The 108,445-nt window shown below is 55.0% G+C and overlaps 1 protein-coding gene across 3 annotated transcripts; it reads right to left on the bottom strand.

Annotated features, from left to right (window-relative positions):
- Positions 1 to 32,173: 32,173 nt before the first annotated feature.
- Positions 32,174 to 99,385, bottom strand: CPLX2 (complexin 2). 3 transcript variants are annotated; one of them, XM_066273329.1, is made up of 6 exons: positions 98,997 to 99,385; positions 87,339 to 87,420; positions 86,917 to 87,068; positions 37,145 to 37,260; positions 36,825 to 37,000; positions 32,174 to 36,242 (listed from the first exon to the last, which is right to left on the bottom strand). In XM_066273329.1, exons 3-6 carry the CDS (start codon positions 86,922 to 86,924, stop codon positions 36,045 to 36,047), a joined length of 498 nt encoding a protein of 165 aa, XP_066129426.1. In that variant the 5' UTR covers positions 86,925 to 87,068; positions 87,339 to 87,420; positions 98,997 to 99,385; the 3' UTR covers positions 32,174 to 36,044. The 3 variants fall into 3 exon arrangements, with proteins under 3 accessions (XP_066129426.1, XP_066129427.1, XP_066129428.1); XM_066273330.1 differs by lacking the exon at positions 86,917 to 87,068; XM_066273331.1 differs by lacking the exons at positions 86,917 to 87,068; positions 87,339 to 87,420; positions 98,997 to 99,385 and adding an exon at positions 44,672 to 44,834.
- Positions 99,386 to 108,445: the final 9,060 nt, after the last annotated feature.

Below are 108,445 nucleotides of genomic sequence, written 5' to 3'. Positions count from 1 at the left end.
CCTTTCTCCTTCAACTGGTGATGGAGGGATTCAGGGTCCTGCCGTTCTGCGACTCCACCACCCTCTCTGAGCCAGACCTCCAGCACGCTCCTCTGCTCGAGTCCCGGGAGGGGGAGCTCGTGGAGGAGAAGGCAGGGGGCGGTTCACAGGTGGTCCCGACACACATCACTCCCGTTCCTACTCCTCCGGCCAGGACTCAGTTGCTGGGCCACACGGAACTCACAGGGAAATGTGGTGTGACCAGCAGGAAGAACACAAGGTCTGGGGAGAGACAACAAGTCTTTACCGCAGGGCTACGTCACCGAGGATGGCCCTTCCCCATCATTTAATTCCAGTCAGATGGGGTACTCTGAGTCACTTCTATAGGCCTCATTGTCAGATATGACTGCATGGCTCAAATGTTTTGGTTCTAGAGCTTCTCAGAGACTGTTCAGAACTGAAGCAAACCCAAACCACTCTCGTTGGACTTGCTTATTCTTGGATCAGGTGACATTTTCTAGATTCACTGATGAAGATCTCTGAGGGCTTAGCAACTAACCCTGTGAGGAAGGTTGTCACGCTCCATGTTAGAGATGCAGAGAGAGATAGATGAGACCAAGTCACATAGTTGCATATGGCAGAGCCCAGATTCCAAACCAAGTGTGCTTGACTCACTGTCTTTGTGCCAGAATGGCGTTGCGGTGACTGTCGCTTTAAAGCACGGGGAAACCATTGTTAGAGGTTTTACTCTTATCTCCAGTTCACCGGAATTTATGGTTGAGTCTCCGTCTGTGGGTTATTGGCTTTGTGGTCTTAGGTGCATTTCTTTGCGTCTAAGAGCCTCACTTTTCCCCTCTGTGGCACAGGGACGAGAATACCTGACTCGCAGAGGTTCTGTGGGCTGGACAAGGTGGGACCCGTGGACGGGCTTTCTGCAGTGCTCTAAGAACGTCAACTCTGGGCCCGCGCTCACCTGCCCATGGGCTCCAGGCTGGAGAGGGGCATACATACGGTGTAGGAGTGGAGATGGTGGGGCCTGCAGGGCTGGGGGGCCCGTGAAAGGTGCCAGTGGAAGGGACAGGGCTCAGCCGCCTCTTGTTCCCAGCTGACCGTTGCCTCGAGGGAACTTGACCTCAGGGCGTAAATCTTATTTTCCGTAAACCTCCATTTGTTCATGAGCTTTCTCAATTTTTAATGTTGGCATCTAATTAAAACCACAATCATGTCAACCAAACAAGAAGTTCTTGACTGCAGGTAAAGGGGTTTCGGTAGTGGGGCTCCTCCTGTGCCAGCCTCCGTGCCAGGCCGGGGGGGGGCCAAAGGCCAGGCAGGTGGCCCCCCCTGGGAGACCGTAATCCAGCGGCGGGAGGAGCCCCCCGCACGGGAAAGTGGCCCCGTAATAGGATTTGGCGTAATGCGTTTCAACTGACATTATCCTTGAACTCGTTTTGGCTGGGGTCTGCAGAAAGCTTTCGTAGCTGAAATTGAAACAGTGAAACAATCTGTGCCGATTGGAGGGGACGTGGTGGGAAATGTTTGCAGGGCTGCAGTGTTTCCTGAGGGCTCTCACTGTCTCGTTGGATGCATTCTGTTCAACGAGCAATAACCCCATCATCCTGGTGCGGTGACCCAGGCTCGTAGATGATCGGGTTCTGAGAGTCACACAAGCTGGCCTGGGGACCCGGGTCTCCGGAGGCGGTTTTCACCCTGCCCTCACAGTGGCTCAGGCGGTGGAGGCATCCCGGGAAGGGAGAACATGCTTTAAAGTCAAAAGGATACAAGCTCTGAGTCTGCATCCTGGGTCTCCCACTTACTAGCCACGAGATCTCATTTCCTCATCTGTCAGGTTGGGACCCACTTATTCAACACATATTTGTTGAACACCTGCTCTCACTCAGATACTATTGTTGGCACTGAAGGCACAGCGTGAACAATGTCCCCACTCTCATTGATCTTATATAGCAGCGAGGGGAAAGGGGCAGGAGCGAACCATACATGAGAGGTGGCGATGGGTGCAGTGTGAGAAAGGACAGGGGCAGGTGTCCTGTGGGGGCTGCGCTGGGCTACTGCTTTACGTGGGTGGCCGGGGATGCCCCTGGTGACCGTGGAAGTGGAGACCTGAGTGGGGGGGAGTGTCATGTGGCCACCAGGAGGGGGGCCTTCCAGACAAAGGGGGGCAACGTGACTTGCCACATGTGGGGGAACATGAGAAATGTTCTGGGGTCCACAGGGTCAAGCCAGTCCAAAATCCTTAAATTGGCATTCAAAACTCTCCTTAATCTGGTTCTAAGTTATTTTCTATTCCTCCTGTCGGTTTGTTTTCTCATCCCTTTGTGGGTTTGCTTGATCCTTTTTTCTTGTTGATCACCTTGTTAATCGTACACTTAACAGTGGCCACTCTGTGCCAGGCCAACCCTGACACAGAGGAGCTCCCTGTCTGGCAAGGGAGGACTATAAGGACATGGCTAATTCTCACAGAGTCTGCTAAGTGCTATGAGATAGGGCCATCCAGGGGCTGTCGGAGCGGAGAGAGGCGGTCACTGCCCAAGAGAGAAGGAAGGTCTGCATAGAACTTTAGTGAAGAGGGGACATTTGCATAGGGTCCTGAAGAATGAGTAGGAGTTTGCCATGTGGCTAAAAAACAAAGGTGAGAGAGAATATTCTGGGAGCAGGAAATCACTATTTTTTGGCTGTTAAATATACTTTTCTATTTTATACTTATACTGTGGGATAAACAGAGGTAACAAAAACCTGTCTCCAGGGTTCAGGCAGGTGAATGAGTTCAGCTGACTCCTTAGGGACTTGGGGGTCTGAACAATAAATACTTGGGTTCAATGTTGACAGAACTTTCTTTAAAGATTAAAGCATAATTTACATACAGTAAAATTTACCCTTAGTGTATATAATTCAGTGAGTTTTGACAAAAATGTACAGTGTGTAACCACCACCACAATAAAAATATAAGACAATTCTATCACCCCCTAAATCTCTCTATTTGTAGTCAATGCGTTTCCCCACCTTAGTGCCCGGAAACGTCTGATGTTTTCTGTCCTTACAGTTTTGCCTTTGCAAGAATGTCAGAAATATAATCCTAACATGTCACCTTTTGAGCCTGGCTTCTTTTGGTTAGCATACTGCATTTAAAAAAAAAATCCTGTGAATTACTCACTTCCTTTATTTCTGAGGAGTGTCCCATTGAATGCCTTCCCCTTTCTGTCTCTGTGGGTCTGCCTACTCAAGACGTTTCGTATAAATGGAGTCGTAAAACCTGTGGCAGTAGAGACTTGGGTTCTTTATGTGGTCTGGAGACAGACTGTTCTGCATCACCTGATTCACAAGCACGTTCTCCCAGGCATGTGGTCTTTGTATTCTCCTAACCGTCTTCTGAGGAGCATACGTTCTTAACTTTGATGCTGTTCAGTTTATCAAGTTTTTCCTTGATGGTTCATTCTTTTAATATTGTAGCTAAGAAGTAAGGCTTTGCTTGGATTTTCTTCTGTGTTTTCTGGTAGAGCCACATATGTATGTGTGTGTGTATATATAATATGTAATATATATATATGTAATTTTTATTACACACATATATATATATGTAATTTTTTTTTTCAAAAGAGAGATCAGAAATCTATTTTTCGTGTGAAATATTTCAATTTGTGTTTTCTTTTTTTTTTCTTTTTTTTTGTATTTTTCTGAAGCTGGAAACGGGAAGAGACAGTCAGACAGACTCCCTCATGCGCCCGACCGGGATCCACCCGGCACGCCCACCAGGGGCGATGCTCTGCCCCTCCAGGGTGTCGCTCTGCTGTGACCAGAGCCACTCTAGCGCCTGGGGCAGAGGCCAAGGAGCCATCCCCAGCGCCCGGGCCATCTTTGCTCCAATGGAGCCTTGGCTGCGGGAGGGAAAGAGACAGAGAGGAAGGAGGGGGGGTGGTGGAGAAGCAAATGGGCGCTTCTCCTATGTGCCCTGGCCGGGAATCGAATCCGGGTCCCCCTGCACGCCAGGCCGATGCTCTACCGCTGAGCCAACCAGCCAGGGCCTCAATTTGTGTTTTAAAATAAAGTGTGTCTGTGGGCGAGAAAAGGACCGTGGCTACCAGGCTTCACGCATTAATTTATATGATATGCAAAATTGCTTCTACCTGGCTGTTTTCAACCGGTTGAAACAGCAGTTTCATGTTTCACCTCGATGCCCCTTGTTTAGTCCTAGGCAACCGCTGAGGCACAGATGTGGCACACCTTGGTCTGTGTTTTTTAGAAAACATGCTATTTCTTTGGTCAAGTTTCTTGAGTGTGCTAAGCCATGCCTATGACAGGCGAGGAAAACGAGGCCTAAGGAAGTGCAGCATCTTACCCGAGTACAGCCAGCAGGCCTTCACCGAGCAGCATCTTACCTGAGCACAGCCAGCAGGCCTTCACTCGAGCGGCATCTTACCTGAGGACAGCCAGCAGGCCTTCACCGAGGGGCATCTTACCTGAGCACAGCCAGCAGGCCTTCACCGAGCAGCATCTTACCCGAGTACAGCCAGCAGGCCTTCACCGAGCAGCATCTTACCTGAGGACAGCCAGCAGGCCTTCACCGAGCAGCATCTTACCTGAGCACAGCCAGCAGGCCTTCACCGAGCAGCATCTTACCTGAGCACAGCCAGCAGGCCTTCACTCGAGCGGCATCTTACCTGAGGACAGCCAGCAGGCCTTCACCGAGGGGCATCTTACCTGAGCACAGCCAGCAGGCCTTCACCGAGCAGCATCTTACCCGAGTACAGCCAGCAGGCCTTCACCGAGGGGCATCTTACCTGAGCACAGCCAGCAGGCCTTCACCGAGGGGCATCTTACCCGAGCACAGCCAGCAGGCCTTCACCGAGCAGCATCTTACCCGAGTACAGCCAGCAGGCCTTCACCGAGGGGCATCTTACCTGAGCACAGCCAGCAGGCCTTCACCGAGCAGCATCTTACCTGAGCACAGCCAGCAGGCCTTCACTCGAGCGGCATCTTACCTGAGGACAGCCAGCAGGCCTTCACCGAGGGGCATCTTACCTGAGCACAGCCAGCAGGCCTTCACCGAGCAGCATCTTACCCGAGTACAGCCAGCAGGCCTTCACCGAGCAGCATCTTACCTGAGGACAGCCAGCAGGCCTTCACCGAGCAGCATCTTACCTGAGCACAGCCAGCAGGCCTTCACCGAGCAGCATCTTACCTGAGCACAGCCAGCAGGCCTTCACTCGAGCGGCATCTTACCTGAGGACAGCCAGCAGGCCTTCACCGAGCGGCATCTTACCTGAGCACAGCCAGCAGGCCTTCACCGAGCAGCATCTTACCTGAGGACAGCCAGCAGGCCTTCACCGAGCAGCATCTTACCCGAGTACAGCCAGCAGGCCTTCACCGAGCAGCATCTTACCTGAGGACAGCCAGCAGGCCTTCACCGAGCAGCATCTTACCTGAGGACAGCCAGCAGGCCTTCACCGAGCAGCATCTTACCTGAGCACAGCCAGCAGGCCTTCACCGAGCGGCATCTTACCTGAGGACAGCCAGCAGGCCTTCACCGAGCGGCATCTTACCTGAGCACAGCCAACAGGCCTTCACCGAGCGGCATCTTACCTGAGGACAGCCAGCAGGCCTTCACCGAGCAGCATCTTACCTGAGCACAGCCAGCAGGCCTTCACCGAGCAGCATCTTACCCGAGGACAGCCAGCAGGCCTTCACCGAGCAGCATCTTACCCGAGTACAGCCAGCAGGCCTTCACCGAGCAGCATCTTACCTGAGCACAGCCAGCAGGCCTTCACCGAGGGGCATCTTACCCGAGTACAGCCAGCAGGCCTTCACCGAGCGGCATCTTACCTGAGCACAGCCAGCAGGCCTTCACCGAGGGGCATCTTACCCGAGTACAGCCAGCAGGCCTTCACCGAGCGGCATCTTACCTGAGCACAGCCAGCAGGCCTTCACCGAGCGGCATCTTACCTGAGGACAGCCAGCAGGCCTTCACCGAGCAGCATCTTACCTGAGCACAGCCAGCAGGCCTTCACCGAGCAGCATCTTACCTGAGCACAGCCAGCAGGCCTTCACCGAGCGGCATCTTACCTGAGGACAGCCAGCAGGCCTTCACCGAGCGGCATCTTACCCGAGGACAGCCAGCAGGCCTTCACCGAGCGGCATCTTACCCGAGTACAGCCAGCAGGCCTTCACCGAGCGGCATCTTACCCGAGTACAGCCAGCAGGCCTTCACCGAGGGGCATCTTACCTGAGCACAGCCAGCAGGCTTTCACCGAGCAGCATCTTACCCGAGTACAGCCAGCAGGCCTTCACCGAGCAGCATCTTACCCGAGTACAGCCAGCAGGCCTTCACCGAGCGGCATCTTACCCGAGTACAGCCAGCAGGCCTTCACCGAGCGGCATCTTACCCGAGTACAGCCAGCAGGCCTTCACCGAGCGGCATCTTACCCGAGTACAGCCAGCAGGCCTTCACCGAGCGGCATCTTACCCGAGTACAGCCAGCAGGCCTTCACCGAGGGGCATCTTACCTGAGCACAGCCAGCAGGCTTTCACCGAGCAGCATCTTACCCGAGTACAGCCAGCAGGCCTTCACCGAGCAGCATCTTACCCGAGTACAGCCAGCAGGCCTTCACCGAGCGGCATCTTACCCGAGTACAGCCAGCAGGCCTTCACCGAGCAGCATCTTACCCGAGTACAGCCAGCAGGCCTTCACCGAGCGGCATCTTACCCGAGCACAGCCAGCAGGCCTTCACCGAGCGGCATCTTACCTGAGCACAGCCAGCAGGCTTTCACCGAGCAGCATCTTACCCGAGGACAGCCAGCAGGCCTTCACCGAGCAGCATCTTACCCGAGTACAGCCAGCAGGCCTTCACCGAGCGGCATCTTACCTGAGCACAGCCAGCAGGCTTTCACCGAGCAGCATCTTACCCGAGTACAGCCAGCAGGCCTTCACCGAGCAGCATCTTACCTGAGGACAGCCAGCAGGCCTTCACCGAGCCGCATCTTACCTGAGCACAGCCAGCAGGCTTTCACCGAGCAGCATCTTACCCGAGTACAGCCAGCAGGCCTTCACCGAGCAGCATCTTACCTGAGGACAGCCAGCAGGCCTTCACCGAGCCGCATCTTACCTGAGCACAGCCAGCAGGCCTTCACCGAGGGGCATCTTACCTGAGCACAGCCAGCAGGCCTTCACCGAGGGGCATCTTACCTGAGCACAGCCAGCAGGCCTTCACCGAGCAGCATCTTACCCGAGCACAGCCAGCAGGCCTTCACCGAGCAGCATCTTACCCGAGCACAGCCAGCAGGCCTTCACCGAGCAGCATCTTACCTGAGCACAGCCAGCAGGCCTTCACCGAGGGGCATCTTACCCGAGTACAGCCAGCAGGCCTTCACCGAGGGGCATCTTACCTGAGCACAGCCAGCAGGCCTTCACCGAGGGGCATCTTACCCGAGCACAGCCAGCAGGCCTTCACCGAGCAGCATCTTACCCGAGTACAGCCAGCAGGCCTTCACCGAGCAGCATCTTACCTGAGCACAGCCAGCAGGCCTTCACCGAGCAGCATCTTACCCGAGTACAGCCAGCAGGCCTTCACCGAGGGGCATCTTACCCGAGTACAGCCAGCAGGCCTTCACCGAGCAGCATCTTACCCGAGTACAGCCAGCAGGCCTTCACCGAGGGGCATCTTACCCGAGCACAGCCAGCAGGCTTTCACCGAGGGGCATCTTACCCGAGCACAGCCAGCAGGCCTTCACCGAGGGGCGTGCACTGTGTAACTCCCAGGTCACCAGGCGCGGGCGGGGCTGTTCAAAGCAGAGGCCTCCACAAACGTTGCCCTCGCACTGCACATTTTCTTTTTTTTTTTTTTTTTTTTTGTATTTTTCTGAAGCTGGAAACAGAGAGGCAGTCAGACAGACTCCCACATGCGCCCGACCGGGATCCACCCGGCACGCCCACCAGGGGGCGATGCTCTGCCCCTCCGGGCCGTCACTCTGCCTCAACCAGAGCCACTCTAGCACCTGAGGCAGAGGCCACGGAGCCATCCTCAGCACCCGGGCCATCTTTGCTCCAATGGAGCCTTGGCTGCGGGAGGGGAAGAGAGAGACAGAGAGGAAGGAGCAGGGGTGGGGGGGTGGGGGGTGGAGAAGCAAATGGGCGCTTCTCCTATGCGCCCTGGCCGGGAATCGAACCCGGGTCCCCCGCACGCCAGGCTGACGCTCTACCACTGAGCCAACCGGCCAGGGCCGCACTGCACATTTTCAATGTGTTTAACTCTAAGCGTTGTGATAAATGCAACGAGAACCCTCAGGTTCTGTGGGTGGCAGTGTGGTTCCTTAGGCTGCTTGTACCTCCGCCGTGTGTGGTCCTGACACTGAAATTTCCCCCTCCTATCCCTGTTTGTGTAACTGAAGAGAACACTGCAATTGCAAAGCAAACTTTTAAATACCACCAGCCTTCCCAACTCCCGATTCCTTACAACCTGGAATTTTCCTTGATATTTATAGTTTTAAAAAAAGATAGGGTTTTAAACAGTCAATGCTGAGCTTGGAACATGACTGCATACATCATCCATAATATCCGACTTCCTGTTCTTTTTGACCTGTTGAAACAACCTCATTGTTCTCAGTGACTGACCTGATAATAAGTACATGTTACGAAGTTTGTGGCACTGTTACCAAAACTTGTGCCCTTGTCCTTTTCCTGGGGGAGGAAAACTTCGTGTCCCAGGGTCCCTTGTGTTTGACTCGAGGCACTGCACACGGAGGGCCGGTGGACACGGGTGGAAGTGGTGTGACTTCTTTCTTCCGCATCTACAGAGGCAGGGCTTGGTCGTGGCAGAGCCCTGAGCTGGCAGGAGGCCAGTCCCTGGCGGGGGGGGAGAAGGAAAGCTACCAAGAAGAGCCCCAGACATGAGCAAGGAACAGACCTCTGTGTGCTAAGCTACTGAGATGTTGAGCTTTGTTTATTATTATAACAAATCCTGGTGTGCCCCGACGGACACGGGATCGAAGAAATGAAACTTCTAATAAAACATAGCTCTCACTTCTTCTCTGCTGGGTTCCATGTATTATTTATTGAAAAGCAAGAAGTTCTGCTATAAAAGGCATCAAAATCAGGAATTGAGTTTCATGACAGAGTGTTACAGGCGAACAACTCAAGGGCCAGAGAGGAGCAGTGACTTGTCCAGGGTCACACAGATGAGGCAGAACTAGACCCAATGTAGAGGCCACTGTCACCTTAGCCTGCCCCTTTTCAGTGATGGTAGTGCGTTTTCCCACACTCGTTCTCAGACCACGCTCTTCTTGCGGGATTCATCCTCATCTTTTGCTTCCGGGCCGGGTGAGTCTATGTAATCTATCACTTGGGTCTCAGCCATTAGCTTGATGATGGACTGTGCCCCAGCCTTACTGACAAGACTAATCCCTGGATTCTTCCTGGAGCTCCTGGGAAGTTGCCGCCCTGAATGGGTTGCTGAACCAGCAGGTTCGCAGTCTTGAGCTGCAGAGCGTCACCTGCGTCCATCCAGGCTGAGACTGAAGCTCACAGCAGGGAGAGCAGAGCTGAAGGATGGGGACAGGTGACGCTTGATGATGATGTTTGAGCACCTGGATCCAGCCATGCCTGAAGTCACATGCTTTTAGTCACATGGGCCAATACAATTCCCTTTTTTATTTTGTGTATGCCAGTTTTGGTTGATTTTCTGTCATTTGCACCTGAGATGACTCTGACTTAAGTTGTCTTGTGGATTTTTTAAACTAACAGGAAGGAATTATTGTATTTTTCTATTTTACTGTAAGGAGATGGGGGTCCAGTCCATTTGTAATCAAGTTGCTTATGTCTCACAAGATTCAAGGCTTGGTGACCCTCTTGTCTTGGGAATGCCCCACTCAGGGACTCTTCATTGCCTCCAGTGCCCGCCTGCATAATTCATCCTGTTTCACGAGGTCAACACGATACTCACCATAGGGCAGGTACTTAAAATACTGTTGAAATGTAACAAAGAAAGGACATTCCTACAAAAAAAAGTGTACAGTCTGACCGGGCAGTGGCGCAGTGGATAGAGCGTCGGACTGGGATGCAGAGGACCCAGGTTTGAGACCCCGAGGTCACCAGCTTGAGCGCGGGCTCATCTGGTTTGAGCAAGGTTCACCAGCTTGGACCCGAGTTCGCTGGCTCGAGCAAGGGGTTACTCAGTTTGCTGAAGGCCCACAGTTAAGGCACATGTGAGAAAGCAATCAATGAACAACTAAGGTGTCGCAACGAAAAACTGATGATTGATGCTTCTCATCTCTCTCTGTTCCTGTCTGTCTGTCCCTATCTATCCCTCTCTCTGACTGTCTCTCTGTCTCTGTAAAAAAAAAAAAAAAGTGTACAAAGTGTGTGAAGAGGTAGTTCACAGAAGAAGAAATACAGAGGGTAAATAAGTCCCTGTAAGATGGCCAGCCTAACAATGAAGAAATACAAGTAAAAATGAGATCCTGTTTTCACCATGAGTTTGTCAAAGACCTAAAGGTTGCCTAATGCCCGGGGATGGGGAAATGGCCACTTCCACGAGGTGGTGGTAGGTGGGGGGACGACACAGCCTTTCTGCAGGGTGATTGGGCAATGTCCATTCAATATGAAAATGCACGAGCAACTCTGCCTTCTGCTTGAAATTCATTCTACTGATAAACTCCCAACAAGTATGCAGAGCTGCAAGCAAGAGACCGTTCAGCACAGCGTTATTTGCAATAGCAAGACTTGGAAACCAGTGCCCATCCAAAAGGGACTGTCTGAATGAGTCACCGTACCTCCAGTCTGTGGAGTAAGTTTCAGCAGCTAAGAAGAATGAGGCGGCCCTGGCTACGTGGGTGTGGAAAGTGTCCAGGGTGTACCGTACCCGCAGGGAAGAACAGGATGTCTTAACGATGCGATTTGTCTTGAAACAAAAATGGAACCTTTCCAACGTTAAGATGAAGTTCAGTTGGTAAGCAGGATTAGAGAGGTTCTGGGGCCTTTGATTTATTTTCAAGTGATGAGCTCTTCTTTACAATCTGATTCTTAAAATTATGAACATCATATACTACCTTATAATTTTGTTTACTCATTTGAATACTTAATAATGATGCATGAGGCAAAAATATCCAAAAGGTACTGAGGGGGAGGTGTCCCGTTTTCCAGTTCCCTTCTCTGGCTACCTGATAGGGAATGACTGGAACTCCTAGCTGGTATTTGCTGTATTTAGACAGAGGACAGGGAGGAGAAGTGAATGAGAAGGCTGGAGGGCCTTGGCTGCTAGGCTGCCAGGTATAGGGGAGCTCCCCTTCTCGAAGTCACTCTCTGTGTCCTTGGCTTCGGGCACCAAGGCATCCTAGACCCCACGGAAGCTGGTGAAAACCTCCAGGGACGCCCCAGCCCTAGTTCTTTCAAATCTGGGTCCTACACTCCAGGGCCCCAGGGGGTGAGACCCTGGGGTCCTCCAGGGCTGGCCCCCTGCCCTCCAGCTCTCCTTGGACTAGGACTGCTGGGAGGATACCCAAACACTCATTAGCAAGACGGGTCTGTAGGCAAATATTTATCCCTCTGCAGCTGCAGACTGAGCAGAGACCGCAGGTGCCGAGCAGAGTCCTGTTTACCCAGAGCTGAGCCAGGCGGGCTCTGCCTATTTGCTGAGCTCCATTCTTGGCCTGGCTCAGGTGCCCGGGAGGGAAGCTGGGGCGGCAAAGGATGTGCCAGGTGGGGAGTTGGGGGCATTGTCCTGGCAGCAAAGCCCTGAATGGGCCCCACTATAAGGTCCTGACTCTTACCCCCAGGGTCCTGTGAGACCAACCTCTTGCAGCCTTCCTCTGCACTGTTCACTGAGGGTGGGAGGGTGGGGGAGTCCTTCTTCCCTCCTCTACCCCACGCTGACTCCTGCTCGCGTCTGGGTCTCCCAGACCACCTCCCACCCCAGAGTGGGTAGGTGCCCTGTTAGCTGTTTCCATGGTTCCACAGCTCATGGGAGTCACATACCCATTTTCCCACACTCCTCTGGTTGATGTTTGTCTTCTCTGCTACACTCTGGAGAGTGGGGACAGAGGTGGTTTTGTTCCTACTGTCTCCCCAGCACCCCCATAGGGCCTGGCATCTAGTCGGTGCTCACGGAATATTTGTCAAGTGTGAGCCTGAGTGAAGTCAGGCAGAGGGAACTGTGTGGGTCCGGGCACAGAGTTGGGGTGGGGGTGGGTGGGGCAGGAGGGGCAGGGAATGGCTGGAAAGTAACAAGGGGGTTTGGGACTCTGAAGGGCCTTCAATGCCGTGCCGTGCCGATGAGTTTGGTTTTGTCTGGTCAGAAACAGGAAACTATCGAAAGGAAAAGGAAGTGCAAATAATGCTGCAAATGAGAAAACGATCGACGGGACCCTTCGAGGTGAACAGTATACGTCCCGAAGCTCCTACAGTGGCCGATGGGGCCGGTGTGTCTGCTCTCCCCACGGCACCCCTGTCCTTTCACTTGCCCCTCGCATTCTTGAATACCAAAGGTGTGCTTCAGCCCCAGGGCCCTTGCACTTGCTGTTTCCTCCGTCCAGAATGCTTTTCCCTTGGACACGCAGGACCTCCTGGCTTTGTTTGAATCTCAGCATCCCGTGTCACCTTACCAGAGGGACCTTACATGACACCATGGACAAAGGAGCCTCCTTCCCCAGTGCCCTTATCCTGCTTTGTTTTTCTCTGTACTATTTGTATCTATCATCTGTCTCCTCCTCCAGGATGTCAGCTCCGAGACGGCAGGGATGTCACCTCTTTGGTTCACTGCTATATCTTCTAAGCCTAGAACATGTGCCATCACGTTCTATGAACGCCTGTTGAATGAATGGATGATAGTAACCCAAGCCCCCGAAGTCTCGCGATGAAGCTGACTGTGGCTCCCATGGGCCCTGCCCTTTCCTGTCTCCAAAGCCCTCACACATCCATGAGCATCTTTGATCTGAGCACAAGCAGGTGGGGCACACAGGACAGGGGTTATTATCCACCCTAAGAAGTGACTGGGGGGAGAGCACTGTGATCACATGAACCCGCACGGGAATGAAACGCCTGAAGGTTGTAAAGCCTGCTGTGCGGGAATTGGGGCAGTGGAGACAGAGTGCATTCTGGGGCAGGTCTTCCGTGAGTTCAGTGCTCACCTCGGCTGCTGACCTGCTCTGTGACACGGGGCACACTGAGCCCCTTCTCTGGGGGTTGGCTTCTCCTTCTGTGAGACGGAGCTACAGCTCCCTGGAACGGGCGTGGTGCCGAGGCGTGTGGACACGGGTGTTTCCTCCGTCACCCACCTCCCATGCATCCTCTTCTTATTTTATTTTATTTATTTTCCCAAAGTTAGAAGCAGGGAGGCAGTCAGACAGACTCCCACATGTGCCCGACCGGGATCCACCCGGCACGCCCACTAGGGAGCAATCCTCTGCTCATCTGGGCTGTTGCTCTGTTGTGGCCAGAGCCATTCTAGTGCCTGAGGCGGAGGCCACAGAGCCATCCTCAGCGCCCGGGCCAACTTGCTCCAATGGAGCCTTGGCTGCGGGAGGGGAAGAGAGAGACAGAGAGGAAGGAGAGGGAGGGGTGGAGAAGCAGTTGGGCGCTTCTCCTGTGTGCCCGGACCAGGAATCGAACCCAGGACTTCCACATGCTGGGCTGATGCTCTACTACTGAGTCAACTGGGCAGGGCCTGTGCATCCTTTTTTTTTTTTTTTTTGTGGCAGAGACAAAGTCAGAGAGGGACAGCTAGGGACAGACAGACAGGAAGGGAGAAAGATGAGAAACATCAAATCTTCATTGAGGTTCCTTAGTTGTTCATTGATCGATTTCTCATATGTGCCTTGACGGGGGGGGGGGGGGCTTCAGCAGACCGAGTGACCCCTTGCTCGAGCCAGCGACCTTGGGCTCAAGCTGGTGAGCTTTGCTCAAACCAGGTAAGCCTGCACTCAAGCTGGTGACCTCGGGGTCTTGAACCTGGGTCCTTCACATCCTAGTCCAACGCTCTATTTACTGCACCACAGCCTGGTCAGGCTGCATCCTTTTTAGTGGCTGTGGAGCCATGGGCTTTGCTCAGTCGGTTGACGGGGTGGACTTGACAGAGGGACATGGTGACGGTAGCCCCCAGTCATCGAGTGCAGGATCCCACTGGGTGCCAGGCCAAGCACTGCACTTCATGAGGTCCTCCAGTCCCCAGGGCCACCTGGGCAGGGTCTGCTAACTTTCCTGTTTTGTAGATGAGGTGAACCAGCTTGCCCAAGGCCACACAACCCATAAAGGGAGGGGTCGAAATTGGCAGTCGTGTCAGATCTGAGAGCTTTACTCTCTGTGCTCTTGCGGGAGTTTTGTTCCCATTTTTAGACAAGAAGAATGAGGCTCAGAGAGGCCGCTGGCTCACCCCAGGCACCACAGGCAGGTCTGGGGTGAGGCGGAGCCAGGTCTTCCCATTCCTGCCCTGCGCGCAGCTCGAGCCCAGCCCTGTGCGTCCTGGGCAGTGTCCACCTGTCTCCTTTCTCCGGACTGGGGACAGGAAGCGGCCGGGGATGGAGTGGCCTTCCAGTTTCTGCCCTGTAACCGGCTGAAGGCTTTAAGACAGGGGCAGAAATCACCAGAGAGCAGAGGAATCCTGGGTCTACTCAGGAACCACCCCTCTCTCTTCTTCCTTCTCCCCCGCTCCTCGCCTCGCCCCCCTCCAAGGGCTCTGTCCCAATTAATCAGCAGACATCCAAGGCTCCAGCTGGGACCAAACAGGCCCAGCTCATTAGTGCAGAATGACATTACTATCCCCCAAAAACGTTGAGACAAATGCAGTGATTCGGGGCGGGGACTGATGGTGGGCTGGCTCTGATGCCGCTGAGGCCGGAGGCTGGGTCCCCAGGACGCCCCATGGGAAGAGGACCCAGGACGCCCCATGGGAAGGGAGGAGCACAGCAGCTCTGACTTGGGCGGGCCCTGTATCTCGTGCCATCTGACTCTCGCTCCTCCCTATTCAGGGGCCCTCTGTAGACTGTGTGAAAATATTACCCAGGGAACACAACACCCTTCCTGCCGTGGGTCACTGTGACCTTGGACCAGTTGGAGAGGCAGTGCTGAGAGGTGGCAGAGTGTCAGCTGCAGCTCCTGTCACCGTCCCACCTGTGGGTCTCAGTCTCTCTATCCAGACGGGGTTGGGGGTGTGGGGGTAACAACTTGCCTATTGGCGGGGGGGGGGGGGCGGGTGTGCTAAGGTCGCTGCTGTGGAAGCGCTCTGTGGAATGTGACCCAGGAGGGGATGGCGCAGTCTTTTCCTCTCCCTGCATCACTTCTTTCCCCAGGAGTGCTGGACAGGAATACTCTTCACCTGCGGGGACAGCGGGGACCAAACCCATCCTTACAGGAAGCCTGAGGAAGAGTTCTGCTTGTTTCCCATGCTGTTCATGCCTCCGCTCAGTCATCCGCTCACGCAGTGTTGAGCACCTCCCACGTGCCGTGCCGCATTGGCTAGACCGTGGGGTTACAGGGGTGGGAGGGACCCAGTTCCCACCACGAAGGGGCTCCAGCCCAGGCGGAGACCAGGGAGGGGAGAGGTGTGCTCTCACACCGGCTAAGGAGGGCCTTTGATTCCAGGGACTCCGCCGCGGGGTTTTCACTAGAGACCCCGACTTCAAATCCAGTGTCTTGCCATCCTCACGGACACATTGCTTATCTCCGCCCCTGTTGTCTTTTAACTTAGAAATGTGTCCGGCAATCCTGCAGTCCTGTGGTGCTGCGGAGAGGTAGCCCCAGGACAGGCTGGCATTCGCGGGGGCCGTGGGCACCCCGCGCCTGGCAGCTCAGGCGAAGGGTGTACTCCTGTGCCTGGAGGACACTGGTGATCAGGGGAGCCTTATGGAGCACAGAGCATGAGCCTGCCCTGCAGTTCAGGGGTTGCTCGGTGTCCTGGGGGCCGGACAGCGGGGACAGCATTTATTAAAAAACATACTTGAGTACTTACTATGTGCCAGGCACTGTTCACATTGCGGGGACGTCGCTGTGAGCAAAACAGACAAAGATCTCTCGCCCTGGCCGGTTGGCTCAGTGATAGAGCATCGCCCTGGCGTGCGGAGGTCCCGGGTCGATTCCTGGCCGGGGCACATAGGAGAGGTGCCCATCTGCTTCTCCACCCCTCCCCCTCTCCTTCCTCTCTGTCTCTCTCTTCCCCTCCTGCAGCGGGGCTCCAATGGAGCAAAGATGGCCCGGGCGCTGGGGATGGCTCCTTGGCCTCTGCCCCAGGTGCTAGAGTGGCTCTGGTGGCAACAGAGCGACACCCCGGAGGGGCAGAGCATTGCCCCCTGGTGGGCAGAGCGTCGCCCCTGGTGGGCGTGCCAGGTGGATCCCGGTCGGGGGGATGCGGGAGTCTGTCTGACTGTCTCTCCCTGTTTCCAGCTTCAGAAAAATACAAAAAAAAAAAACAAAAACAAAAACAAAAAACCAGATAAAGATCTCTGCCTTCGAGGGGATGACTTTCTGGGGGGAGGTGGTCATGGCCGTGGAGAAAGGCGAGGCAGGTGACAGTGCCATCAGAGCAGAGACACAGGAGGAGCACCTCAGTGAGCTGCACGGCTGTCTGGGGGAAGACCTTGAGTTGAATGTCAAAGCTGAGTACACGGTTAGAACATGGGCCCGTCGTGCTGGGAGAGGACTCCACCTGCTTGTCACCAGCACAGATGTCATTGAAAGCCATGTGCCTGGCCGAGACCACCCAGGCCGTTTTGGATGGAAGCGGCCCCACGCCAGGCCTAGAGGCTTGAGACTCTGGGGCACGTTCAGGGCACCGGGCCGGGCTGAGCACCGATGGGGAGGATAGGGTGGTGTGCCGAATGCAGCTGCGTGGCCTTGAGGACCAGAAGCCACAGAAGGTTCTGAATGGGAATGCCAGGGTCAGATCTCTGTGTTAGAGACTCCCCCCGGGGCAGGATGGAGGGAACCATTGGGATCCAGAGGGTGGTGTGGGGTGCCAGCCCTGGCAAGAGGTGGCAAAGTCAGCCCAGCACAGCAGGTGGGGTTTGGGGCAGGGGCCACAGAAGGGAGGGTGGGCTCGTGTGTGGGACTGCTGGGGCCGGAGGGCAGGCTGGGTGTGGGGAGTAGGAAGGTGGGTGTCCAGAACCTTTGGGTGGCTCTTGCAGGGCTTTGGGGGGCAGGGAGAGGAGCCCAGAACCTCCCACCCAGCCTCAGAACCCACGGCCGCTGTGCTTGTTAGCAAGGAATGGTCCTCAGAGGGAACATATGTGCTGTTATTTTTGGGCGATTAGCTGCACGTCGGTGGAGCGTTTGTTTGCCGGGCGTGGGTAAACAAAAGCCATTTGTCAAAACGAGATGTTTCAGCCTCCTCCTCCCCTCCCAGGCCGGTGCTGCTGAGAGTTCTTGTTGTATCAGCAGCTGGGCTAATTGAATGCACGGCTGCGGAATCATGGCCGCACTTGCAAAGCAACCTGCGTGCTGGAGCCTGCAAACCTGCAGACCTCACAGGTGCATCTTTATTGGTCCCATTTTGGAGTGGGGGAAACTGAGGCTGAACATCTGCCCTCCCCCCATCCTGTGAACGAGGACTCAGCCATGTCACCAGTCACCAGGGAGCAGCTCAGGAAATGGGGCCGACATTCCCCGAATGGAGCCTAGGCTCTGGCTGCTGTGAATTCCGTCGGGAACCCTGCTTTGTGCTTCCCCTCTGGGCCCTCCACGTGCTGACTTCTCATGTTTCTGGGGAAAGGAGGCCCTGTGATTTAGAGGAAGGCACAGCTCTGGACCAGAACAGCAGTGGGTTTGTGGCTTGTCTCTGCACTCAAACTCAGTGTATAATCTTGGACCAGTCTCTGCAATGCAGCAGGCAGGCAGTTAATAGGGTGTGCTCCTAAGATCAATATCTTTGGAAGGGAGAAGACGGGCAGATGATTGGGCGAAGGGAAAGCCACGCTGTGATGCTGTCTCCATGGAAACCCAGCTGGTCCTCTGGGGCTGTCCTGAGTTGAGGCAGTAGGGCTGGGTGTTCGAACCCTTGTCAATCGTTCACTGAACGTGGCCACCCCAGCAGCAGGGTGTGGGGGGCTGACAGCCGTCTGTGGCTGCACACCCCGCAGCGGGGGTGAGTCCTTGACTCCTGTCGCCATGCCCACCCATGTGAGGGGCTGACAGCCGTCTGTGGCTGCACACCCCGCAGCGGGGGCGAGTCCTCTACTCCTGTCGCCATGCCCACCCATGTGAGGGGCTGACAGCCGTCTGTGGCTGCACACCCCGCAGCGGGGGCGAGTCCTCTACTCCTGTCGCCATGCCCACCCATGTGAGGGGCTGACAGCCGTCTGTGGCTGCACACCCCGCAGCTGGGGCGAGTCCTCTACTCCTGTCGCCATGCCCACCCACCACAGTCCACCCCTTGGGCCACTTCTGGGAGAGGATCCTCTTGGAGGGAACTGGAAAAGGACTCAGGGCTACAACCAACACTCCCGCGCTTCCTCTTCCACCACCTGCCACGGATGCACCTCGCGTTCAGGTGACACCTTTGCTGATCTCATCACCCGAGAGGACCGAGCCCCTGGCACCGTGCCCTTTTCAGGCCATGGTGCTGCACCTGTCAATTTACTACCAGCATCGCACAAGGGAGTACCATGAGGCACTCGGTGGGCTCACCTGTGTGCCACCATATTCTTCCCTGACTCCATGTGTGACATCTTTCTGATGACCAGGGGCAGTGGCCCTGGCCAGGATGGTGACTCTTCTTCTTGGCCACTGATTCCCTGTCACAGGAGCCTGAAGGGCCATGGAAGTGACTGTAGCTTATAGTTTAAGGGACTCTTGCTATGTACTCCCTTTGGGAACAAGGACCTTAAAACCCATGACCCCAGAGCTGAGGGATGGAAAGCACGTATTCTGCAAAGTGGGTCGCTGGGAGCGATGGTGGGAGGGTCCCTTCAGCTTCCAGCCCTTGGTTCCTAGAGCCATGCATGCCAACCCCTGGGGACATGGTGCCAGACGGGGTCTTTGATTGGAAGTGATACTACAGCTTGGAGGATGGTGCTAACCTTCACACAGTGTTGTGTGAGCTGGCTTTATGCAGTATCTTTAGGCCGGCCATTACGCTGTGCCATCAAGCCAGCAGCTTCTGGGTGCTGGGTCTTGTGATGTGACCAGTGGGTCCCTTGGCTGTTTGGTGTCATGTAATGCTGTGTGGGATCCTGCGCCAGTAGATCAGACACCCCATAAACCCTCGGGGGAGAGCCACGGGCAAGGAAGGCCAGTTCCTGTCTGGATCCTGTCTCTGCTCCTGTCTTCCCAGGGTAGAGGGGCCCAGTACACTCACCGGTCACACACTGACCCAAACCACCTGTCTGGATCCTGTCTCTGCTCCTGTCTTCCCAGGGTAGAGGGGCCCAGTACACTCACTGGTCACATACTGACCCAAACCACCTGTCTGGATCCTGTCTCTGCTCCTGTCTTCCCAGGGTAGAGGGGCCCAGTACACTCACTGGTCACACACTGACCCAAACCACCTGTCTGGATCATGTCTCTGCTCCTGTCTTCCCAGGGTAGAGGGGTCCAGTACACTCACTGGTCACATACTGACCCAAACCACTCTTTGGTTCTGTCCCCCTCTTCTGCGGGTGATACAACATCCCCAGGCGGCCATTTGTATGAGCCGAGGCTGCTGGTGCCGGAGCGGTGGCTGCCGTGGGCTCTTTGCCGGCTGGTGCAGCTCGTCCTGCCCACGTTCGGCCAGGATGTCCCCGCTTTAGGGCTGTGTGGCTCTGAGGGACCCTGCTCAGGACAGGCAGTCGTGGGTAATGACCACTGGGCGTCTCCTGATTGAACCCTCTGTCTCCACCAGGGCTGTAGCAAAAACTGTACATTTATCTGCTGCAGATTATATACACGTGCTTCAAAATCCTCTCGGGGTCTCCAATGTCATTCTCCTTCTGGAGCTTGCCATACTTCCCATGGCGTCCCTGTCACTCATACGTCTAATCCCAGTTGCTGAGTCGTGTGACCCAAGTGATAGGTCTGACGGTACCAGCAGCCGGCACCTTCTATAGCGTCCTTCCTCGCTCGGGCCTTGGCAGCCTGTCACCCGGTGACGGGCTTGCAGCAACGCTCCCAGGCTCAGGCACGGACACGCTGCCCCCAGACCCACCGTCAGAGGTTGTGCCTTCGTCCTGGTGGGCCGTGGGGAGGCGATCCTCTGCAGGGGTGTCCCGGTGTTCATGAGGCCGCAGGATTCCTAGAAGTGATACCGAAGTGGCAGGTCCCTGGGGCTTCATCAGTTTTCTCTCTTCCCCTCTGGCTCCAGCATGCAGGGTGCCTCTTGTTCATCTGTCTGACCAGCATGACGTCGTCAGGGCAACGGATCAATGTGATGTTCCGAGGGAAGTCCAGATGGGCCCGATCCCCTCACGCTGTCATGACAATGCCGGATGGATATTGTCATCTGCTCTGAGAGTCTGTACTGTCTCTGATTTCTTTTCTTGACTGGGACAGAAGAGAACACATTTGTTAGATTAATGACTTCATAACTCATACCTGAGTTCGTATTAATGTGCTCTGGCCACCGTACCACACCTGGTGAGGCAGCTGCAATCGGAGCAATTACTCGTTTTTCTGGGGTCTGTGGTCCTACTTCAGGATTCACCTGGTTTCCATGGGGGTGACTGGAACCGGCGGCGCCATGACAAGAATTACCCTGGCATCCTTTACGTCTTTAAGAACAGTACTCATTTTTGCCTCCCCCCCACCCCGGAAGATGACTGTGTTTGATTTACTATCTTAGCCAGAAGAGGTAGTTTCCGAGGCCTTCCCCGGCCCCCTGACCGTGATGGCTCTTCCCTCACAGGACAGAGGGGCATCGTGCCAATGACGAGTACAGTCTGTCCCGGTTATGCCTCCGGCGACCACGGGGTGGGACCCGGTGGGCTCACTGTGAGCTGGGCTTGGGCTAGAGCTCCATCTGTCACCTGACCCCCTTAGCAGGGCTCATGGCCATGCTTTGGGTTGCCAGGTATCAAGGTGAACTGCAGTTCAGTGTCCAGCTGTCCTAGAAACGCTTGGTGCTCCCCTTTCCCCAGGACTCCGTTACCCGAGGACTTCGGGGAGGACAGTGGGAAGCCCGGCTGCGTGCTGTTGCAAGACCATCCTCTTGGGGACATAGGCTTTCCTTCAACCATGGCCTTCCAGGTCCTGCTCAGGTGTGGAGCAGGGAAGGATTGGTGACTGACTGGGGTGACTACCTCCAGCCTCCTGACCACCCCATCCTTCATTTCTTGATTGTGCACATGGAGTGTATCCTGCTTGGCCCCCCACCTGTGTAAGATGCACCCGAACCTCAGTGCTGTTAAGGTGTGAAACTGTGTGCTGCTGAGAATGATGCAACACAGTAATGACCACCATTTCGACAGGGGGCTGCTCCGCCTCAACCCACCCTCTGGTTTCTTCTGAGGAGTTGCGGCTCCTGCAGCCCCGGGCCGCATACCCGCACAGCCACAGTCAGCTGCAGACGGGTGGGTCTCTCCTCTTTTGTTGTTTAACATTTTTTCTTTGTCTGTTTTAAACAGGTAATACATTCTTAGGGATCAAAAATCAAAACACTATAGAACAGCATAGAATGGAAAGTGTGCCTCCCACAGCTGCCGCCACCGCTCTGTTCTCAGCCCCTCCCCACAAACACATCTTTGTGGCAGGTCCCTGTGTACGCTCCCAGTGTTTCACATGCAGGTGCAAACAAATATGACTAGGTATTCTTTTAACTGTCTTTCACTTATAATAGGTCCTGCCTTTGTTTTGATGACTTAATGATGTGTGTAGCTGATAGTTCCAAATCCGTAGAGAGAGGCTGGCCCTCCTGAGGGGCCTGCTTCTCCATGGGCCGAAGGCTCCTTTCCACCAGCTTTCTCCTTTGTATGTCCAGGGGGCTCTTGGGGCCATTAGAGTTCAGTCTTCCTGATGTATCTTGGGGACACTCAATGAATGCCATGGCCTAAGGGTGAGGACAAGCAGGTTGGGGGCAACAGGGAGCCAGATGAGTAGGAGAAAGTACTTGCGAGTTTCTCTGGGTGGTCGCCGCATGTGTGTGGATGCTTTGGTCTGCAGGAAGGCTCTCTTGTGAGTGGGGAGAGATGCAGGGATGAACAAGGCCCAGGACTTTAGAGTTCTGCATGTGTGTGTGTGTGTGGGGGAGCAAGACTCACGCGTGATGCAGCTCAAGGTCTGTAAGTTTGGTTGCTGCAGGCAGCCTCGTCCTCTGAAGGAGCGGAGGTCCCCTGGTGCTCAAGAGCTCAAACCGGCATCTCTCGCCATCACTCAGCTCTCTCCCCTCCTCTGGGTGAGCTCCCTGCCCAGCCGGGTTTTCCCATGAGGCCCTCTGTGGGCCAGCTCAGCCACTGCAGAGGAGAGAGGGAGTCTTTCCCCCAGTGGTTCCACCTGAAGCCCTAGGTAGGGTTCTCACTGGTCCGACTTGGGTCACATGACCACCCCTGAGGTTCCCACGGGTAAGACCTGGGTCACATGGCCACCCCTGAGGTTCCCACGGGTAAGACTCGGGTCACATGGCCACCCCTGAGGTTCCCACGGGTAAGACCTGGGTCACATGACCACCCCTGAGGTTCCCACGGGTAAGACCTGGGTCACATGGCCACAGTGGAACCAGGGTGTCCAGAACTATAGGGGCTGAGAGTAAAGGAGGGGTGGTCCCCCAGAGTGATATTGGGGTCCTGCACCCAGAAGGAGAGGTCGCTGGCAGCCAAACTCAGCAGGTGTTCTTTAGAACACCAGAGACCACAGCCTGGTCTGTGAAGACGACCTGTCCGTTGCTCCTATGACCTGGACGAAGCTGAGTGGCTAGGAGGTACCTCATGGAGCCCTGTAGGGAAGGGTGTTGGGGTGTCAAGCCCGGGCAGCGGCACACCTGGATGCCATGGCCCCCGATAGTGGAGGAGCTGTGCCGTGTCCCGGCATGGTCACAGCCGGCCCTGCGGACGGGGTGGGCAGCACCCGGCATGGTCACAGCCGGCCCTGCGGACGGGGTGGCAGCACCCGGCATGGTCACAGCTGGCACGGTCACAGCCGGCCCTGCGGACGGGGTGGGCAGCACCCGGCGTGGTCACAGCCGGCCCTGCGGATGGGGTGGCAGCACCCGGCATGGTCACAGCCGGCCCTGCAGCATGGTCACAGCCGGCCCTGCGGACGGGGTGGCAGCACCCGGCATGGTCACAGCCGGCCCTGCGGACGGGGTGGGCAGCACCCGGCATGGTCACAGCCGGCCCTGCGGACGGGGTGGCAGCACCCGGCATGGTCACAGCCGGCCCTGCGGACGGGGTGGCAGCACCCGGCGTGGTCACAGCCGGCCCTGCGGACGGGGTGGGCAGCACCCGGCGTGGTCACAGCCGGCCCTGCGGACGGGGTGGGCAGCACCCGGCCTGGTCACAGCCGGCCCTGCGGACGGGGTGGCAGCACCCGGCGTGGTCACAGCCGGCCCTGCGGACGGGGTGGGCAGCACCCGGCGTGGTCACAGCCGGCCCTGCGGACGGGGTGGCAGCACCCGGCGTGGTCACAGCCGGCCCTGCTGACGGGGTGGGCAGCACCCGGCGTGGTCACAGCCGGCCCTGCGGACGGGGTGGGCAGCACCCGGCGTGGTCACAGCCGGCCCTGCGGACGGGGTGGGCAGCACCCGGCGTGGTCACAGCCGGCCCTGCGGACGGGGTGGGCAGCACCCGGCGTGGTCACAGCCGGCCCTGCGGACGGGGTGGGCAGCACCCGGCGTGGTCACAGCCGGCCCTGCGGACGGGGTGGCAGCACCCTCACTCCTCCCCACACCGTCCTGATTGCAGCGTGGACTAAGGGGGTGTTGATGGAAGGATCCGAGTTTCCATGAGTCATTCGCCCAACTGTGGACGCACCTGACAAAGCTCCCCGAGATGCGAAGTGGATTAAGCAAGAGGAGGAAAAGGGTTTTTACCAATTTAGTACCTACCCCAGCAGAACAGAACCCACCTAGGGGAAGCCAGAGAGGGGATTCCTGTCTTCATGGCATTGGCTGACCCTTTGAACAGACCAACCTGTTTCCAGGGCAACCAGAGCCCAAGGCCCAGAGGAGGCAGCTTCATTAGTCTGTCCCCAGGGGACTTGGCAGCCAGTCATTAAATGCTCCCGGGGATGGTGAGGGAACAAAACAGCTGTGGGAGTTGTGGGGGATGGGGCGGGGTGGCTCTGCCTCTGTCTGGGCCAGGGGCTGAGACTGGGTTTTCCCAGGGCCTAACCCTGTCCCTGTGTTGCAAGCCCCCAGCCCCTTGGCAGAGGAAAGGTTTTGTAGGCACCTTTGCATACAGGCTGGGAGACGGATTAACCTCAGACCTGGTCCCCAGGATCCGTGCAAAGTGCACCCCGCCCTGGGGCTCAGTCTCACTGGGCTCCAGCTAAGTGTGCACGGGGCTGGGTTCCTTCAGGGGCTCAGGCGGGGAGCTCCTGTCCTAGCCATTTCCAGCTCCTGGTTTGTGGGCGCGTCTTCCGTCTTGAAGCCAGCAATGTGGGCTGAGTCCTCCTGTGCTTTCCTCTCTCTGGTTCTCTCTCCTGCCTCCCTCTCCCATTTCTAAGGGCCCTAGTGACTATACTGATCCCAACTGGGTAATCCAGTATAATCCCCCTGCTTTAAGGTCAGACCATTAGCAACCTTAATTTCATTTGCTGCCTTACTTCCTCTTTGCCACGTAAAGTAAGTACACAGTCACGGGGTGCAGGGATTCGGATGCGCACAGCTTTGGGGAACCATTGTCCTGCTCATCACAGTGTGGAAGAAGGTGGTGACTCGGTACCGTGTGGGCAGAGGGACCGTGCTCTGTGAAACCCTGAGAGCTGGGGAAACTGAGCACCAAGGGACGGCAGTTGGGGAGAGAGCAGGATGATTGGATGCAGGGCAGAGAGTTTTAGGAGAGACAGAAAGGGACTCCCTCTGTCATGGTTAGGCCCACAGGTGACAGAAACCCAACCAACTTTTAGCTCAAGGGAAATTGGTTGACTCACAAAACTAAAAAACAAACAAACAAGAAAACACGGGTAGGAATTTCTTCAGGTGCAGCTTGGTCGAGGTCAGAGGGTGTCCCCACCACTCCTTCCTCTTTGTCTCTCAAATCTGCTCTCTGTCCTGGGTAGGCTTTGCCCGACCCACGTGAGTTGGCAACAGGAAGCAGCCACGCCTGCTCCATGGTCCCAGCAAACCTTACTGCTCCGCCTTGCCTCCTCCGGGTCCGAGTCTAGGCCACAGCTGACCACAGGGCAAGGGAAATCTTGGTCCTGAGTGGAGTGGATTGCCCCTAAGTCATGGTGAGAGAACAGGGAACAGTGGGTTCTCGAAGGAAACCCTGGGGGTGTTTGACCAGGTGGGTGGTGTTCCCTTATACTGCCTTGGGGGGTGGGGGGTAGCAGGAGCAGCCCTGGACGGAGAGGAGATCTGAGCTCTGGTTCTGTTTCTGCTGCTGACTGGCCGTGAGACCTGGAGCAAGTGGCTGGTGAGCTTCTCTGGGCCTGTCTGTAACAGGAGGGGTGAGGGGGGGCGCTCTCCAGGGGACCTCCCAGCCTCAGCAACCTTACCGCTCGGAGGCCTTTCCCGGCTGTATTGTTCATCTGTTCTCTCGTGCCCCTGGATTCTAGCAGGACGACTTTGGTGGGTTTTCTGCAGGGGCAGTGTGGGGAGTCGAGCTAAGGGTGGGCTCTGCAGTGGGACTAGAGAGGCTTCACTTTCCACACAAAGTACTGGGTTCGGAGTGAACGTGGGGCCCGGGCAGGTGGTTAGGGACTGTTGAGACTTAGGGCTTGTCTGCCAGCGGGGTCGGCCCTGACCCTGTGCTTGGGGTCGGTGCTCAGTGTGTGGCCAGGGTGGCGCCATTGTGCGAGTTGGTGTTGCTGTGTGGCTGAGGTGGAGACTAGGTCTGGGTCCAGGGTGGGGATCAGAAGCTGGTCAGCAGATGGGGCAGACGCTCTCAGCTGGTGTAGCTGTGACTTGAGTGTCATCTAAGAGTGACTCTGGCCACACATGATTGTGAAGCACTTATTCTCACCTAACACATTGTGTATTTTACTTACTCTTGTGTTTCTTACCTGCCTCCTCTGACTAGAATGTCGCCTCCATCTCCACGAGGGAAACGACCCTCTCTGTGGTGCCTCCTGGCTTATTGTAGGTGCCCAGTAAACAGTGACCCGCCGACGAGGTGAACACCGTGGAGGTGCATGCACCCAAGTGTGACCAAGGCTGTGGGCACTCGACTAGCAGCTCCTCAACTGTGCTGCCCACTTGAGCTCCCTAGGGAGCTTGTAAGAACCCTGTCACCTGGGGTGCACCCCTAGCCAGTCAAATCAGAATGTCAGGGGGCTCCAGCCAGGCAGCAGTACTTTGAAAGGATCCCCGGGGTTATTTCACTTGCTGCGAAGTTGGAGAGCCACTTGCTGGATTCGTGAGGTTTGGGGGCAGAGGCCGCCTGGTACGGACACACACAGCGGCCCACACAGGCAGGAGGAGGGAGCCGGACGAGGGACAGGCTGCAGCGAGGCTGGGTTCTGGGTGGTGGGATGGAGGCTTTTTGTCCTAGGTCTCTATCACGCTCTCCGGACACCTGCCAAGGAGGCGATTACTTTGCTCTCACAGAATGGATTTTGGCCACGAGTCACGAAGAGCTCCTGCTTCCCGGCTAAGCGATGGCAAATCAATCTGAGGTCTCGGCTGGAGCTGCTGATTAGGACCGGCAGCCAGGGTGTCTCCGGCTGTCGGAGCCACGGTGGGGCTCTGCTGGGCCTGTGCGAGGAAGGGGCAGCCTTGGGCTCCGAGAGCCCAGCCTTCTCTTGGGGGGCGGGGTGGGGGGCTTGGCAGGGCTGCTCTCCAGCTGTGCGAGTGCAGTCTCTGTTTATGTAGGGTAGTAATAATGTTGTTCTTCGTTGTTTATTGAGAACTTGCTTGCTATGCGCTGGGCACTTTAATACGTTTGTTGCCATAACTGGGCACTGCAGGTATTATGATCTCTGTATGGAGGCCCTAAGAGGTAAAATAATGTGCTCAAGGTCAAGTGGCTTCAACATAACGAGCCAGGCTTGGGACCAGGCCTGTCTGGAAAAAACCCAGTGTTTGCTCATGGCACTCTGAGGGGTGTTGGTGTGCCTGTCTGGATTCTGAGCTCCCGTGACCATGACAGGCCCAGGCCCGAAAGGCAGTGCCTGGCTGGTGTCTGGCCCTGGGGAGGCCCCCAGGGATGAGCTCTCTGAAGATGGAAGGGAACGGGAACACGTTTGCTGAGGCGGCGGATGAGGGAAGGAGCGTTTGCCGGTGGCAGAACAAAGGGCTGCAGGTGGCTGAGCGACACATGGAGAGGTCGGCAGCCTCCAAGATAGCTCCTCCGCAGGGGTCTTCCCTGCCGGCTTTCACGCCCACTGCCAGGGCCTCCCACACGGCCTCCGAGCTGGTCCGTGCGGCCGGCTGAACGCTGCAGAAGCGACGGTATGTGACTTCTGAGGGTAGATCGTGAAAGATGTTGCCACTTCCATCAGGCCCTCTTGGATTGCTCACTCTGGGGGAGGCTAGCTACCACATTGCAGGGACTCTCAGGGAGCCTTCCAGAGAGGCCCTCCTGGATAAAGAGCCTCCAGTGAGCAGCCAGAACCAGTTTGCCAGCAATGTGACCAAGCCAGCGAGGAGGTGGGTCCTCCAGCCCCAGACAAGCTTTCAGATGAGACTGCAGCCCCAGCTGACATCTTGATTGCAACTTCACAAGAGACCCCAGCTGGGCCCCTCCAGAACTCCTGACCACCAGAAACTGAGAGAGAAATAAAGATCTATTGGTGGAAGCCACTAAGTTCTGGGGTACTTTGTTTTACAGTGACAGATAACTAATACACATTGCCGAGTCTCTTGAGCGGAAGAGAGCTTCCTGGCAGAGACAGTTAGTTATGCCTGCGCCCTTCTCACTTGTGACCCTTGCCTCTCGGAATACAGTAAAAAGACCCAAGACAGATTTCATTTGAAATCCAAGGTTTCCAATTTGCTGTTTGGTTTGACTTGAGGATTTTTACTGAAATGAGTTCTCCTCCTCCTCCTTTTCCCGTCTTCTTTCTTCTTTCCGGGACTCGTTTGTCTGCGCCAGTCTTGCCGTAGTAACTGTAGCATTTCATGGTGGTGGCTGTCAATGGTTAAGTGCCTCTGTGTGCCAGGCCCTGTGCTAGGGCATCTACAGGCGTGGCTCTGTTTTCATTCCCTCTCTGACTGTGGTGGCAGTGGTGGAATCGTATACTCATTATGTTCTTTTTTTTTTTTTTAATATTTTTTTATTTTTAAATTTTTATTTATTTTTGTATTTTTCCGAAGCTGGAAATGGGGAGAGACAGTCAGACAGACTCCCGCATGCGCCCAATCGGGATCCACCCGGCACGCCCACCAGGGGCGACGCTCTGCCCACCAGGGGGCAATGCTCTGCCCCTCCGGGGCGTCGCTCTGTTGCGACCAGAGCCACTCTAGTACCTGGGGCAGAGGCCAAGGAGCCATCCCCAGCACCCGGGCCATCTTTACTCCAATGGAGCCTTGGCTGCAGGAGGGGAAGAGAGAGACAGAGAGGAAGGAGAGGGGGAGGGGTGGAGAAGCAGATGGGCGTTTCTCCTGTGTGCCCTGGCCGGGAATCGAACCCGGGACTTCTGCACGCCAGGCCGATGCTCTATTATGTTCTTTTTTTTTTTTTTTTGAAGATAAGGAGACCAAGATCCTGAGCAGTTGTGTCATATTCCCCAGACCAGACAGACTCTGGATTCAAAGCCAGGTTTGTTAAGAAAACTGGAGCCTGTGCTCATTCCCACTGTACACCTCTCGTTCTGAGCCTCAGTGTCCTCGTGGGTACACTGGGCGTCATCCTGACCTCACAGATGAGCAGAGGCGTGCCTTTGAGGCCACCTCCCTGTGAGGGCAGGTAGCAGGGGCTTAGTAGTAACTAGAGCCTCCCTTGCTCTCTCTACTTACTCCCTTACACCCCCCTCCCTCACTCTAAGATGGGCTGTTTTGACCCTGGTGTTGACAGAGTTTTGCCAAGTGCCTCTCACTATGAGAACAGCGGGGAGTTGATGTGGCTGAGAGCTGGAGCCCACTGGGCCTGCCCAGGATGGGGTGGGTGCCCTGGGCCTGGGAGTTCCAGCAGATGATCGCAGCAGCTCTGGCCCCACCCACTGAGCCTGCCTGACGCGAAGCTGGCACAGCAGAAGGCAGTGCTGGCACCTACCTTCACACCCAGGTTGGTGTTGTGGAGAGATTGGTGTGTAGAGACGGCCCCCCGGAGGATCCCGGCAGAGGAGACCTAGTCCTCGGAGGGTGTTGAATCACCTCTCAGATCCGGCGAGAAGCCTCAATTAATTACAAGTGCTAAGTGAGTGGTCTGGAAGCAGGGTTTTGCAGTAAATTAAAGCAGCGATTTTCAAACCTTTTTCATCCCATGGCACACATTAACTAATTACTAAGATTCTGTGGCATACCAAAAAATATATATTTTTCCAATCTGACAAAAAAATAAAGGTGTAGTTTTGATTCATTTGCACGGGACGGCTATTATTGTGTTGGCTGTTGTCATTTAAAAAAATAACTTTTTGTTGTTGGTTTGAGAGAGAGAGAGAGAGAGACAGAGACAGAGACACCAGCTTGCTGCTCCACTTGGTTGTTCCATTGAGTTGTGCGCTCATTGGTTGTTTCTCATGTGTGACCCGACCTGGGATAGAACCCTTGACCTTGGCGTGCTGGGATGACACACTACCCACTGAGCAACCCGGCCAGGGCCTGTTGTCATTTTTTAATTTGACAATCTAAGGGAGAAGAGGTCAGTGCCCCTGACTAAATAGGTATTGCATGTTTTAAAAATCCTTGTGGCACCCCAGTTGAAAGATGGCTGAATTAAAGGGACACTGGAGGAGGCTTCATGAACCCCTTGCCTCCTGGTAGCTTTTAGTGTAGGGAAAGCAGGGACCTACCCCATTGTTAAGGAGCTCCCTGACTCTGGGAGTGCAAGCAGGGGGTGCTCGGCCAGCCGTGTCACAGGAGGGACTCCTGGGTTGCATGGCAGGATGGGTGTGACTTGGAATACCCATCCCATTCCAGGTCTCTTTGTTTCCTGTGCTGAGGTCAGGGGTCAGGGCTGCTCCGTGGGGGTTGGGGGAGGTGCCCACTGCCCGTGGGTAAAGCATGCGCTGCTCCACGGTCCATGCTCTGGCACCCTGGTCAACACCCCGGGTTCACAGCTTTCCACCGAAACCTCACTGAGTTCCTGCAGCCGTCCCCTCTTCTCTACCCAGGTCGGACCACTCTGGTCTCCTCCAGGCCTTGGTTCATGCCAGCCCCCCTCTGCCTGGGGTGCCCCCTGCTTCTCAGGCTGACTCTTCCTGGCGCATGCTGAGCTGCCTGACTCAGAGGCCAGGGGACCTGCTGCTCAGTGTCCTGGGCAGTCCTGGGAGAACGGGAGGAGCGGTGATGTTAGGACATACACGCGGGACGGGTCAGGTTCTTCCAGACCTCACTGTCCGGTCGGTGCGGAGAGCTGAAGACTAAGTGATGGGCCACCAAGTAAATGACGTGGAGTGTGATTGCTCAGGCCCCAAGTCAACACTGGGGTCCTGGGAAGTCAGGCAGGGTGTCAGGGGATAGAGGGCACTGTAGGTTGGACTCTGGTAGCTGCTGGGAGCCACTGGGGCACCAGCCAGTCCTTCCCTGATTGATCTCCCAAGTTAGCGAGACAGACATGTGGCAGTGACATAAATCACAGTAGAATTTGCAAAGTGCCACTCCTTGAATGCTTGGCACGCGGTGCTAAGAGTGTGGGTTCAGGACCCCACTTACTCCTCAGAACGGCAGAGATCAGAACAGTCACTATTATTTCCCCCTTCTACTTGCAAGCAAACACTCGGGGTTAAGTGGCTTCTTCTAGCCCAGTGTTCCAGGGGGGAGAGCCCACCAGCAAACATGGCCACGGGACCCAGCCACAGCTCTGCACTGTGTGAGCACAGACCCTCCTGTGGCTTCTTCTAGCCCAGTCTTCCAGGGGAGAGAACCCACCAGCAAACACGGCACCAGTACCCAGCCACAGCTCTGCACTGTGTGAGCACAGACCCTGCTGTGGCTTCTTCTAGCCCAGTCTTCCAGGGGAGAGAGCCCACCAGCAAACACGGCCCCGGTACCCAGCCACAGCTCTGCACTGTGTGAGCACAGACCCTGCTGTGGCTTCTTCTAGCCCAGTCTTCCAGGGGAGAAAACCCACCAGCAAACACGGCCCCGGTATCCAGCCATAGCTCTGCCTTGTGTGAGCACAGCTGCAGACCCTGCTGTGGCCGCTGAGACGGGGGTGAGTCGGGGTCTTGAGACTTTGGAGGAGTGCGCCAGGCGGGGGACAGAACATGAACATGAAACGGCGTGGCATGTACATGGGTGCGTGGAGCATGGAGTTGGGTGTGGGTCTGACCTAGCAGGTGGGGTTGTACCAGACGAGGCCATTTTGACAATCTTGATGTTACTCTCTTGGCCGTGATAGGTACTGGGGATTGGGCAGGGGAGCGATGGGGTTCAGTTTGTATTGTTTGGGGTGAGTTTTCTTGGCAGGGTGGGTGTTGGGGAGAGGGTGAGTGGGAGGGGAGAGGCAGAGACCCGTGGGTGGAGAGTGGGAGGTGCCCACTAGGCAGAAGGAAGCGGAGGCCTTGCTGAGGGCAGGGTAACAGTGGCGGGCTGCTGAAGACGGACGGGTCCTGATTCCTCGGCCAGGCCTGGGGGCCTCTGCCCGGGAGCAGTGACAGGTGGTGTCCCTTCTGTGTCCCCAGCCTCCTGCTGCTGGCAGAGTCAGAACTCCATCAGTGTTGGTGGGATGACCAGTAACAGCTCTTGTCCACTCCTGTGACCTGGCTCTATGCCGGATGCCACACCCGAGGAACTTGGGGTGGCCAGAGATGGGGTGTGAGGTGTTGTGACCAGGCTTTACCACCAGTTCCTGAGGTTGGACAGTGGCTGTGAAGGGCAGGACTTGAGTGGCCCTGCAGCTCTGGGCCCAGCCCACACTGAGGTCTGGGTTGATTTGGGGGGTCATTTCCACAGTGTCCTGACTAGAAGCGAGGATAAAACTGATGGTTTTCTGCAGCCTCTTGAGCTCCCTGGGTCAGCCCCCCACCCCCATGTTAGCTGGTGTCCCATGTTGCCCTGGTGGTTCTGACGGACAGAGGAGGACAGACAGACCTGGAGATGCTGTACAAGGTCTTTTCTCTGTTGTCACGGTTGGGTTGGTACATGTTAGCGTCTGCGTCATACAAAGGGGGAGCAACAGCCATGGCTTTTGGTCAGGTTCAGGGGGGCATGAGGGGTGCCCCTCCCCTCCCCCAGGCACTGACACATTTAGAGGAAGCAGAGCAACAAGGACACAGCACAGATGTGGGAAAAGGGTACCCCCGCCCAGCAGGATGGTCGTCCTCCCCTGGGTCTCACCGGGACCCCCTACCTGTGCCCCAGGGCTAGCGCGAGCACTTCCCATCCCCCCCCCCCGGAGAGGAGTGCGGAGGGGGGCAGGGGACATGGCACGAGGCCTGTCCTCAGGCCTGGGAGACAGCCCCTCATCCGAGCCGATCAGACCCCAGCCCCCCCACCCCACGCCATCAAGGGCCTGTGGGACCCTGGAAGGAGGGAGCAGTTGGGTGCCAGGGGTCGGCAGCCCTGCCAGCTGGGTGCCAGGGGCTCTTGGGGCTGGGGTCTGCCCCGTTTCACTCCAGCCACCAGTCTCTGGGGTGGCTTCTTTGCCCACATTAGGGCCCTGGGCTGAACTACTTCTGTTCTCTGTCTCTTCCTGCTTCTCCTTCCTTCTTCTTTCTCCCTTTTATATCTGTTTGTCGATTTACATATCCACCCATCCATCCCTCTACCCACCCACCTGGGAGGGTCTCTTGACTTCCTGCTTGTGTTTGGAGGAGACCCCACATAACTCTGCTGGTACAGACACCTTCCAGGAGCTTTCCGAAGCTTTCTGGAGTGGAGGATGTCCACACTCTCGCCTGTTTCAAGTGCCCAGCACGGCCGACCCAGAGAGCAGAGGCCCGGACCCTTCTCTCTGGCGGGGGCCCTCCTTGGTGAGCACGTGTGCCCACTTGGGCGGGGCGCCCGCCCCTGCATCTTGTTCTGCTCTCACCATGTACAACAACTGGTCTTCCTATTGCTGTAGCTGGGGGTGGCTCCCACATACATGTGTGAGTGTGTGTGCTGAATTCTGGGGCCTTTCCCTCCTTTTTCCTGTCTTCCAAGTGTGTCACATGCACACTGCCCCATCTGTGTGTGACACACTCACCCCCTTCCATCCAGTGGGCCACATGCACCTCCCATCCCAGGCACATTGTGTGATTATCCCTGCTCTGTTCTGCTAGTGCCCCCCCATTCTGTCCCCCCCCCCCCCGAGTGTGCTGCTCACTGGCTGTTCTGCAGAGTCAGGTCTGTGTCAGGAATGATAGTCTGCATGTTCCCCTGAACCCAAGAGTGATCACCTGGTAGTGGTTACAGCCAGGAACGCCCCAGGCTGAAATTCTCCTCCTGCTTCCTCCTCCCTCCCAGAGGACCTCTAGCCCTGCTCCTGGGAGCAGGCTGCAGGCGTCTGGGAGGGGCACCCCACTGAGCTAGCCAGCACTATTATACGGGAAGGGCCCTGCGCCCGCTCTGGAGGTAGAGGGGCTTCAGAGACCACCAGGGATGCTCTATGAGGGTCTGGGGTCCCTCAGGTCCACCTGGGACATCGTGTATGGCTGGGTCCCCTGCTCATCTGCAGCTCCCCAGACCTCGGTCTCCACTGGCCATCTAGCATGCTCTGTGCCCTGTCCCCGCCTTTAAGGTCTGTGGGCACCTGTCAAGGGAGAGACGTTTCTGAACACTTGGGGTCCACACGAGGGACCCTGTGACCCACACACAAGGTCTGGGGAGGCCTGGGGCTCACGGGCTGGCCCTGCCTATGTCTGCTCCAGGACCCCAGGGCTCCAGAGAATGACCATCCTGCCCAGGATAACAGACACGCAGACAACAGGGGTGCGAGGTGGCTCCCCATCACAGACACAGGCACAGACACAGGCCCCGTGGGGGGCAGGACTCGGGCACAGGGGGAGGGGCGGGGGCGGGGGAGCAGTCCGGGGAGCTAGAGCTGCTCAGGCCCTGCTCCCCAGAGAAGGGACAGACCAGGGGACTTTTCTGGTTCCCTAAACATATGGATTGTTTTGTCTTGTCATTAAAGTATTGCAGTCTAACTGATATGGCTTTAACTATTGGAAACGGACAGAGAAGACACATGTCTCTCTCTGAAATGAAAGCATAAATCCACTAAAATGGAAAACCTGCAGAATGCAAACTGGGGCCACTGGGGCAGGGGCGGCAGGGGCAGGCAAGTCGCCCCCTCCCTGGCCCCTGCTTGGGGTAGGCCCTGGCTGGGGCCCAGCATGGCTTCTTGGGGTGCTGCCTGGGTTTGTCTCAGTGGGCTTCTGAAGACCTCAGGCAGGAACTCCCCGAGGGTGGAGGACTCGAGGCCAAGAACAAGGTCTCCTGCTGGACGTGGCTACTTTGGACCAGTGGTTCTGGGGCCGAGAGGGCGTATCTGCCCCATATTCTTCCTCGCCAGGAGCACGTCTGCACACAGCGTCTCCTCAGAGCCACACACATGCACACCGCAGTCTCAGCACAGCTGACGACTCTGACACCCACTCTAGAACATGGAACATATACTCTTACTCCTGACACACATGCTGTATTGAACACTCATGCAAATACAAGCTAACACATGCAAGTCGCCCACATACATGAGATGGCTAGCACACACGGCACAGTCTCTGCTCATGCACACCACCTCTGACACGCACCCACAATCTCACGACACACACATACTCTCACCATATACCTGTATGTACAATCTCTGGACACGTAATTACTGATGCCATCTCTGCCATGCAGACCTACGCATGCGTGGACACACGCTTTCCTCTCTCATTGCTCCGTGGCCCCCGGTTATCACACAACTGACCTTGACAATTTGGGAGCAAATACCAGTTCCCACATCCCAGAGGAGAGTTTGTTCTTGGCCAATGAGATGAGTGGACAGATGCCTTCTGTCATGTGGGGACTGGCTTCTCCCCAGAGACTTGGGGCTTCAGTTTGAAGGGTCCTCCAGGGGACCATGCGGTCCTGGAAGCACGTGGACAGGACAGGGTGGGGGAGAGGGGTGGACAGGGATGGAGACAGCTTGGCTGCACCAATGGGGGGACCCCATGGCATGGGCCATCGCTGCCCAATGGCTCCTAGTGTTTTCTGGGGTCCTGGGTAGCCCCTTGACTGGGCAGGCTGGGCCCAGACTGGCAGTGAGGCCCCAGGACCTAAGTGGAGGGTGTGGGAAACAAGGAGCTGCCCCACCTTGGGCCCCTCCACAGATGAGTTCAAGTCCAAAGAGGATCCATTTGGAGGGACTGGCTTGGCAGGGGCTCCACCCTTTTGGGTGGGGGTGGTATGGGTGCTCCTGGGCTGGGCGTCGCCAGGGGGGCGGGAAGGAGAGCCTCAGCCTTCTCCCCAGAATGCAGGGGCCCTCTCAGATCAGGCCTTCACGGGGCAGGCTCACCCTGACTCCCTCAGAGCCAGGCCACCCAGCGCCCCTGCCCTGGCCTGGAGGCCCCGGGGAACCAGAGGCCAAAGGTCAGCATGCTGGGCAGGGCTGGAATGTGTCATTACTTTGGCTGGCTGGGGACAGTGGTCCTCCTGGCAGTGGGGCGCATGAAGGAATGTATGGGGGTTACCACACTAGCACAGACCTTAGGCTTCTGGAGGAGGCCCCAGTGCCTCCCGCACTGGGTACAGGGCCCCCTGCTGGGGAAGATCTTTCTTCACTTTTTCAAGCAACTTGGGTGTGAGGTGGGGTTGGCGACCCTGGGATGAAGGGGGTGTGAAGGGTGCGGAGGGGACAAGCCCCTGGCCAGGGACGGGGGGCAGAGGCCAACAGGTTTTCCCCGTCAGAACTGAGACTTAACTGATTCAAAAGAAAAGAAAGAACCAAAAGGAAAAAGAAAATAGTAACGAGTGGAGTGGGGGGTGGGGCAGGAGGGCTGGTTACTTCTTGAACATGTCCTGCAGCGGCCCGGGCAGGTACTTGAGCACCGTGTCCAGGATGCTCTCCTCCTCCTCCTCGTCCTCGTCCCCGCAGCCGGCCGGGATGGCCTTCTTGGGCCGCGTCAGGCTCCCCTCGCAGGGCTGCTCCAGGGCCGCCTTCTCCTCAGCCTCCTTCTCTTCCTTCTTCTTCAGCCCGTACTGGACGGGGGAGGGAGAGAGCGGATGTGAGCATGAACCCGTCAGGGAGAGAGCTGGCCTCATGGCCATGCCGACTCGGCCTTCCTCAGTCCTCTTGTCTATAAAACGGGGATAAGGGCATCTTCCCGTAGAATTGCATCCGTCCCCAGTAAGAGAGAGACGGTACATGAGGTATCCTTTAATATCAATACCTGCTCTTTTGAATTCCCCCAAGATCTGAATTATGTTTGGACCTGAATTTTGGTGACCAAACTTGACTTCAGCTGATGGAAGGCCACTTAGAGCCTTGGTTTATTACAATGGCGATCTGTTTGGCACAGAGCGGCAGCTGCAGACCCACTGGGAGGGACACCGAACAGTAACTGGTGCTCTGGGCACTGGGGTACTTTTCAGAAATCCCCAAATTCTGGATTCTAAGCCTATGTGGTCTCCAGGGTTTCGGGTAGGAGATTGCATGAGGTGAGAATACTGAGGTTCAGAGCTCTAAGGTCCGAGATGGGATTCCTTGGAGTCTGAGGTGGCTTGGGGCCCCACCGCACCCCTGTGCCTCCTACACTCGGGTGGGCAGGCGGCAGTGCTGACCTTGTCGCGGATCTGCTGCCGGACCTTCTCCCGCTCGGCCTCCATGCGCGCATGCTTGGCCTTGCGCTCCTCCTCCTGCTGCCGCAGCGCCTCCTGCCGCTCCTCCTCTTTCTTCTGCGCGTCGGGGTCCTTCTCCTCCTCCCCGCCCAGCATCTTCCCCATGTCCTTGGTGGCCCCTGCAGAGGGGGGGGGGGATTGGCAAGGGAGAGGGCCAGGTCAGGGGACCGGGGCTGGGAATGGCGGGGCCTGGTGTGTGGAGGCCCTCCCCCTCCTGGGTCCGGACCCCGGGTGAGGGTGAGGGTGCAGGGCTGCGGCCTCACCTCCGAGGGCCTGCTTCATGACGAAATCCATGTCGGACTCAGTTAGCGTGCCTCCGCCCACGGCCGGACTCTCATGCAGCGCGCCTGGCAGGCCTGGCTGGGGGCAATGTGCCAACCTGCAAAAGAAGAGCTGGGGTGAGAAGGGAGAGACCTCGGCATGGGCAGGGTGCCAGGGTTAGATGCACAGTCGCCTCGTTCTGGCTCAGGCTTGCACCCCTATCAGTCTGAGGCCAGGACGCAATGCCCTGGCACAGGGGAAGGGGCTACTTCTTGAGCATTTGCTAGGCCCTAGGCACATAGATGCTGTCGAACAGCTCATCTCTATTTTACAGCCATCTTGATCATGATTGCAGTCAGGAGTCTTGAAAAGAGCCCGTCCTGAGGACGCAGGCAGAGCAGGGTTCTAACGCTACCGGCACTCCTTCTTTGCCACGTGTTCCTCAGACGAGTTACTGAGCCTCCTTAAGCCCCGTTTTCCTCCTGTCAGAGAGAAATGATGGAGCGTCCTTTCTCAGAGCTGCTGTGGACACTGGAGAGAGCTCCAGCCTGGGCCACTGGCTCCACCCCTGCACGGACCGAGGGGTGCTCAGGGGCCCACAGATCAGGGCCGGGCGAGGAAACGGGAACAGCTAGCTTGGATGAACGTATCCAAACCTCTACAATTAGACAAATGGAGAAACCTATTATTTTTATTGCAGCATACATGTAAGTTTCGTGTTTTATGGCTTAATATTGATTTTTATTTTGAACTGCACGTGGGGGTAGAGTCACGATCATCTTCTTGGGGCTTAAGGGCCTAGAGTGCTGAGCATGGGCCTATCAGCACTCAGCTTCTGTAGTCCTCCTCCCGCTCCCTAAATCACCAGCTTTCAGTTTTTATTATATTTTTTATTGTTATTATTTTGCCTCAGAAGATTTTCTTCAAATAAAAACTTAATGGGAATCTCAATATGCGAAATATGTAAAAGTGGAACCACTGCAGTGGTCGGGGGCAGGGGTAGAGAGCCTGGAGCCCCTCCCCTCGCCTGCCTTTCACCCCGCTTCCCCACAGCCCTAAGAATGTGAACCCCAACACTCGAACTGCTAGAGGCTTCCTTTGTATTTCAACCACTCACAGTTTCACCCGTTCTCTCACAGGCAGAGCCACCAGACACCCCCCTTTGGGGAGTGGATGGGACATCTGTGAACTGTCCAAAGTGTGATGTGGCTCAAGGGTCACCTGAGGCCAGAATGACACTCTGCATGGCCTTTCAACCCCACACTGCCTCGGGGTCTCTCTGTTTCGCTAGGAAAAAGGGGTCCTGTGAAATGGCAGGCAGACACTGCAGCCAGGTTGAGTTCAAGGTCACTGGCTGTCCGTCGGTGATGGATTTTCCTCATTTCTTTCAAAATGAGAAAACATATTGTTAGACTGAGATCTTTTCATAAAATGGGGCCTGAGAGTTTATTTTAGGATGTCTACATGATCAAACCACCTGATAGGCTGTTTTGAGGAGAGAAAGGCATGATAGAGTTAAAAAAAAAACAAATCCCTACAGGCTCTGGCATCCAACACACCTGGTTTGTTACCCAGGCTCGCTGCTTGTTACTGGGCCTGTGGAAGCTTCACCTCGTTCCCTGCACGGTGAGGGCGCATTAAGACTGCCCCTCTGCTGATGTCTGAGGGGAAGACAACATGCCGGTCAAGTGCTTGGTGTGTGGCAGGAGCTCATTAGCATTAGCCAAAGCTGACCGCCTTAATGAGGAGGACGCCCCAAACAGACCAGCACTTCTTGGCTGGGCAGAACCCACCCCGACCCGGAATTCCAAGTACGAAGTCTGCTCAGCTCAGTCAATCAAGGTTTTCCCTGGATTCAAACGTGGTAGAGAGACTGCATTTCCAAGAACGAGAGGAATACAATGTAAACACTGAGTGATTTCAGGACCCATTGGGTTCTTCCTCCTGTGTTTACATGTCGCTCAAGGAATTGCCAGGTGGTGGTAGAAGACGCCCGGCTCTAGTCTGAGATGTTTCAAATTGGTTGGCAGGACACCTGGGCTTTAGTTTCAGCCTCCTCCCTAAACTGCTGCTCTGGCAAGTCTGCCCCAGACCAGAGGATCCTTCTGAGCCCTCTTCCCAGCACTGCTGTGGGAGCAGTTCTGAAGCATTTGAACTGCTGGCCACTCCACTGCATCCTTAAGTCCCTCTCTTCTCTTGATTCTGTGACTGGTGTCTTCCCTTTCTCCATCTCTTACTGCTCCCTGCCCCCCAGTCCTCCCTCCCCCCCTACTCTTCCCACCCATTCCCCTTCTGTCTCTTCTCCTCTCTTCTCTTTCTCTCCTTTGCTGACTCCTCTTCTTCCTCTTGTATCTTCAAGGAGGTTGTTCTCAGGGCTCTGACCTCAGCCTCTTTTTCCTCTCAAACCTTTCCCTAGGGAAAAACCATGCTTTCTAGGGGTCTTAATGACTGCTGATAATGACACCTAGACATGTTATCGGGGCTCCAGACTCCTGTATTCACTCAGCCAACAAGTATTAATTGAGCACCTGCTATGTGCCAGACAGTAAGTATGTCAGGTACAGAGAGGATAGAGCAGTGAACAAGACGGAGTCCTTTCCTCATGCAGATTGCATTCTGGGAGTGCGTGTGGCATGCGTGTGTTTGTGTGTATAGGGAAAGAGGCCATAAGTAAGTCAAGAAGTGCACTTGCATTTCTCGTACACACTCCTACCATGGGCCCTGCTCAGACTTAACATGCCGCCTCTCTGTCACTAAACCGTCCCCCTCTCCAGACTCCTCTGCTTCCATTCATTTGTTCTCAAACACTAATGATCACCATTTGTCCCCAGGACACGATGTATCTACTCAAGGGTGGAGTGTTCTCCATGCTTACGTCCATATTGCTCTGGGTGCCTCCTACTCCGGGCCTGCTGGGGCTACTGAGCCAAGCTTCTAGGATCCTCCTCAAAGTTCTGTTGCCCACTCCCAGCATGGTCCTCTTAGCTCTTAAGCAAGGTCTTATTCGCCCTGTCCAGGCCTCCCTAACCGCCATCGCGAGGCCCAGCGCACTCTTACGCCATCCGCTCAGCAGGTGACTTTCCCCTCACTTCCCGTGGTGCAGGGGAAGACTCCGTGAGCTCTGTGGTCAGGCACGGCTGACTTGCATCCTCAATCTGCTACCTTCTGGCTGTGTGACGATGAGTAATTGACTTAACCTTTCTGGTGTTGGTCTCCTCTATAAAGTGAGGATTATAATACCACTGTGAAAGGTTAGGAATAATTTATGGACTGCGTCTGGCACGGGATGGGGGCCAGTCGGTGGGGACTGTTACTGTTCTCAAAGCGATGAATGCCAGCTAGTGTGAGCCCTGTGCCCTCCCCTCCTCCTAGCTCCTGAGGAAGAGGGCCCCTCCTTCCCTGGGAGCCAAGCCATCTGCCTTCACTCAGATTTTCTCCCTTTGCACCTCCTCCTGGATCCATTCGTCACTCCCTCTTTTAAATCTCTCCTCCGTGGGTCTCTTATCCCCTGCTTCTCCAACTCTGGCTCTGACCCCACCCTCCCCTTCGTCTGTCTCTGCCCTCTCACTTCATGGTGCAGGGATCTCAATGACTTGGTGTCTCTGCTTTTCCCCCTCCTAGTCACGCCCTACAGCCCTCAGATCAGGGATCTGCTGCCTCTGCACTGCCCCCCAAACTGCCCGGGTCACACTTGCCAGAGGCGCCTGCACATCAGACCCGGCGGACCGGGAGTGTCTGCACAGCCCTCCGCCTCCTCCATGCGTCTGTCTGCAGCGTCAGATGTGGAGGATGACCACCCCCCACTCCAGGCTTCTTCTGCCTTCTTGGAGCTCCGGAATTCCATGACACAGCACTCTTGTGCTCTTCTTATCAGACAGGACCTCTCTCCCTCCTCTGCTGGCTCCTTTCCTTTAAAACAGCCATTTTCAACTTTTTTCATCTCACGGCACACATAAACTAATCCCTAAAATTCTGAGGCATACCAAAAAATATAATTTTTGCTGATCTGACAAAAAGCAGGTATAATTTTGACTCATTCACATCAGACATCTATTGTGTTGGCTGTTGTAATTTTTCTTTATCCGACAGTCTAAGGGAAAAGAGGTCAGTGCCCCTGACTGAACAGCCAGGTATTGCATGTTTTTAGCATTCTTGCAGCACGCCGTGTGCCACAGCATACTGATTGGAAATTGCTGCTTTCAGATGTAGCTGTTCATTAGGCAATCACTCCCCCTCTTCCCTTCCCACTGCCCCTCCCTCCCCCACTATCTTTCTTGGGAATCTCACCTATTCTTGTTATTGGTTTATTCCTTTTAATAGCCACAGATTGATCTCTCTTCCCCTCACCCCTTCTCTCCCCCCCTTCTCCCTTCACCCACTCTCTTCACAAACCTACACATTTCACTCTCTGCTGGGTATTGTTGCGTGGATAATCTCAGTTCACCTTGTCCAAGGAGCAGTCTCATCCTTGCCTCCCTCACCCAACCGTCCTCTCCTCCAGTGTGCCTGGTCCCACCTGTCTCAGCGGAAAGGGCCAGACTCAGCGAATTCACTTACTCACTCACACCACAAATAGTCTCTGAGCACCCGCTCTCTGCCGGGCATTGTTCTGGGTGCTGAGGCCGTGGCAGGCAGGGCACGAGGGAGTCCCAGCCTCTGCTGTCACAGCATTCGGGCGGCTGTGGAGGCAGACGCTGGGCAGAGACCACACAGGGACTCGGTGAGTGACAGTCGGGATGGGGCGCTGAGGGAGCAGTCCGGGAACTGGAGCTTCACAGAGCGGTCAGTGTTCACACACCCCCTCTCCCACGGCCGCTAATGCCTTGGTTGGGGCCTCGCGGTTCTGGATTTGTGCATAAACTTAGACTCTGTCTCTCCCTCAGCTCTCATCTGGCCTCCACATGGTCTCCGGCTACTCTTCCCAGAGGGCAAATCTCCTACAAACCCAGCCTGCCACGGCTCCACATGACCTTGTTAAACCGGTCAGAGTCCTTGTGCTGACCTTCAATCCTGCACAGTCCAGCACCTGCCTGCCTTGCCCTTCATTTCCAACTCCTTGCCTGTGGCTCCGCCTCAGGTGTGCTCCAACACATAGTATTACCTCCAGGCCCCGGGGCCTTGGTTTGTGCTGTTTCCGCAGCCTTGGAAAGGACCCGTTAACCTCATCTCTGCCAGTTCAAATCCTGGTTCCACTATTTATAAGTGACCTTGAGCAAGTGGCTTTTCTGTAACATGGAGACAATAACACGTATGCCCTAGGCATGTGGTGGACATTAATTAAATGCTCAGCCGGTATTTGGCACATAGTAGGTGCCCAGTACATATTGGCTATCATCACCATCATCATCGTCATCATCTTTGTCATCAACAGCAGCAGTATTAATTTTCAAATATCCCTCTCAAACATTATTCCCTCCATGAAATGTGCCGGATCTCCTCAATGGGACGTGTTGGGATCTTCCTCGCTTGCTACCCTTGGCACTTTCTAGGGCAGGTGTCCCCAAACTATGGCCCCCTGAGGCCATTTATCCAGCCCCCACTGCACTTCTGGAAGGGGCACCTCTTTCATTGGTGGTCAGTGAGAGGACCACTGTATTTGGCAGCCCTCCAATGGTCTGAGGGACAGTGAACTGGCCCCCTGTGTAAAAAGCTTGGAGATCCCTGTTCTAGGGAGCCGTGACTGCCTCCAGCTTGTGCTCTGTCCAGCTCTGTGTCTTTCTCTTCCCCGTCCCCCTGGGCTCCTCCCTGTGTCCTGTGCATTGTTTTCTGTCCCAGAGTCCGCAGTTTCTCTTGGTTCCTGGTGGAGCCAGCCTTGGGATGTACTTGCTGACTTGAATGTTCTATGAACGTGTGAGAATGTACGCGTTTGAGGTATGATCTGCGTGCTGCCTCTGCACTTAGGCATCACGTGCACCTGCGTGGGCGTGTGTGCGGGCGTGTGTGCGGGCGTGTGTGGAGGGATTTTGCCATATGCCTGTAGGAGTGCCGAGGTCCAGCAGGTTGCGTGCAGTGGAGGATTTTATCTAGACCGCCAGGAGGCGCTCCTCAGCGGTTCTGCCCGAAGCTTGGGTTTATCCCGGAGCAGGAAAGGTGGTGGTGGCTGGTGGAGGGGGGGTGTGCTGGGGGTGCTGGGTTGGGGGAGGGGAGGCGGAGGATGGGATAAAGGGGTGCTGCAGCATTAGGTTTCCTTGCCTTCAGCGCTCCCCGGATAAGGTGCCTCTTCAGCTTCTTCTCCTTGACTCCCTCCCAGCCTGTCCCAGACCGAAGGCAGCCGGGGCACCTCCCGAGGCTCTGCCGTCTGAGCCTCTGGCCGGTTTCAGAACTGGGTCCCTGCCATCTGACAAGCAGGCTCAGGCACCTGCAGTGTTTGTCCTTGTGGTTGTTTTTCTGTTTTCTTTCTTCTTCTTATTTTTTAAATGGCTCAAGTCCGGACTATATTCACTGCAACTCAATTCAACACTCATTTGCTTTTTTGCCACCCTCCCCTAACAGAGGTTGTTCATCTACCCCCACTCTACCCTACCCACCCCGTCCCATCCCACACCCCTGGAGGGGAGCAGCACTGGGGGAGGGGCAGGGGCAGGGGAGAAGGGACAGGGGTAGGTACCTGCCCCTGCAGAAGAGCACTGGGGGGGGGGCTTTGCGGCTCCCTGCACCCCGCCTCCCGCAGAAGGGGGAACGGGGATCCTGGCGCCCCTCTCTCCGGCCCCCACACCGACCAGCACAGCCAGCCGCTTTGCCTGGGCTCTCGCTTGGCGACTGAGAGCACCCCTCCCCCAACACATATCTCCAACCCAGGACTCAGCCCGGTCTCAAACTTTGCTGAGGGAGGGGGCAGAGTGGGGCCGGCGAGGGCACAGAAGAGATCCTTCCTGATGACCACAGGCAGCTTGCTGGGCTGCCCCAAGCAAGGCTCCTCCGAGGACAAATAATCCCCTTGGTCCCCCACCCCGAGAAGGCATTTAGGCTCCCTCCCCGCCACCTGCGGTTTGTCTGCTCCCCTCCCACCGCCCTCTGATTCACTCTGGGAGCCCATACTGTACCTCGCGGGGGCGGCTTCCTCCTCCGGGGCTCGAGGGCCCTGGCGGGCTCCCAGTTAAGTAGCTTAGATCGAGATCCCTACCTCCACCCCCACCCTTGGGAGCTCGAAGTTATTCTCTGGGTTCAGACCAGACCCTCCCATTGCCCTCGGGCGGTCCTGGCTCCTCAGGAGCCAAGCTGTTTGGGGCTTCTGTGGGGGAGGGGTCCCGGGGCCCACACCCCTTCCCAGTCTGCTCCCCTTCCCTTCCTCCCAGCCTGCTCGCTTCCCCGGGCAGGGAGCTGTCCTTTCAGCACCACAACGAGCGCCTGGGAGGGTGCTTGCTGCTGCCGCGCGGCCCCCTGTTCCTGCGCCTCGGCTGTCTTGGGGAGCTGTCCCCCCGAAAGCATTACTCCCCAGCCTCCCGGGCAGCCCTCCAGCCTCGAGAGGAGAGCCGGGACCCTGTTGCCCACAGCCGGCTCCGCCCTCCCGGCCCGCGGCCAGCACCGACCTGCGGTCCCTGCAACCGTCTGAGCCTCTGCAGGGCTCCGGCCGGCCAGACTCAGCGAGGCGGTTCCTCCTGCTCTTCCAGCTCCCACCGCCGCTGCCGCCGCCGCGTGCAACTCCGCCCGGCGAGCTGGGGCCGCTGCTGCCGCCGGAGGCGCCCTCCAATCACACCCCTCAGCCAGGCCCTGACGTGCTGCTGCTCCCCTTCCAGATGGGAAATTCAAATCTCTCTCTCTCTCCCTCTCTCTCCGCTCTTCCTCTGTCCCTCCCTCTCTTCCTCTCTCCCCTCTCTTCCTCCTCCCTCTCCCTTTCTCCCTGCTTCCCCCCCTCTTCTCTCCCTGAACATCCCTTCCTTCTTCACCTTTGCCTGTCCTGCTCACCCTGCCAGCCCTCCCTGCTGCCACCTGTCTCGGCCAGAGCTGCTAGGGGCACAGGCTCGCTGTTTCAGTGCCCGAGGGGATGGAGGACCGGTTCTCTAAGGCAGGACGGGAAGGTCACCGCGCAGGAAGGTCCTCCTTGACTCCTCCAGGTGGAGGTGGGAGCACTCTCCCCAGGGTTCCCACCACCCCGAGACGCACGCACGCCTGCTTCAGGGCTGTCCCTCTGCTCGCATGCCTCTTCCTGGGAGCTCCTACAGGACAGGACTGCCACCAGACCATCTTGGTGGCCTCAGCACAGTGTCCCGCCTCAGGAGCATTCAGGAAGTACTGATGCATGCTGTGGGTAAGGCCCCACAGGGGGCAGGGAGCCCTCCACATGGCCCCAGAGGTTGCAGACTGCTGCCACGTAGCAGCGGACTGAGGCCAGGCCGTCCCTTCTAGATCAGCTATCCTGGGCAGACTAAGGAATCCTGCGGTAACTCTATTCTAGAAGGTCACTTCTTCCTCTCCAAGGCCCAGGGAAGAAGAGGGGACCCCAGGGGGCAGGGCCGCATGTGCCGCCGCCCCTAGCCTTTCCTCATCCTCACACACTTTTATTTCTGTGTGTTTGTTTCATTGCTGTCTTGTAATGAGTCTTTCCATTCTGCCTGCCATCTTTTGGCTCCAACATGCTTCCTTTAATCCAGCCCAATGTGTAGGAAAATGGCTTAAGAGAGGAGGGGCCCTGTATCAGGCCTTGAAAAGATTTGCAGGAGTTTACACATCAACCAGGGTTGTGTCAGAGTGGAGGTGACTTCTGCTCCTGGAAGGGGATGGCATCCTTCCAGCAAGGGTGTGGCAGGAGCAGCCAGGACTGGGTCTGGGAGAGGCAGGAGGCGGGATTTTGTTTCAATAAGGGGGACTACTCCTTTGCACATGTTCACAGCAGAGGCCTCAGGGTGGAGAGCCCTTTCCCCACAAGTCAGAGGCCAGGGTGGATCTTGCTCCGGTACCTGGAGGGTCACCTTCTGAAGCTCATCTCTGTTCTCCCTCTACAGGCTAGGGGGCTCGGCGTAGGGAAGGTCCTTCCTTTATGTCCGAATTCCCTGCTTAGCACTAGACTGGGCCATTCTGGATTTTCCTTCCGCTTCCTGTGGCAGACACTAATGGAGCAGGGCAGAGGGAGGCTCTTTGATTAGGATGACTTAGACTCGGCACTGATGCCTGAGGGGAGTTCTGGGCAAGGAGATCTGACGGCCTGCCGTTTCGGGACTCACGGTCCTCCTCCTCTTCCTCCCTCCTTTCTCTCCATTCTCACGGTTCTTACGGTTCTTACAGCTGGTCGCATTGTGGTTACATTTGGGGTTTCTCCGCAACGGGTGTTGCCTTTGATGTGGATGTTGACCAATCTGGCCCAAAAACCCAACTTAACCTTCAGAAAAATACTGAGCTCAGTTCTGGGCACCACAGTTTGAGGTGGAATTTGGTAAGCGAGAGTATGTTTAGAAGAGAAGGTGGTGGTTTGGTGGTGGGCATCCGGACAGGTCAGATGAGGGCAGGTTGAAAGATCTGAGGCCCACCCTCCTGGAGGAGAGACTGCCAGAAGGGGAGTTGGCCCTGAAGGGCTGGCAAGTCGTGCTCAGCTGTCATTCCAGCACTTCACACGCTGCCCGGCAGAGCAGGTGCTGAGGAGATAGATGCTCCTTGGATGAATGAATGACCATCGAAAAGAAAGAGGAATACTATTGTTTCTACGGCTCTGAAGACAGAATTAGGGCAGTGGGGGAAAGGTCAAGGGAGCAGACAGACGCTCTAAGAGGAAGAACGTAACACCAATGAGCTGTCCGGCCACAGTACGGAGTGCCTTACGTGAAGTGGTGAGCTCCCCAGTCCTGGAAGATGGCAGTAAGGGTGACAGGTGGCAGCTAAATCCCCCTTTGAACCCAAGCTCCTATGAGTCTATTAAGACTGCATGAGCTGACATGAGTCATGTCTACTGCAGAAAGTCTTACTGGTGCATAAAAGGACAGCTCAGTCAAGTTTTGGTGACTTCACCCTGTTGAATGCTTAGGGTAAATCCTGACACTTGAGCTATTGGTGCTTCCTGTCAAGAGAAGATGGTGGAGAGATGAATGCTTGCTCCTTGTTCAGTGTTACCAGTCTGGACACGAACAGATACTCTTGTTTTCACTGCAGAAAAGTCACTACACATTAAAAGTGTTTCCTAATGATTGAAATCCTACTAATCATAGCAATAGCGACTGTCGGGCTCCCAGTATGCCTCAGGCGCTCACTGTGGGGCTTTGCATGAATGACATCTCTCCTTTAGTTCATGTAAACCCCTGTTTTCGAGACGGGGAAGACAAGGCCCAGGGACCTACCGCGAGTCTTGGGCAGAGCCAGGACGCCAGCCCGGGCCGGCCCGACACCGAGCTCCGTGGTCCGTCCACCACCCTGGGCTCCTTCTCTTCTGCACATTCCACAGCCTATGGAAATGTAACTTTTGCTCTGCAGATATTTTTTTACATTGACATTTACAGTCTTTCCTATCTAGTTTTCTCACTTAAAAAAAAAAAAAAAAGAATTCACACCCAGTTCGGGGTCCTCGTGTCATGTGGGTGGTCGGCACGGCCTTCCATCTCAGGCGTCTCTAATCCAGCCGGCTGCATTCGCCTCCCCACCCTCACCCCCGCCCCCCAGCCTCGGGTCTCTGCAGAGCCTGCTCTCTCTGGACAGGTTCTGAGAGTCACCTGGTAGAACGTGGGTCTGGCTCTGCTTAGGGTTCCTTCCCCTGGTCTGTGCTGAATCTCCACTGCTGTTTAGGAGCTCCGCCAGCTGGGGCAGGGGGCCAGATCTGAACAGATTTTTAAAATGATACGTGCATGCCTTGAATGTTCACTAGGAAGCCAATCAAGAGAGCTAATGTCAGTACTTTGTGTGGGGATCGAGGAACAGTATGTGACGAACGACAGCTGTCACAGAGCATAAATGTGGGTATCAGCGAGAATGGCTGTCGTCCAAAGGTCAGCCGATTTCTTCCCTGCAACTGCCTCAGCCCAAAGGGCGCTCCGGGTGCAGAGCGGGAGGTGGGCAGGCGTCTGGGGAGCGCCAACTGCCAGCCCTGATCTGGGGCCTGCTGGGTGGGTGCAGGGAGGCATCGGAGAGCTCCAGATGCCAGCTCCGCATCCTGCTCTTCTAGCTGGCACCTGGAAGGGCAGAGCTGCTCGTGGTTGGAAGGGGTGGCCATGTGCCCCAGGCAGAAGCATGGCAGTACACAGGGAACGGCTCTAGACCACTTGGCTCATCTGATGCATGGCTTTCCTCTTGTCACTGATAATGGCCAGGGTGCCATCCCTGTTAAGGTGTGAGGTCAGGGTCCTGGTCATTCTCCTTCGACATGAAATGACACAGCGTGAAGGCAAACCCATTGGCGTGCAATGTGCGTTTGTGTGTGTGTGTGTGTGTGTGTGCCCATCAGGGTGTGGCTGTGCAGGAAGTGGGCAGCACCCACGTGGAGGGCAGTGGTGCTAGGAGGGTCGGTGCGGGTGTGCCGCCATGCGACTCTTGAGTGTGTGGTGGTGGTGTGTCCTCCCCTGATGTGGGGTGACTCTGGCGTGAGCGTGTCGTCTGTGTGTGGCAGTGTGCGGCAAAGCGGGCTGCTGTTCCAGTGGCATATGCCTAGCACTGTGTGATGGTGCCGGTGTACAGCCGGGGTGTCGTGTACGGTGTGCTGGTTGTGCAGTGTGCGACCACAGCGGGTGGCGCTTTCACAAGCTGTGTCGGAGGCAGAGGCTCTGGGGATGCTGTCCTTTCTGTGGCATGGCGTCTGTCTAGCTGGAGCTGCCCACGAGAGGTGACACAGGTGGTAGGATGTTACCATTAATATGAACTGGTGCCACCACTGGGTGTAAGTGTGCAGATGTGTGTGACAATAGGCTGGACTGGCACATGTGTCACTGCTATTATGTGGGGCAGAAGGGTTGTACACGTGCAGCCACGAGAGTGTCATTACCTGTTAGGCAGGCAGGTTAAGTGTGTCAGTGAGAGTGACTGACCCCTCCTTTTCCATTCTCCTCCCACCAGCCAGGCCTATGGGGACCCAAGATGCCAGCCCCTGCCCCACCTGGCAGGCTAGAGAAATCTTGAATTCTCCACTGTCTACTTTGGTTTCTCAGAAAGAGGGTCCCAGATGTCCATCTGAACCCTGACTCATGTAGGTGGTGCACAGTGTGTGTGTGTGTGTGTGTGTGTGTGTGTGCGTGAACTCCCTGAGGGGCCTCTCAATCCCAGAACCCTGCCCCCACTCAGAACCCGTCCCCAGTCCCCAGCCCAGCATCAGGCCTGCCAGATTCTCTGAGGTCTTCTGCCACCCTTCATCCTGTCCCCACCCTCCCAGATCCAGGCACTCATTAGCATAGCGAAGCAGTCCTCTGCCCGCCCACACGCAGAACCAGAACCCCGGGATGTCCCTCTTGTCTGCAGCTTTCCTGGAACCGGGCAGTTTCCAGTCTGGCCCACCCGTCTGCATTTCCCCCACCACCTGGCACCACAGGGTGTTGTGACGGCATGTTCTCCCGCCCTTGCCTCTGGCTCTTTTCTGAGCTCTGTGCAGTGACTTGTCTCCCCTCTTCTAGCCTCAGCCCTTCCAACTCTCTGGGACGTGATCGGACCTCCCTGTCCATCATGAAGTCTTCCTCATGAGCCCGGGTGCTCCCGTGACTCTAGAACCAGCCGGTGCGCCCCTCCTGGCCTCCGCGTCTGAGTCTGGATGCTCAGGCATAATGGATGCAGCATCCGAGTCAGCTCTGTGCCCTCAGGGGGCTCCCCTTCCAGAATGCCCCTCCATCCTGACGGCACTTGGTCCCTTCTCCTCTCCCCTTGTGAAATCCCTGCTCAGGAAGAGTCTGTATAACCTAGAGTCCTCTCTCAGGCACATAGAAACATGAACAGAGTTCCAGAACATAGAGTCATAAACAAAAGTCCATTCTGTAATCATACTTAAATCACAGAATCTACAGACAGGCTTCTTAGCCACTCTGTGTCTACGAGCGGCCCACTCCTACTCACCACTGCAGCGGGGCACTTGTTAGACAAACCAGATTCTTGGGTCTCATCCCGTGTGACCCAAGTCAGAGTCTCTGAGATGGAGCCCAGGAGTTGGCACTGGTTCCCAGGCCCCAGGGACTTCGGATATACCCACTCGCTGAAAACCCTTGCCTCGGGTCAACAGAACCTGAGGATCAGATGTTTGGGGCCTGTGTCTTTCAGAAAAAAAACAACAACCAAAGAAACTGAATCACAGCACCGTAGAACTATTTTAGGATCGATAGCAGCTTAGACTCGTGTACACACACATTCACTCACAACTTTGGAATCTTCAATTCTGTAAATGTTAATGTCTAGAGTCATGGGGTTGGAAATGACCCTGGTCTTGGAGGAATTTTTCTTCTTTAGCCTCACTGCTCCTTTTGGAATGGAAGACCCCTTCCCCTGTCCCCTTGCAGGGCGGCCTTCGAGGGGTCACCTCCAGCTGCAAACATAGATGTTCTTTCCACTCGGGTGCCGAGGCGGCTGGCCGAGCCCCTGCCCCCACGGAGCGAGGGAGCTGGGAAGGACTCCTTGTTTCCGGCGAGGCTAGGACCAGTGCATCACGGCCCGTGGAACAGACCTCGCTCTTTGATAAAACGAGTATGAGGGGCATTACTGCTGTCTCCCCAAAGCAGGCAGGCGTGTGTGAGGACCACAGACACCAGAGGCTAATCAGCTCTGCAGCTTCTGCTCAAGGAAATGAGAGAGAGAGAGAGCGAGCGTGTGGAGAGGCAGCAGCCTGTGATCCTGGAGATTGATGGGCAGGCGTGTGCGTGCGTGTGCGTGCGTGTGTGCATGTGTGTGCATGTGTGAGGGGAGGAGTGGAGTGAGGGGAGGAGAGGAAACATGCATGAGAAGCCACCTTTCTCGTCTTCTAGCCCAGGGCCCTCGATTTACAAACAGGGAAACAGGAGCAGGAAGGGGATGGGACTTTCTCAACACTAGGCAGCAAGTTAACGGAACTCCCAACTCCTGGACCCCCGGGAAATGTCCTTCCCAGTTACAGCCCAGCACACAGCTCCACACTTCTCAGAAACACCTGCCGTGGGCCAAGCGGTCTTCTGGGGTTGTACAGGGGTCAGCCCTTGCAGCTGCACAACAGCCTGAGGTGGTAGGTGTTTCTCGCTCAATTATTGACGGCAGCCGTGCATGGAGGGCCTGTGACACCCCGGACATGCTCCTAGGCAAACAGCGATGTATACGAAGTTTCGGGGTTCCTCTTTCCCCTCTTACTCCATAGAGAGAGAACACCTGGACCAATCACATGCTCAGGTGGATCCTTTCCCTCTGGGGCCTCTGATAGGCAGCGCTCAGAAGGGAGTGGGGCAGAGATGCCCACAGCGGACGACAATACAACACCCCACGTGCTGTCCTAGTGAAGAGGCAGCTCTGAGGAGGAGGAGCAGATACACACAGCTTGTAAGCCAGATGGGACTGGAAGCCCCAGGCAGGGAAGGGACAGATGCCCAAGTCATCCCAGAGGCACCGTGGGGGAGACCCTGGTGGGCTTGGCCACGGGGAGGCGTGGGTTACATCTCAGCAGCCCTCTGCCCCTTCCAGAGGGTGCGACTTGCCTCTGAGGCTCAGTTTTCTCCTCGGCAAAGGTGTGGGGGTGGCCCTGACCTCCCAGGGTGACTGTGAGGCTTAGATGAAATGGTGTTTAGGAAACTGCAGCCCAGTCTCACCGGCCGTAATTCTCGCTCCCTCTCACACCTGAGCGAGGCAGGGGTTGCTTCTGGAGTTGGGGCAGTATGACCGCTAGACAAAACCTTCCTTCTACAATCTTCTCGGTCAGAGAACTCTGACTCATGTTTTCCCTGAGTTCAAGTCGGAATTAGAAAGAAAAGAATTTGCAGCTGAGAGGAGAATTGGGAGATGTTTCTTTTTCTCCTTCACCCTTCCTGGGGCTTCCTCCGTCCTCCCCAGTGTCCTGGGGACTTGGGACATCGTATTCCCAAACGGAAATCGCCTGAAGGAGGTCGGAGGGGGGCTTAGTCCTCAGGCTGAGAACAGGAGGAATGTTCTGCCCACACATCTCAAAACAGCTGCTCGGTGCCACTCAACCTCCAGTTGTTTCTTTCTGGCAGAAAAACAAAGAAAAATAGAACCACTTTTTATTTGGCAAACAAATCGGGTTGGAGAGGTCTTGGGAAAATGAAGCCAGGGAAAGGCTTAAAGGACCGAGGAGGAAGGAATTTTCATTTACTGAGCCTCAAACTGCTGAAGGTGATTTGTAATCTTCATTTGATTGGATTCCCACGCCAGTGCCTCCCTGACCTGAAATGTCACCACCGCCACTGTATATATATTCAGACAGAAGGGTGCTCTGACTCGGAGACATTAAGCTCCTTCTTCAGGTAGCACTGTTGGAGAAACAGTGGCATCAGTATATGACCTGGGTGGTGTCCACAGGCGGCCACATTCCCAGAGGGGGACTTGGTAGGTTTCGAGAAGCTAAGCCCGGCTCTGGAGTTTTGGGACACAGTCCCATAGTTTGGGTGACTCTAATAGGAGCACCTAGATGGGGATCTTGCCACAGCCTGGCCCTTAATAGGGTTGGGGGGTCTGAGTCTGAAGGTGTGATCAAGAATGATGGCGTCAGGAGGTCCGGGCCCCAGAACGAGGTCCTAAGTGTCTAAGTAAGAGGTGCCCTCTGTGGCAGCCCCGTGCCCATCTGGTCGGTGTGGCTCAGCCTGGCTCTTCACGCTAGCCGTCTGACCACTGCTCCTTCTGCTCGTGCCTTCAGACTGGCTTCCAGGCCGCCCAAGACCACAGCTGGCCCACACACAGTCTGGTTGCATCATCCCCTCCTAAACCATGCGGAGGTCACAGCTCATCTCGCCACCGAGCACCCACCCCTCTCTCATGTGGCATCAGCTTTGGAGGAACCAACCTGTGTATTTCATTTGATCCCATGGGTAGACCACCTGACCTGGGCTCCCCGTTGCTCCTGGACACACTGTCCACTGGCGTTGCTGAGCCTTGGCCTGACCTGCCTGCTCCTGGAGGGATGGCCTGGTCTGCCCTGCTCTGGGCAAGCGTTTACTGCGACCACCAGGACTCAGCTAACGCGTGAAGGGATCCCTTCTGGGAAAGAGGTGGAGCCAGGAGTGTCCTCCGTGCTCCCGTGTGGACCTTGTCATCAGAGTACCAGCGGTCCCAAACTTGACGCTTGTCTGCTTTTGAGCTCTTTGAGGATAGGGGCTCACGGAGGCTGAGAGAAGCCCTTTACTCCAGGACGAACTGCATGCTGGGACCCCTCCAGGTGCAGGGGGCACCACAGAGAAGAATAGACACGCCCCCGTCTGGTCTGGCAGGGGAAGCAGACGCTGCTCCCATAAACACACACACGGGGCCAGGTCCTCTCAGAAGGCTGCTGTGACATAAGAATGGATGCCTGCTTCATGCCTCTGGGCTCAGAGCCAAGAGGAGGGCCTGGCTCCCAGCAGGCCCTGGAGAAGTAGCCGTTAATGATTGAGTAGGATCATCCCTGGACACCCTGCTGCCCTCAGCCTTCCTTGATGACTGTCACTCTGGACGCCACCAGCACCTGTTTGTTAGTGACTTATCCCCCGTTTCCAGCCTGCACCCCCTCTTGGGGGGTCATTATAAATGGTATTTTTTACTTTGTGCGACACTCGCCTTTCCCAGCGGGAGCTGAACGAAGCATCATTCTCTTTGACTTCACGGGGCAGCTGCTGGCCCTTCTTGGTCCCAGGTCAGTCAGTCCGGGAGCCAGGAAGCGAGTGCTCCTCCGCCGGACTTCGATCAGGGCTCCCCTGGCTGTCCTCCTTCCACTCCTCACTCTGTCTCCCTCCGCAGGCCTGCTGTCGGCCCTCCGATGGGCTCTGTGCCGTCCTCTGGGCTTTGTCTGGCTCCACTAAGACCCCGAGGCGTCTTCCTGCTTGTGCCACGCCCCTGCTCAAAGCCTTCCAGGACTCACCCTTGCCTGTGGAATCAAGTCCAGATGGGGGAGAGGGCCTCCCTGGGTCCGGCGCCTGCGCACCCCTGTTCACCAGGCCGGCCCTTCCCTCCGCAGCACTCCCGCTGCGGGGCACTCAGCACTCCGAAGTTTATTTCCTTCTGTTATTAATAAGTTACACCCCCTTGGTTGTCTCCTCCCACTGGGTCCTAAGCTGCCTGAGGGCAAGGGCTGTGTCCTGCCCACCCATCCGTGGGTCCCTGACATCAAACCCAGGGCCTTCCCCACTGTGAATGCTCAACGCATGTTTTCAGAGGCGAAATCCATGGATGGCATTGCCTGACCTGCTTGGGGTTGAAGCAGCTTGTCCTGGCCCATGGGCCTTGAGCGATCGTCTCAGGGTGAAACCTGCAGACCCAGGTCCCTGCTGGGCCACGGACCACTACAGTAGTGCTGCCATCCCTGTTGAAATCTTAACTCTTTCCCTTTTCTTTGCATTCTTGATCCATTCACATAACCCCATGATTTCCTTTCATGCCTTCGTCACATCACTGTGGCATTTTTGTCATTGGGATATGTTTGCCATCGTGTGCTGTGGTGACATATGTTTCTGACATATTTGGTATCTCGGGAGTCCCTGTCCTCTCCCACTCCCAGGCTTTGGTAGAGCTGACTCCTCGCCCTACTTCCAAGGTGGGCATTAGACCCGTAGCCACAGCTCTGGAATGAAAAAGAAAACGACCCAGGTGAAGCCAATGAGAGTCAGCCCTGGGGCTCTAGCTGGAAACAAGGGGAAGGAGGCTTTCTGTGTCTCTGGGTTGGCAGGACTGGCAGAGTGTGGGCCTGCGCAGCTGGACTGTTTTGCCACCGCCTGGGGAGAGCCTGCCGAAAGGCGATGCCAACAGGAGAAGACCAGAGCCAAGAGCAGGGAAGGAGACATTTGTGATGATTGCGTTTGAGTGCCCGGATCTCTGTGCCCGTGAGGCTCCTCTGCCCTTGTGCTTTTCTGTTACGTGACCAATAAATGCCACACTTTCACTTTAGCTGTTCTGTACGAGGTCCCTGTCCCTGCCACCTGGGAGAGACCTGCTGGAATCTGTAACTTTGGAGCTGTGCATCCCCTCCTGCAGAAAACTTCTCATCAAGCAGGCCCTGGCCCTGGAAGGACCCCTGTCCCAAGAAGGAGCTGACCACCCTGGTCTCAGTTTTCTGTCCAAGCCGCCTTCCACGCTTCGTGGTCCTCAGGGTCACGCGGACTTAAAGGAGAGGAAGAGCTCACACTGTGGGGTCCTTGCTCATACTGCGTATCCACAGATCCCAGTTCACAGACCCACATCCCCTCAAAACTGCACATAGGTTTTGGCCAACAGCTCTGCAACTTTACCTTTGAGTGGCATCAGCACTCCTGGGCTAGTGCCACCCCTGCCGCTTGGTCTGTCTGCCCCTCGTTTGTCAGTGGAAGTCGGAACATTTGTCCTCCAGAGCAGTGCCTTCGGCGCCCCTGCTTCCAAAGGACAGTTTAGTAGCAGGAATTTCCCCGAGGGCCTCCTCAGTTTAAGCAGAGGCCGAGGCTTCCTCAGAAGTTCCGAGTGTCTCTGTCTCATCTCAGCTCTCTTCCGGGCTGTGATTGATCATCAAGCTTCTCACCGGTCCTTTGGTCCTTTATCTCATCTCTTTCTGTTGGACGGATTTGAAAGACCTCTGATTTTTGGCTCCATTGTCCTTCTCAAGGTGACTCTCAGGACGTCTTTGGACGGCGTCATTTTAGACCTCACTAAAATGGGCTTCCGGATTCTAGGTCATCAGTTTTAAAAGATTTTTCAAAAGATACCTATTTCTTTGCGACAGCTTCTCAAACATTTCTCTTGTTATTTTGCTTTTTTTTTGTTTTGTTTTTCTCACTGTAATGGTCAGACAACACTGGGCTGTGGCTGAAAGAGGGAGGAGGTTCTGTGTCATGTTGTGAAGCCACCACCTCAGCATGACTTCCAGGCTCACCGTGGTAGGAAGAGAGAGCGGGAGTGTCACCGAGGTCCCCACGCCACCAGCTGGGAGATGACCTTCTGGGCCAGCTTCTGTGTGCTCCTCCAGACCCACGCTCGCCCTCCCAACCCTCCTTGGTGCCCGGGAGGCTGGCTCAGACGGCCGGGCAGCTGGCTGCCTCTCTCCTCGGGCTTCTGGTTGTGTTCTGTCGACGGGAGGAGCTAGCAGGGGTTGGCGGCAGGAAGAGAACAGGCTCTCTGAGCCTCTCCGCTGAAGGCTACCACTCCTGTCAAGTGGCCCTGCCCACACAGCTCTCGGCTGCAGACTCGGCAACCACTCCCTCCTCGTCCTTCAGGTTTGGGAGTTAGAAACGGCTCCCCACCGATGCTGACCCTCCCCGGGTCAGAAAGGTGGGCGGTCCGGGGTCCGTGGGTCCTTGCCAGAACGGTGAGAAGCCCGGATGCTTGAACTAGGATGGGAGCCATCCATTGGGAGGTTTTAAGGAGCAAGGCAAGCGCACAGAGTGTCCCTGGTTGAATCTCGCTGTTCCCAGTCCCAAGTTCTCTGACCTCATTTGCACATTTCCTGAGCAATTTGCCAGCTTTGGAGAATTGAGAAGCTCCGTTAACGATCCAAGCATGTTTCTCCCTCACTTCTGGGGACACTGGGGCCTACCGTTCTTGGGGTGAGTCCCCTCCCTCCAAGGGAGACCACAGGCAGCCCAGCTCCCGCCCCAGACCCGCGCTGCAGGCAGTGCTACCCGGCGTGTGCCTGTCTCCACTCGGAGGTGAGGAAACTGAGGACCCAGCTTCTCCCACTCCCTCTTCACCTCAGGATGTCTCCCTCTGCCATGCGACAACCCACACTGCATCCTGTAAATAACTGCATGTTCCCAACACCTCTCCTCCTTCTCCTTGGAAACCTGCTCGCTCGCGACGTGCCGCGGGGTGTTAGGTTCCCGGCTTGGCTCAGCGCGGAGCATGCTGGGAGCTGCCGCGCGGCACCCGGACGCCTGGGGCGCCCCGGCTCTGCCATTCATTCACTACCTGGGTGACCTTGGGCCAGTCACCTTACCTTTCTGAGCCCTCAGTGTCCTCACCTGGCGCCTGGGGGATAGTGACTAACGTCTGCGATAGAGATTAAATGACAACTTGTACTAAGTGCCTGGCTGAGTGTGGGATTCCTGCAGAATGACTGACTGATGAAGGAATTTCCTCTTTCCTTCCTTCTCTCATCATTTCTGCCTCCTAGGTCTTTCTGGGGGCGGGCAGGGTCTCCACTCGTATGCCTGCAGGTGACATACAGGAACACTGCTGGCATTTCCTCCTTGGAAATGGCATGGGAAGAAGCTTGTTTTCAGGCACTGAGCCTGTAACCTGATGCAGTGGGGGCTAGTCACTGGGAGGCTGTGGTCTGGATTATTCAGGGGTCTCTGATGTCCCCTCCTAAGGGCTCTTTCCAACTCAGAATGACATCCCCAGATTGCAGGATCCACTCACTCAGAGTTCCTGCTGCCACAGTTTCATGTTTATGTTTGATTTCATCAGGTGGAAGGGAGAAGTCAAATGTGGCCTCTCTCTGGCTCTGACTGGCTGTTGTGGAAGAAGTAGGAGGGGCTCAGCCTGCAGGGCGGGGCGATCCTGCACAACCACTGAGGGCGGAGCCCAAGGAACAATGGTGATGGGGATGGGAACTAACTCACCCAGCCGCCCTGTGCCGGCCGCTGGTCTGCCTGCCTTAGATACCACTTATCTAAGCTACACAGTGACCTTTCCATAGAAGTGATAGTTTTATGCATGTTTCAGAGATGAGGAAAGAGGCAGAGAGAGGACAAGGTCACGCAGCTAGAGGTGCCATTTAGGATTCGCATCCAGGCTGTCTGGCCCTGGGGTCTGCCCTCTCCTCTCTGCACTGCTGGGGGGACCAGAATGTCTGAATGAGAGGTGGGCTCAGTACCGGCTGGGTGCAGAGTCAGGGGCCACAGTGACTATTCGGCACCGCCAGTGTGCCGCCGGCTCCTGCAGCACGGCTGTCTGTGTCTCTGGGTCACTTCTGTGGTGGACATCGGTGGCCCTGTGGCCCTTCTTCTGTAGAGCACCTTACTCTTCCTGTGGGCACCCTCACTTCCACTGTTCTCTGGCCGTGTGTTTTGGATGGAGTCCCCCAGTCTTCTTTACCTCAAGCTCTAGGGACTGGCACATAACCCAGGCCAAGGGTCTAAGGATGGACACGTGACTCAAGATGGTCCAGCGTAATCAGTCCTGGAGCTTATTCTGGAAATATTAGAAACAGTCTCCTTCTGTTGGAGTTACTGAACTGAGAGTGTGGGTCTGGAGCTGCAGGGTCTCAGTGGGAAAGAGCTTGTCTAAGGCGGAAGCCAGGCCAGAACAAAACAGAAGTGGTAGACAGACACACGGAGACTGTGCCCCGATTATACTGCTGACCTCCTGGATCACGCCCTCCCTGCAGTCCAGAATCTGCCCTCCATCTTTCCAGTTATAGGAATGTAAAGCCAGAAACCAGGGCCAGGGCCACTATCACAGCAGCCCTCTGGCCCATGCAGGTTCATATTGGATTCGGACAGTCGGTAAAGAAACAACAGAGCCACAAACTGGTGGGCCATGGTCTTTAATTCTAGCTTGCACCCAGCGGGCAAGTAAAAACACACACTGGGCTCCAAAACCCAATCACATTCAGTGCTCACAAAGCCACTGACTTATCCGAGTTTCCTAGAATCAAAGGTTTCTGGCTCACCAGCCTTATTCTCCTCAGTTCCCCATCTCCTTCCTTATCCCAGATACAAACTGCCCAAACTGGCTTCTCTCTCAGCACTCTGCCATCTTGGCTGCTTCTCCTGGCCTCCTCCACGTGGCCTCTTTCTGCTCTCTGCTCTGCTCTCTCATGCTAATCTCAGGGACCAAGAGCGCAAGCTCCCGTTCTACCCCCATTTTATAGTGTAGAAATCCAAACTCTTAATCCAATATACAAAATAGGGAAGTCTCTAATACAAAGTCACTTCTCTGAGGTATGAATGGATTGTACCACCCCACATCAAAACGGGTGGGAAAGGCTTAATCCCAAAACCAAGCCCCAGGCTACAGGGATTTTGCCTGCCCACAGAGACACACATTAATATCACCTGGGCAACGGCCTCCATGTGGGCAGTGCCACTTTAACAAAGTGAGCATAATACATTTTATCTGCCCAACAAGGAACAAATACAACCCCTTTTTGCCTTTAACCTGTTTTTGACTGATTGTTCTATCAGTTGCACCTAAAATGGGCTTGACTGGCACTGTACTAACTACCGCATGTATTACATTTAGTCTAGTGAGGTAGCTGACATGGTGCCCATTATGCAGATGAGGGCACTGAGGCTCAGAGAGATTCATTACGTTGGCCGAGGTGCCTCAGCTAGTATGTTATGTGGCAGGCTGGGGGTAGTGGACGACTGATTTCACCACCTCCCTGCTCCATTAGCTCAGGTAACTTAACCCTCCAGGTCTCACCCAGCTGCTCTCCTTGCTCTACCCTCTCCCCTTTAACCCTCACCTCCTTGGGGAGGAAGCCTTCCTGGGCTACCCCTTCCAACTAAGCTCTGTTTCCTGGTAGACGTTTTTGTGGCACAATATATTATTATTATTTCTTCTTCTTCTTCTTCTTCTTCTTCTTTTTCTTCTTCTTCTTCTTCTTCTTCTTCCTTCTTCTTCCTCCTCCTCCTCCTCCTCCTCCCCCCTCCCCCCTTCTCCTCCCCCTCCCCCCTCCTCCCCCTCCCCCCTCCTCCTCCCCCCTCCCCCTCCTCCTTCTTCTTCTTCCTTCTTCTTCTTCCTCCTCCTCCTCCTCCCTCCCCCCCTCCTCCTCCTCCCTCCTCCTCTTCCTCCTCCTCCTCCCCCCTCCCCCCCTCCTCCTCCTCCTCCTTCTTCTTCTTCTTCTTCTTCTCTCTACTGAACTTCAACAGTGACTTGTTCTTGGTTTGTCTCCTCCACTGGGTGGGAGTCCCATGGGGACAGAGATGACGTTTGGCCATTGTTGCGGGGCCACTGCCTGGCACAGTGCCTGGCCCACGGTGGGCACCTGGTGAGTGAGTGCTGTATAAATGAATCGCGCAGTTTCTCCCTCTCACGGCGGCCCCGGATCATTGCACACCTGTTTGACTGCAATGCCGTCGTGTCTGCCGCTGCACGATTTGCTCCTGTTCTGCTGTTGGTGGGGCGCCCGTGATCTTGGATGCGCACCCATCTTTGTGTATGTACAGATGGTTTTCCCTGCTGGACGGTGAGGTCTTTGAAGACGGGGCAGTGCCTCCCACCGTCATCCTTGGAGTCAGAGTAATAGCAACAGCAATACAAGGACTAATACTGATGACGAGCACTCGCTAGCTGCCAGGCAGGTGTCGCCTCATTGAGTCCTTCCAGCAACTGTTTGTGTCGGTCCTGTTAGGACCGCATGGCACTTCAGGACCAACTGAGGCTCAGAGAGGTTATGTGGACCCATGGTCTTCTCCGGTTTGAGCTGGGGTTTGTCTCCTACAATCAGAGCAGAACTGCTTTGCCCGGTGGCTTTACCGGGGGACTGCCGGGCTGGGTTGGAGGCAGTAAGAGGAGCAGAATGGTTGATGAGGAGCTAATAGGTTGACCCAGCAGACAGAGGCCCGGCTGTGCCCCTTTGAAAGGAAACTTCTTCAATCTGGCGGTCAGAGGAAGGAGGAACAGTGAGGAGGAGACAGGAGGCTTAGGGCAGGGTTGGGCTTGGGCATGACCTCAATGTGCTGGAGAAAGGGCACCAGGCATGAGGCTGGAGGGCCTGGGTCCCTGCCCTGGCCTCAGCACTTCCTAGCTGTGTGGCCTGGGAAGAGGCACTGCACCTCTCTGAGCCTGCTTTGCAGGGCTGATGATGTCAGGCATGAAGCAACACCTAAAAATTGCCTAGCCAGTACCTGACATAGCGTAACAGGCTCAGTGCCTGGGGCACAGACCATGAGCCAGGCTGCCGTACGTTCTCACCTGGGTGAACTTGGATGATACTCCCAACCACCCTGGGAATGGAGCCCCGTGACAGCCCCGCTCCGCAGAGGGGGGACTGGGCTGGGCAGTGTTGCCGCTCGTTCAGGGTGCACTCGGGATCGGAGCCCTGGCTGCGTGCTTCTAGAACCTCTGCTTTACCCATCGGGCCTTCGCAAAAGGCTGGAACTCGCTGTCAGTGAGAGAAGGGGCCGGTGTGGACAGTTGCTTACTTTGTGCTGTTGTCTCTTACGGGTTCCAGATTTCTGTTTCCATGGTTTACCCGTGAGGGACAACTCCCCTTCTCCTAGCCCCTTTCATGAGGCGGTAGACATTCTGGTCAGCAGTCCTGTGGTGGTCTGTGCTGACCCTGGGGCCCAGCTGTTCAGCAGGGAGGGGAGGGGGCGTGCGAGCTGGCTTCCCCAGGTCCCCTCAGTGACCTCCGGGGCTGGTGTCAGCCCGGCCTGGGGGGAAGGAGCCAGCCTGCGCCACCTTCCCTCACAGAGAACACCTCCGTGGTTCTGCCACATTTAACACCACCTCTGCTATTCACTTAGCATTGCCCTCTAATCTCACCCACTTGCAAAAAGAAAACCCTTATTGTGTTAATTTGAGAAGGAAACCTCATCTTGCCATTTTGTATCGGAAATCCCGCGTCACTTGCTGTTGGAGAGGGTGACAGTGCACATGGACAGGACGAAAAGGAAATGCTAGCTGGTGTCCAGCTCCGTCCAGCCCGGTGCTGGGCCCGAGTCTGGGGCCAGCCCTCTCGTCACGGTAAGGACCACTGACTGGCACTTGGGACTCTCTCTTGACCACCACAGAAGCACAGGAAGAACTGAAAGCAAGGAATAAATCCTTCAGTGGTCGCCTGGCTATTTAAAGTGGAAACCGCTGAGCCCCCTACCGCCACTGAGTCTCGAGGCTTGTGCTGTGGCAGAGCCAGCAGAGCCCTGAGCGCCCGCCCTGCCTTCTCTGGGGCTGGTCTCATGGGCCGGCCTGCCGGGGCTCTCCCTGGCCCCGGCTCCTCCAGCACCGAGGGAGCCGCGTCCCTGCAGCAGGGCTGCCGGGTTCAAGACCCCGGGGCGACGTGGCTCACCTGGTCGCCACCCGGGGAGGTCCTTGGTCCTTCTGATCCTCAGTTTCCCCATCTGGAAAACAGGGATAGCATTTCCTATGGCCAGGGCTGTTTGTAAGATTAAAATGAGATGCTCTGTGTCGGTGACTTTGCATGCAGGCTGGCACTGGGAGCAGGGACCTGGGCACATGCCTTCACACCCTTTGATCTCGTCCTGACCAAAGTTTGGAACTCCGTGCACTACCACCTCTGCCCCAATGCCATTTTTTTTTTTTCCTCACAGCCTCTTTCTCTTCGCACGGAGAGTCTGACTTGGACTCAGATCTTCCTTTCTTTCCTCCAGGGTCAGTTCACCTCTCTGAGCCTCAGCTTGCTCATCTGTAAAACGGGCACAATAGCAGCTACCTAACCAAGTCACTGCATGGGCAAGAAAGTCCCTTGTCACTGATAAAGTTTTGTATTGTACATGCATCCGGATTTATTTTTATGATTTACAGCCCTCCGGGGTGGGAGGGTTATGTGTGCCTCCCTGGGCTCAGACTGCCTGCTCTCGGGGGAAATGATCAGAGTTTGAGCATACGCGGAAGACTTCCGGAGTTCACGACAGGTTGCGTGACAAGGTCTGTGCTGTGGGCTCCAGCTGAGGCAGCTTCTGTTTTTAGCTGGAGTCGTCCTCGTTCAGTGCCCCCCCACCCCCACCCTCGTGTGGAAACAAGAAATGCCGTGCAGAAATAGCCCGTCCCAGGGGCTGCCCAACAGAGGGCTTATGTTGACTCGGGATGTGGCAGAAAGCCGTGGCAGGCTTGTCACAATGCGTCTGCCTCTTCTCAGGCAGCCCACGGAACTGCCGACTCGCACCGGGACCTCGCTCAGCTGCCAGACAAGCACATCTGGAACCTGGCCCCGGGGGCTGAGTACAGCCACGGATTCGGTGCCAACAGTAACCACCTCCCAAGTGCCCGGGGACATAGAGCAGATGCCCCGTGCTGGTGGCACGAGGGAGCCCACCTTGGTCTTGAGGCTCTCTTGTTTCTGTGGACCCTGCGGCGGCACAGGGCCTGGGGGTCTGGCAAGTGGAGGGAAGAGTTTCTCTGTGGACACTACCGAAGAGGCTGCAACGGGGATTATTATTCCCATTTCACAGGGGCAAGCGTAGGTCCGGGCCATGAGGGGACCTCTAGGGGTGAGATCTGACGCCCCTCTGCCAAACCCTCCTCTGCGCTTTGAGGGGCGGCGGCCTCTGCCTGGGTGTCCTCCCTCCTCTGTGACTGATTACGACCCAGGACACGCGTCGTCTCTCCTGGGCAGTCGGTCCCCACCTCACTGGGACTTTGTGCAGGCTTCTTGACGGCCCTCCTGTCCCCGCCCTGTCCTGTGACATGGCACAGCGGCTTGTCTCCGGGAAGGCAGAGTCAAATCTGAGCCCCTGCCCAGGATGCACCTGGCACCTGTTCACTGAGGAAAGGAGGCCTCAGCGTATTTCATCGAGGGGTTCCCCGACTCAAAGCACAGGGTCGGCTGGGCGCTCAGTCAGGGAAGAAAGAGGACAGGACCTCTCTCGGGCCCCCTAAGTTAAGGGCATTCTCAGGGAGACGAGACAACAGGCGCACGGCTCCAGAGTGGTACAGCCACCTGTCCCCAGGTTCCTCCCGTTCAAGATGCTCTGAAATGGGTGCTTTTATCTCCCCCTACAACTGTCACAGGTGGTGGCTCCACCAACTCCAGGGTTCCTTCAGTTTAAAGCCCTGGTCAGTGTTGAGGTCCAGGTCTAAGCCCTGACGAATCGCACCGTGCCATCTCCCCTTTCCCTCCCTTTCTCTGTCCCCACCGCCCGTGGGTTCCCCGGGCTCTCCCAGTTCCCCCCTGCTCCGCCTCCTCGCCCCCCTTCCCCACCTCCGCCTGGCTACCTGGGCCCCGTCGCCATCCACATCCTCGCACGAGGCTGACTCAGCTCCTCTGTGAACTCGGCTCTGAGCACGTCGCGCTGACCCTGCTGCAAACAGCCGGCAACCCCTCCTTTCCCTGCTGGCATTGCTCAGAGGGGACGGTGCCAGCGTCAGCCGGGGTGCAGGGAACAAAGGGCCCTCGGTCAAGTGCATGGGGACTGCTTGGATAAATGAAGTCAAACAGTTCTTTCCCTGCAGGAAATCTCAGGACCTTTCATGTGTTCTCACGGGTTATGAGCCTTAGGGAGGGGACACAGCGTGTGGCATTTCTAGAACTTAGTTGATCCTGGAGCCTTCCCACGTGGAACACCAAGGGAGGGGGTGTTCTGAGGAAGGCACCTTGGGAGATGCTGGTCTGTCAGCCAGAGCCCAGCCTCTTTATCCCGGTGGCCAAGGTCCTCCACAGGGTAGCCTGAGCCGACCTTCCTAATTGCTGCTCTGGCCAGTTCACTAACATCCAGAAGGTTCCAGCCTAAAGGGAAGCTCAGCGGCTCCCCGTGCCTGCCGCCCACTCACCCTCCAGCCAGACACACTTTCTTTGTGCGCCCAAAGCCTCTGTCCTCTACGCCCAGCCCAGATGCCACCCCTCGCTGACGGCGGCATGGGAGACCTCACCTCCTCTTGCCTCACACGCCCAAACTGGCTGACCTCCGGTTGTTCTGAATGCGACATTATTGTAGAGACATCTTAGGATCCACTCTGATTTGCTAAAAAAAAAACACGATCATTTGCAAACTCGAGTCGGAACCAGCATTCACGCGGGTCCCCCCTCCCGGTGCCTCCCTGACCTGTGTTGACGCCGTTTGTGGCCCGCCGCAGAGAGGCTGACTTTCCCGGGGAGTTCCCGAGCCAGTGACACGCGGATAGCACCCAGAGCCCAAATAGACAAACAAATCAGAGTCACACGTCTGTCCCCTTCCAAAGGGGTAGTCCATTAATAGTCTGGGGGGGGGGGCTGTTTGCTGAGAGCTCACCAGGTGCAGGGCACTCTATCTGGTGCTTTAGACATGACATGTTACATCCCGAGGGGCCGGAGCCTTGGAGAGGCCGAGGGACCCGCTTGAGCTCAGGCAGCTGGGGAGCGAGCGTGCGGAGACTCAGCCGAGTCCAGTGTCAAAGCCTGGCCTCTCCTATTAGGACCCCGTCAGGACTCATGGCAGGGGACTTCTCCTGGAGCCCCGCTCCTCTCACCGGGGGTTTTCTGCGCAGGGACACTGCCCCTGGCCCATGAGGCCCTCCCACGCTCAGCAGAACCTCAGCTTGTGCTGTCTCCCTCACCAGGCTGGGAGCCCATCGAGCTCGAGTCTCATTTGTCCTTGTACCTTCAGCATCTAGTGTGGGGCTGGCTGCACGATGTGAGGGACAGATGTTTCTTGGCCTCAGGAAGATTCTGAGCCTTTGTGGGAACAGTCCTAGGAAGATGTGGACTGACATCCGGGACTTTGAAAGCCACTATCATGCATTCCTGTGGAATCAGCAAGTTCAGTTCCTCTCTTCCTGCTCAAGGGTGGCTGGCCTGCTGGACGAGTATGGACATCACTTTCAGCTGCAAACTCCCAACAGGAACTGGCTGGTGACAAGGCACAGGTTGGCAGCACACAAACAAGCAAACTGACCGTTGTTCTTTGTTGACACCCTCTGAAATATGGAAGGCGTCGCAGCACGCACAGTGACACCCGTTGCCATTAAAATACGCACCAACACAGAACCCCCCACCCCCACCCCCCAGCAAGAATTCTGAAAAATGCAAATTAGGTCATGGCATGCCTCTGAAAACCCTTCGGCAGCAGAGAGTAGAACCAATACGCGTAGAATGAAACCCCAGGCTGGCCCCTTCTTGGTACTCACTGTTAGGTTTGAATGCCCCCCCCCCCCCAAAGGAAACTGTCCCTCTTTTAACCTACGTGCTTGAGTATGTCAGCTCCTTACCTCATTCCTCTGTATGATGGTCTTCATAGCACTTGCCTCTGTCTGACATGATTTGACCTTATTTGTTCATGTGTCATTGCTTGTGTCTCCAGCTAGAGCAGAATCTCTAGCAGGGCAGCAGCCTCCTGCTCCCTGTTCACTGGTGAGACCCCTCCCCCAGCCTGTTTCCCCCTTGAACGGCCTGCGACACAAAGAGGACCAGGGCAAGACTCGCTCCCTGAGTAGAAAGATAGCAAAGTGGCTTAGAATGCAGGCTCTGGGGCCAGTGGCGCGGGTTCTAATCTCAGCCCTACCACTTACTGGCCGGCGACATCCCCATTTTATAGATGAGGAAACTGAGGCAGGAGGGGGGTTAACTAACCTTCCCAAGGGCAAACAAACTGCTCGCCGCGGCCCTGTGGTGGGGTCATGGGCCCCAGCAGCTGAGGGCTCAGAACGGGTGTAGAAGCTGGTCAGTATGCGGAGCTGGAAGATCTTGTCCTTACTCTGTGCCCTGCGGCCCCTTAGGGTCATCATCTCCGTCACCCACCACCCAGCTTGTCATCAGACTGCCCTCATGTGAGCAGACCCTCTGCATCCAGCTGGACTTACTCCTGCACTGTGGTCTCACCTGAGCCCCCATCCTCAGATCTGAGCTGTGTTACCCTATTGCAGGAGCTCAGATACAACCCCACCCCCTGGCTGGTGGGCAGGGTCCCCGCAATCCTCTTACTTCCCACTGCCCCCCTGCCCCTCCGTTAGTCACAGCGAGCTGCCTGCGACGTCCCCCAGCACCCCCCTCGTTCCTGCCTCTGCCCGGGTGCCTCCCACGCCCTCGGCCTGGAGCACCTGAGCCTCCTCGTGTCTCAGGCAGGACCTGGCCAGCAGCACGTCCCCTGGGCAGCTTCCCAGCGCTCTTTTTGGCTCCTCATTGTGCCTCAGCCTTTGTCCATCCTGGGACACGGCTCCCTCTTCTCTGCCTTTACCCCCGTCACCGGCCACCCGGTGACCCCACCCGCGGGTCTTTGAGCAGGGGCGGCGGGTGCTGGCCTTCATGGCAGCACTTCCTGCCTGCACCCTCCCGCCTCCAGCACCTGCCGGGGGCCTCAGGGCCTGGTACAAAGCAGACCATTTGTTGAATGAACAAGCAGAGATCATCAACCCGCAGAGACAGGTGCCAGGAAGGGACTGGCAACACTGGTGGCCAGAAAGCTCGTGACAGTGGGGAGGCCTGAGCCTCCCGGGCACTGCCAGCTCCAGGGATGGGGACCCAGGCAGGGCCAGCAGCGTCCCTGCCTCCGTGGTGGTTGCCCCTGGCTTTTCCTTCTCCCTGCCCACCAGCAGGCCTGGGGAAGCTGGGCTGAACTGTTGCCATCGGTGCCAAGTAAGAGCGCCTGTCTGTGACCTGGGCCAGCTGTGCTCACAGCCCTCCTGGGATAGAAGGGCTCGGCTGAGCAAGGCTTCCTGTCCTTTCTGATCCGGACCCCAAGCGAGGGAGGGCAGAGGACGCCCGTCCGTCCAAGGGACAAGTTCTGGGGCCTGGCCCGTTTCCCCCGGCAGTATCTGTGACTCTGCATGGAGGGGCCCTGGACTTGGTGTCCTCTAGACCTGGCCCGGTCCAGTCCCCAGCTCCCCAGCTCCCCAGCTCCCCAGCTCTAGCTGCTGCTCAGAACTGGGCGGATGTGCCAGAAAGCATGTTCTCATTGCCACGGGGCCATGCAGCTCAGGGGAGGGACTGGTTGGTTTGCGTTTCCCTGCAGCATGCTGGTGGCCCTGGGACCCAGGACCCGCCTGGGGAGGGGAAGGGGAACCCCGGTTCCAGTCCCGGCTTCTCAGATTGCTTTAGACACTGGAGGGCTGGGAGAGGGGCCTCATTTGTAAGCGTTTTCCAGGCACGCACGCCGCTCACACTCCCCCACACAGCTCCTCCACCCCAACCTGGGCTGTGTTGCCAAAAGAACCTTCCCAAAATACTCCCTGCATCTCATCACTCCCCTGCTCAGAAACTTCCTGCTGGGCCTCACATTGCCTGGCAGGAGCCCAGCCCCCCTCACGGCGCTGAGGCCCCCATGGCCCCAGTCTCTCTGAGCTTGGTCTGTGTGGAGTCCCCCTTCTGTGTCCTTGGCGCCCCTGAGATTAGAATCTCCCCTGCGTTGTACGTGAGGGAGCTGAGGCTCTGAGAAGGCAGACGGGCTCCAGGTGGCCCGGCTGGGTTCAGCTGCCCCGGGGGGACCCTCGGGCCAAGGGTAGCCAGCACTGCCCTGGAGCGAGCCCCCCTTCTCTGAGGCCCTCCGGCTGCCGGGCAGCGGATCAGCCCAGCAGCCTGGGAGGGAATCGGGGCAGCGGCAGCCTTTCCAGACTGAGGAGGCAGAGGCCCACCTCATGGGCATGGGGCAGGCCCGAGGCAGCGAGGGCTCGTAGAGCAGCCGGTGAAGAGGAACTTGGCTGACCCGGCCCCTTGCTCTGCCTGCAACTGCCCGTCTCTACACCCCTCCCCCTCAGTCATTCACCTCGCTTCCGCCTCACAGTGGTTTTGTTCTGTGTCTCCACGTGTGACAAGTTCTTTCCAGCCTCAGGGCCTTTGCGGGTGCTGTTCTCTGCCGGGGCTGCGCATGCAGATGGCAGGACGCATTCAGACCTCCTTCAGAGAGGCCTGTCTCTGACTTTCCTATCCGACAAGCTACCCTCCCAGTCACGGTTGATCGTTTCTCCATTGTATTTGTTTTGTGGCACTTGTCATCAGACTGTCTTGTCATCTGTCTCCTTGCTGATTGATTTTCCCATTAGACAGAAGCCCTGGGAGAGTGGGCCCCTAGCACCCCCAAGCTAGTACAGAGTAGTAGCTCAATAAGGTTTGTTGAATGAACAAATGACCAATTTTGTGAGAAAGACACTTGTTTTCCTGATGAAGAAACAGAAGCGTTTGCCTCTCTGGGCACCCCTATTTCTGTCAGTGCCCCCCTCCCCAGTTCAAAACTGTGACACAGACATTGCCTGGTCCTCCTTGCCTCTCTGACCTCTGTCTGGCTATTGGTGACTGCCAGCTGGACAGAGCTGTCCATCTGCCAGACGCTCCCTAGACAGTGTTTCGAATGACCCACGACTCCTCTGGCAGGCTCATTAGCCCTGTCTTACAGCTAAGGAACCACAGTCAGTAGAGATGCTGGGTGTGTCCGAGGTCAGCGGGTGGGGAGCGCCGCTTCTGGGGTGAGCATACAGATTTTCTGCCCTCAAAATTTTGCAAGACCTTAGAGGAGGATGCAGGGGAAGGGGAGGGGAGGCGTGGAGGGGAGGCGGGGCCTCCGGGAGCTCTGGGGCAGACCCTCTTTGTCACTGGTCTGCCCCACCCCAGGGCTTGGAGCAAGAGCAAAACTTGGAGGGGTCACTGCTGAGCTCACACGGAGCTGACCCTGGGCCCTGCAGAGCTGGCCGCCTGCTCCCCCTTTAACCCCTTGCTGGTGAGGGGGGACCTCCTCTCCCTTGAAGTCTTCCTTAGTCCTTTAGGTGATGGGGTTAGGCGGGGGTTGGGGTTTTCTTGCTCAGGACCCCTCTGCAGGGAAAAATCTGAGCGCTCTCATCACAGAAACCTGAGCGGGAGGGAGGTGGTGAGTGTGCTGCAGGGAGGGTGCTTGTATGTGTGTGTGTACATAAGTGTGTCTGGATGTGTGCAAGCATGGGCATGCATGACCCTATGAGAGTGTGCTGCAGGGAGGGTGCTTGTATGTGCGTGTGTACATAAGTGTGTCAGGATGTGTGCAAGCATGGGCATGCATGACCCTATGAGAGTGTGCATCCACAATATCACACAATACACATTTACGTGTGTGCATGTGTGCCTGGGTATGTGCACGACTGCATGTGTGTGGATTATATGGTAAACATCCACGAGCCTGTGAGAGAGAGAGAGAGAGAGAGAGAGAGAGAGAGAGAGAGAGGGAACTCAGGTGCACAGTGTGCGCTCCGGGGGCCACTGTTTACAGCTTGGGGCATTCTGACTGATGCTTTGAGACCCATCAGGAGTTAGGGGTTCAGGAAGTCACGGCCATGCATCTGAGCTTGGCGTGTTTGTCCCAAGGCTTGTGGGAAGGCAGGGAGGGAGCAGGCGGCTTTGAGGAGGGGAGAGCCAGGGCCAGCTTATTATAATGTGACCGGCTGACCCTGTCCAGCTGACTCAGAGCCGGCCGATCTGACACTGTCCGCCTGGCTGGCTGGCCCTGAGAAGCCGGCTGACTCATCCTGCTGTCCAGCCCATTTCTCTGGAAAGCCTGCCTCAGCCAGAGCGCCGTCCTCACTCAGACATGACTCGGGTTCCCCGGGTATGAGAGCGGGAAGGGTCTTTAGAACTTCACCCTCATTCCCTCCCGCTCGCCGGGTCCTCTGGCCCTCCTCTCGGGGGCCTCTGGCCTTCCTTGACTCCATGTCCTCCCCCTGTGAAGTGGTGTTGTAAGGGGGGTAGAGGGGAGCGTCTTAGGAGGTGACACAGGCAGATGAGCCAGCATTCAGAGGTGCAAGGCTGCGCTGGGGCCACTGCAGAGCCCACGTGCACCTGCTGGCGGGAAAGCAGGGCCCCTGAAGCGGGCGGGTGGGTGGGGGAGGAGGGCTGGGAGCCTGGGGCCCCCTGCCCGGGGCCATCCTCCCGCCTGCGCTGAGTGTCTGAAGAGGGGTGGGGTCGGGAGGGTGCTGTGTGGCCTCCTGTGACCTCTCAGGAGGAAGGCTCGGTCAGGACCAGGGGGCCGTTTGTCACAGCAGCGAGAGGGCAACCTAGGGCAAGCTGGCTCTCGTCTCTGGCACCAGCTAACGCAGGAGAGGGGCGAGGCCCTCTCAGACCTGCGGCATGCCTCAGAATAACCACACTCCTGGGCACTGGGATAACGTGGCTCGTGTGGGCTTGCTGGGCTTTGCCCTGTGATGAACTGTGCTGATGGTTTACCCTCGGTGGAAGGCTAGACCCGAAGTTCTCACACTAAAGAGAGAGGCATATTCTACTTTCAAATGAACGAGTTACGCAGAATTTTTTAAACTAGTCTTGATAAGCTAAGCAGTCAGTTTGTGTGGCAGATCCTATGACCGTCTGAGGCGGAGTCCACCTGGTGTTGAAGTTGGACGTTGCAGCCTAGCTCTACCCTGACTTGTAAACACCCAGGGAAAGAGCTTCAGATGAAGATGCTTAGGGAGTCCCTTCACAGAGCCAAGAATCGCGCTTGTCACCGTGTGCTCTCATTTCCTCTGGTCAGACGGAGACCCCGTTTTACAGATGAAGAGCCCGTCCTGTTCAGGGTCACTTGCTATTGAGCGATAGAGTCAGGATTTAAGTCTTGGTCTCCTACTCCAAGTTGTCTCCACAAAGACAGCTATTTTTCAACCTCTTTTAAAGGAACAGAATCCTATTTTCAGAAGAATTTGATGTGGAAGCCGGATGGGTAAGAAAGTTAGAATGAGGCAGCTCTGGCTGAGGTAGTGGTGGGCCTGGAGACCCTGGAGGGGGTCCCCTCTCTTCCCTGGGGCGACCCTCACGCCCTGTGTGCAATCCTGGGGCTTCAAAGAACAGGCCCGGAAGACCATGTGCCTCCAGCCTCCAACTTCGTAAGAAAGGCCCGATTAGCAGTCTGGTGGGGGACAGCCACATACAGGTAATGGACAGAGGAGGGGAAGTGTGACTATGCTAGAAATAACTGACTCCCACCAAAGGTGCAGGATGAGAAGCCACCAGAACCCGGACTTGCCAGGATACATGTGGTTGCCCTTCACTCTGGCGAAATTTCTGGACCCATAGTTCTGTCCACTGAGGCTATCTGCTCCCCTTTGGGACTGTCTCTCTGATTTCTAGACGAACGTTGCAAGAAAAATACGCGTCACTGTACCAGCCAGAAGCATTTTCGAAGTGCATTATGGTTTAAAAAACATGTTTACAAGTTGTTCCCCAACAACCCCTCTATCACCAGCTGTAATTCACTCGCTTGTTTATTTTCTTCGTACTATCTGTCTCTCCAGGGCAGACTGAGGTCATTAGGGGGCAGGGGCCTTGTCTGTCTTGTTCTCTGTGGACATCCGGGGCCTGGCCAGTGGCTGCACATGGTGCGTGCTCAGCAAACATTGGTCCATCACCAATCGAACCGACAGGGAACTTATTTCCACTTTATTATTTTTTTAATTAATTAATTTATTTATTCATTTTTAGAGAGGAGAGAAGGAGGGAGAGAGAAACAGAGAGAGAGAAGGGGGGAGGAGCAGGAAGCATCAACTCCCATATGTACCTTGACCAGGCAAGCCCAGGGTTTCGAACCGGCGACCTCAGCATTTCCAGGTCGACGCTTTATCCACTGCGCCACCACAGGTCAGGCTTATTTCCACTTGACAGATGGAGATACCAAGGCTCAGCACGGTTAAGGGGCCGCCACACTCAGCAGCTGGCGGACAGCTGAGTCACGGTCTCGATCTAGATTCCGGCTTCATCGTTAGCAGTGGAGCAACAAGGAACTGAAGGAACCGGGTGAACTGACTCGCTCCACCCCCGTCCTGCCGAGTCGAGATGGAGAGTGACCAGGTTCTGGCTCACTAAGTCCCGGTTCCGCCCTCCACCCTCCAGCCGGTCCAGGTCCCATCGGTCTGTCTGTAGAATGGGGACCGGAAGACAGGATCTCTCTGGGGCCTGGGGAGGATTGATCAGCAATTAGTGTGTAAAACATTTTCCAGACAAATGTTCGGTGTTATTAGTATTTAAATTTAGTTTCATCTTCCCTTGCATCTCGATAAAAGAGAACAGATGGCCCTGGCTGCAGGTGGAAAGGGGGAGGGCGGGCCTGTCACCACCAAGCGGGCTGTTTTCCGGCTCCGGGATCCCAATTAGCCCCTGCCTGACGTGGGATCCCGGGGTGACACGCTGTGGGTTTGTGGGGAAGTCTCTCTTGTAAAAGCTGAGCGGAGCCTGTGGCAAAGCATGGCTTAGGGGCTGAATTCCCCTTCCTAGCTGGGAGCTGGGTCTGGGCTCCTCTCAAAGCCTCAGATCAATGATATCTGCCGCTCAGGGTTGGAGTGGGGGAGGGGCCGGGACCCAACATGAGCAAGCTCTGGCCCCGACCCCCAGGCCATGGCAATGACCCCGACTCTATTCCCCCTCAGTCCTAGGGCACCACGCTCAAGTCTGGGGTCGTCTGCGAAGGATTTCTGAGAATTGAAAACGGCCTGGGATGTGAAATCTTATGGGTCTGAACACACGTTACGGCTCTACCATGTGTGTGATCTCCTACCGTGTGGACTGCGTGTTCCTTATCTGTAAAATGGGTATGACACTGGTACCTGCTCTGCTTGCCTGGCAGAGTGGTCAGCTGAGACGATGGCTTTGTAAACTGTAAAGGGCGGTACCAATGGGAACGATCACCACTGTTTCCCTCCTTTTTCCTGCCCCAGGTCTCTGGCTTTCCAACTGTGTGTGTGTGTGTGTGGGGGGGGAGGGGTAGTAGGAAGTACGACACTTGGATGAAATCAGCTTGTAACCCGTCCTGGCTGAACCGGGAGTTCAGGCTCCATCCTGGCCTCTCCTCCCACCCCCATTCAGTTAGGAGACCAAACCCCAGGACGAGAGCAGTGCAGCCTCCGCAGCTTGCTGAGCCCTGTAGGAAGCAAGCTGGTACCTTCACAGCGCCCTGTGCCTGCTCTGATGAGGTGAGCCCTGTCCCCAGCTCATCTGCGGATTCTGGGCCAATCCCGGGGCAGGGAGATGACGCGGCGTGAGACGCCAGTCAGGTGCGTGTGGGTGCATCCTGTCCCAGCAGCTGGCTTCCTCCCCCGCATCTCACTGTCTCCACCTGTCAGCTGGGGAGGCGTCCCCGTGGCTGTGCACCGTAGTGTCTCTAGGAACAGAAGTGCTTTACACCTGTCGGTGTTCTGGGCTGCTTGGCTCAGGCATGGGAGCCTCAGAATGTGCACGTGACAAAAATCGCCTGAGCGTGCAGAGGCTGGTGCGAATGCACGAGGGGAGGCATTTAGAAGAGGAAGAAGCCAGGTCACGGCGGCTCAGAGATGGGCAGCGCCTCACCCAAGGCCACACAGAAAGACTGACTGAGTTAGAACTGCAACCTGGTTCAGGAATCTTTTGAGATTGTTTTGTCCAACTTCCCATCCAAGAGTCCTGCTTACACACCACCAGGAACAAAGAGCTCACTGCCTTGTTTGGAGGCAGATTCATTCTGTAATAGCTCTGGCCCTTATGTCTTTATTTCCTTTCGCATTGAGCAAAATCTCTACTTCCAATTACTTCGACCCCTGCCTTCAGGATCAACAGGCATTGCTTCCACAGGTGGATACTTGACCACAGTGACCACGTGCCTGGGGTCTTTTATCGTCCGGATTCCAATATTGCAGTTCCTTGTTCTACTCGGACAGATCTCAGACCTGCACCCTCTTCGATGGTGAAGGACCACACCTGCTCAGCACTTAGATGAGAGTAGAAGCTGCCTGGACATGAAATGAACACAGAGGAAAGCAGAGGCAAGACGGGGAGAGAAACTGAGGTCTGCTCCCGGCATTCGAGCTGCCCCGATCCAGCTGTGCTGGAGACCAGTTCCCTCGAGTGTCTCATCACACGCTCCACTAAGCGTCCCCTTTTGCTAGAGCCACTTTGAGCCAAGTTCCTTTCACTGGCAGCTGGAAGTGTCTCAGCCAGCAGGGGAGAACAGGAAGCGAGCTTCCTCTCCGGTCTTGCAGGAGGTAGCTGCCCCGGGACCTGGGTCGGGCTGGACGTCAGCGGGTCCTCTCTCCCACCCCGAGCAGAGTAGAGGAACAGGTAGGGTCTGGAAAGCAGGGTGCCATCCTGCGAGATTCCTTCCTCTTCCATCTGCACAGCCATTCAATCACCAGCTTCAATCCACTCACCCTTCATAAAACCTCTCCCACCTCATTCCTGGCCCCTCTGATTTTTGCATGGACTGTTACTCCTGCTTGTGGATGTCTGCCTCCAGTTTTGTCCTTGTGAATCTTTTTTTCTACAAACAGGGAACTATTTCTTGAACTCCAGTCCAACCACTTGTGCCACAGACACTTGTGCCACAGCTTCCTGTGGCCAAAGCCTGGAGACCATTCCAATGACAGTGAGATACATTCAAGACTTTTCATCATCCGACCCAATCTGTCCATCCTTTTCATTAGGACAAATTTTAAGAGTCCTCCTTAAAATGCTCTCACATAGTCCTGTCTTTCTGTCCGCAGCTCTGTCTGCAGCACTGCCTGAGATCGCCTCTTCTCGCCAGGCTTAGCATAAAGGTCCATTTTCTGTGGAGCCTCCCCAAGCTTCTCTCCGCGCTCGGCCGGCCCCACCCTCCCCTGGGCTCCCACAGCACCCTGCCTGCCCGCCTGTTGCGGCCCCTGGACCGTCTCCATGTCCAGCTCTCCCCCCAGACGGGGGCTTCTTGGGGGCACGGCCAGGCCCCATCCCTGAGTCCTGAACACCCAGCCCAGCCTGGCACAGGGAGGGGCCTCCAGACCTCTGATACGTTGCATTGTGTGCCCAAGGAACTGCTTAGCGCCCCAGACCTGTCACCAAGTTTGTTACACTCACGCATTTAAAACTACCTCCAGGGCCGGGGAGTCATGGAAGAGAATCAATTACTCCAACCCCCGCCTTGTCCGGAGGCAGCAAGCAGCAAGCGGGGCAGGTCTGGGAGACCTCCTCCCCAGAGAGAGTCTCACTCCACCTTCATTAGCACGCTTTGGGGAAATGGGTGGGTTCCCAGCAGGGTGGCGGCAGTTTGCAGGCCTCCTCTGATACGGTGCCAACAGAACCAGACGTGGAAGCAGACGGCGGTGACCGGGAGAGCCTTCCTGCTGGAGGGAGAGAGCCTCATCCCGCCAGAGAGCTCTGGTCTTAGAATTCCCTACCAGAGGAGGGGAGTCCATTGAATTGATAACAGAGGGAGAACAGGGCAATGCTTTCCTATCCACAGCTCAGGAGATCCCCGAAGACACAAGGAATCAGATCTCTTACCCCTGCTTCTGTCAGCTCAGAGGGAGTATTTTTAACAAAGAAAGGGGGCACGAGGGGGAGGACCCATCTCTGGGCGCTGTGCCCAGAGCTCTGTGATGGGGGTTGAACGCCGTTGTCTCTTCCTACCCTCCCTGATCACTCAGGGAGCAAGATGCTATCCCTGGGCGAATGACAGGAAGCTCAGTGGTCAAATCATTAGGCGAATTCACACAGCCGGTACTCGGTGAGTGGAGTGTGGTTTACACGACCTCCTCACCGTCACCCCAGCCAGACCAGCGAGGTGGAAAGAGCGTGAGTTTTACAGTCAGCAGCCAAACCTGCTGGAGCCACAATCCTACACGTTCCCACCGAGTTATTCTGTTACCCATGGGGCATAACAGGGACAAAAGCCCCACCTCTGACGGCTGTCGTGTGAGGACAAATCAGGGGACAGCATCTGGCGCTTACTGGGGACACAAGGAATTGCTGGCTATCATGACTTTTTCTCCTGCCTTGCTCTGGACTTTGTGTCCCTCCGATGACCTGTCTCATTGCCAGATTCTAAGTCAGCTGAAACCAGAGAGAGTCCCAGTGACCCTGTGACCTCGGACAAGTCCATTTGCTTTTCTGGGCCTCAGTTTTCTCCGCTGGGAAGTGAGTGCTGGGCAGGGTCCCTGTTCCCCTCCCTGGGTCCTCGTACCTGTGCCTGTGGGGCTTTCATTTTTTTTTTAATGTTTATTGTATTGATTTTAGAGAGAGAGGGAGAGAGATACAGGAATATCGATCTGTTCCTGTGTGTGCCCTGACCGCAGATGGAACCGGCAACCTCTGCGCCTCGGGAGGACGCTCTTATCCACTGAGCCATCTGGCCACAGGGCTGTGGGGTTTGCTAAAGATAGTCATGGATGGGCAGGATAGGGAGAGGCAGCAAGGCGGGCCTGGCTAGTGATGTTGTCATATTTCGTCTGTTTTTGGATTGGTGTGATGTCACCTTGTGGTGTATCTCTTTTTGATAAACATCTCTGACTGGCAGTTAAGTGTCTTTGGTTAATAAAAATGGGAAATAAATTAATCATGACTTAAATGCAGTGTGTTTGGGAAACAGAATCTATAAAAACTCAAATCCACCAAGGTCAGAAGGGAAAAAAAAAAAAGGTGTCCTTTATGATAAGTTGGGGACACATGGGGCATATATGTGCGTGGAGCCTTCCAGCTGTGGGCAGAGGACCTGTGGGCGGGGGGCCTCCAGGTACGGCAGGCAGGGATGGGAGGCTCGGTCCCTTTAAGGCCCTTCTCCCCCTCACCCAGCCCCAGGTCTGTGTGGAGGAGGACATGCATTATTGAAAGCACTTCTCAATACCTATTCACTCTCCTCCTCCTCCTGTGGGTGGCAATCACAGTTTACATAATCTGTCTCTCTGTCCTCCCCGGCAGCTGCTCCCTTCTGGCTGAGCGGTTTGAGGAGGGGGAGGGAGGGGAGCAGGAAGGCTGTTAGCTCTGAGCTGCCACCTCCAGGGGTGGCCAGGGTGCCTCGGAACGAGGGGAGGAGAGCAGACATTGACGTCACACGGCGCTGGGTTCAGGTATCAGTATGTGACGTGTGACCTGGGTGCGCCAGCTGGCCTTTCCCTGGGGATCTTGATCATCGTCCCCATGGCCTCCATTATTTGCTCCATGCGAATAGCTCCCAAACCTCTGTTTCCAGCCCAGACGTCTCTCCTGAACTCCAGGCCGTCTGTCAACAGCTTGAGGGACAGCTCTGATCACAGACAGCGTAGGCTTTGCACTTCCCAAATGGATCTTACCAATTTTCTACTTGTCTGTCCATCCAGTCACCCATCGAAACACTCATCCGAACACCCATCGAAACACCCATCCATCGAAACACCCATCCATCGAAACACCCATCCATCGAAACACCCATCCCTCCATCCACCCATCCATCCACCCATCCATTATTCATCTAACCATTCACTGTGTGCTCAGCATTTGTCGACCCTGGAGGTAGAGTGGCACACGAGGTAGGCCCTCTCAGAACTCAGTGCTGTGAAGGGACAGACAAGTCAACAGGCATCATAATAAATGTGATGAGGATGATGATATGCAGAGGAGGGTACCCAACACAGCCCTGGGCGATCAGAGATGACTTTTTTGGAGATGACAGCTAGACGGAGACCTGAGAGATACCTGAGAGATAAAGAGGGAACCTTCTTTTCTTCTGTGTTCCTTATCTTTGCTACCCAAGGGGACACTCGTGACCCCTTCTTTTGGTAACAGTGTAATGGCACCTCTTCAGGAGAACCCGCTCCTTTCCCACTCACCCCGGCCCTTAGGGACTACGTGGGACGATGACATCATCGCCAGCGCCAGGGGCGAGTGTGTGACCCAGGCCTGGCTGTAGGGACACGGTAGGGATCAGGGTGCTGAGATCCAGCCCCAGCCCCTTGCTGGAACCGCCTGGAGTGGGGTGTCCTGCTCTTACTGGAGTTGCTTAGCTGGTGGTCAGGCGGCTGCTGTGTTGCCCCCCTGAGGGGAGGGCCCACCTGGCAGCGATGCAGCCTAGAGGCCAGCAGAACTGAGATGAGCAGGAGAGTCTGAGGCCATCCTGGGCCACCCTGGGTCCAGGTGTAACCGACACCAGCCATGTCAGATTCCCCTCAAGCCGTGCGGAGCTGGGTTTCCGTCACTCACGGTCAGATCGCCCTCATTAACAGTCAAGAGGCTCATTAACGGTAGGAGAGCCTTTTCCTATCCTTTGTCTTGTTGGATTTTCACAACTGCCCTAGGAGGCTGTTTGCAGATGGTGGAATGGAAGCGGGAAAGCTCAGAGAGCGGAGTTAGCTGGGCTTGGCCCAGGTCTGCCAGACACCAGAGTCCCTGCTTTATTCAGAAGACCAGGATTTAGTAAGAAAGATGCTGGAGAGTAGGATTTAGGTTTGAGAGGAGAGGGCACTGAGCAACTCGCCCATGGCAGAGGACCTTCATCCCTCCCCACAGTCAGCCCATATTCTGTTGCCTGACCATGTTTCAAGTTCTGGCTAAAAAGTCACCTCCTCCATGAAGTCCTCAGGAACTTCCCCCCTCCTTTTTATGCTTTTTCAACCCCTATTCAGCATGTTCTTGGTAGCACTGGTCACTTTCAGCCTCCCCATGACACTTATTGAAGTGCATGAATCATTCCCTTCCAGGGAAGTTCGCGCTGTACTCATCACTGATTAGACCCAAGCTTCTTCCCCTACGCCTGGTACCCAGTAGGGGCTGAATGCATTTTTTTTTAAAAGGATTTGAAGTAAGTTAATGTCCAGATAAAAAGTAGTGTCGGATGTGAATGAGAGTGGCAGGGAGCTAGAGGGAGAAGTGGAGATGAGACACAGAGAGACACAGAGAGAGAGGATGAGTCAGTGCGGGGTGGAAGCCAGCGGCAGGGGGACTCCTGCGAAGGAGAAAGGGGGAGTCCTGGGTGCAGAGATCTGGGGGGGCCTGCCAGCCTTGGCTGGGGCTCAGCTGACCTGGATTGCTGTTTCGTTGTGGAACCATCTGGGAAAGACTCGGTGTGCTTTGAATCCAGCCGAGTCGGAGGGACACACCTCCAGTGTGGGGGAGGGGAAGCTGGAGGAGCAGGGTCCTGTGAGCCCTCTCCCTGCCGCGGGGGGCAGGAAGGGCAAGGTAACTGGGGGAGCCGGGGGTCCCGAAGGAGCTGGGAGACTTGGCAGTGAAGGAAGGGGAGGAGACAGAATAACGGTGGGTCGGTAGAAGGCAGGACCTGCTGGTACCACCTCCTGGGACCCCCACTCCCAGGGGCAGCTGTGGTGCACCCCTCCCCTCTGGGACCTGCGCTTGCAGCCCAACCCAGAGAAGGACGCACCCTCCAGGCAGCAGGCCCCTGAGTTTTCCCACTCTGCTCTGCGGCTGGGTGGTGGACCAGCTGCCCCTCTCCATCACGGCTTTGCCCTTCCAAAGTGAGCACCCGCCACGTGATCCTATTTATTGTATCCATCTGCTTGTTTCCTGTTCATTTCTCCCCCCTCTCCCCGGGGGGGGGGGGGAAGACGTGGCAGGGGAAATGCCATGAGGACAGGGACCTTGTGCATCTCCGGCGCCTAGTACGGTGCCTGGATGCTCACCAAATGCTGAGTGGATTAATGAATGGAAGGACAGGCAGGCTGGCAGGGTGTGGTGGGGGTGGGAGTGGGACTTGGACGTGGCATCGGCAAAGCACTCGACGAAGCAAGGCTCCCAAAATGAAGGTGTCTGGGTTCTGAGATGAGAGCCCTTGAGAAGAGAAGGGCCTTTCTAGGGCTGTGTGGCTGTCAGCCCAGGTGCAGTGGCTGCAGTGAGAGGGAGCACTGGTGGCGGGGGGGGGGGGCTCCTCCTGCCCCTGCCACCCCTGCTCCTGGCAGTGAGCAAGCCCGCCAGGGACCAAAGGGTGCTGCCTCTGCCACTCGGGGAGGAGGGAGCCAGAGGCATGAGCCCGGGGCGCCACCGGGAGCCCCACCTGTCCCGTTTTAGAGACGATGAAACTAATGCTTAGACCAGTGAGGGGGTTTGCTGTAAACTGGACAGATTAGGAAAGAGCTGGAACTGGAACCCGGGTTGTTCTAGCTCCCAAGTTTGCCCTCTTTCTAGAGCGCATCTAAGATCCTGTGATTCCGTTCCAAGGAGACATCTGCTGCGGCGTGACGCCCAGCCTGACAAAGGCATGGCCAGTGTCTCCGAGCCCCCGAGGGGGTGGGGAGCAGCGCCACTACCATCAGCCAAGTCTCTGGCCCAGGCTGACCTCCAGGGTCGGGATCCCTGTGTGCACTGGCATCTGATCACAGAAGAGAGACCCTGTGAGCAGCTGTAGTCACTCCCAGGTCATCATGGACCTCAAATGAGATTCTAAGTGGCCAGGTGACAAGTTCATTCTAAATGATTTGCTTATTAGCATTTGACCTTTATTTTCTATCAGCGTGATTTTTATTTCCTAGTTTCTACTGATTGGAAAAAAATGATGAAAGATAAAAAGTTCAAGCTCATGAAATTCTCTCCACTCCTTTCCCATTTTTCTGGATGTCTTGAGTTAAACCCGCCAATTACGAGGTCCTTCCATGCACTGACCGTGGAGAGTCCCATTATTATCCCTGAAAGCTGGCCCTGGCCGCCTCCACCCTGTCAGCACCCCGAGTGCCACCTTCTGGACCCCTGAGCTCCGCAGCACTCCTGGCTGCGGCCCAGGCTCTGTTCCCCTGCGCCCCACTCATATTTCCAGCCCCTCGTGTTGAGACAGGTTGCAGAACTAGCTCTGGCCAAGGGGATGTACAGAGAGACAACACGTATCGCTTCTACGCTGCAGTATTTAAGAGTTCTTCAATCGCCTTCTTCCTTTGCTTCCCAATGGCGGAGCCAGCCTGGATCCCCGAGTCACAGCCTGGGTCCCCGAGTCACAGCCTAGATCCCCGAGACACAGCCTGGATCCCCGAGTCACAGCCTAGATCCCCGAGGCACAGCCTGGATCCCCGAGTCACAGCCTAGATCCCCGAGACACAGCCTGGATCCCCGAGTCACAGCCTGGATCCCCGAGTCACAGCCTGGATCCCCGAGACACAGCCTGGATCCCCGAGTCACAGCCTGGATCCCCGAGTCACAGCCTAGATCCCCGAGACACAGCCTGGATCCCCGAGTCACAGCCTGGATCCCCGAGTCACAGCCTGGATCCCCGAGTCACAATCTGGAAGGAAGCTGTCTGGAGAGTGGCTGGCCCCACAGCAGACTTCCCACAAGGAAGGAACGAGCCTTCACAGTGTGAAGCCACAGAGGTTCCGGGATTCATTTGTTACTGTTGTATGTAGCCTAGCCATCTTGACAAAGCTGTCCCTACGGGCCCCTCTTTCGTCATGCCACAGTGTCTGCTGTCAAATACCATGATGAGCATGGACGTCGGAAGATGCAGTGGGGACCCGGGGGGGCACAGTTAAAGAGCAGCAGATGAAGACAAATGAGCTTTTATAATGCAGCGCATCCGTGTGGCGAATGGAGGAGATACAGGGGTTGTGGGAGGCCAGGGAAATGGCAGCAAGACAGAGAGAGGGGCAAGCCATGGAGGGCTTCCTGGAGGGAGAGTATTGTATGCTCAGCACAATTTTTACGTTTTTTTCCCCCCTGGTAGTTGACAATATTTAATACATATATTTGAAAAGGGAACACGAGATCATTCTTATAAACAGGAAACCTGTATCATTTCTATAAATAGAAGGTTAGAGTAACGTTGTAGCTAGAGGCTGCTGCTACAACATTATTATTCAGTTGTAGCTAGATGCTGCTGCTAGCTGAAGGCTGGACCTCTGTTGGAAAAGAAGGCCAGCAAGTGCAAGAGAGGCATTAAGGAGATGCTCACCTCCAACTGAGCCTCTCTCCTCGATGCAATCAACTGAGAAGGAAGTAACTCTCACCCAGTGGTATTTAACTCGAGCCTGAATGAACTCTTAAAATGGTCTCATGGACCACTGATGTTGGTGCCCACTCTTTGGAACGCTGCCTCAGCGGGCTCTGCCTGCTCTGAGATCATGTGGCCAGCTGCTGCCCGCCCAGACTTGACCACTGCTGCCTGTGTGGACTTGCCCATTGTTACCTGCCTGGACTTGACTACTGCTGTCCTCCTGGACCTGGCCGCTGCTATCCTCTCGGAGCTGACCGCCACTGCCTACTCCGTACTCACCACACACTATATTCTAGACAGACCAGGGCTGGGGAGCTGCTTTGTTGCAGTGGATGAGCTTGGTTCCAGGTCCCGCCACCTCAGGGAATTCACATGACGAGAAAGATGCAAGAACCATCCTTTCTGAGCGCTTCCTAAGTGGCAGAGGCTGTGTTAGCTGTCGTAGACAGGTTATCTCAGCCTCCCCCCATTTCAGTCATGTATGTACCACCTTCGTGGTTTCTGCCATATCAGTACCATTCACTTACTTAGCATTTTTATTTAAGTTGATTTGCCTTTTAAAAAGCACAGAATTTTATTTTAAAAGAAAATGCTATATTATTGCCATAAATCACAGAGTTTGGTGTGCTACTTATGGTTTTTCTAATGTGCATCAATTGTGAGCTAGTAAAATAATAACTATTCCTCCACGTGCCACCTGAAATCACCATGTACACCATCAATCACCCATGTCCCAGCCTTTGGGAAACACTGCAGTGTCACACATCCCGGAAGAGACGGTTTACAGGTAAGAAGATGGAGGCGCAGATGGCTCCCTGCCCGATGTCCCACAGGCTGAGGGGCTTGGGGCTGAGAGGTGGATCCAGACAGTCCTTCCCCACATGCCTAAGCCCTTTCACCACGAGTGCTTTCCCAATGCATTGCTTTTAAATCCAAAGGATCCTTTAAAAATGAAAGTCGGTGTGGAAATACAATACATAAAACAGATCGAATCGGAGCTTTTTAAATTTAAATGGGCTTGTTGGGTCCAGAGCATCCCTCTGGGGGAATCTCCATTGCCCAGACCTGTCATGGCCCTTGAGAACCTGTCTCAGAAGCCTGGGACTCTGAGGAATGTCATTTCAAACCCACAGTGCACTACCCTGTCTCTTGACTCCCATTTAGTCTGACTTTCCCTGGGAGCCAAACTCCTGAGGGGCAACTTCTGGGTCTGTGTTATCTTTTCTGCCTGGACATCTCTCCTTTGGGCCTTGGGCATGTTGAAATCTTAAAAAGGTCTACCTTGCCCTCTTGAAGTCTGCCACTGACACTATACGCCTTACTCTGACCTAATTATCCATTCAGTGAACACTGATGTCTAACTTGTACCCAGATTTTCAGAGGACACCAGAGGAATAGACGTGCAGTGCCTCTGATAGCTTCCCAGTCCAGCGTGTGACACAGACACACACAGACACAAACGCGAGGAAGGTTTGAGCAGCTGCTGCTCACTGAATCTCATTCTCTCCTCAGTCCCTGCCTCTCTCGGAGGCCGGGCTGCCTTCTGCTGTGAGCAGTGCCCAGGGTGGGACCAGCCAGGGCACCCCGTGGTGCTGGCTGCCTCCTGCTGTGAGCAGCGCCCAGGGTGGGACCAGCCAGGGCACCCCGTGGTGCTGGCTGCCTCCTGCTGTGAGCAGCGCCCAGGGTGGGACCAGTCAGGGAACCCTGTGGTGCTGGCTGCCTCCTGCTGTGAGCAGCGCCCAGGGTGGGACCAGCCGGGGCACCCCGTGGTGCTGGCTGCCTCCTGCTGTGAGCAGCGCCCAGGGTGGGACCAGTCAGGGAACCCTGTGGTGCTGGCTGCCTCCTGTATTGAGATGCAGAGGACTTGTCTAATTCCTCACTCTGGTTCTTGGGTCAGTGTTTCTTGCAGCAACTAATGCCCAGCGTAAGTCTGGAATTAGAAGCATACCTTTACTCAGAGACCCCCCAAGCCCTCATTCCAGCAGGAGGATCAACTTATAACTGTACCAGCATCTACAGTATGAAACGTTGCCTTACTCCTGGCCTTAGTCCGCCTCTCCCCTCATGGTGGAATCTGTGACCCCCCCCAAACCTAGAGACCATCTCCCACCGAAGTGGGTACTTTCAAAGGGTCCTTTTCTGACAGGAAGAGAAGAATCTGTCACTCTAAAATTATGCAGAGATTCTGGTAGAGTTCTAATAAGTTTTAAAGATTCTTAAAGGACAGCCAGCTGTGGTGACCCCTGACCAAGCCAAGATGGCTCTTTTCCTTAGTCCTCTCCTCTCCGAGATGTCTCCATCTTTGGGAGACTCCAGATGTCCCCAGAACATCACCCTTCCGGTCTCCCTTGTGCCGTGAGACAACGTTTAAAAGAAGTTTGAATTCCAGGAAGGCGCTTCTCGGTTGGCCCTAGAATTGGGCCCCTTAGAAAACTCAAATCAGTTCAAGTCAAGCCAAGTCAACTCGGGTCAACTCAACTCAACTCAGCTCAACTTAGCTCAACTCAAGTCAGTTCAACTCGACACATATTTACGGTGTTTCTCTCTTTGCCTATTCCATACGACCCTGAACCAAGCTCCAGTTTTGGAAAAGCTAGGATCCTACAGGTAACAAGACACAATCTTCACTCTCAAGGAGTTGTCTGTTTTGAACATAGATTTCAGACTCAAACTTTTCCTTGACCTGAGCAACCCCTTGCACAGAGGGTTGGGTAAAGAACTTCCTTTTCTTCCTTGGAGACAGCCAAACCAGTAGCCTAACTCTTGGGGTCTACTCCCCCACACTTCTCACACTACCCTCGTAGGGTTGTGTGACTTCAAGACTTCAGATTACATAGTCAGTTGGTCCTGCATCCATGTGGGTCCTGAGTCATCCATCCACCCACCCACCCACCCACCACAGATCTGCACTGAGCACATACTATGTGCCAGATACCTGACAGACATTCTCTCTTTTCATTCTCAGCCATCAGTGTGGATGCAGAATCAGTGTGTGGCCGGCTAGAATTAAACCCATTCCTGGTTTCAAAGCCTGTGCTCTTTCTATCCTCTTCTGCTGTCTTTTAGGACAATTCAGTAGATTTTCTAGTAAAGGATGGAGAACGCTGAATGCTTAAACAGACACATTCTATATGAAGTGAAAAAGTTCATTACTGAATATTTTATATAAGGTAAAATCCCACTTGACCAGTTTATTAGAATTCCTTGAGAAGTGAACTCTATAGGGAGATAAAGGGTGACTTTCACTAAAAGTCTTTGTCAAGTTTCTATCCCCAATCCTATGAATAAAATTGATTCACTATAGAATTAGGCAGAGGTGGGTGGTGAGTGGAAGGGAGTGTATTTTTGCATGGATGGAGAACTGGCTTAGAGACAAGAAAGAGAGGGCAGAGATCAATGGGTGCCTGTTCAAATGGAGAAGTAGTGCTCCCCAGGAATTGGCACTGCTGGCTCTTATATACCACGCGGTGTGCGTGCATTGAACACCCGGTGGGTACAAGTCCTGCATTAAGCATGGGGGACACCCAAACACGCCAGCCCCATCTCCCCTCCCAGAGAGGGCTGAGGAAAGAAGTGCTCGGTGACCTCTCCAAGTCTCAGAGGACAGGAAGCACCCCAGTGGGCTGGGATGGCAGGCAGCCCAGTGGAGATGGAACTGCAGAAGTGGCTGGGGGAAGGGAAAGAGCCCCGGGCAGCAACCAGAAGCTTTGAGTTCACTGACCTGCAGTGTGACACTGGGCAAGTTCTTCCCCTCTGTCTCCCATTTTCCCTCCTATCCAATGAAGGGATCTAGAGGATCATCTGTGTAAATCCCTTCATCTCGGTGATCTCTAAGGATGTGGCGCTTTGGATGAGGAACAATGACTTGAAGTAGGACCTGGTGAAGAGAAAGTCCACTTCCTGTGGCCAAAGTGTCCCCTTCAGTCCCCGCACTGTGATGGGGGGCCACTCACTTTCTCATGCGTGAGCAGTGAGGACGAGGCAGAGAGCCACGAGGTCTGTCTGTGGTGCTGGGGCTCGGAGCCCAGCCTGGAATCCCTCAGTGACATTAGCTGTGAGTGACTCAGCGTCATAAATAGCTCCCATCTGGGTGAGCACCGCTCGCTGCAGTGATCGAGCGATCTCTGTATCCACACACACTCTCTCTGTGCAAATATGTGGCTCACTGTATGCTAAATACGAGGTGGCCCGGAGACGTTCCTCCTCTTAAAAGACTATCTGGTATGAAACTCAAGACTGTTTATTTAAAGACACAAGTTTACAACTCTGCGCGTTGGATTCCTGGTTGTGGGTGGCAGAGAAAAGGCAATGTGGATGGAGGGACGCTGGGTGCGATCTGAGCTGAGGGGCTGCCTGGAAGGGGGGCCGAGGCTGCTCGCTCCACTGTCACCCTCTGTCCGCAGCAGGAGGGCCCGATGGGCGCCACACACAATACTCTTTAGATCCCCGAGCAGGGGTGTGCGTGGGGCGGGGAGTGCTGAGCCACAGTTCCGCAGAGGGAGCACAGGGACTCGGAGTGACAGGAGACCCAGGCTCCAGCACTGTTGCGCCCTGCGCGTGATCTTGGGCAGTTTATTTAATTCACTCACCCATTCATCGAACATGCACCAAGCACCTACAAGATGCAGAGACCGTTTGGAGATGCAGACAAGAAAACGTAGGTCTGAATTCAGGCTTAGCCATCTACCAGCTGTATGTCTGTGGGCAAGTCCTTTCCCCTCTCTGAGCTTCAGTTTCCCATCTGTGAACCGGGGGTAAGAAAGCCAGCTAAGGTGTTTTTTTTTTTTTGTTTTTCTTGCAGGGGAGCATTATTGAAGAAGGTAACAAACACGCAAGGAAATGCATCTCTCTTGTAAATGGCTCTAAAAATGCCCCCTAATGCCATTGCACCACACTGTCCAATCGATCCATCTCATTCACACTCGGGAGTATTCTTGGTGATGGCGGAGGGGAAACGATACGACCCCTACACGGGGCACTGCGCGTGGGGCGACCCCGCGAGTTACCTTACCTTTGCTCTCTGTCCGAGCTGGGATGCAGCGACCTTCAGTCAGTCAGCGGAGCAGATGAGCATGCCAGAGACTCACAGCTTCCTGGGGAGGAGAGAGGGAGTCGGGGTGAGGGGAGAGAACTTCAGGGGGGAGCTGGCATCCTGCACGGGCACTGAGCCTCAGGCCCCACCGAGGCTATGCCCTGGCCCCTCCTGAGGCCACCGCTGGTGCTGTCGGGTCCAGCAAGGGGCCGGCGGGACCTGCTGGGCACCTGGCCCAGCTCCTGGCCCTGCGTCCCCTGCTCTCCTGACACCAGTTGTCCATGTTGGTCACTGGTTCAGGCGATGCTGGTGTCCTACCACTGACCACATCACTTTCTGGCTTAGATGTGACTTCTGACTGGTGACAGTGAATGGAGTTTGCTGTCAGTCATATCTGGGTTGGAACTCTGGCTTGGGAGAAACCCGTTATGTTCCTGTGAGCCACACTTTCCTCACGTGGAAAGTGGGGCTCCCGATAGCACCCCCTGGTACGTTAGGTGTGGTGTGAGTGCTCATTGTCATGGGCGGTGGCGGTGAGTAATGTCTGTGAAGATGTCCACTATGCCGTAGCCCCTCACGACTTAGTGACCTTCCTCTGCCTTTCTCTGGGAGGCACCCAGCATTCCTGAAAGGTGAGCATGGTCTTGTGTGCCTGTTTCCAAAGCCTGGCACGGGGCCTGGCACAAGGCGGGCACCCAGTGCTGTCTGCTGACTGAGCCGTGCCGGACAAGCGTGCTCCCCCACGGTCACTGGGGTTAGTGAAGTCTGTGTCCCACTCCTGCTTTGTAGGTGGGGACACAGTGTGAAGAGAGGAAACAGTGGGCGAGCCGGGAGCCGGAACAGAACCCACAGCCCTCGATCTTTTCACCCCACTGTGGCCAGCGTGTATCTGGGTGGACGCCAAGGCGCTGGCCACGGCAGGGGGCCCCACCACGTGCGCTTGGGGGCCTGCGTGCAGCCTGGCTCCTCCTCCTGAACGGTTTCCTCTTCCTCCCTGCTGGGGTCCTGCTCACTGTGACTCCAGGAAGTGGAGAGTCTGTTTACAGAGGCGAGGACAGAGGACATGGCCCAGGTCACAGAGACGGTCCATGTAAGCAGGGCTTCCAACAGGTCAGCTGACCCCAGGCCTTTTCCTCGGCCGGCAGCCTTCCCGGGGCGCCCGCACCCAACCCGCTAGGTCTCTGCGGCTCCCGGTACTGTTACTTCCTAACACAGTCCCCACTGGCCCCTCCCACTGCTAGAACAGGAGCACGGTGAGGCAGCCCCCCCCCCCCCCCGCCCCTGCCGTGCCTGATGCTCAGCAGGACGTGATAATGATCTGTCCAGGGCACGAATGAATAAGCAATGAGTGGCTGAACGCCTGGGCCAGGCCGTGTTCTAAGTGCCTGTGACTCCGCAGCCGGAGGGCAGGCATGCTCTGTTGTCAGGGAGCTGACAGTCTTTGCATTTAAAGCTAGCAGCTGGATTGAAAACAGGGCAGATGTTACTATTTTCTGGGGAGCCAGAAAATAGTAGGGGAAGTGGGGAGAGAGTAGACGTGGGAGGAGCCTGCTGACTGCCCAGGGAGTGGGCACAGGGGACAAATGGTGGCCTCCCCGGCCTCAGGCAGGGCCACCTGTGCTCTGGGCCCTGTGGCTGCCCTTTCAGACGGCAAGGAGAGAAAGTGGGGTGGTGCCGTTACCTGGTCAATGTCTACCTCCTGCTGAGCCCCAAACAGCTGGCACACTGCCTGGCACAGAGCTGGTATTAAGTACATATTGATCAACGAAGGAAGGGTGGGCAGAAAGCAGGTCAGATGACTCAGGCCTGGAGGCTTGTGGGAATCAAGAGTGTTAAGGACCAGGGTGATCATGACTTACAGTTACACTGAATGGGGCCGTACTGCTTACAGACCCTTTCAGACCACAGCTGCTACTCTCACAGGTGAGCACAGTCCGTGCATGTTTATCACTGAGCACTCTACACAGCGCCGGAGGGGTTCACGTGCACAGCAGGGCGGGGGTGGCACTGTCCACGCAGAACCCACGTGCGAGCCCTCGACGTCCTCAGTCTCTAATGCTCCCATGAGCCCGGCAAGGCCCAGGTCGGAGCTTCCATCGTGCGGAGGACACAGAGGCCCAGAGCCGTCTTGGTCCTGCACTGCTGGAACCTGGTCTCACTCTGGGAGTGAGACGTAAGGAGCCCCCAGCTTAATGGGGATACCCGCAGGACACGGACGGACGGTTAAAACCCTGTGGAGCAGGACGGGCTTTCCCCGGCAGAAGGAGCAGGGTCCACAGAGACGTGGAGGGAGCCTGGTCTCCTCGGGCCTTGGGAGGAGTTTGATTTGGCCCCGGGGAGAAAGTCGGGGGCTGGGAAGTTGTTGAGGCCAGTTATGAGGGGCTTTAGTGAGGTGTGGGCTTTCCTTGCTTTGTGCTCTGGAGAGCTCCTTCTGGGGGCGAGGGCTGGGCGGGGGCTCAGGGGTGGGAGGAGCAGGTTAGCAGGACTTGCTCTTGCTGAGCTTGGGGCAGAGGGAGCATGGACCCAGCCTCCAGGCTCAGAGGGTGTGGAGCGTGGAGCTGCCAGCTTGTGAGCACCAACTCTCCCTTGTGTTGAGCCACCCTGTGGAGCTGGAGGTCCCACCCCAGCTCCCAAGAAGATCATGGTGGCAAGTCCTCTCTCTGCCACAGCCCCAGCCCCAGCTCCAGCCCCAGCGCTAGCCAAGGCTTCTTCCGCCACCGGCTACTCCCAAACTGTGTCCTAGCAACCTGGCAGCCCTCACCTTGGCAACGCCAGCTTCTGCACACTCATGCTCTGGTTGGGCTGCAAGGGAAGGTGGAGCTAGGATGCCTTCTGTCCACCAGACCTGCCCAGGGAACCAGCCCTGGGCAGCTGCAGCCTGTGCCCTAGGGCTCATCAGGGGGAGGCTGGCCAATCAGAGGGGGGAGGTATGTCTGGACGCTGGACAGGACTTTGGGTCAGGCAGGACTCTGAACTCAGGGACTTTCAAGCTGGGTTCTGACCGAATGACCTCAGACAAGTCTCTTCCCCTCCCCGGGCCCCAGTTTTCCCGTCTGTAAAATATGGAGGCTGCATAACACCATCTCTAGAGTCAAATGATATCTTCCCCCCGTTTTTTATCTTTTCTATGGTTATTGGTTGGATGCTGTATTCTGGGCACGGATCTTACATAGTATCAGACTCCAGGGATTTAAATCCTGGTTTAGTTGGATAAGTTCCTTCATGTCTCTGAGCCTAGAAATTTTCCTCTGTAAAAGGAATAGATCTCATGCTATTTCACCCAAAGAGTTATGAGGGTCAGTTGAAATGGTATGAATGAAAGTGCTTTATAATAAGCAAATCAGAAAAAAAACCATAACTGCAGGATTCCATACATTGATGGGACATAAAAGCGAGACTAAGAGACATGGACAGGAGTGTGGTGGTTACGGGGGGTCAGGGGAGGGAAGGAGGGAGAGGGGGAAGGGGAGGGGGAGGGGTACAAAAAAAACTGGATAGAGGGTGATGGAGGACGATCTCTCTTTTGGTGATGGGTATGCAGCAGAACTGAATGACAAGATAACCTGGAAATGTTTTCTTTGAATATATGTACCTTGATTTATTGATGTCACCCCATTAAAATAAAAATTTATTTATAAAAAAAATTAAGTGCTTTATAAGTCACAGAGAGCTATACAGAGGCTACCTGCTTCATCACATGGACTGTACTCAGTAACGACTTGTTGAACCCCTTTTCCACCCTGGCCCCCACTAGCAACCACAGCACGTATTTAGTGAACACTAACTATGTGCCAAGCATTGTACTGAGGGTTTTATATTATCTCATTTTTATCTTCACGACAACCGTGTAAGGTACTTGCAATTATTATTCCCATTTTCCAGATAAACAAGTAGAGGGCCTATCTGGTCATTTATGGAAGGAGCTCAGCCAGGCTCCCTGGCTTCAAAACTCAACCATTTCAAATTCACCGAGGTGGCCACCACCTCAGGCTCTTCTGTCCGTCCTGGGGTTTTCCTCATGCCTCAAGTCAGGGTCTCACTCAGGGTTAGGTAGGCAGAGGTGCTGGCATTTACTGGACATCCTCTCTGTGCCGAGAGTCGATCAGCTTCCCAGGCTTTTCCATGCAGGCAGTCTGCGGGGGGCGCACTGCTACACCGATTCCGACTCAGGGGTCCGGGGTGCAGCTGGGGTCCTGCACGTCTAATAAGCTACCAGGACATGCTGATGTTGCTGGTGCACCTTGGAGGAACTGGGTGCCAGCGGACTTCAAATAGCATCTTACTGGACCCTGGAAACTTGGTCTTCGTAGCCCCAGGGTCACGGGCGGCAGGGACGAAGGCTGGAGAGGCAGTGCACCTTACTCAGGGCCCCACCGCATACGGGTGGGTGTGAACCCAGGCCCGCTTGACATTAGCAGTGCCCGTGGCTGTGGGCCCCCTGGCTCCGTGTTCCCGGCTCAGATGCCGTCTCCACGGCGGAAGCGGGCAGTGGTCTCCGAGGCCCCTACTAGGAACCCTTGCTTACGTTCAGCTTGTCCTGAGCAGACCAGCTCCGAAGCTGGCTCCCAGGAAGTGCCCGTCTCAGGGTCCTGTGCATGGATGACAGCCCATCTGCCTCACCCTCAACCTGGCTCTTTTAGAATCACGCTTTCTTTGAGAGTTTTGATATTTTATTTATCATGGATTATGTTGCACTAATTTGGTTTTAACTCTAACAGATATTTACCTTGACGACTGAGTTTTCGGTGCCTTCTTACATTTTGCACCAGGGGGCAGGTGCCTCTCTTTCCTACCCACCCCCACCCCCAGCTGCGGCCAGCCCTGTGTCTCTTCCCGCCCCCTCCTGCCTCGCCGCGTCACGATGCTGCCTGCGCTGTGGTGCCCAGGGGCCTGCCAGGAAGCCAGCCTGCTGATGGGTTTACTGCCCAGCAGGGGAACCCCTCACTGTTTGCCCTTTGGCTAACCTACTGTGGAGATGCATCAGGGACTGTGGGCCTGAAGGGGGTCCAGGGAATTACTCTGACCTGAGCTTTGCCCCTCAGGCCCTTTATCAGTGGGGTGACCAAGGAAATGCCAACCACAATTATGCCAGCCTCTGCTTCACGGCCCTGCCTGCTCTGGTCCCCGTCAGTCTCTCTGTCCTCATCTCTATCATCCTCTCCCTCACTCAATTTCTGTCCCGCAACCCGTCAGATGGCTTCCTACCCCAGGACCTTTGCACTTTCCACTTGGACACTCGTCCCACGGCAAGCAGCGTCTTCCATCCAGATGTCAGCTTCTGTGCCTCTTTCTTCAGGTCTCCCTTGCCTGCCTTACGTAAACAGCCACCACACTCCCTAGCACACCCTCTTTTTAATTTCCTTTTCAGCTCTTATATAACTTGGCGGAATTCTTTGTTTACTTGCTGTTTTCTGCCTACCCACTAGAACGTGAGCTCAGTGAGAGCACAGACTGTGTCTTATTCATTTTCTCTCCAGCTCCTAAAATAGCCACCGGCCCATCGGAGGTGCTCGGTGAGTATTAAGGAATTAATGAGCACACCCGGGCTTTCGGTTTCCATATTTGTGAGATGGGCTGACAACCCTAACCCTGTACTGTCAGAATCAAAAGCAGAATGACCCAGTGGGGCCAGCAGTCTACTCTCAGTTTATAGATGACAAACTTGAAGTTCAGAGACATGGTGGGACTTGTCCGAGGTCATCCAGCCGGGAAGTGCCAGGACTGGTGTGCTCTCCGGCGTGGAGGAGCCCCTGGCCCCGCGCCCTGCTCCGGGTGGGCACTGGCACGCTGAAGGCCGGGCCTGGCTCCCTCTGAGTCTCTTGCCATCTGCTGGTGGAACTGCAAGACCCTCCTTGCCCGCCCGGCTGTCACCGCCTCCTGACCAGGACTCCTAATGGCTGGCTTTCGTGCAGCACAGAGGCCTGCCTCTGGCAAACGTGGAGGTAGATTTTCTCTGCGTTGGCAATTGCCACGCGGGCTGGGGAGCGGTTCTCTTCTTCCAGGCACTTTACCAAGATCCACCTCTGAACCCTTTGTGGCAACGCTTGTTGCAGCCCGATGGGGTGTTGGCCGGGGGGGGGGGGCGGTGTGGGTGGCAGTGTTGTTGGTCACAGAAGCCGGAGTTCAGAACGGCTGGAGCTCCCCCTGGGCAGCGTCTCTAAGAGTTTGGTTTATTTTTTCCCCCGAGAGAGGTTTCACCACATTCCAGAATGCACTCACTTTCTTGAGGACTCGAGGTTTCTGACTTTACCTGCCCTCTGTGGCCACTGATTCAGCGATAAGTTTCACAAACATTCACTGAGAATATCTTGGGTATTCTCCTCACCCTCAGGGGCAACGGAGAACAGACAGGTCCTGCCCTTGCTCCCTCCAGTGTTGGGTCAGAAGGGGGACAGATGCACGGTGGTCTTGACAGTGACCGTCTATGTGACTGGGTAGGATTGTGTCCTTCTTTTTTTTTTTTTTTTTTAATTTTATTTATTCATTTTAGAGATCAGAGAGAGAGAGAGAGAGAGGAGAGAGAGGAGAGAGAGAGAGGAGAGAGAGACAGGGGGGAGGAGCTGGAAGCATCAACTCCCATATGTGCCTTGACCAGGCAAGCCCAGGGTTCGAACCAGCGACCTCAGCATTTCCAGGTCGACGCTTTATCCACTGCGCCACCACAGGTCAGGCTGTGTCCTTCTTTGGGTCTTTGGGTTTTAGCTTCCTCTCCGCCCCGGTTCCTCCTTAAAAGCCTGTGACGGTCCCTTGGTGTTTACAGAGCAGGGTGGGCATTCTGGCCTGGTCTGCCAGGCCCTCAGCCCCGGCGCTATCGACCCTTTACAGCGCATGCTCCCCACTCCTCCGACCCCCTCTGCTCTGTTTTTATTGAACAGACAGGTCACCTTCTAGGTACTGGGAACTACGAGATTCACAAATTTCAACTGTTTTTTTTTACATTCAATATCATTTTGTATTCATTTCAGTATACAGCATAGTTGTTAGACAATCATATACTTTGCCAAGGGGTCCCCCCGATATTTCAAGTACGCACCTGGCGCCATAGAGAGAATTTTAACTTGTTTAATCGTCGCAGGAACCCCTTGAAATAAGTATTATGGTTCTCATACTCTCCAGTTTAAAGACGAGGACACAGACACAGAGAGAGAGGTAAGGAACTTGCCTACGTCCATACAGTTGCTAAGTGACATGGCGGAGGTTTGAACCCAGGCAGCTTGGCCACCGGGCCACGCCCTCTACTGCTGCTATGTTGCCTCTCTGTCTGTTCTGGGCACTGGCCCTATTCTCTCCTTTTAAAGGTACAGTTCAACAGCCATGCACACTTCCATGAAGGCTTCCACGGTGCCTCCCAGTGTGAATGAATTCCTCTTGTCTGTGCTCCCACAATGCCTTGCACGTCCCTCCCCATGGCAGCCTTTCCCTTGGGGTAATGCTGTCCTGTTTGTGCTCTGTCTCCTTTGCTGGATGCTGAGCACCTGGGTAGGAGGGGGCAGGCTGTGTCATGCCCTTTCTGCCACTCTGTGCCCAGCCAAGCACCCCATCCATTTATTCTTCAGGGGGTAACCAGAGGCGTCTTTTAAAAACAAAACCAGTTTTAATCACTCCCCGGCTTGAAACCATCCAGTGAACACTCATTGAACTTGAACTTAGAGTAAAAGCCCAGGTGCTGGCTGCGGCCGAGGGGCTGCTGCACGGTCTGGTCCCTTGTTTGTCGCCACACTCCCTGTCGCACGCTCTGCTCTGGCCACACTGACCTCATGTTGCCTGTCCCCAGACAGTCCAGGCTCACCCTGGGGGTCTCTGCCAGAGCTGTTTCCTCTGCCTGGAACATTCCGCCTCACACCCTCTCATGACTGACTGACTTGTTGTTTGAACCTCAGGTCCATGTCACCATTTCAGACAGACCTTCCCTCTTTGTCTGTCTGCTGCCATGGTTTTTCATATTCACTTTTTAATTGTTATTAATGACTTGTGCCTACCGCAAATCTGTAAGACCCAAGGAGCAAGGATCTGCAGTGTCTCATTCAGTACCTGAACAGTACCCAACACACAATAGCCAGCCACTCAGCAAGTTAGTGTTGGAGGAAGAGTGAGTGTTCATTAAGAGCCCTCTGGGATCCTACCTATTACTGTTCAACTAGTCCCAGATAATTATAATATAATATAATATAATATAATATAATATAATATAATATAATATCTCTAAATTGGTTTCATCTCAGGTTAAAAGCTGGGATGATTTCACAAGCTGAAATTCCCTGTCTTTATCACCTTTTCCTTTCTTCCCTGCACCCATACTCCCAGAGGTAAGGCAATATTATTGACCATTCTTTACTGACTTCTCTTCACCAGGAAAACTCAGAACTCTTTACATGTGTTTTAATCTGTCCACCTCTGACTCAAAGAAACTTGTGAGACCCTGCCTTCCCCACTCTGCAAGCAGGGACATCCCTGATGAGGGAAAGTGAGGACTTGCAAAGTGGTCAGATCCTGATGGAGGCACACACACCCGTCCCCACTGACACGTTTCATTGGCAGCAGGAGATGCTTCGTGCTCCAGAGAGGTACGGGAGCTCTGAGTCCTGCCAAGGCCTAGGCCAACCACAACTCATGCAACACCTCCAAGGAGGGTCCCGTAGCTGAGAGGCGAGTGCAGCCAAAGTCAGGGCAAATGGGAAGAGGGAGGCTTCACACACGTCTGACAAAAACCCATGGAAATGAGATCTGGGGTCCAAGTGCAGAGCCTTTGCTCACGAGAACCAGGGGCCAGCCAGACACTTGCCCAGCAGCCAGATACAGGTAACCACAGACATCAGCTTGTTCCTTCAAAAGCATACGGAAAGGAACTGTGTTAAATCACCAAACCAACTACCATATGTTGGGCAACCTCTTGGGAACCAGCAAGGGCATTTCTTGCCCCACACCCTCTCTTCCTTCCAGAAGGATATGGCATCCCAGTTTTATGGGCTGAGCAACTCTAAGGTCTAATCTTCCAGGCAGAATGGTGCACTAAAAAGAACTCTGGATTACAGGCTCAAAGATCTTGGCTTTGGTCTCAGCACTATGGAGCTTTGGGGAAAATTTTTTTTTTTCATTTCTGACCCTTGTCTCCTCATCTATAAAATGGGGCCATTGGGTTTGGTGATTTCCAAATCATTACATTAGGCTTTCTATTCTTATGAGATTATGGCTCAGATTACTTGGAAAGGGAAGCTCTTTTTCTTTTTCTTCATGTGGCTCAATTTGTCTTTTGGTCAGCCTTGCAAATAGTCACTGGCCTCTCGCCACAGTGTAGGTAGGAGAGAGAAACCATTTTTGTCTAGCCTGTTGAAGGTTGATATGCTCCTTGTTTCTTTCTGAAATAGTTTCTCTGATGCATGTGGTTCATCGCCATAGTGTGGCCTCTCTCAAAACTTTCTGCTAAGAACAGGAATGTTCTGAACAGATCAAGGAAGGAAAGTCATGATTTGAGTTAGTGGAACATTTGAATGGTAAAAGTTGGCATTGATGTTAAAAAATCATTCTGCACTGAATGATAGGATGTCTTGGGTTTGCTTCAAAATAAGTCTGTGTGTGTGTGTGTGTGTGTGTGTGTGTGATGGGAATGGGTGTGGCTATAGGAGAAACAAAATTAGACAATTGTTGAAGCTGGATGATGGACATGTGGGGGTTTCTTATACTATTGTCTCTATTTAACAAATACGTTTGAAATATTTCATCACAGAAGGCCCTTTGGAGACTGGCTCTGGCCAGTCTTCCTCTCCACTCTCATTCCGTAGTCCCCATCTCAGGGCCCCTCTGGCACAGTGACGTCACCCTGGTGGCTGAGATTTCACACCGTTAGGCCTTTCCACACAGTTCCATCTGTCCTGAGCACTCTTCCTCGTCTCTCCCCACAGTTAGTATACTCAGAGCACTACCACAGCCTAGTGCAGCTGTTTTCCTTTCGGCTTCCTCTGCTGGTCTGTGTCCTCCTCAGGACACTGCTCTGTCTCCCTCCTGCACAGCCAGTGCCTGACACATAACAGGTCCTAGGCAGGTTTACAAAGGGAATAATAGCAGGAATGGTGGCTACCTTTTTTTTTTTTTTGAGCACTTACTATGTGCCAGGCACTGCTCTAATCTCATTACACAGGATTTTTATTAAATCCTCACAAGTGGGTACTATTAACCTGTCTTCTTTGAAGGTCACTTGCCCAAGGTCATGAGCTGGTAACAAAGCTGACTTTGGACTCAGAATGGAAACCACTCAGCTCTTCTCCATGCAACTGGGATTTTAAAAGACTTTCTTATGAATGTTTCACAACAGGCCCAGGATTTTGGGAGCCTGGCCTTTAGGCCCAGTTCTACTACTAAATTGCTGCATGACCTTGGGCACACATCACCTCTGCCCCCAAGGCTGGGTTTCCCAGTGACACTATCAACCAGCAGAACGGTCATGTGATCCCAGGGTTCTCCCAGCTTCAGCTCCCAGGGAAAAGGTTTCCACTTCCACGTTTGGTTTTCTGCCACTGAACTTGCTTTTCTCTGTTTGGAAACCTCTCGGCTGGCTTCTCACACTTCTTCAATCTCTTTTCTTGCTAATTGCAACCTCCAGGAGTCAAGCCTGTGCATACCCGGCTGTCTGCTCCCCTCACCCTCTTCCTTCCTAGTGGCTTCACTCCGGAGGAGGCCCGGGAGGAACCCTGGGCAGGAGGGAGGGGGAGCGTGTTGCTGCCCCATTTGTGTGGCTTCCCCGTGGTTCCTCAGCCCCCTCCCCCCGCGTCAGGAAACTCAGCCTGACACTTTCTAGGGATGTTCTGAGGACAGCCTGAGTCAGTGGTTGCAGCTGCCAGCCTGGAGCATCTGTGTTAGCTAGGGTCTTGGAAGGAAGTCCGTGGTCCTGACTCCGAGGGAGGCGGGAGTATGGAGGGAAGGGGGGCTGCAGTCACCTCCCACCTAGCCGAGGTCCAGCAGCCCCCCGTTGGAGCGCAGGACCCTCTACCTCTATCTCTCCTCCCACTGTCTTTCTGTCTCCCAGCTGGGACCTGCCGTTGCACAGCCAGGCCTTGGTCAACTGCAGACCCAAGAGCGTTTGCGAGTAGGCCCCCCTCCCTAGCTCGCCCCTGACACCGTCCTGGAGGAAGCCGGGGTCCCCCGGCGATGCAGACACGCACCCTCAAGGAGTGCAGGGGGCACCAGCCGCTGGGCTTTGTTCGCGGGCGGCAGGAGCTGTCCGCCGCCGCGGTGCTGACGCGCGGAGCGGACCCCGGGGGCGAGGGATTGTCCTCGGCGGCCGCAGCGCCGAGCCCGGCCCGAGGGAGGAGAGAAGCCGGCCGCGCAGCTGCTGCTCGCCCGTGCAGTGCGGTGCGGTGCGGGCTGGGCCGGGCCGGGCCGGGCTGGGAGAGGACCAGCTCGGGCGCGGGCGGGAGTGGGAGCGGTCTCCGCGGCGGCGCCCTTCGCCTCGCCCCGGAAGCGCCGGCTGCAGGAGCTGCCGGGGGAAGGAAGGAAGGAAGGAAGGAGGGAAGGAAGGAGGGCCGGAGGGAGCCGCCCGCAGGGAGACCCGCCGCGCGGGGCCTACGGCCAGGGTGCTGCGGGAACCGGCCCGCGGAGGGAGCCGGCGGCTCCGCGGCGGACAGAGGCGCGCGTCCTACGAACCTGTTGGCGGTGGCAGCTCCTCCGTGGCCGACCTGGGCGCCCGGACCGGACCGAGATGCTGGCTGGCGCGCCTCTCCCTCCTTCTGGCTGGACTCCCCGGCAGAGGCACTCCCTCCTGCCTGGGCTAGCACCTGGGCTTGCGGGGGGCGCCGACCCCCTCTCCGTCCGCCCCAGTGGCAGCTGGGGTGCAGGGCACAGAGCCAGGAGGCCTTCCCCAAGGGCAGACCCGCTCCCGGGGAGACCCAGCTTCCCGAGCGAGGAGGCGGGGCTGGAGACGGGGAGGAGAGAGGGCGCCGGCGGAGGTGTCTGTGACACCGAGAGGGAGACGTGGGGGAGATCCCCGTGCAGTCAGTTCTGCCCGGAACTTGGGGGCCGGAGGGTCCTGTTACCTACAGGACAAAGGGCATTCATTCTGCCTTGGAAATAGCTCTCCCTCCCTCTCCATTTTCGTGGCCAGTAACCAGGTGCAGGTCTTGTACCTGCTCTGTTGCCACCTCTCACGGGTCTGGCTGCCTCCAGTACCTGGTTCCTGTCCATCACCCAGCATGCCCTGGGGAGAGCTTTCTACACCCTTCCGTATGAAGGGTGCATCTGGAAGAAGATGCAGTCTTTGACCCTTTGCAGGAAGACCCAGGGCCTCCTCTCCAACTGTGTTATCAGGACAGGTGACCTGCCCACGCATTCTGAACAGGTTCGCCTTCACCCCAGTGCCTTAGCACCTGCGGCTCCTTTTGGCCGGAATGTTCTTTCTACCTTGCTACTCATGCTTTATCTTCAAGTTAGAGTGTCTCTTCATTCACTTGAAAATTTCCCTGATCCCCAAGGCACAGCCAAGCGCTCCTTCCTCCAAGCTTTCCCTACTTTGCATCCCTCACTGGACTTCTTATCACACTGTGTTATATTTATGCACACATTCTCCGTTATCAGGCTCATACAAACTGATTTTTCTCTGTATCTCCATCTCCTAGCGTGGTGACTGACACACAATAGATGTTGAATTACATCTGCTGAACGAATGTACATGCTGGAAGCAGAGGTCAAAATACTTCCTTTCCTCACGGGATTGTTCATTTGTTTTCTATAGATATGTTTCACCCCAATGTGCAGAGCCCCACACGGCAGCGCCTGCCTCAGCCCTTTGCCTCCTCATCGCCGACTCCCCCCTGTCTCAGAATTCTTCCTGCAGTGGCCTCCACTTTGTACCAAGCTGCTTTTTAAAAATTAAAAAAAATATATAGATAGATTTTTGCTGTTTTCTCTAGTTGGGACCCTTATAACCTTGATGTTTACATGGATGAATCTTTCTTGTCCTTTGGATTTGGGCTCAAGGGTCATCTCCTAAGGAGGCCTTCTCTGACCACTCTAATAGAATATTTGCTTCCCCAACTAGTCTATCACATTGCCCAGGCCATTTTCCTTAGTAACTATTACTCTTTGAAATTATTTTCATGTGCGTGTTTAGTTGTTTGTCCCTGGATTTCCCTCAGCCGGGTTGAAGCTCTCCAGGGGCCGGACCATGCCTATCCTGCTCACTGCAATGTTCTCCGTGGTTAGCATTCTGAGAGGAACTTACATCACCGCATCCAGAATCGCCTTCTCCCTGGCAACGCCGGGGCTGTTGTGCAGGTCACGGTGGAATCCTCTGTTAGGTAGAAATCAACCAAGAATGTGTGAGGTAAGAGGGTCACATTAACATTCCATGGGACAGCAAAGAGAGGAAGTGGAGGGCCGCAGGTCTGAGGCTGTGAGATGCCAGGCCTGAGTCACCGCCCCTTTCCCTACCTACCAGATGGCAAAACCCCAGCACCGGCTCACTTCCCACCATGCAAAGCACGTTCGTGTCCACAGTCGCATTTGATATTTGTCACAACCTTATGCAGTAGGTGTTGGTCTCCCCAACACTGAAAGCGTCTGAGGCCAAGAGAGGCAAACTGACCTGACCAAGGCCACACAGCTTGTGAGAGACGGGGCTCCCCCCCGGGCACTGTGCTGCAGGCTGAGGACCTAGAACTCCGACATAGCTCCTGCCTGCCGGGATCTCACATCAGTAAGAGACACTGGCACAGAAACGCTGGATTAAATACAATTTGATGAATGCTCAGCGGTGATTCTCACCCTGGGGATGGGCGGCTGAGCAAGAAACGGATAGGCTGCCAGGGTCAGGATAAATTGAAATTCTTTTCAATAACAATTATAATTTGTTCAGCGCTTTCCAGATGTCAGATACTATAGAGCTTTTCGAGTACTGTGTCTCAGACAATCATTTCTGCTTACTTCTATCCCCGTTTCACAGAGTGAACAGAACCTCATGGAGGTTAAGTAACTTGGTCAAGGTCATGAGGCTGGTAAATAGCTGAGCTGGGACTTCACCTGACTTTGTCTGACCCGAAGCCTGAGATCTAAACCGTTACATGCCCCAGACCTACTGAATCTGAGTGCCTGGTCCGCAGGAAGGGGACTGGGATTGGACGATGATGCTGAGGCCGTTCTATTCTAGTTTCACCCCCTATTGAGAGGCACTCGTGGTGAGCGAGCTGTGAGTGGAGAGGAAGGAGGGATGAATGCAGCCCGTGGGGAGGGCTCAGAGAAGGTCGAAGTTAGATCTTGAAGGATGAAGTGGGAGTTTCCAGGCAGACAAGTGGAGAGTATTTCAGACAGAGGAAACGACACTCAAGGACCTTGGGGTGTGGAGATGCAGGGGCTGTCAGTGGACAGGGGTTTGGCGTGGACGGGGTGGAAGGCTGATGGGAGGGATGGGGGTGGGAAACGAGGCTGGAGTTCAGTTTAGACCTGGCGGTGTGCCTCTATCCTGCAGGCAGTGCAGAGCCACCGAAAGGCAATGACAGCTGTGCATTGAAAACTGCCACTGTCACCTTGCTCCTCCCACAGTAGCAACCCGGGCTCAGTCCTTTACAATCCTGCACAGTGCTTTCTACCGGCAGAAGTATCCCTCTGGGGTGGGGTGAACCCGAAGCCCCATGAGGGCAGCGTGGCTGTGGGCTTGTTCTAGCAGATGACCCAGAGCGATGGGGGGACTCGGTGTGTGTGGAAGAGGATGAAATGGAAGGAGTCCAGCATGGAGGCTGCTTCAGTAAATCCAGTAAGAGAGAAGGGAGGAGAAGCACCACTTACTCTGAGTTCTTTATTTATTTATTTATTTTTTATTTTTTATTCATTTTAGAAAGAAGAGAGAGAGAGAGAAGGGGGGAGGAGCAGGAAGCATCAACTCCCATATGTGCCTTGACCAGGCAAGCCCAGGGTTTCGAACCAGCGACCTCAGCATTTCCAGGTCGACGCTTTATCCACTGCGCCACCACAGGTCAGGCCACTCTGAGTTCTTTGAACCGCTGACTCCAGAAGTAAAAGCCTGTGGCCCCTTACCTCTGAACACCTGGGGGAGACTGGAGTTCAGCTGTTTAAACGGCTGCTGAGTAATTACCACACTTTTACTTTCCGACATACAGAAAAGCATATTGTCACGCAGGCAGCCACAACCCCGCCAAACCAGGATTTCCGCCGTTGTGTGCACTTTATGTCTTTTGGCTCCTGAATCTGGGTCCTGATGGTCTCTATTATGTGGCTGCTACATTATATGCCATCATTGGTTTCAGTGTTTTCAAGGGCAATCACTATGCTAATGAAACTCGGTCTTGGCTCAAGAACTAAAATCTACCTTCTGTTTCTCCACCCCTCTGGGAAAGTCCACATGGACCCTAATAATGGTTAGCTTACGGATGGCTGACTTGTATCTTGTATCAGGGCCCCTTTAAACCCTTGACATGCATGAACCCTTGGAGGTAGGTATTATTCGTATCTGCAATTTACAGATGAAGAAAAAAAGAAGTCGAGGGACTTGTCCAAGCAGAGACAGAAGCAGTCTTCAAACCCCGACTATTGATTGGAGTCTGCATGCTCCAATATTATATTATACCTGAGGTCTTCCATAGAAAGTCCTTGCATTTCTCCCAAACCTCTAGGAGCCTGGACTACACATAATAATTCTCTCTCGGAGAGTCTCAGTTTCCTCTCCTGTGAAGTGGGGATGAGAGATAGCTAACAAGGCGGGTTGTTGAGGAAAGTAAATGGAGGAACACATGAAGGTATCTGAATAGTGTTGGTTCCTCTCCCGGTCTTCCTCAACCGGACCAGTGGTTCTACATCCGCCCAGCTGCTTGGGTCACAAACCCATAGGCTACTGTGGAATTCTTCCTTTCCTTCAGCACCCGGTCCTTTAGCAGGTTAATTAAGCTCTTCTATCGAAATACATCTGCAATTAGGTGCTTCTGTCCCTCTCCACCACATCCCTTCTTGTCCACACGCTCTCCTAGCTGGGTTGCTACAGTAGCTTCTCGCCCAGTCTCTCTGGTTCTACTCTTGCTCCCCAAGGTGATTAAAACGAAACGAAACAACAGAAAAGAACTCTAATTATGTGAACCGTTTCCACAAAGCGAGCACGACTGTGCAGCCAGCACCCGGACAGTGCAGAGGAGGATGGCGCATCTCTGTCAGGACACCCCAGTTGTCATTCGCCCCCCACTCCTCCTCAGAGGCAGCCACAGTTCTGACGGCTGACACTGCAGATCAATGCTGCCGATTTAAGAAATCATATACAGTATGTATGCTTCAGTGTTGGGCTTCTTTTGCTCAGTATCATGTTTGTGAGAGTCATTTATTTTGTTGCCCGAGTCAGCAATGTTTTACTTTTCATTGCTGTGTAGTACTTCAGGATGTGACTTTCTCAAATTTTTGATGGATTTTTTGGGTTTCCAAATTTTGTGTAGATCTTTCTCTACATATGTGTAAGAGATTTTTGCTGCTTGTATTCCCAGGAGTGAAATAAATGGGTAAGGTATGCATATATTCAGCTTAAGTAGATAGTTCTAAAAAGTATGGGTACCAATTTACACTCCCACAAGCTGTGTACGAGAGTTCTAGTTGCTCCGCATCTTCACCGACACTTGGTACTGTCAGCATATTTTTACTTTTAGCCAATTTATATATGTAGTGAGTATGTAGTGGTTTTAATTTGAATTTCCCTGATGACTAATGAAGGACTTTTCCATATATATATTTTTAAAGATTTATTTATTGATTTTACAGAGAGAGAAGGGGTGGGAGAACAAGAAGTATCAACTTATAGTGACTTCACTTTAGTTGTTCATTGGTTGCTTGTCATATGTGCCTTGACTGGGCATGCCCAGGGCTTTAAACCAATGACCTCAGTGTTCCAGGTTCACAGTCTATCCCAGGGGTCCCCAAACTTTTTACACAGGGGGCCAGTTCACTGTCCCTCAGACCATTGGAAGGCCGGACTATAAAAAAAAACTATGAACAAATCCCTATGCACACTGCACATATCTTATTTTAAAGTAAAAAAAACAAAACGGGAACAAATACAATATTTAAAATAAAGAACAAGTAAATTTAAATCAACAAACTGACCATTATTTCAATGGGAACTATGGGCCTGCCTTTGGCTAATGAGATGGTCAATGTGCTCCTCTCACTGACCACCAAAGAAAGAGGTGCCTCTTCCGGAAGTGCAGCGGGGGCTGGATAAATGGCCTCAGGGGGCTGCATGCAGCCCATGGGCAGTAGTTTGAGGACCCCTGGTCTATCCACTGCACCACCACAGGGCAGGCACTTTTACATATGTTTAATGACTATTTGGAAAACTTCTTTTCTGAATTGCTTGCTCATAATTTTTGTCAAATTTTCTTTTTATAAATTTTATTTAGAAAATTAAATTTAATGAGGTGACATTGATCAATAAGAGTCTATAGGTTTCCGGTAAACATTTCTATAGTATTTGAATTGTTGACTGTGTTGTGTGCCCACCATCCAAAGTCAAATCATTTTCCGTCACCGTATATTTGTCCCTCTTTACCCCCCTCCCCCTAACCCTCTCCCCTTCGTAATCATTTCACTTTTATCTATGTCCCTAAGTCTCATTTTTATATCCTGCCTATGTGTGTTGTCAGTTTTTCTATTGTGACATCTGTCGTTTTCTTACTGATTTGTAGGAATTCTTTATCTATTCTATATAGGAACCCTCTGAGATACTGATGTATATATATATCATATATTATATTCCAGCTCATGGTTGTCCTTTTCCTCTGTTGATGGTGTCTTTTGACAAACAATATTTTTATTTTATAGTGGTTCAATTTATTACTTTTTTTGTGGTTAGTGCTTTTTGTGTTCTTTTTAAGAAATTGTGCCTATCCAACATCATGAAGACATTCTCCTTGTTATCTTTTAGAATCTGTATTGTTTTACCTTTTATATTTATATTTACAGTTCACATAGGATTTATTTTAGTGTATGGAATGACGTGTAGGGTTTAAGATTTCTTTTTTTGACTATATGGCTGTAATAGTGACACAGCACCATTTATTGAAAGAAAGGCCACTTTCCTCGCACTATTCTGCACGTCATCTCGGTCACCAATCGTGTCCATATCTGTCTGAGTCCAGTGTGGCTTCTACAAGTATGAACATTATTTGCCTCCTAAAATTCTAACAGAATCTTCTCTCCCCAAATGTCTTCTCAGGGAAGGATGAGGTTGAAGGGTTCACATGGTCTGACCCCACCTGTCCTTCCAGTCTTATGTCTGACCACTCTCTGTTACCCCTCACACCAGCCAGGGTCCCCCTTTTACCCCTTGAGCTCACACCATGCATGCCTAGCATGGGGCCTTAGATGACTGCTCCTCGGGAGTCAGGACCCTGGACAAATGTCCCCTCCGAGGGGACTCACCTGGCCACATTCTCTAAAATAGGTCCTTTTCCATCCCCCAGTACCCGTTATGTGGTTACCTTGTTTCATTTTTGATGACACTTGCTGCATTTATTTATTTATTTATTTTTGTATTTTTCTGAAGCTGGAAACAGGGAGAGACAGTCAGACAGACTCCCGCATGCGCCCAATCAGGATCCACCTGGCACACCCACCAGGGGCGACGCTCTGCCCACCAGGGGGTGATGCTCTGCCGCGACCAGAGCCACTCTGCCCCGCCTGGGGCAGAGGCCAAGGAGCCATCCCCAGCGCCCGGGCCATCTTTGCTCCAATGGAGCCTTGGCTGCGGGAGGGGAAGAGAGAGACAGAGAGGAAGGGGGGGTGGAGAAACAAATGGGCGCTTCTCCTATGTTCCCTGGCCGGGAATTGAACCCCGGTCCCCCGCACGCCAGGCCAACGCTCTACCGCTGAGCCAACCGGCCAGGGCAACACTTGCTGCTTTTAAAAACATTTATGTTTGTTACTTTCTGTTTCTCTCAGGAGAATGTACTCTCAGTGAGAGCCAGGGCCACGGCAGTTGTGTTACTCTCTGTACCCACAGTGCCAGGAAACGCGACTCCATGAATGTTCGTTGAATCGGCGAGAACGCCACCTTCCCCACTGTGTTCTCTGTCATCTGGCTCTAGCGTCAGTACAGTGTGCAGCACCTCAAAAATGACAGTGCTATGTGACACACTGAATAGGGGGTAGGCAATTTCCAACATTATCAATTTCACACTTGACTTGTTTTCCTATTTTTTTTTAAATTGGTGTTCTTAAATCCCAGTTGTCATTATTTCAGCAAATCAATTTTTATTAATTTTTTTGAGGAAAAAACAAGGAAAATGATATTTTTTGAACATTTGTTATATCTCATTTAGTTCTCAAAACAACCCTCGGAAGGGCCGGGTGACCAGGCCCGGTTCACAGATAAAGCGTCAGGACTCAGAGAGGCACGTCTAGGAAGAGCTCACAGAAGCAGTTCCATCCGATTGCACGAGGGTCACTCTGGTGGGGCTGGGTCAGACCCCTATCAGCGCATTGCACGTGCCACCACAGCCCGTGCCACAGAGGCATTTGTCCGAGGGCTCACATAATGGCTTTGGAGCATAGGGCTTGAGTTCTAGGCCTGGTCTTACCCCTTGCTGACTTGGTGACATTGGACAAACCCCATAAAGCCATATAAATAAAATGGGAATAAAATAGAATCTATTTGAGGGTGGGGGATTCTTGAAAGGATTCAATGTTAACATGCCTGTGAAATGCTTGCATATAAAGAGAGCTCCGTGAGTGTTGGCCGGTATTGTTATTGCTGCTGTTTTCTGTAGTAGTTCAGTTTGCTCTTCTGAGAAGTTGCTGAGGATTTGCAGTAGGAGGTCAGGTGTTCAGAGGCAGTCAGTGGACAGCTTCACGGTCGTGTGCAAACGCCTTCAAGCCAGCATCCTGGACAGTGCGCCTCTTCTGAGGGCAAAGACCATGCGTTGGTGTGTCTCCACTTCCTTGTACAGAGAAAGGGGACAGGCTCAGAGAGGTGGAGTGACGTGTCCCAAGCCACAGAGCTTGGATTCAAACCCAAATCCATTTGACTTTTTGAGCTTTGTATGATTTAAGTCCTGAAGATGCTGGCCCCCTCTCCTGGGATCTGAAATCAGGGCCCCTGCCCTCTCCATTGTGTCTGCCCCGAGGGTACAGCAAATCCACGGCTAATTCCCAAACCTCACTGGAGGCTAATGACCACATTCATCTATCTCCCCACCAAGCTGCTTCTCCCGGTGATGGACAGGAGGCCCGGCTGGCCAGGGCCAGCAGCTTCTCTGGGTGCTGTCTGGCTGGGGTCGGGAATGTCCTCAGGCCTGAGTGGGAGGCAGAGTCCTACAGAGAAAACAGCAGAGAACCAGACTCCGGCTCACTGTCGAGGGGAGGCCCCCCGGGGCTGAGGACAGCGGTGTCCCCGGCTGCCCGGGGCAACCAAGAGACAGAGAATTTGTCAGCATTTGTCCAGTCCCGGAGACCAGAGAGGAAGGACTTTCTGGCCTGTCTCCCGTATGCAAAGCAGAGACAGAGACATCTGTGTTGCAGGGTCCTTGTGAATATTCAATGATACGATGTATTTGTAACAGCGAACATAGCCTGTTTCTGTCTCCTTGTCGGCTGAGGCCGGAAATAAGATAGAAGTGCCAATACCCTCAGGCCGAGTGAGGTAGCAGTCCACCCAGGAAGGGTATACTGACTGGTTTTCAAACAAGCCTGGCCAGCCTCGAGGGCCCCAAAGGTTGAAGTTCAGGAGAGAAGAAGAGAGGGCTTCTTTGGAGTCAGGGCATTCTGGGTACCCCCTGAGCACACCACAGTCATGGGGGAGAGGGAGGAGTGCCTCGGGAGAGAAAGGGGCTCTGAGGAGGGTCTCCTGACATGGGAGGGGGCACTTAGACTGTTGTCACCCATGTCTGGAAAACCCTAAAAGCTAGAGAGTCCGGCTAGTTGGCTGTATGGATAACCTTCATTAATTCAACACATACTTATTGAACACCTACTATGTGCCAAGAACAGTTACAGGTACTTAGACTTCATCACCTTCTCATGGGCAGGGAGGCACAAATGTGGGCAGACGTATGTGGTGATAATTGTTATGGAAATAGTTAAATCAGAGATGGAGTTGGGGGTGTAGATATTTG

The sequence above is a fragment of the Saccopteryx bilineata genome, chromosome 4 (assembly GCF_036850765.1).
Source record: "Saccopteryx bilineata isolate mSacBil1 chromosome 4, mSacBil1_pri_phased_curated, whole genome shotgun sequence".
NCBI lineage: Eukaryota > Metazoa > Chordata > Mammalia > Chiroptera > Emballonuridae > Saccopteryx > Saccopteryx bilineata.
The sequence above is the reverse complement of the archived record's forward strand: the minus strand, read 5'-3'. Positions and strand labels throughout refer to the sequence as shown.

What these genes read in the sequence shown, in the direction of transcription:
- CPLX2 (XM_066273329.1), bottom strand. An exon ending in CATGAAGCAGGCCCTCGGAG is followed by an intron (nt 37,001 to 37,144) that starts GTGAGGCCGCAG and finishes CCCCCTCTGCAG; the next exon opens with GGGCCACCAAGGACATGGGG. An exon ending in GGCAGCAGATCCGCGACAAG is followed by an intron (nt 36,243 to 36,824) that starts GTCAGCACTGCC and finishes TCCCCCGTCCAG; the next exon opens with TACGGGCTGAAGAAGAAGGA.